Source organism: Mesoplodon mirus, assembly GCF_964341445.2.
Source record: "Mesoplodon mirus genome assembly, chromosome: 2".
NCBI classification, from domain to species: domain Eukaryota; kingdom Metazoa; phylum Chordata; class Mammalia; order Artiodactyla; family Ziphiidae; genus Mesoplodon; species Mesoplodon mirus.
In genome coordinates this window covers 7,725,805-7,869,983 of record NC_138977.1, presented here as the reverse complement: position 1 = coordinate 7,869,983, position 144,179 = coordinate 7,725,805, and the positions used below count along the sequence as shown (strand labels likewise).

The 144,179-nt window shown below is 39.3% G+C and overlaps 1 protein-coding gene across 1 annotated transcript; it reads left to right on the top strand.

Moving 5' to 3' along the window:
- The first annotated feature begins 75,245 nt into the window (after positions 1-75,245).
- On the top strand, positions 75,246-137,332 carry EDNRA (endothelin receptor type A). The gene is made up of 8 exons (XM_082638225.1): positions 75,246-75,615; positions 79,834-80,320; positions 110,330-110,457; positions 123,933-124,131; positions 128,569-128,721; positions 133,373-133,506; positions 134,152-134,260; positions 136,769-137,332. Exons 2-8 carry the CDS (start codon positions 79,901-79,903, stop codon positions 136,907-136,909), a joined length of 1,284 nt encoding a protein of 427 aa, XP_082494351.1. The 5' UTR covers positions 75,246-75,615; positions 79,834-79,900; the 3' UTR covers positions 136,910-137,332.
- Positions 137,333-144,179: the final 6,847 nt, after the last annotated feature.

The following is a 144,179-nucleotide window of genomic DNA, read 5'->3' as shown; positions in this document are numbered from 1 at the left end:
TTAAATCATGTTTAATAAATTTTCAATTTGAGAATAAATTCTCCACTGGCACTGATATTGACAGAGTTAAATGTAAACTGAAAGCCAGGTAAGTATTTGGAGCTGTGTGCAGTAAATTAATGCTGCATGATGATGTCCCATCAATATGTTTTTGTTAGCATGTTCGTCAGTAAATTTCAGTTGTATATTTTTATGTACTTGTACTAATTCATTTCTACAGATTTCAAAGTGTATATGTCATCTAGAACAGAGGTCAGCTAACAGTGGCTCCAGGGCCAAATCTGACCCACCATCTGTTTTTGTACAGCCCCAAAGAACGGCTTTTGCATTTTTAAATGACTGGAAAAAATGTTAATAGTATCACATCATACCTGAAAATTTTATGAAATTAAAATGTCAGCATCCACCAATAAAATTTTATTGGAACACAGTCCTGCTCATTTGCTTACGTATTGTCTATGGCAACTTTTACTCTACAGCATCAGAGTTGAGTAATTGAACAGAGACCAAAAGGCCCACAATGCCTAAAATATTTACTGTCTAACCCTTCTGCAAACCCCTGATCTGAAACTAGAAGATGGCTGAGATAGTCTTTTGATACTGAAAACTTTTTAAAATGAGACGTATATGTCATTATTATGTATCACTAGTAATGGTTATATTATGACATCATTATTACAAATTATTATTGTGTATTATTACGATCTAGATTTACTGTGTTCATATTGCATGTTATTCTTTATTGATCATACTATTAGTATATCTATGTATTTATGTATCTTTAATTACATCATCAGCAATTTCTAAAAGTGCACAACACACTGCCTGTAATTTAGTTTTTAGTGACATAATGCTATCAGTTTTCTTCCCCATCACATATTTGACAAAGGCTTTTAAGTTTTTTAATCTTTAGTAAATGTGTTTAAATAAAATTCAATGTTTGTTTGAAGTCAGAAAGTAGTCAGTTAGTTCTCGAAAGATAGAAAATTTAACGGTGTCAAAAAATGTTTTGCAACTGCATTGTTAACTATCAAGTATAAAGAATGTACAAATCAAGAAACAAAGGCACTTTTGTGCAATCTGTTATGTTTTCTATATACATGTACATCCCTGGACCCTCAAACTGTTTTTACCTTTATTATTGTTTTTTCAAGTGGTTTAGTCCACAAGAAATGTACATAATTCTTCTTTAGTTATTTAATTTACATGGGAAATTCCAATCCAAGAGTTCACATATGGAAATATATGCATTTCTATAATCCACACACCTAACAATAACTTCTCTTTACTCTACTTGGCTTACATTAGGGATTTTATCTATAATAATTATATTATGTTTTACATTTCTTTTTTTTTTCTTTTTATCCAAGCTATTGTCATAATTTTACAATTTTGTTTTTTTCATTCCATCCCCTAAGAAGTATGTTATGTTGCCAAAGTTTGTATTCTGTGCAAATGTCTTCCATAATATAAAACTCTGCTATAGTTTCTGCAAAATTCAGCAAATTACCATTATCTCACTCACAAAGTTTCTTGAATAATCTTCTTAATGCTAAAGCATAGCTTTGCCAAAAACTGAATCATGTATATTAAGAGGCCTTCATAGTATGCCAATATTTTTCTCTTTTGCAAATCATCTCTGGTAGCATTGATAGTTATAAAATTTTTCTATATAAGATTTCAATTTTGAATACTTACATTACTATTGATGTGCATTTCATTTATTTTCATGCTTAGTAAAAATATGTAATAAAAGCTGTCAGTCACTGAATACTTTCTCATTCATTAGTGGCTTTTTTTCTATCCCCAAGTACGTATAATATAGACAAAAAATAGAATCTTTTGAGATAAAATAACCATAATCTAATCAGTTTAAACATTTGGGAGAATTTGTAAATAATTATATTTGAAATATTCTTGCCTAGCAGTTTCTATTGGAATGTTATACTTTCTTACAAAAATTAGGTAATTTTCTACAAGATGGCATGTCCTTTTGTTGCATATTCAAATTAGATGGCCATGAACCTGGATGGCATATAGAATGTTCAGTTTAAAGGATTCTTTAGTGTTTTTCCCCATTCAAGTTGTTCTTAAAATTCTTCATTTAGAGTTGACATTGAGGTGGAAGGTAAATTTACATACTGCTCCATTAATGACATATCTATGCTGCATTCTGCTGAATATTCTAGTTCTGAAACTCTTTTCTTTTTTGTTCTGTCATTCCACCTATTTCTCCAAAAAATTTATTTAACCAGCCAAAGTTTCTCTTTACTTTTTTTTCTAACAACTTTCCAAATATATCTTTTCTGATACCAATAATTTATTTAAAAATTTTTTTCAATATCTGAAGGAAAATAGCACCTTTTTCAAAATTTTGTAACATTTAAAAATAATATGTCTCCAAATCTGAAGTAGTTAATTTTTGTAACAACAGTTCACTAGTAACAACAACAACAAAAAAAAAGCCAATAATATAACATAATTAGCAAATTGTTACATGGTAAACTCTAACTTGTATCTATTTTTGTCTTTGTAAAACAACTTTGTAGATTATTAATGGAAATTGAATCATTATTTTAAAATTTGTGTCATAACATAAGAGTTTGTAGATTAATTGGCAATTTGGAAGTACAATTCTGGTCCGGGAAACAAATAGCAGATAGTATAAATTGTAGCATATGATACCCAATTAAGCCAGTGTACTAAAACCAATAGGGGACTTTTTTAAAGATATTCACCAAGATATTTAACAAGAAGGTTCTTGTTTATAGGCCCAGGTTACTGGATCAAAGAGGTTTTTTATTATTAAACTCATTCGTCTTTTGTAAGGAAAAGCAGAATGATACATATTTTCTCTGTTGTATATAGTAAGCCACTATACCTCCATTAGGTGGAAATTTGTCATACTATGCTGGTTTTGATAGGGAAAAACTCCTATCAAAGCCAGGAATTTGTCATAATTAATATGCAGGCCATTCCTCTTTAGAGTCAACAATTAGGATAAAACCATTTTATATTTTCAATATAATAAGGATGCCTATATGTGTATACAATCCCATTTGCTATGGCACCCTTGTATTCATTGAATGAATGGCACCTGGTGCCTAATCTATGTCTACTTTTTATTTTTTCTCTTTCCCATCCCCACTATCTTTCTCATTTTTTTCCCCATTGTGAAAGTCCCTTTTAAATGTTATGACATAGAACTTGGATCCCCAAACCTTCTTCATTTAACTTAAATCATTATTGAAAGGTGAGATTGTTCTGAGCAATGTCAAGCATTTTGTGCCTCTCAACGAGATGGTCATCCAAGCCCAAAGAAAGAGTAACTTTTTAAAATATGGAAGGGTTAGAAATGTAGTAATTCTGTATTTGGATGGGCTGTCCACATAAATAGCTAGAATGCGACTACTTGGTGTTTAAGAAATGACTAATTTTGAATGTGAAACAATAGTTGTTCAGCAAGAGAAAGAAAAACGCTAATGCAATGTCTTTAAAAGCATAAATATAATTCATTTTTTAAAAAGTATTAAAACTTATGGTTACCAGGGAAAAGGAGAGAGGGATAAATTGGGAGATTGGGATTGACACATACACAGTACTATATGTAAAATAGATAACTAATAAGGGCCTACTGTATAGCACAGGGAACTCTACTCAGTACTCTGTAATGGCTATATGGGAAAAGAATCTAAAAAAGAGTAGATATATGTATATGTATAACTGATTCATTTTACTGTACACCTGAAACTAACACAACATTGTAAATCAACTAGACTCCAATAAAAATTTTTAAAAATAAAATAAAAAGCATCACCAAGGTAAGGTGAATTGTTTCTGTATGGGCAAATGACACCTATCAGGATTTTTTTTTTTTTTTTTTTTTTTTTTGCGGTACACAGGCCTCTCACTGTTGTGGCCTCTCCCGTTGTGGAGCACAGGCTCCAGACGCACAGGCTCAGCCGCCATGGCTCACGGGCCTAGCCACTCCGCAGCATGTGAGATCATCCGGACCGCGGCACGAACCCGCGTCCCCTGCATCAGCAGGTGGACTCTCAACCACGGCGCCTCCAGGGAAGCCCCAGGATTCTCTTAGAGAGAAATTATGGTTCCTGGTGAATATGTCACTAGTGGCCTTTCAAGAGGACTGTGAAAAAGTTTTACATTTGCATTATTGTTTTGCTTTCAATAAATTGGGGGGGGAAAATGTATTAAGCACATGCAGAATTCAGCATTGGATACCCATCCTGGTGGGAGAGACAAGCAGCACACAGATTAATTCTATACTGCTAGGATATGACATATACTATGAAATGGGTACAGAGAAAGTGCTTTGAGGAAATAAAAGAAGAAGAATGGTGAAATTTTCAGTAATTGATATTGACTGAACATGGATTGAGGATCTGATGGGCAAGAACTATTTTTAGTACTAGAGCAAACAAAACAGCAAAAATGGTCACCTTCACAGAGCTTCTCTCTACAGAGAGAAGCAGAACATAGACAGCTAAAAATTAAAACATCTCTCACACAATGCAAAGTGCTCTGGAGAACAGTAATGGCAGAGAACTGGAGTTGTATTGGAGAAGTACAATTTTAGATCAGGTAGTTGGGAAGGCCTCCATAGGAAGGCCACATTTCAGGGAAGCCTTGAAGGAGGCCAGGAGGTAAATAAAGATTCATGTGACTCTTGTGAATCTCATGCAGGTTGAGCCAACTGCCTGTGTGAGAGTATGAATGGTAGAATGGAGGAATTACACATTCAGAGAACAGCCACTCCAGTGGCTGGAGTGAAGAGGAAGCCGAGTTGTAGGAGACATGGAGAGAGAGAGAAACTGAGCGGCCAGATCACGTAGGACCTGTAGACTATTGTGAGGGTGCTATCTCCCAGGGAAAAGGAAAACAATTAGAGGCAACTATCTCCAAACTCTGGATGACGATGATAGTGGCTCAGACCAGAGTAGCAGTGGTGGAGATGGTCTGCAGTGCCCATTCATGAATACATAAAGCTCTTAACAAACATTTCCCAAGTGCCTGCCAGATGCCAAGTACTGTACTCTTGAGCCAGGCCTGAATCCCTTGCATGGATACTCTGGACTTCCTTGACCAATGACTCAAACTCTATTGAAACTGAGAGCGGCCCCTTCCAAAGTATCCCTCATTGATGCTCTCAGGTCAAACTGACCTCCAGGATCCCGATTCTGGCCCAGCCCAGACTACCCCTTGCTGTAACCCTTGGATGTGGTGACTTGAACTCTCTCATCCCTACCAGTAGCAACCTGCTTCATAGTCAGGGTTACTGTCCATAAAACGCACAGGTGGAAACTTTCATAGCACATTTGGAGGATAGCACCCAACTGGCCTAGACACCCAAGATCACAGTGTATATGAAGAGCAGCACTGGGAGATGAGACTGGAAAGGTAGACTTGGTCCCAGAGTGCCACCATATGACATCTGGACTTCATCCTCTAGGGCAAAGCCAATGGACACACACAAAGTCTTTTACTGCATGCTTTTTATAAGTGCAGTAAATTGGATTATTGTTCAGCAAATGTTTACTCTCTCCTCTCCTTCCAGGGGAGAATATATGATCCTGCCCTCCCTGACATGGGGCTTAGGCATGTACCTTGCTTTGATCAATAGACTGTGGGCTGAAGAAACAGAGTGTTAGTCCTGGTTGAGGATTGAGAAGGCAGGGCGAGATTCTGCCAGGCTTTTTGCAATCATGTACTTTGCCACAAGAAGAGTTTCCCTGAGTAGCTGATAGTCCTAGAATAAGAGAGACATCAAGCAGCCCTAAATCCAACGCAGAAATCCAAACCAGAGCCTCAGATAACTCACAACCAACCAGAGGGGCCCCACAGCTAATCCCAGCCAACCTAGTAAGAAGTACAGTAAGTCCCCTACATACAAACGAATACCATTCTGAGAGCGCATTCATAAGTCCAATGTGTACATAAGTCCAACAAAGTTAGCCTAGGTACCCAACTAACACAATTGGCTATATAGTACTGTACTGTAATAGGTTTATAATACTTTTCACACAAATAATACATGGAAACAAACAAAAACTAAACATTTTTAGTCTTACAGTGCAGTACCCTGAAAAGTACATTACAGTACCAGACACATCACCACTGTTTTTACACTTGCTTCCGGACATCCTGGGCTTGAAATAAAGATACTGTACTACTGTACTCTACACAGTACTGTACAGTAAAGTACACAAAAGCACAACCATTTGTAGAGAATTGAATTCAGGTTCACATCTTTGAAAGTTCGCAGCTTGAAGGTTCGTATGTAGGGGACTTACTGTAAATGTTTATTATTGGAAGCCACGGAGATTGTGGGATTATTTGTGTCACAGCCTTATCGCAGCAAAAAACAATTCAATATAATCAGAAAAACTTTTGAGCATACATTCCCAACACATGTATACTTATTTATTTGGATGTATATACATGTACAACTACAAAATACACACAAAACATAAATTAAAATTTTGAAAGGTATGATCTGAAAATTAGGAATAAAGTCCTAATAGTTTCTTTCCATTTCCCAGTGTATGGTCTTAAGCATTTCCTGGGATGATGAGTCCAAATTTGGAGACTACTGTGCTCTAGGCCACAAGATTTTGTTGTTTAAACAAACTAAAACTTTATTTAACACTTACTGTACTCCAGGAACTAGGGATGGATGCAGAAAAAAAAAAAAAGGATAAGACAAGGTCAGGTCACTAATCTTGAAGAAAGTTTAAAAGCAGGAAAGAACATAAAAGGTTTAAGAGAGATTACTTTGAGCACTGACATATATACACTACCAAATGTAAAATGGATGGCTAGTGGGAAGCAGCCGCATAGCACAGGGAGATCAGCTCAGTGCTTTGTGACCACCTGGGGGGGGGGATAGGGAGGGTGAGAGGGAGGGAGATGCAAGAGGGAGGGGATATGGGGGTATGTGTATACATAGAGCTGATTCACTTTGTTGTACAGCAGAAACTAACACAACATTGTAAAGCAATTATACTCCAAAAAAGATATTTTTTAAAAAAGAGAGAGAGAGATTACTTTGGAAATAAAAAGTAGAATAGATCAGAGAGAAAAGGAGAGAGATTTTAGTGGGTAGAGTTATAAAGTTAGGGAAATTGGCCAAGAAGGAGGCATTGGGTGATGACAAGAATGGAGAGAAGAAAGAGAGAATAGAAAAAAGTTTGGAAATAGTCTGAAATGATCCTCAACTTTATAATGATTTACCTAACAAACAAACTTTAGCTAATTTCTGTACATACCCCTGAAATAATAATTTATAGTTATAAACTATGATTTGTAAAGTAATCTCACACATTTTAGTCATATTCATTTTAATCCTCACAATAACCCTATGAGATGGCTATTAATATCCTCATTTGGTAACTGGAGACCACTAAGGCTCAAATACTTCTTCCCTCACACCTAAAAGGATGCAAAAGAATCTGGAAAAAATTTTCTCTTTGGGCCTGGTGTTAATTTTTGCAGTAAACTGTGGGAAATCTTCCTTCACTTTGAAAGATGACAGCAGTTATATACGTTAAACTTGTCTGATGAGCTGAAACTGTGGTCTTAGGGAAAACGAGTTAGGAGGTCATGTGGTCTGGTGAGTTATACAGACAACACTGTAGATGTTCTTTCATGTGTGTTGTGAAACTTTCATCAGTGTAAGGAAACACTCTGGTGAGTGTATCCGATGGGAACAGACTCTTAATAAGAATGAATGATGTATACCTACAACTGCTTTATGAGATGTGGAATGCTTATCTACATTTTACAGTGTGTAACAAAAAGACTTGTACTTAGATAATAGTAAAATATCAGAATGAATTGAAAATCAGGAAAACAGAATTTGATGCCTTTGATGGGAACAAGGTAATAAATAAGAAATGGGTTTAAAGAAGTATTGTGTTCAAGGTCAAGTACCACGTAATTATGAGAAGTGCAAACTTGAGTTGTTCACTTATACCTTAATCTCAAGGGGTGGCTGGGAGGCTCAAATAAGATAACAAATGGGAAAATGCTTAGAAAACTTACTTATTCATCCAAGAAACAGTTATTGCATTGGATAAACACATGTGAACAATATGAGCATCACCTCTGCCATCATGGAGCTTATAGTCTTAAAACAAGTATTTATTGAGTGACTTTTATGTGCCCAGCACTGAGATGGGCACTGGGGATAAATGGTGAGCAAATTCTTGTTGTCTAGGTTCTTAGAGTGTACAGGAGAAGTTAACAAATACAAAATACACAAGCCACACAAGTAAGTGTAAAGCTGAAATGGGAAAAAGTGCCAGGAAGGAGGCAGGTGCCCTCTGCTATTACAGGAATTTCACCTCAACAGAGAGATCACTTGAACTTAATTCTGAATGATGATTAGAAGAAAAGGAAATTAAGGGCAAAGATCAGACAGGCACTTTCCAGAGGGAACTGCACAGGAAAAGAGAGGGAGCTGGGTCTATTTTATGAATGTGAAGAAAGCCACTGTGAGTGGATTGAAAAATGAGAGGGCTTGCTGAGCAAGATGAAACTGGGAAGGCTCTGTAGTCCATGGCTGTATAGGCTATTTTAAAGAGTTTCTCACTTTATCCCAGAAGCCTAGGAGCTCAATCACAGTGTTTTAAGTGGTCGTAATAGGGTGTTGAATAATATGCTCATATTTGCCTTTTGTAAAATCACAGGGCTACAATGTGGATATCCAACTGGAATATTCTGAATCAAGAGTGACAGAAAAGATAGAAAAGTACAGAGGCTAATGAGGAGTTTGAACAAGATACAATGGAGTATCACTCAGCCATAAGAAGAGGATGAAATAATGCCATTTGCAGCAAATGGATGGACCTAGAAATTATCATATTAAGTGGAGTAAGTCAGACAAAGATAAACATCATATGATATCACTTATATGTGGAGTCTTAAAAAAATGATACAAATGAACTTATTTACAAAACAGAAATAGACTCACAGACATAGAAAACAATTTTATGTTACCAAAGAGGATAGCCAGGGTGGGGGAGGGGGAGGGGGATAAATTAGGAGTTTGGGATTAACATATACACACTGCTATACATAAAACAGGTAAACAACAAGGACCTACTGTACAGCACAGGGAACTATACTCAATATCTTGTAATAGCCTAGAATGGAAAAGAATCTACAAATATACATATAACTGAATCTCCTTGCTGTACACTTGAACCTAACACAACATTGTAAATTAACTATATTTCAATTTTTTAAAAAAGAGGTAATGGTACTCTGGACTAGTGGTAGTGGTGGAGAAGAGAAAAGATATACAGGCATTAAAATGACAGGATTTTCAGAAACTCCCTGGAAGTCCAGTGGTTAGGACTCTGAGCTTCCAGTGCCAAGGGCCTGGGCTCATTCCCTGGTTTCGGGAACTAAAATCCTGCAAGCTGTGGGGTGTGGCCAAAAAAAAAAAAAAAAGACAGGATTTTCATGATACTGTGGATATGAAAGCTGTGAGAGATGGAAGTAAGAATGATAGGATTTTGGGCTTATGAGGCTGGATGCATGATGGTGCTATTTAATGAAATAGGATTCTTCACTATTATTCCTACATACAAGTCCTTTTGTTATCCACTGTAAAATTTAGATAAGGATCCCACAGCTCATAAAACAATTAGGTACACATCATTATCTTAGTCCATTAAAGTTGCTATGACAAAAATACCATAGACTGGGTAGCTTAAACAACAAATATTTATTTCTCACAGTTCTGAAAGCTGGAAGTCCAAGATCAAGGCATTGACAGATTCAATATCTAGGGAGGGCCTGCTTCTTGGTCATAGACAGTTGTCTTCTTCCTGTGTTGTCACAAAGCAGAAGGGGTATAAGAGCTCTCTGGGGTCTCCTTTATAAGGGCACTAATCTCACTCACAAGGGCTCCACCCTCACAACCTAATTATCTCCCAAATGCCCCCGCCTCCTAATAGCATCACATTAGGAGTTAGGATCACAATGTAGGAATTTTGGGGGCATACAAACATTCAGTTCATAACAATTATTTATCCTTACTAGATGAAAATGTGTCTGTCCCCCCTCTCCAGACACACTCATCAGTGTTCTTTGCACAAGTGAAGACTTTGTGAGACAGATGGCAAAATATCTACGATATTGTCTGTATAAGTCACCAGACCACACGGCCCCTCTCACTTCAACTCTTTCTTCCTAGGGTCACAGATTTAGCTAGTTGCTTATCAGACAAGGTTAACATACAAACCTGCTAGAATCTTTCAAAAAAAAAAAAGGAAGATCTTCACACATCTCACTGTGAAATTTACCCCCAAGCACAGAAAGAAAAATGTTTCCAGATCCTCCACCTCACTTCTACCTGTGAGACAGTATATTTTTAAATAAATCGTTTACATGAGAGACTTCCCTGGTGGTCCAGTGGTTAAGACTCCATGCTTCTACTGCAGGGGGCACAGGTTCAATCCCTGGTTGGGAAACTAAGATCCCACATGCCTCACGGTGCAGCCAAAAACAACAACAAAAAAGAATTTATGTGATTCTTCTGAAAACTGTGTGTAATTATTATTTCTACCTTTAAGATAGCGAATTTAGAAGCAATAAATTTGATAACTAGTCAATTACATGATCAATTTTTAAGAAACATCTTGACTGATTTGTACTAGATTGAAAAATCCACTCTAGTGAGAAGTTACATATGCCTGAGACTTGTCATTTAAATGTGAAATTATTTTTTAAAGAAGGCAGAAGCAGAGAAATGTTACCTTACAAACAGAAAAAGAGATCAGAGTGAGAGAAGCTATCTTTCCCCACCAAAGACCTCAAGATTTTGGTCACTAATACTGGCAATCAAGTTTACCCAGAATAAAATAACAGCTGTCTTTTTTCTAATGGTTTCTATTTACCAGGCACTATACGCACATAACCTGGTTTAAACTCACAAAACCCCTCAGATTGGTATTATTGCCATTTACTAATGTCAAAGCAGGTGTAAGGAGCTCAGCAAGTGTAAGGAGCTGTCTGAGAACTAGCCCTGTGTAGTTTCCACCACCTCACACTGACTTTCTGTATGGAATCCACCAAAACGTCTCACACCGAACACAACCATCAAACAGTGTGCTGTGTTGGACTGTAATTCGGAGAGCCCTTTGCCCCACATGTTATAAAGCAATGCTTCACGAAGGAAGTGATCTTGGAAGTGGATTTTGCCATGGAGCTGGTCACTAAAAATAAATATTTGTTGATCAAGCTATTGGAATATTAAATGGAACAAGTCTTAGGGAAAGACTCCTTTCGACTGTTTCAAAGTTGAAAGTATATCCTTTTACTAAACCCCACAGACTTCCTATATTTTTCATGCATAGTCAACAAAAAAGAAAAGAGATGAGTGTAGAGCCACTCAGAGGAAAACGAAGGTCAAACTTCACATCACACTTAAACAAGTCATGGGTTCCTCTCCAAGCTCTGAGGTCAAAAAGATTCTATATAAAAAGGAGGTACTTTCACTATCCCCAGAAGGTGACCCCTGAGCAGCCCAGGGCTTATGCTGTTAACTGAACACCTGGCGGAGGGGTGGACCTCAGCTGCTCCTCTGAACTTCTCTCCCTACGTGACAGGCGAAAACCTGTGTGGGACATGCCCACACTTGAACTTCCTTGGGCTTTTGTCCATGTTTCACGAGCCTCAAAATTTAATGGCAATTCCATCATGAGAACATGAATGACACATGATGAAGTTATACATTCTCCAACATTCCTGAGCAAGACGTGCTAAGCCTTATGTTACAGTTGGCCCACGTGGACTTGACCAAAGGCACACCTCAAGTTCAGGGGAGCTAAAGAAGAACCGCCTTGTAGCCTCCTAGTTTCCTCGTGTGATGCATGAAGTTTTAAAATACTTGTACTCTTTACTTTTTTTTTTAGGTTCTTCAGGCTTTGTCCACCTGAAGCATAAATAATTGGGTATTTTTTTTAATCAATGAGAGAAAAATAACCTGATTATTTTTCCTTGAATGAAAGAAACCATGAAGGGAGCAGATTTTTCACTCTACAAGTGTGTATGCTGATGCTATATTGGAAAAATACAAAGGATACAGTCTGTGTCTTAAATCAAATAAAGCACAGCCTGCAGATACCATGTGATAAGGCCAAGCCTCCTTTGGACTTCCCTCCTAACACTCCTTTACATGAGGGCTCTTCTCCACCCACACCAACCTTCTTTCTGTTCCTCAGATAAACCAAGCTTGTTCCTGTTGGGGTCACTGTACTTTGCTGCTCCCTCTGCCCAGAACACCCTGCTCCCAGGTTAGATGCACAGTTTGCTTTGACTTGTCATTCATGACTCAGCTGAAAAGTCACCTCCTCAGAGATGCTTTCCTAGGTCACTCTCCTAAATGGCACTTTCCCTCCACAACTATCAATCCCTCTCTCCTGAAGCTGTGTTTTCTTCATGGCACTTTTCCCTCTCTGAAATATCTTGCTCATTTGTTTGTTTAGTTGTTTTCTGTCTGTGTTCTCTGTCTAATATAAGCACCCCAAGAGCAGGGACCTCGTCTGTCTTGTTCAGTAACATATCTCCAGAGAACTGAACATTTGCCTAATGCAAAGTTCTCAATAAATACTTGCTGTTTGAATGAGTTAATAAATAAATAACTATAAGAATGAATGAATGAATGAGTGAATGAATGCTTTCTAGGAAAGTTAGAGCAAAGCCCCGCCTTCTAAACCTATCCAGGAGTTATGGTAAATCAGCAGTCTTCTACAGCACAGATGAATGACACTGGGAACAAGGTTCTAGCCTTGATGTTCAACCTTATGTTTAGCCAAACTCCAGCTAATGAAAAAGTGAGAAAATTCTTTATATTAACACTTCTAGGTTTCCCTCTTTGTACCAAGAGATGATATTCCTGAATAGAAGCCAACAAATAGAAATCCATAATATAGTAACAACATACTTTCTCCCTTCATAATTAAAGGGATTTCTACATAAGAAAGCACTTCTTAGTTTTCTCAATTTAATGTATTCCAAAGACTATTTTTGCAGTTCACCAGGTATAAAAATTGAATGTATACAGTTTACATTCTTTGGTTCTACTTAATCTTGATTAATTTCTGAAAATTTCTATTGCGTGTTCGCATGTTCTTTCTCTCTGTCATCTCTCTCTCTCCCTCTCTTTCTCCTTTGCCTCTCTCCCTCTCTCTTTCTCTCTCTCTCTCTCTGGAAATATATGCCTAACATAAAAATACAGATAAGGATTTGTAGGCTGCAGAATGGGCATATCTTGAGTCATGGCCCCAGCCAGAAGGACAAAGAAAACAAGCATGTTATATAACAAAGTGTTTGAACTAGAAAGATGTCTCTTTCTTTAAAGAAAAGCCACTCACAATGGCTACCTGACTTTTTATTTTATGGAGGCAAAAATATTTTTATTTTATTGAATACCACATATAGAAATTCAATAATCCAAAACATATGCCATCCAATTTAAAGCTAAATGCCATTTTTGTTGAAACTCAGTACCATTCAAATCATTGTATTCATATATATAATACATTTTGCTACTTTATGAAGAGGAAAATTTAAATATTTATGATTTATCTGAAATGCCTATTCACATACACTAAAAATAATCATCTAAAAATCGAAATTCCCCTTTATTTAGAATTTAAAACATTCAGGAATTAATGACCAGCATTTAACAAACAGTAATAATGGTGATAAAATAAATAAAAGAGAAATAGTTTCTACTGACGTAAATGTTCACATTTAGGGAAATTTGACAAATTGCCTCATGGAAAAAAGTTTAGCCAGTAAATGGATTAAAAAAATTATATTATGGGCAAGGAAGTCAACATTTTCATTAACTAGCATTTTCCTCTACCAAATGGATTTCTCCAGCTTCAACATGCCTTATGCCCCCATTTACAGGCTAAATCCTTAACCTGACTCTAAGCTAATATTCAGATAAATGTGGTAATTTGGTGACTCTGATTGATCTTCCAATACCCTTAATCTTTGGCAGGCAAACTGACCCTCTCAACCTCATCTCAAATGTACACGGCTAGTTTCTGTTGCTTTAAAAATTGTACTGCATGGGCAGAAGACCTAAATAGACATTTCTCCAAAGAAGACATACAGATGGCCAAAGGCCTGTGAAAAGATGCTCTACATCGCTAATGATTAGAGAAATGCAAATCAAAACTGTAATGAGGTATCACCTCACACCTGTCAGAATAGCCATCATCAAAAAGTCTACAAAAAGTAAATGCTGGAGAGGGTGTGGAGAAAAGGGAACCCTCCTACACTGTTGATGGGAATGTAAATAAGTGCAGCCACTATGGAAAACAGTATGGAGATTCCTTCAAAAAGTATAAATAGAGTTACCATACGATCCAGCAACCCCATTCCTGGGCATATACCCAGAAAAGATGAAAACTTTAATCATGTGAAAAGATACGTGCACCCCAATATTCACAGCAACACTATTTACAGTAGCCAAGATATGGAAGCAACTTAAAAGTCCATCAACAGATGAACAGATAAAGAAGATGTGGAGATATATATATACACACACACAATGAACTATTACTCAGTCATAAAAAAGAATGAAATAATGCCATGTGCAGCAACAGGGATGGACCTAGAGATTACTGTATTATACTAAGTGAAGTATGTCAGAGAAAGACAAATAGTATATATCACTTATATGTGGAATCTAAAAAACAATCATACAAATCAACTTATTTACAAAACTGAAACAGACTCACAGACATAGAAAACAAACTTACGGTTATCAAAGGAGAAAGTGGGGGAGGGATAAATTAGGAGTATGGGATTAACAGATACACACCACTATATATAAAATAGATCAACAAAGACTTACTGTATAGCACAGGGGACTATATTCAGTAACTTGTAATAACCTATAATGGAAAAGAATCTGAAAAAGAATATATATGTGTACATATATATGGATATATGTGTGTGTGTGTATATATATATATACACACATATGCCGAAACACTTTGCTGTACACCTGAAACTAACACAATATTGTAAATCAACTATACTTTGATCTTTAAAAATTGTATTGCAAAAATGACATGATGACCCTTACCCTCACCAGTGAGACCCTACGTGCCTATTTTTCCTCAAAGGTGCAACCAACACATACACATTTAAGACTGAGTTGATTATTGTCATATTAGTCTAACAACACAGAAAATGGAGCCAACTTTGGCAATAATGAGATTTTCACCCCCATGTAAGTCCATAATGTCTTTTCTTTCACATAGAACAGAAGAGGATTCATTTGATAAGTGCTTGTCTGGGATATTACATAGAGTAAGACACTAAAAAGGAAAACCAGAGAGTCAAAAATCTTGGAACTGTTTTTGGCTCTAGTCTAGGGAGACTTTCTAAGATAGTAACTTCTACGGTTGCCTAGCCTCTAAACAGAGCAAACAAAATATTTCTCTGAAAATAGAATCAACTTTCTTGGGTAATTTCAATTTCATTGAGGTTAATATTAATCTAGACATTCGTGGCTATCACTTTAACAGAAATACATTAACATATTTCAAGTGACTGATTTTTTTTTGCCAATAAAACTCTGTTAGCTCTTTGTTAGTGTCATGACTCAGCGTTTACTACAGGTTTACCTTTCTGAAGAAGGACAGGACATGTGGTAAAAAGAGCTGTAGAACTAAACTGCCATAAATAAATGTCCGAGTAAAAAGTTTTTACATTATTATATATGTCTAAAATTATTTTTAAAGGGAGAGCTCAGGCTCTAAAGTTAAAACATAGATAGCTCACAGGGCTGATATCCAAAATCTTTTCAATACTTTATGAAAGTGTGTTCTTTGGCATTTAGTTGAAGTTCACTTAATTTAGTGTTAAGAAATGAAAAGACTAACTGACAGCTGTTTTTCCTCACTAACAGGTCAGCTTTATTAGCAGTCAGCACAGCAATGCCCATTATTTAGATCACCACTCGTGTTATGGTTTTACATGGCGCACTGACTTGGAAGGGGTGGATATGAATGTGTGTGTGTGTGCATGTGCGTGTGTGTGTGTGTGTGTGTGTTGTTGGGCATTTGCTCTGTCTTGAGTTGAGTTAACTGAGCAACAGGACAGGAGCCTCTGTATCCCTGGCTGAATATTCCTGTGGGGAAGATTTCCACTAGACATAGAGGAATGAGTTTGGCTTCTTGCCACATTTTTACCTGTATGTGCATCTGTGTTTAAATACAAAGTCTACCCTGCCTTTCAGGTAAGCACTCTGCTAAGTTTTATCAATTTTACTAAAATATTAGGACAGTTAGGAGGGTGGGAAGGCACACATAAATGTGACAGTCTATATTTTTACTGAATTCAAGAATTTGGTCACTCATTTCCAATGAGTATTTGATATTCTGAGTTGCTCACACAATGATGAACATGCTATGCAGGGTCCTCCTGCTCACAAGATTTATGAAAAAATGATGCTAAAAGAGAACATGCCTTTTCCCAAATATATTTTCATAGTAAAGGTGCTCCTTCCGCATACCTTCAAAACCTCTTTTGGTTGGAAATCCAGGGATAGAATGCAGCTATATGCCAAAAAGAACATGAAAATATCTAAAGCTGTCCAAAGAAGGCGCGGACCGCCTCAAAGGCAGTGCTCATAAGGTTCACAGCCATCAGATTTGTGCTGTGTGTCAGTAATTGGTTGGACTGGATGACTTTAAGATCCCATTCAACCCTTTCTAAAAATTTTTAACTACCTTCTAAACACAGAGTAGGCAACATTGAAGTAGACAGCACAGAATTTCAATTATCCCAATCGAAAGAAACAAAGCATTAGTGACTCATCACATATTCTACTCTCTACTTTCTCTTCATTCTATATTCTTACATTGGTCACTTTCCCATTCATTAATTCATTTACTCAGCAAAATTTTTAGCGCTGTGCTAAGCCCTAAAGAAATCTTCAAATGAGCATGATGTCTGAGAAAAGGCCCATTTCCTAGGTTTCAAAATATATCTCTTTAAGAGAAACTAGGAAGAAATCTATACTTATATTTACTAGTTAATAAGTTTATGAAGTAAGGGTGTTTACTCAATAGAAGCGGGAAAGTTTCAGTCCTCTTTCAGAGAACAGTCTAACCAAGTTTGCTTTTTACTTTATTATTGTAAAATATAATACAAATAAAGAAAAGTGCATAAAACAAAAATTTGCAGCTTAAAAAGTTATTATACAGAAAATACCTATGTATCTACCATACAGGTCAAAAAATAGTATTCCCAATCAATTCCATCACTCACCTAAATAAAACATTTTCCTGATTTTTATGGTAACCGTAAAGAAAGAAATTTTAACAATAATTTTTTAAATAGTGTGAACCAGACTATTGTTTCCTACAATCCGAAAGAGCTTATCTCATTTTTTTGAGGTGAAATTCATATAACATAAAATTAATCATTTTAAAGTGGCATTTAGTAAATTCACAATGTTGTGCAACCACCAACTCCATCTAATTCTAAAAAATTATTATCACCCCAAAATAAAACCCAGTACCCATTAAGCAGATGCTCCCCAATCCTTCTTCTCCCATTCCTTGGCATCCACCAATCTGCTTTCTGTCTCTATGGATTTACCTATTCTAGATATTTCATATATCAATAAATGGAGTTATACAATATGTGACCTTTTGCATCTGGCTTCTTTCACTTAACATAATGTCTTCAAAGTTCATCTGTATTGTAGCACACATCGGGACTTAATTCCTTTTGATGGCTGAATACTATTCCATTGTGTGTATATATCATAATTCGTCCACCTATTCACCCATTGATGAATATTAGGAGAGTTTTCATCTTTTGGCTATTGTGAATAGCGCTTCTGTGAACATTCACATATAAACATTTGTTTGAGTAACTGTTTTTACTTCTTTTGGATATACAGCTAGGAGTGGAATTGTTGGGTCATAGCGTTATTCTACGATGAAATTTTTTAGAAACTGCCAGACTATTTCCCACAGCAGTTGAAGCATTTTACATTCTCACCATCAATGTTAAGAGGGTTTCAACTTCTCCACATCCTTGCCAACACTTGTTATTTCTCATTTTGCTTTTGGTTTTTGTTTTTAATTATAGCTATCCAAGTGGATGTGAGGTGATATCTCATTGTGGACTTTCCATTGTTTTTACATAAAGCTTGAACACAGAGAAATCCATCAACTAATTTCCTTAACAATTATTGCTGTTGTCTTGCAGGGAGTCTCCCCACCTCCAAGCATAGGCCATTTTGTACCATAACAACAACAATAATAAAAATGAGACTGGCTGACATTTACATAGTTCTGGTTGCTTTCCATGTTTTATTTTATTAAGACTCAACCTTCACAACAACTCCATGAGGTAGGTATTATTGTTTGCTCCAGTTTACAGATGAGGAAACTGGGGCACTAAGATTGCAAGTGACTTGTCCAAGCTCTACAACCAGTAAATCCTGAAGCTGTGATTCAAACCCAGCTGGTCTGACACTGGAGTTCATTTTATTCTTTCGTTGCCAGCTGTACCCCAAAGTAGTTGAAGCCCAGAGGCCTTCTAGATAGATATAAACCTGGTTAATGTAACTTAATGACAATAAAGAGTTCAAACTCAGGCACCCATGCTGTATTTAAAATATAAATGTGTGATCAGGCTTTTAGTGCTTTGTTTTTTAAAAAACTGCTGTTATATGTGCCCCTGAATGCACTTCCACTCTCAGTAAGGGTCCAGCACCCTTCATCCCTGTTGGGTGGGTAATGGGAGGGTCCAATGGTCAGGCCCTAGGAAGCCAAGGTGGCTTCCTGCTACCTGTAATACTGCTCCCTCCAAGACCCGTAGGAGGCGCCATTCCATGCCCACCATCCAGCAAGGATTCAGCTCTGACACTCTGAATGTCTCCACCACCCTCCCCCATGAACAGAGGCAAAATCTGAGCAGGGTTGAAAGAAACCATAACCTTCAGCTTTCCTCTTTGGACCCTCTCCATTTTCCCTCAGGCCTCTGAACACTGAAAGCAGCAGTAAAATTTCGTGTCTCTGTGTAAAGAGAAAAAGGGCCGTTTCTCCTCTACCTCTGGACCTTGAAACTCAGTTCCTGATTCAGCTCCAAACTGATAGGAAAAAATTCCTCTCCTTGGCCTCACAGCATATGTTGGAATTTTAGATAAAAAGAACATTCCTTTCAAACACCTCCTCAGTCTCCTCAAACCACAGCAATCAGTCTTCAACTGGTAAAGAAAAACTAGTTGTTGTTGCTGTTTTTTAATTTTAAGAGATTTTTTTTTTTTTTTTTTTTGCGGTACGCGGGCCTCTCACTGTTGTGGCCTCTCCCCCTGCGGAGCACAGGCTCCGGACGCGCAGGCTCAGCGGCCATGGCTCACGGGCCCAGCCGCTCCGTGGCATGTGGGATCCTCCCGGACCGGAGCACGAACCCGTGTCCCCTGCATCAGCAGGCAGACTCTCAAACACTGCACCACCAGGGAAGCCCAGAGATACTTAATAACAAATGTCATGAACCACTGCTAAGGATGTGATCAAGAAATACCACAATATGACAAAGAGTGACTCAGAAGGTTATATAATGTTCTCGAATCCCCTAGGGGGTCCAGAGAGTCCTGCAACTTTTTCCCTCCTCATGTTTGTCATTCCGGCCTGAATGACCAGTGTCTGGGCCGTGTTCGTGGTGTGTCACCATCCGCCTGGCAAAAGAGAGTAGGCCTTCCCTTCCAGCCCACTACCACCCAGAAAAGAAGGAAAGGACCATCCAGTGAACACCTACTAAGTGCCAGGCACTGTGCCGGGCACTTTACAGACATAGAAGTAGCAATGGATGCAAGGAGGGCCGAGGAGTCAGGGAGAGCAAGGTGTGACATGCAACTTCACCCCTCATCACCTGAGCAACTCTAGGCACGGTACTTAACCACTCTGTACCTCACTTAGCTCATCTGTAAAATCGAATGGCTCATATCTCATAAAGACCAAGGTGAGGACTGCATTACATAACACTGTCAAGGGCTTTGCACGTAGACTGGAACAGAGGCGTGGCTCAGTGAATATTTGCTATTAATAGCAGTACTGCCATTATCATTGCTGCATTATTTCACATTCTCTTCCTAAGCAAAGTCAGAGAAAGCTCAGAATGGGAAGAACTCTAAGGTCTAAGTCAGCTCTTCCAAGTTAGTCCCAAGAGACACTTCAGAGTGTAAGGTGTTCCTTCCACCTGGATGTCCTTGCCACCAGGAAGCATCAAAGCGGGCACCAGGATTTGGTGCATTGCTCCTAACCTTAGTACCGCCTGCTCCATCGCTGCAAAAGCACAAGTCCTCATAGTTCTTTCTAAACGGGCTTGTGAAGAAAGCATTCAACCCCAAATGCAAATTTGTGCCACTCACAGCCACAAAAAATGCCATTTCAATTGTTGTCACAGGTCAGGGGTGGTACTAAAATGAAAGACCACAAACTCACTGCTGGAATAACCAACTCCCTCCTGTCAAGGGTTTACATTGCTACTGAATGGACGAAAAGTCTTCTTTAAAATGTCTCATGCCAGATGGGTCCATTGAAAACTTTTGCCCATTTTTAGAACAAAATTGGAATTGGCCTTTTATGGCAATTCAAAAGCAGGCAGATAGTATCTGCAATTACTTGCTTCTTTGCATTTATGGAATTGCTGCTCCCCAAAGCAGGTGGCCTGAAGCAAATCATGCCAGCTGCTTCCAGAATAATCCATGTTTGTACAATCACTCCCCACACACACACTCCCAAAAGTCCAACAGGAACTAAACAGAAACAGGCCCATGTGAAAAACAGGTCACTGATGCGTGCACCTCGGCCTACGGTTGGCCAGATGTCTGTCCTCCCTTTGCACCCTTGGACACTTTTTTAGCTCTTGTCTTACTTGACTTTTTGAATACTTTCTGAAGCACTTACACTGCTGTGTAATGGAAACTTTACAGCTTTCTGGGAACTGCCTCATCCCAGTCCTAGTGACATCCTTCTCCCCAGGTTCTCTTGTCCCCTTTCTGCTTCTCTGTCTCTGTCTCCTTCCTGGGTGCATCTTCCCTGTCACCCCCCGCACCCCGACTGATACTATGGTGTGTTTCCTGGGATGCCCATCTCAGTGGCCCTGTCTTCTCACTATATGGTACATATAACTGCATGGACATATAGCCTACTACTGGGAGGAATGGAATCTGAATAACGCATTTCAGAGAGAGAGCACTCCAAAAACTTAAATCTTCCTTTTTTTTTTCAAATAAAGTACAAGCACATATATGTTTGAAGGCACTTATATATTCCTCAAATAAAGCAGCTTAAGGTAAAACCTCTAGATCATGTCCTGCCTTCTTGTTTCAGCTCTTAGACTGTGAACAAGTGTCCTTTCCATGATCTATTTAAGGCCACATTTTTCACATTTTCATGCTCTTTGTTGTTAAGTGATTTCACTGTTTAAAATGGCCACCTAGAATGTAAATTGGTGCAGCCACTATGGAAAACAGTAGGGAGGTTCCTTCAAGAACTAAAAATAGGATCCAGCAATCCCACTCCTAGGCATACATCCCAAAAAGATGAAAACACTAATTCAAAAATACACATGCACCCCAATGTTCATAGCAACACTATTCACAATAGCCAAGAATAGTGGAAGCAACCTAAGTGTCCATCAGTAGATGAATGGATAAAGAAGATGTGATATATGTATACACACACACACACACACACACACACACACACAATGGAGTATTACTCAGCCATAAAGAAAACAAAATATTGCCATCTGCAGCAACATGGCAGGCCCTAGAGATTATCATACTAAGTGAAGCAAGTCAGACAGAGAAAGACAAATATCATATGATATCACTTACCTGTGGAATCTACAAAAATAATACAAATCAACTTATTTACAAAACAGAAACAGATTCACAGACTTAGAAAACGATCTTATGGTTACAAAAGGGGAAAAGAGGGAGGGATAAGTTAGGAGTATGAGATTTACAGATACACACCACTATATATAAAATAGATAGGCAACAAGGACCTACTGTGTAACACAGGGAACTATATTCAGTATCTTGTAATAACCTGGAAAAGAATCTGAAGCAGTGCACCTGAAATTAACACAATATTGTAAATCAACTGTAGTGAAATTAAAATAATAAATTAGTTAATTTAATTTAATTAAATGGCCACCTAGTGTAGTGCTGAATTGTCATCTAGTGTTCTTAAGTGCAAGAAGGCTGTGATGTGTCTTAAGGGAAAAATACATGTGTTAGATATGTTTCATCAAGGCATGAGTTACAGTGCGGTTGGCTGTGAGTTCAATGGTAATGAATCAATGATATACATTAAATAAGGTGTTTTTAAACAGAAGCACATATAAAACAAGATTACATGTTGATCAATTGACAAAAATGCTGCCACCAGAGGCTCAGAGGAAGCTAACCTTGTATTTCCCGTAGGAGTGATGCTGTGGTATTTGCTAATTTACTGTTTGCAACAACATTACAGACCATAACCACCATGAATAATGAGAACTGACTGAATATACAATTCACTCATGCTTTCCACACATATTACATTAAATGCATCATGAGCTAGTGTAACACAGTGTCTAGGATGAAGAAAAATGGGTAATAAATATCTGTTGAATAAACTTAATGCTGCCTTAAATAGAAATAACAGATGTCATAATACACCTGTTTTTAATCCAACATTTAGGTACATTTTCTGAAAAACCTCAAGCGTGATGGCTTTATCAACTTCCTTTGCCTGGGTTACATTTGCTTGCAATAGCAATTAACCTCCGTTTCTCACAGGCCAACCCACGCTTTGATACCAGAGATTCTTACAAAGGAGAACATCCAAAACAACTTCACAATTATGTCTTGGCCTAAAGGTAATTGCTGATTCTCCTTTAGGAGAGCTTTCCATTCATTTAAAAAAAAATTTAAGACCATTAAGCTTTTTTCCAACCCAATCCATTCTCCTCCTTCAAGGGGATACAATTACAACATACCTTTTATTCACTGATAGAGATATACTGATTCTACAACATTCCACATCAGTATTTCTGAAAGAGTAGCCAGGAAAGAAGTTGTTTAAAGAGAGAAGGAAATATCCATAAACTCAATCTAACCATGAAGAAACATGAGAAAAATTCAAACGGAGGCACATCCTACAAAATACCAGTACTCTTGAAAAGTTTCAAGGTCACAAAAGACAAAAGACACAGGAACTGCCACAGATTTGAGGACACTAAGGCGGAATGACAACTAAATGTAGTGTATGATCCTGGGTTGGGTCCTAAAACAGAAAAGGACGTTGATGGAAAACTGAAGAAATTTGAATAAAGTCTTTAGATTAGTTAAGAATATTGTATCAATGTCATGTCTTAGTTTTGCCAATTATATCTCAGTTATGGTTGGTTTTAACATTACGGGAAGCTGGGTGAAAACTATGGGAATTCTCAGTAATCACTCTGCAATTCTTCCCTAGGTCTAAAATTAAATTTGAAAAAAACGTTTTGAAGAGAGGGAGAGAGGAAGAGAGGAAGGAGATGGCTCATCCTATATTCCAAGTATAAATGTTGAATTGAAGCCAGGATGGGGCGGAGGGGAAGGCAGACAAATAGCTACTTTGGGTAACGGGGCGAATTCCTTGCAGCCCACAGGGGCCCATCATTTTCTGAAAGAACTGACCAGAAGTAGTTCCTTACTAGTACTACATGGGAAGCAACTTTCCCCAGAGCCCTTAATTTCCTGTCTTCTAGAAGATTTCTCCAGGCACCCTGAGTACTGAGACACCTTCCAGCTGGAATGGTCTAGACAGAAGAGGGACCTGAAGCTCTGCAAACACAAAGCACATTTGGGAAACTGTATTTCACCTGAAAATTTAGCAGACGGGGCTCTTCATGGCCTGGCAGTGTTTCCTCTGGGCATGAACTCTATGTAGAAGGGACAAGTGTCTTCAAATGTCCTTCTGGAAAAACAAAGGCCCTAAAGACCCAGTATCGTGCCATTACATGACCTTGACAATTCTAGTTCATAATCATTACAAGCTATAATTTCCCCCACGTTCTTTTGAAAGTCTGTTGCTGTTTAAACTCTTGTCTTGGTGTAAGTACTAGAAATCACAATGGGCATGATTCAAACAGAGGGCAGGGAGCCACATACTCCCTCCCTGAAAATACATCAAAGCTAGGATATGTTAATCTGAAATACTGGGAAATTTATTTTAATTTTCGTGAGCTCCATGAGCCAGTCCTTCCTGACAGCCACCTGGTGAGTGGGAGGCATTGAGCCGTGACTCTTAATGATCTGAACGCCCACTGGGCATCCTTACAACTTTGGAACAGTCTTCATGATCATAACCTCCATCTAGCCAGGAAATATGAGAGCTCAGAGCTATACACCAAGGTCAGTGTATCAGATGCAAGAAATTCAAACTACTGGACTCAGAGGGTCACACTTCCTAATCTCAGAAAAATTCAAAGGCCCTAAATCTTCAGTCCGCTTGGAAGAAATGCTTAAATTCTGGACTGAGGAGCTTCAAGATGGCGGAAGAGTAAGACGTGGAGATCACCTTCCTCCCCACAGATACATCAAAAACACATCTACCTGTGGAACAACTCCTACAGATCACCTGCTGAACGCCGGCAGAAGACCTCAGACCTCCCAAAAGGCAAGAAACTCCCCACGTACCTGGGTAGGGCAAAAGAAAAAGAATAAACAGAGACAAAAGAATAGGGACAGTACCTGCACCGGTGGGAGGGAGCCATGAAGGAGGAAAGGTTTCCACACACTAGGAGCCCCTTCCCGCGCGGAGACTGCGGGTGGCAGAGGCGGGAAGCTTCGGAGCCGCGGAGGAGAGCGCAGCCACAGGGGTGCGGAGGGCAAAGCAGAGAGATTCCCGCCCAGAGGGTCGGTGCCGACCAGCACTCACCAGCCCGAGAGGCTTGTCTGCTCGGCCGCCGAGGTGGGCGGGGCTGGGAGCTGAGGCTCGGGCTTCGGTCGGAGCGGAGCGCAGGGAGAGGACTGGGGCTGGCTGCGTGAACACAGCCTGAAGGGGTTAGTGCGCCGCGGCTGGCCGGGAGGGAGTCCGGGGGAAAGTCTGGAGCTGCCGAAGAGGCAAGAGGGTTTTTCTTCCCTCTTTGTTTCCTGGTGCGCGAGGAGAGGGGATTAAGAGCGCTGCTTTAAAGGAGTTCCAGAGACGCGCGTGAACCGCGGCTAACAGCGCGGACCCCAGAGACGGGCGTGGGACGCTAAGGCTGCTGCTGCCGCCACCAAGAAGCCTGTGTGCGAGCACAGGTCACTCTCCACACCTCCCCTCCCGGGAGCCTGTGCAGCCCGCCCCTGCCAGGGTCTCGGGATCCAGGGACAACTTCCCCGAGAGAACGCACGGCGCACCTCAGCCTCTTTCAAGATCCCGCCGGCTTCTGCCACCGCAGAAACGCCCCGCATGCGTATCCCTCCCTCCCCCCGGCCTGACTGAGCCGGAGCTCCCGAATCAGCGGCTCCTTTAACCCTGTCCTGTCTGAGCAAAGAACAGACACCCTCAGCCGACCTACACGCAGAGGCGGAGCCAAATCCAAAGCTGAGCCCCGGGAGCTGTGCGAACAAAGAAGAGAAAGTGAAATCTCTCTCAGCAGCCTCAGGAGCAGCGGATTAAATCCCCACAATCAACTTGATGTACCTGCATCTGTGGAATACTTGAATAGACAACGAATCATCACAAACTGAGGAGGTGGACTTTGGGAGCAACGATATATATTTTTTTTCCCTTTTTCTCTTTTTGTGAGGGTGTATGTGTATGCTTCTGTGTGTGATTTTCTCTGTATAGCTTTGCTTTTACCATTTGTGCTAGAGTTCTGTCTGTCCGTTTTTGGGTTTGGGGGGTTTTTTTTTTAGTATAGTTTTTAGCACTTGTTATCATTGCTGGATTTGTTTTTTGGTTTGGTTGCCCTCTTCTTTCTTTCCTTTTTTTATTACATTAAAAATTATTTTTAATCATTATTTTTTATTTTAATAAATTTATTTAACTTTATTTTATTTTATCATCTTTCTTTCTCTCTTTCTTTTTTTTCTCCCTTTTATTCTAAGCCTTGTGGATGACAGTCTCTTGGTGTTCCAGCCAGGCATCAGGGCTGTGCCTCTGAATTGGGAGAGCCAAGTTGAGGACACTGGTCCACAAGAGACCTCCCAGCTCCATGTAGTATCAAACAGCGAAAATCTCCCAGAGATCTCCATCTCAACACCAACACCCAGCTTCACTCAATGACCAGCAAGCTAATGCTGGACACCCTATGCCAAACAACTAGCAAGACGGGAACACAACACCATCCACTAGCAGAGAGGCTGCATAAGATCATAATAAAGCTACAGACACCCCAAAACACATGACCAGACGTGGACCTGCCCACCAGAAAGACAAGATCCAGCTTCATCAAGCACAACACAGGCACTAGTCCCTGCCACCAGGAAGCCTACACAATCCACTGAACCAACATTGGCCACTGGGTACAGACACCAAAAACAATGGGCACTACTATCCTGCAGCCTGCAAATAGGAGACCCCAAACACAGTAAGATAAGCAAAATGAGAAGACAGAGAAACACACAGCAGATGAAGGAGCAAGGCAAAAACCCACCAGACCTAACAACTGAAGAGGAAATAGACAGTGTACCTGAAAAAGAATACAAACTAATGATAGTAAAGATGATCCAGAATCTTGGAAATAGAATGGAGAAAATACAAGAAACGTTTAACAAGGATGTAGAAGAACTAAAGAGCAAAGAAACATGATGAACAGCCCAATAAATGAAATTAGAAATTCTCTAGAAGGAATCAATAGCAGAATAACTGAAGCAGAACAACGGATAACTAACGTGGAAGATAAAATAGTGGAAATAACTACTGCAGAGCAGAATAAAGAAAAAAGAATGAAAAGAACTGACAACAGTCTCAGAGACCTCTGGGACAATATTAAAAGCACCAACATTCGAATGATAGGGGTCCAGGAAGAAGAAGAGAAAAAGAAAGGGACTGAGAAAATATTTGAAGAGATTATAGTTGAAAACTTCCCTAATATGGGAAAGGAAATAGTTAATCAAGTCCACGAAGCACAGAGAGTCCCATACAGGATAAATCCAAGGAGAAACATGACAATACACATATTAATCAAGCTATCAAAAATTAAATACAAAAAATATATATTAAAATCAGCAAGGAAAAAAAACAAATAACATACAAGGGAATCCCCATAAGGTTAACAGCTGATCTTTCAGCAGAAACTCTGCAAGCCAGAAGGGAGTGGCAGAACATGTTTAAAGTGATGAAACGGAAAAACCTACAACCAAGATTACACTACCCAGCAAGGATCTCATTCAGATTCAACAGAGAAATTAAAACCTTTTCAGATAAGCAAAAGCTGAGAGAGTTCAGCACCACCAAAGCAGCTTTACAACAAATGCTAAAGGAACTTCACTAGGCAGGAAACACTAGAGAAGGAAAAGACCGACAATAACAAACCCAAAACAATTAAGAAAATGGTAAAAGGAACATACATATTGATAATTACCTTAAATGTAAATGGATTAAATGCTCCAACCTAAAGACACAGACTGGCTGAATGGATACAAAAGCAAGACCCATATATATGCTGTCTACATGAGACCCACTTCAGACCTCAGGACACATACCTACTGAAAGTGAGGGGGTGGAAAAAGATATTTTATGCAAATGGAAATCAAAAGAAAGCTGAAGTAGCAATTCTCATATCAGACAAAATAGACTTTAAAATAAAGACTATTACAAGAGACAAAGAAGGACACTACATAATGATCAAGGGACCAATCAAAGAAGGAGATATAACAGTTACAAATATTTATGCACCCAACATAAGAGTACCTCAATACATAAGGCAAATACTAACAGCTATAAAAGGGAAAATCGACAGTAACACAATCATAGTAGGGGACTTTAACACCCCATTTTCACTATTGGACAGATCATCCCAAATGAAAATAAATAAGGACACACAAGCTTTAAATGATACATTAAACAAGATGGACTTAATTAATATTTATAGCACATTCCATCCAAAAACAACAGAATACACTTTCTTCTCAAGTGCTCATGGAACATTGTCCAGGATAGATCATATCTTGAGTCACAAATCAAGCCTTGGTAAATTTAAGAAAATTGAAATCATATCAAGTATCCTTTCCAACCATGCTATGAGACTCGATATCAATTGCAGTAAAATCTGTAAAAAATACAAATACATGGAGGCCAAATAATATACTACTTAATAACCAAGAGATCACTGAGGAAATCAAAAAATACTTAGAAACAAATGACAATGAAAGCACGATGACCAAAAACCTATGGAATGCAGCAAAAGCAGTTCTAACAGGGAAATTTATAGCAATACAATCCTACCTTAAGAAACAAGAAAGATCTCAAAGAAACAACCTAACCTTACACCTAAAGCAATTAGAGAAAGAAGAACAAAAAAACCCCAAAGTTAGCAGAAGGAAAGAAATCATAAAGATCAGATCAGAAATAAATGAAAAAGAAATGAAGGAAACAATAGCAAAGATTAATAAAACTAAAAGCTGGTTCTTTGAGAAGATGAAAAAAATTGATAAATCATTAGCCAGACTCATCAGAAAAAAAGAGAAAAGACTCAACTCAATGGAATTAGAAATGAAAAAGGAGAGGTAACAAAGGATACAGCAGAAATACAAAGGGTCATGAGAGATTGCTACAAGCAACTATATGCCTATTAAATGAACAACCTGGAAGAAATGAACAAATTCTCAGAAAAGCACAACATTCCGAGACTGAACCCTGAAGAAATAGAAAATATAAACAGACCAATCACAAGCACTGACATTAAAACTGATTAAAAATCTTCCAACAGGGCTTCCCTGGTTGTGCAGTGGTTGAGAGTCCGCCTGTTGATGCAAGGGACACGGGTACATGCCCCGGTCTGGGAAGATACCACGTGCCGTGGAGCGGCTGGGCCCATGAGCCATGGCCACTGAGCCTGCGCGTCCAGAGCCTGTGCTCTGCATCGGGAGAGGCCACAACAGTGAGAGGCCCGCGTACTGCAAAAAAAAAAAAAAAAAAAAACAACTTCCAACAAACAAAACCCCAGGACCAGATGGCTTCACAGGCAAATTCTATCAAACATTTAGAGAAGAGCTAACACCTATCCTTAAACTCTTCCAAAATATAGCAGAGGGAGAAACACTCCCAAACTCATTCTACGAGGCCACCATCACACCAATACCAAAACCAGACAAAGATGTCACAAAGAAAGAAAACTACAGGCCAATATCACTGATGAACATAGATGCAAAAATCCTCAACAAAATACTAGCAAACAGAATCCAACAGCATATTAAAAGGATCACAAACCATGATCAAGTGGGGTTCATCCCAGGAATACAAGAATTCTTCAGTATACACAAATCAATCAATGTGATACACCAGATTAACAAACTGAAGAACAAAAACCATATGATCATTTCAATAGATGCAGAAAAAGCTTTCTACAAATTTCAACACTGAGTTATGATAAAAACCCTCCAGAAAGTAGGCATAGAGGGAACTTACCTCAACATATTAAAGGCCATATATGACAAACCCACAGCCAACATCGTCTGCAATGGTAAAACACTGAAACCATTTCCAGTAAGATCAGGAACAAGACAAGGTTGCCTACTCTCACCACTATTATTCAACATTGTTTTGGAAGTTTTAGCCACAGCAATCAGAGAAGAAAAAGAAATAAAAGGAATTCTAATTGGAAAAGAAGAAGTAAAGCTGTCACTGTTTGCAGATGACATGATACTATACATAGAGAATCCTAAAGATGCTACCAGAAAACTACTAATCAATAAATTTGGTAAAGTAGCAGGATACAAAATTAATGCACAGAAATCTCTTGCATTCCTATACACTAATGATGAAATAGCTGAAAGAGAAATTAAGGAAACACTCCCATTTACTATTTCAACAAAAAGAATAAAATACCTAGGAATAAACCTACCTAAGGAGACAAAAGACCTGTATGCAGAAAACAATAAGACACTGATGAAAGAAAGTAAAGATGATACAAACAGATGGAGAGATATACCCTGTTCTTGGATTGGAAGAATCAACATTGTGAAAATGACTATACTACCCAAAGCAATCTACAGATTCAATACAATCCCTATCAAACTACCAAGGGTATTTTTCACAGAACTAGAAAAAAAATTTTCACAATTTGTATGGAAACACAAAAGACCCCAAATAGCCAAAGCAAGCTTGAGAAAGAAAAATGGAGCTGGAGGAACCAGGCTCCCTGACTTCAGATTATACTACAAAGCTACAGTAATCAAGAGAGTATGGTACTGGCACAAAAACAGAAATATAGATCAATGGAACAGATAAACCCATGCACATATGGTCACCTTATCTTTGATAAAGGAGGCAAGAATATACAATGGAGAAAAGACAGCCTCTTCAATAAGTGGTTCTGGGAAAACTGGACAGGTACATGTAAAAGAATGAAATTAGAACACTCCCTAACACCATACACAAAAATAAACTCAAAATGGATTAAAGACCTAAATATAAGGCCAGACACTATCAAACTCTTAGAGGAAAACATAGACAGAACACTCTATGACATAAATCACAGCAAGATCCTTTTTGACCCACCTCCTAGAGAAATGGAAATAAAAACAAAAATAAACAAATGGGACTTTATGAAACTTAAAAGCTTTTGCACAGCAAAGGAAACCATAAACAAGACCAAAAGACAACACTCAGAATGGGAGAAAATATTTGCAAATGAAGCAACTGACAAAGGATTAATTTCCAAAATTTACAAGCAGCTCATGCAGCTCAATATCAAAAAAAGAAACAACCCAATCCAAAAATGGGCAGAAGACCTAAATAGACGTTTCTCCAAAGAAGATATACAGATTGCCAACAAACACATGAAAGGATGCTCAACATCATTAATCATTAGAGAAATGCAAATCAAAACTACAATGAGATATCATCTCACACCAGCCAAATGGCCATCATCAAAAATTTAGAAATAAATGCTGGAGAGGGTGTGGAGAAAAGGGGACCCTCGTGCACTGTTGGTGGGAATGTAAATTGATACAGCCATTATGGAGAACAGTATGGAGGTTCCTTAAAAAACTAAAAATAGAACTACCAAATGACCCAGCAATCCCACTACTGGGCATATACCCTGAGAAAACCATAATTCGAAAAGAGTCACGTACCACAATGTTCATTGCAGCTCTATTTACAATAGCCAGTACATGGAAGCAACCTAACTGTCCATCGACAGATGAATGGATAAAGAAGATGTGGCACATGTATACAATGGAATATTACTCAGCCATAAAAAGAAATGAAATTGAGTTATTTGTAGTGAGGTGGATGGACCTAGAATCTGTCATACAGAGTAAAGTAAGCCAGAAAGAGAAAAACAAATACTGTATGCTAACACACACATATATATATATGGAATATAAAAAAAAATGGTCACGAAGAACCTAGGGGCAAGACGGGAATAAAGACACAGACCTACTAGAGAATGGACTTGAGGACAAGGGGAGGGGGAAGCGTAAGCTGGGACAAAGTGAGAGAGTGGCATGGACATATTTACACTACCAAATGTAAAATAGATAGCTAGTGGGAAGCAGCCGCATAGCACAGGGATATCAGCTCGGTGATTTGTGACCACCTAGAGGGGTGGGTTAGGGAGAGTGGGAGGGAGGGAGACATAAGAGGGAAGAGATATGGGGATATATGTATATGTATAGCTGATTCACTTTGTTATAGAGCAGAAACTGACACACCATTGTAAAGCAATTATACTCCAATAAAGATGTTTAAAAAATAATAATAATTAAATTAAAATAAAAAAATAAAGTTTGAAGACTTCCAAAAAAAAGAAAAAAGAAGAAAGAAATGCTTATATTCTGGGCTAGAACGAGGCCTAGGTGACTCAAGTGTGGTGGCAATGATGATTATATAGAGCAGTAACATAGTTGCAGTCATAAGAATAATGATAACAAGAAATGCCAACTTTTATTGAGTATTTACTATTGTTCCAGTGTATTACACACTTGGTGCGTGTTATCTCTTATAATACTCTCCACAACCTTCTGAGGTCAATTTGCTTATTTTCTGCCATTTGAATGACAAAGGAACTAAGGCTTTATGAGGTTAAGTAATTTGACAATGATCTAAGGGCTAGGAAATGGAGGAAATGGACAAAACTGCCCTGACCCAGAGACTACCAGCTTAACCACTACATTGCACTGAACAGTGTGTAATTTGATAAATTTCAGGGTATGCTGTCACCGTAATTTCTGTACCAATATGATCTCTATGAGATGTTTTTGGGCAGAGTGAAGTGCTCAGAAACCAGCTCTAGTCCCTTCCCACTCCCTCCTGCCTCCCTACATAAACAGCTTGCTTAGGTACAGAGTCATCATTCCTGAATCAGTCCTGACAGTCCCAGAGGCTTTGACTCACCAAGAAGTTTCATATCCAATGTTCAAATGTGACTGCCCGCTCCCTGCTCCTCAGGGTAAGCTCTCCTCTAGCTTTTAGATGAAAGAGCCAGGAATAAGTCCTCTTTTCTTGTCCTACCTCTGCTACTAACTACCTCCTTGGTCTTCATTAAGTCTCTGTTTCTGTGGTTTTACGTGTGTGTGTGTGCGTGTGTGTGTGTGTGTGTGTGTGTTCATTTTCACGTGGAGATATTTCAAGACAAAAAAAATTTTATCCAGGCATGAAAATATTTCAGTATTACTAAACCAAATCGATGGAATAATGAAAAATCCTGGGAGTTTAGAGTCACTCCGGGGATCTAAAAGTCATCTCACTGCTGAACTTCACCATCTATATTACAAATACTACACAGCCCCTTCTCTGGTGGAATCACTTTCAGAGCTGCGGGCAGGCTAGCAGTACAGCATGGTTTCCTTTTGGTAAGTGTCTCCTGGATCTCCATGTGATTCTGTTGAATCCATCCATCAAAAAGCTCTATATCCCCTGCCATAGATGTTGGACATGTCACTCAGGCTGACCAATCTGAAAATTTTATCTTCCTTACATGGCAGCCCAACAAGCATTCATCTAAGTCCTTTCTGAGGGATTAACACGAATGGCTCTTCTGCACTTTGATCCCAAGCTGTAAGAATACTTGTGGCCACCAGGGATATGTTGCCATAGAGTCTAGGGATAAAACAGAGTAGTGATAAGCAATACTGAGAAACAAGAAGAGACAGACAACAGAGACAGTGACAGAAACAGTAACAGACAGACAGAGAGCTGATGACATGGTTTGAACTTCTGGATCCCACTGTGTCTGAAACCAGACCTACCATTTGAAGTTCCCACTTAAGTAAACCAAAATATCACCTTGTATATTTGGTTTGTATGGGATTTTCTGTCACTTGCAATGTATAGCCCTAACCAATGCAGTGGACATTAAGATGTCATTGACACCAAAGTCTCCTTCTTAGTTCTTTACATCTGTTTTTAACTGTTGAGAAAAAGGAAAAGTATGATACAGTATCCTTTCTCTTAAAAAAAATAGATACAATCATTATTTTTCAAGGACTAGCAGTGCTAAATGAAATTGGAGATACAGAAAAATTATAATAGTATGTTATATAAGTTAAAATAAAAAGCTACTTATCTTTGATAAAGGAGGCAAGAATATACAGTGGAGAAAAGACAGCCTCTTCAATAAGTGGTGCTGGGAAAACTGGACAGCTACATGTAAAAGAATGAAATTAGAACACTCCCTAACACCATACACAAACTCAAAATGGATTAAAGACCTAAATGTAAGGCCAGACACTATCAAACTCTTAGAGGAAAACATAGGCAGAACGCTCTATGACATAAATCACAGCAAGATCCTTTTTGATCCACCTCCTAGAGAAATGGAAATAAAAACAAAAATAAACAAATGGGACTTTATGAAACTTAAAAGCTTTTGCACAGCAAAGGAAACCATAAATAAGACCAAAAGACAACCCTCAGAATGGGAGAAAATATTTGCCAGTGAAGCAACTGACAAAGGATTAATTTCCAAAATTTACAAGCAGCTCATGCAGCTCAATATCAAAAAAACAAACAACCCAATCCAAAAATGGGCAGAAGACCTAAATAGACATTTCTCCAAAGAAGATATACAGATTGCCAACAAACACATGAAAGAATGCTCAACATCATTAATCATTAGAGAAGTGCAAATCAAAACTACAATGAGATATCATCTCACACCAGTCAGAATGGCCATCATCAAAAAATCTAGAAACAATAAATGCTGGAGAGGGTGCGGAGAAAAGGGAATCCTCTTGCACTGCTGGTGGGAATGTGAATTGGTACAGCCACTATGGAGAACAGTATGGAGGTTCCTTAAAAAACTACAAATAGAACTACCATACGACCCAGCAATCCCACTACTGGGCATATACCCTGAGAAAACCATAATTCAAAAAGAGTCGTGTACCAAAATGTTCATTGCAGCTCTATTTACAATAGCCAAGACATGGAAGCAACCTAAGTGTCCATCAACAGATGAATGGATAAGGAAGATGTGGTACATATACACAATGGAATATTACTCAGCCATCAAAAGAAACGACATTGAGTTATTTGTAGTGAGGTGGATGGACCTAGAGTCTGTCATACAGAGTGAAGTACTAAGTCATGGTGACAGCATGTGCCCCCTGATAGGATGCGATGGGAAAGGCATTGGCCTCTGTGGTATTCTTCCCAAATACCCATCATCACAGTTGAATCATGAGAAAACATCAGACAAACCCAAAGTGAAAGATATTCCACAAAATATTTGACCAGTGCTCTCAAAACTGTCAAGGTCATGAAAAATCAAGACTGAAAAACTGCGACATATCAGAGGCAACAAAAGAAACACAAAGATTAAATATAACATGATACCCTAGACTGGATCCTAGAACAGAAAAAGGACATTCATGGAAAAACTAGTGAAATCTAAATAAAGTCTTCAGTTTAGTTGACAGTAATGTACTAATGTTGGTTTCTTGGCTGTGACACATGGACCAAGGTGAGGCAAAATGTTACATGGGATATGCAGGAACTTTCTGTACTATCTTTGCAACTTTTCTGTAAATCTAAAATTGTTCCAAAATAAACACTATTTTCCTTTAAATGGACAAGGAAAATGAATAGGCAAATCACTAAAAAAATGCATATGGTCAAAAATATATGGAAATTATGAATTAAAAAAATACAAATAATCAAAGAAGTGTAAATGACAACAATGAGTTTTCAACCATCAGAGTGACAATGATTTTCAAAAGTGATAACACCCAAAGTTCCTTAAAAGTGAGTGGATTATGAGTGACTTTTATTTTCCTCTATATAGTTTTCTGCATTTTCTGATTTTTTGCAATGAAAATTTATAATTCTGATTATAGGAAACATATGACTCTTTTTAAACAAAAACTTCAACACTGAAAATATATAATTTGCCAATAGAATATAATGTTTTTATCAAATACATACTTCAATTCATTTCCTAAGGAAACAAGCAAATACTCAATATAATAACTAATATTTATTGAACGCTTATAATGTTCCAGACACTGAAAACTAGTACATATGCATTGGATCATTTGAGGATAATTCTATGAGGTAGATACTATTATGATCATCTACATTTTAAGGATGAGAAACCTAATTTGTAATCCTTGTAACAACCAAACTGAAGTATTAATTACAGCAATGGCCTGCTCCAAGAGCCATGTCTCCCTGTGTCCATTCCCTGGCATCGTCCCTCCCACAGTGACTCTGGGTTTTGCCATGTCACTTCTTTTGGAGAATGAGATATAAAGCACACATCACAAATAGAGGATTTCCCTCTCTCTGCTTTTGAAATCTTGCCACAGTGTTAAGAAATCCTCACCCGCTGAAGATTTCAAGGTCAGCCAACAGCCAGTACCAACCACCAGACATGGTGGGGAGGGGAGGCCAGTTGAGACCATCCAGCTACTGCTGAGCTCTCACATGATTTTAGCCACATGAGTGACCCCGGGTGAGAGAAGCAGAAGACCCACCAAGCTGAGTCCAGCCCCAGTGCTGACCCACAGACTCATGAGCAAATGAAATGGTTGTTTCAAAGCACCAAGTTTGGGGCTAGTTTGTTCTGCAAAAATAGATAATAACCTTATGAGAGTTTTGTTACATCTAATTTATACATGAGGATTCTTAGGCTTAGTTAAGTGGTTTGTCTAGTAAGTGGCAGAGCCAGGATTCACAGGGATATAGCAATTTTAAGAGCCAGCATTCTTCCACTCTGTGCTGTTCCACTCACCATTCATCATTGTAAAGTTTAAAAATGAGAAATTACAAACAACCGAAAAGTACTTTAAAAAATCCAGGGGATTGTTTCGGTAAATTATCATACAGATACAAAAGATGATACAATCAAATACCACCAATGATAGAATAGAATGCAATTGTCCTCCTAGCCATCATCTATTGTTGAGATGAGAAGTTAATAAAAGTTCATTTGGGTGTTACTAGGTGTCAGGCATTGTTCTGGGTGTTTTTTACTTGCTCTATTTCATTTGCTGTTGATGACAACTCTGTGAATAGACTGTAAATTATTTTCATTAATTATTATTCTCAGTTACTCCCAGTCCCCATTTCCTTACAAATAAGGAAATGAATGCAGAGTAATTAAACAACTTGTTCAAGGTCACGTAGCTTATAAGTGGCAAAACTGAGATGCTAACCCAGGGAGTTGAACTTCCAAGGCCAGGTTCCTAATCACACCATGCTGTCGGTTTTTCCCACAATATATTTTTCTGTGAGAAAGATCAGATTACACAAACGGTACCTGCTTCCATTTTGGTGACAGAAAAGAAAGTGGGGATGGCTGCGGCATGGGTTTATGTTGGCGCAGAAAAGAATATGAAGGGGCTTCTAGGCATCAGTGTCAATTGCAGTTACTCCTGAGTGAGTGAATTATAAGTGACTTATTTTCTTCCATATTGTTTTCTGCATTTTCTGATTTTCTGCAGTAAACAATTGTAACTCTGATTATGGGAAATAGACAACTCTATTTAAACAAAACCTTCAACACTGCAATATTTAAAAATAAATTCCCACGTGACCATGTAAAGAAGTACAAATTGTTTTGTAACTATGTCTGGTGACAGATGTTAACCAGACTTATTTTGGTGAACACTTTGCAATAAATACAGATATTGAATCATTGTGCTCTATACCTGAAACTAATATAAAGTTATATACCAATTATACTCCAGTTAAGAAAAAAGAAAAAAGTACAACTAAAACAATCAGCTAAAATAATTCATCAGTTAAAACAATTCATCTTTTTCACCAAATGGGCATCTTTTAAATGTTAATTCTCAGTGCTTGCTAGGGTCCTGGGATGCTATTTTCAGCTACTGCCACTGGGAACATTATTGACACAGCCTTCCAGGAATTAAATTTAGCAATATGTATCAAGAAAGAATTCATATCATGTGAAACAGTAGCAATGAAGTGCTATTTAATGCAACAAATTGAAAAACACCAAGTCCAACAATAAGAAGATGGTTCAAAAGGTAGTGCAACATCCATCTAATAGGAAAGAATACAGCCATTAAAAATCCTGTTTTTCGGGCTTCCCTAGTGGCGCAGTGGTTGAGAGTCCGCCTGCCGATGCAGGGGACACGGGTTCGTGCCCCGGTCCGAGAAGATCCCACATGCCGCGGAGTGGCTGGGCCCGTGAGCCATGGCCGCTGAGCCTGTGCGTCCGGAGCCTGTCCTCCGCAACGGGAGAGGCCACAACAGTGAGAGGCCCTTGTACCAAAAAAAAAAAAAAAATCCTGTTTTCAGAAAATATTTAATAACATTCATTATCCCATATTACTTTATTTCTCATATTAAAGAGTAGAATATTTGTAGATACCAATACAATTCATTGGTGAATATGTGTGTGTATATGTTTAAACGCCCCCCCACAAAGACCTTTGAAATTAAATACACAAAATTTAAACCATTATCTCTGAGTAGTGGCATTTTAGATAACTTCAATTTTCTGCTGCATAGTTGTCGAGTGCCTAGGATAAGTATGTTGAAATCAATTGATACTAAGAGGCATAGAGGTTACTCACATTCAAGGTCAGGCTCTCTGGGCCAGTTCTTGGTCTGGGCAGCCATTGCACATTTGGATCATCGCACATTGAAGGTCACCACAGGTGCAAGTGCTGGGAGAAGTTTTGTGGGTATGAGTAGAACCACACTACAGTTAAAGAACCTATATCACTGAAATTCTCAAGGAAAGGAACTCACAAGGAAATCTACAGGTACTTCAGGGGAGTCAGATATATACTGGCCCCCAGTCAGAGCACAGGAGAGTCTTTTTAAGCTCCTTCCGTGTGTTAAGTCGTTTTGGAATTGGACCTATTAATATCATCCACAGCACCTGCCACCAATACATGTTTATATGAAACATCTGAAAGCAGAAACGAGCACACCATTGTAAAGCAATTATACTCCAATAAAGATGTTAAAAAAACCACAAAAACATCTGGGGCCAGATCACCCCAAATCATAACATTTCACCTTGAATGTGGCTACAATAATCAGAATCTTACATTGTGGATGCTTCTAACCTGCCAAGCCACCTCCTAGGAGGAGAATAGGAGACCTCATCCTTTCTGAGAGACAGCTACCTCTGAGTCAATGCTGTTATCTCGTTTGTAAGAATACATGAACAACCCAGGATTCAAAATGTCAGACTGCAAACCTCAGGCTAAATTTTAACCTAGGCTTTCAGTTTTCTCCCCATCTGCTCCCTATTAAGATTATGGAAGGAAAGCATTGTACTAATTTTTTTTTTTTTTTTTTTTTTGCGATACGCAGGCCTCTCACTGTTGTGGCCTCTCCCATTGTGGAGCACAGGCTCCGGACGCGCAGGCTCAGCGGCCATGGCTCACGGGCCCAGCTGCTCCACGGCATGTGGGATCTTCCCGGACCGGGGAACGAACCCGTGTCCCCTGCATCGGCAGGCGGACTCTCAACCGCTGTGCCATCAGGGAAGCCCTGTACTAATATTTGCATACAGAGTGTGCTTAACCTAATGGAGTCGATGAAGCCATGGGCCTGATGGCAATTCCTAATTTTGATCCAAATTAACTAAATCTTGACTTGTAATCCAAACTATCATTTGTTAACTTTTAGCCCCACTTTGTTACCAATAAATACCTTACAAAGATGCATAAAGTGTAGCAAAATAATATGAATTAGAGGTAGGTGAGAAAGAAAAGTGAACACAGGTAGGGACACAAAAAGGTACCAAGATTGAGGCCAAGACAAAATTACAGCACAACATCCTTCCTTGCACTTGGGCGTTCATTCTTTTATAAACTTACAGTGGCGTTTTAGAGTTGTGCCAGTAAAACTCAAAGTCAGCATGATGGACTATCTAGAATCTCATTATGTCCTAAAAGGACAGGACAGCTTTGGTATAAGTTGATTTACATGACACCCATCATAGGTCAGAAAAGTTTAGTAGTTCAGAATATTTTTTAGAACCTAACTAATACATTAACATGGCTTGTGGACCAAAAGGCCTTGTGGGACTCATAACAGCAGTTATCTGACTTTTCTATCACACTGGTTGTGGTTACCAGTGCCTACAGGGGATAAAGATTTAATTTAAAATCAAGTAAATGTTAAATTCACCACCAGCCTCGATTATGCTACAATGTTCACTGCCCAAAATAATGATAGAACAGTACAAACATAGAGCATTCAACATATATTGTATGTAATGCTATTAATAAGATATAATTGATTTGATAGATAGTAAACAGAAAACCAATGCAGAGGTTGATTTGTACTTTGGAGAGTTCTTTTATCAATGAACTATTGATACATTGCATAAGATATCACATAGCACAAGTAGGTACTGATTCAGAAGCAATGATTTTTCACTTTAGGAAAGTCCTAAGATTCAAACATGCTACCCACCCCCTACTCCAAGACAGCAAGAAAAAAAGACGTTTGTGAGCAGGTGTAGCATCTTGAAAAATCAAAAACATGTGTAGAGAGATTCTAATACTTCCCCTTAAAAGGTCATGCCAGAACCAGGGTTGGAGGTGCCTGAACTCCAAAATCGAGTTTGGGAGGCATGTAGAGAGGGTCCTCAGAAGTCACACAAATGATTTGGGTAAAATCTTCACCACTTTCCCCCCACCTCCATCTGTGAACTAAGACTATATGGTTGGTTTAAATCAGTAATTCTCAAACTTTAATGAGCTCATAAACTGAGGGTCTTGTTAAATCAGATTCCGATTCAGAAGGCCTAGGGTGGGGCTTAAGATTCTACACTTAACAGAAACTGATAGATGGTGCTGACACTGCTGGTCCGAGGACCTCAATTACAGGAGTAAGGCTATTTATTATATTTTTGTCAATAATTTGATATTTAGAAGGAGACTTGATTTTAGTTGGTATGATGGTTAATTTTATGTGTCAACTTGACTGGACAAAGGGATGTCCAGAAAGCTAGAAAGACATTACTATGGGGTGTGTCTGTGGGAATTTTTCCAGAAGTGATTATCATTTGAAGCAATAAGACCGAGTGAAGATCACCCCTCACCCCTGGCAGGTGGGCATCATCCAATCCGTTGAGGGCTTGGATAGAACAAAAAGGTGGAGGAAGGACAAATTCGCTCTCTCTGCTTATGCTGGGACATCCATATTCTCCTGCCCTTGGACATCAGCCTCTCAATTCCCAGGTCTTTGGACTCAGACTGGATTACAGCACTGGCTTTCCTGGTTCGCCAGCTTGCAGACAGCAGATTATGAGACTTCTCAGCCTCCATAACCACATGAGCCAATTCCTATAATAATCTCCTCTTACCTGTATCTATCTCTATCTCTATCTCTCCTATTGGTTCTGTTTCTCTGGAGAACCCTAACTAATACACTTGAGTAAAAACAAACTGAGTCTTGTATGTATAATTGACTCACCTTGCTGTACAGCAGAAACTAACACAACATTGTAAATCAACTATACTCCACTTTTTAAAAATTAATTTAAAAAAAAAACTGGATCTCACAACTTTCCAAGATACTCTTCCCCTGTTATAATCCTCAAATTTGGCTCAAATAAAATTTTCCAATTCTTTCTTTAAAAAAAATACTGGAAATTGATGTAAGAAGACTCCATTGGATTTGTGCTGTGCAATATGGTAACTTCTAGCCTTGTGTGGCTATTTCATTTTAAATTTAAATGACTTTAAATGAAATAAAATTTAAATTTTATTTCCTCAGCCACATTTTAAGTACTCAACAGCCACATATGGCTAGTGGCTACCATATCAGAGAGCATGGAAGTATATTTCCATTACCATAGAAAGTTCTATCGAACAGTGAGATGGTTCAGTTACCAAGCAAAAATTTAAAGAATAAACTATAAAGTTTACTCCACTTTAAAACAAATCAAAAAGTGAAATCTTGAACTATCTGTAAAACTCCAGCCACCTTTGCTCAGAAAAAAAAAAAAAAAAGGAAGGATAGGTCAGGACAACATGATACCCATTAATAAAAGCAGCTTACATTCTTTCTTCCCAGCAAAGAGCAGTACAGCTCAACCTCAAATGGAACGTGACATTCATGGGCTAAAAGGGAAAGATGGGTAACAGAGAGCAGCTGAAGCTTAACAGAATAGGCCCCATACTCTGCATGCTTCATTCCAAAGCCGTTCTCATTACCCTTAACTTTTATCAGTCTATCTCATGACCTGATGAGGAAACTAATACCAGTGAGAAAAAAAGTCTAGGTATGTGGAGCACCACATTATGTTCAGGTCTCTCTGAAATACTCAACTCTTGACTATTTAATACAAGTAACAACCACAAAAAAAAAAAAAGACTGTATTAGTCAGGGTTCTCCAGAGAAACAGAACAAATAGGAGATAGATAGATATATAGGGAGCTAGAATTATATATATGAAATTTAAATTTTATATTCTAATATGTATTAATTAATAATTGATTTATTATTAGAGAGAGGGGATTTCTTTTGAGGAGTTGGTGCATGTGATGGTGTGGACTAGCATGTCTGAATCCACAAGGTAGGCCAGCAGGCTAGAACCCCAGGGAGAGTTGACATTGTAGTTTTGAGTCTGCAGGCAGTCTGAAGGCAAAATTCCTTCCTCTGTGGCAAGCCTCAGGCTCTACTCTTAAGACCTTCAACTGATTTGATGAGGCCCACACACATTATGGAGAAATCTACTTGACTCAAAGGCTATTTATTTAAATGTGCTATGTAAAAAATACCTTCACAGAAATATCTAGACTCATGTTTGACCAAACAACTGGGCACCATAGCCTAGCCAAGTTGACACAGAAAATTAACAGGTACAGGGGCACAGAGGTTATATAAAATCTTTAGCTCTGGGTGCCTAGCATTTGAGGCTTCCCTACCAGCTCCATTTCTTGCTTCATTTTTCCAACTCAACAGCAACACCAGTGGAAACTGTAATGATAGTGATGCTGTAATCAAGGCATACTCAGCTCTGGGGGCCACCTGTCACCTGTCCAGTTCAGTTTGTGGACAATCGCAAAGTCGCCATGAGCTTTCAGGTGGGGACACCTGATGTCAGCACTGAGACTGCTCTAGGACAAGGGGAGAATGGAAAGTGTTGGCCTTTCTCTTTTCCCCAAACTCTCCCTTGCCAAAGCCCACCCAAGACACTGAAAATTGAAATTACATTTGGCTGATTATATGATCACTTGGGAAATCTGGAAAATAAATGTTTGTCAACTACTCTGAGCATCTCAAAAAACAAGCACTGATGAAAGGAAAAAAGGGTTTTCATTAAAAGAGCCTTTCCAGCCTGCTAAACTTGAATTTGCCCCTGGCTTTGGTATATGGAAGAGAAGGGAATTTGCTCATCTTCTAGAAAAAAAAAATAATTCTTTCAGACCATGGAATTCATGGTCTATGAAAGATATAAGTTTATCCTCCCACTACAAAGTCGCTTCTGCCTTTATTCCTAATTTTTGATTCAGAACTGATGAATACATAGACTGCAGTGGTATTATCTGAGAAGAGGAAATTAAGTTATAAATCTATAGAAATCCTTCCTCCTCACAATGATATTAAATATTGAAGGAGCAGGTTTCTGGACTGATTTCCTTTACCACTTATTTCAAAGTCTAACCATAAACTTTGTGAATCACAGGTTCTAATATCCAACTTGCAATCCAAGTGCAGTCTTTTTGCCATGCCTTGGCATAATCCTTGGGGCGTTTTTTTTCTAAGCATTTTGGTCAGAGACAGGCCACACTTGGAATATTACAAGCCACATTCCTTGTATCTGCTTATTCCACAAGACACCACTAAAATCCATGATTACCAGTTACCCTCAGTTGCTAATGAGAAAAGATTAGCAAAAGCACATTTATTTTAAATCATAAAAGCATCGGTTTGTTTCCACTCCATGCAGACTTTGAAAGATTCCATGGACCAAATGCCACCATAATTGAGATTCATAGGAAGTATAAGAATTGCGTATGATTAAAGGGACTTAGTTTCCAATGGTCAATGTAAATTAACTGAAATGAAACTAGTAGTAAATTCATTCATATGGGGTAAAAAAAAATAGAACATGCCCATGCTACAACTTGGCCCTCTATCCACCTTTCTATATTCTAGACTTATCTCCTGCTACCTTCACCTACCCTCTCAAATTCATCCTTCCCTTTGAATTAATCCAATCCATTCCCATTTTTAGACCCATCAAAAGTCCTGTCTGCTATGTACTTACCACTCAATTCCCATATCTTCCATAAGCCTTCTAGATCATTTCCCTATCATGTCTCTAATCACTGAGAATTTAATCTCTCCTCCTCTGTACTCTCAGAATGCACTGTCTTTACACAAATTAGAGCCTTTATCACATTTCAGATTGGGGTTCCTTGTATCTTTCTCATTATTTGTGAGCTCTGACTCAAAAAATTTACTGTGTCATTTTTTTTCAACACCTAACGCCCCACGCCCAAATAAATGTCTAAGATGTCATGGGATGGAAAAGTCAATAGCTCCAAAGAAGGACAGTTTCACAAGCCCAGGTTAAGCTGCTAAAACAACTTTTCTGAAGGCTCAGGGATTCTGTAGCATAACACAATGTCATTAGCCCATGGGACCCTAAAGACCAGGGAGAAAATGTCCTTAGAAAAACGACATAGAGAAGTAGAAAAGGACAGGGGGTCCAGTGAAGGGGAGAATTTAGCAAGAACCAAGGTGTACTCACTCTCCTGGAATTGCCTCAACTTCCTCATTCTTGCAAGAAGAATCTCCTAACTCTGCCACTGAATCTTCCCCAGCCAAGTGCAGTGGTCAACTATGACTCCCCACCTCCCCCATCACAGACTATAATAAAAGAATAAATTGAGTTTAAAGCTCTTCTGCACACACTTCCACATTCCATTCTTATGTACCTTGTGAGGGTAGTTTTTACTCATTTTATAGATGAAGAAAGAGAATCTCAGAGATTCAGTAATTTTCCTGAGGTTCCATAAGTAGTTTATGGCAGAGCAGGGACTGTAAGTCAGGTCTCCTTTATCTCTGTTTTAGAATTGGAGGTGCTGTCTACACTCCCACTTTTGTAGAAGTAAGATTTCCAAGCCTTGACTACCACTGAACGTTTGGGGGTTGCAGAGAGGAGAGGAGCAAGCAGCTCCAGCTGTGGAAGCAGGAAAGGCTCAGGCAAGGCAAGAAGCGGGGAGGAGGGAAGAGAGTGAGCCCCGAGATTTGGGTTTATTCTATCAGGGAAGTTCAGATAGTCTGTTGGATCTTTTCCTCTAGAAGCAGAAACTTTGTTCTTTTAAGTTAAGATAAACCCTTTAAAGAGAATCAGTCATCAAAATTATCCAAGTCAAGTTAAAGTAAGGGACTCTATTCCAGCTGGTGGGCTGGAATGAGAGAGCTCCTGAGTCATTGCTCCAGAGAGGGAGGGAAAGGGACTGTCCACTTCTCAAGAAGAAAGAAAAGGTCAGGGTCCCTTGATCTCTCAAAATATGCAATCTTGAGACATTCGATCTTGAGAGAGAGTGCAAGTGTCTCCTTGACTAAAGTCCACGACAGTCAGCCACAGGCAGCAGACACTTCTCGTGGACAAGAGCTGCTGACAAGGATGTCAAATTCAATGTTGTGTCATTTGATGGGAATTAGCCCAATACCATGGTTATCTGCTAGTGATAGGCTGGATAGGAAAGGTGTTCCACAATGCAAGGCAAGGTTATTTATGAAAACTTTTTGACTTTGGCATTTGGTATGAAACCAACATTAATATATACATTAAGCCAACATGGAACAAATGTAAATGATACAGCTGATAACAAGAGAGAAAAAAGCTAGCCAAGATGATGGAAAGAAGTGAAAATTGAGACAGAAAAAAGGCAAAGCTCTATAAATATGAACATCTGCTCATCAAAAAAAGATTTTACTCTTTAACATAGATTGTAAGAGTACTATTTCATAAATTTATTTAAATACAATTCCATTTTGCTTCAGTAGGTTTACAGTATGTAAAAAGTTTGGCTTTTTAAATAGAAATATTGAAATATAGTATAATCTACTGAGATGGTAGACTGGGAACACTTTTTAAGTTTAGATAATTCTAATATTGTTTGGAATATGTATTGTGAATATGTATAAGTGTGTGTGTAATATATATAATTACACCTATATTATATACATTTTGTATATTATGTGTAATAAAATATAAAAGTATATATATATATATATATATATATATATATATATATATATATATATATATATATATACTTTTCTTTAAGAATACTGACAAAGACTCAGAGATTGGAAGCCGGTTGTGAACTTTGGGTTCACTAGGCTAAACAGAATAATAATTTAGCTAAAGAAACAAATTTTGGGAAGATTAAATGACTAAGCTGATAGGGGAATTTTTCCTGGCTGGTCCAAAAAGATAGCTAAAGGGAAAGACTGAAAGAGGGGACTTGCCCTCACCCATTCGCATACCCACCACCCCCAGATGTCAGCCACTCGGAAGTGAAGCAGAAAAGAGCATCACCCTTCAACTCAGAAGAGGGGTCTTTGAAAAGCTGGAGGCCATGGCTAATTCTAAGAGCTAAACAGAAAAACCTCTTCCTCCTTTCCTGATCAAGAAGAAGAAACTTAAGACTTGGTTACAGGGTGGCTGTATCATGTGTGCACATGTGTGTTATACTGCAAAGTTAAATCAAGTTCTAAATGACTGTCAGACAAGTAGAACCTAGAAGCACAGTTTTGACTCTGAAAGAAAAATCCAAATGGACTGTATTTTATCTGAAGAAGCAAATCCATTATTATTTATGTATTATTACTTCTTGCTTAGTCAAAAGAGGGTGTGGGGATTTGATATAGCTTTTTGTGAAAGTCGGGCATAAACACTGATGGAATAGAAATTAAAACCAGAAAAGGAGAAAGAAACAAATATCCTAACCACAAAGGATAATACAGTTACTGTGATTGAACTCCACGCCTGGCCCCAAGCTTCTTGGCAGTCAAGACCAAAAGGAAAACACAGTGATTTATACAATGCCAATGAAAGAAAGCATACAAATGCTTCAAGGGAGAAAACCTTTGTTTCTGGTAATAAATTTTCCAAAAGGCATTCATCATTAGATTAAACAATAATTGATAACAGTTGAGGTCTCATGGAAGGAGCCTGCATTTGTATTTCTGAAAGAGTGCTATTTTTTTTTCTTGGCATAAATGTATAATTCATCTCTTACTTATGAGAGGTTAATATGTCTGTGACTGATGCTACAATTGTATTATTGTAGAAAAATGTATAAGAATGTGGACAATATGTTAAAGTCTTTCCTTCTCTTAGTTTTTTATAAGCAAACTTTACCATTTTAATCAAAGCCAGATGCCAGTCCATGGTGACACCTGGTAGAACTGGTTTTCATCTTCAAATCTACTAAGGGATACAAGGATACAAGGAGCCATCTCTAGCTTCATAAATAAGTGAGCATTCTCCAGAGAATAATAGTTCCAATGGAACTTTAAAATAGCTTAGATATTTTACTATAGTCCAAAGCTTTTTGGAGTACAGTGGGTGTGTTTCCATTTTAATGTCAGAAGTAGAGGAATGGTTTTATCCTTCTTCCTTGGAATGATGGAGAAAAGTGTCTCCATCAAAGTCTAACTCTGGAACATGGAAAAACATTATAGAAAAGATTAAGAAGTGAAAAATAAAGGCTGATAGCAAGAGACAAAACAAGGGAGTGCAGATATCAAGGGAAAGGATGCCAGCTATGAGGGACACAAGAAACATATGCAGGTAGATTTTCAAGGAAAAGGTAAATTTTGGAAATGAAAGTTGCTGAAAATCCTGCTTTAAAAGCAGAACTCAAGAACCAATAGGAAGAAAAACTTAACAAAGACTACAGATATTCTGGAGATCCAAGGGGTTACTTAGAGTTTAGGGGCATAATTCTAGAATATATAATAGATCAAGTGTATGTTGTGTAAGAACAGGAATAATTACATCCACATGAGGATCTAAAGCCTGTGACTATTGCTAACACAGTTAAAGTGGAAACAAAAGGGATAGACAGGTTAGGTGATTCAGTACAGAAATAAGGAAAGAAGAGAGAAGGACAACGTGCAGAGAGCAGCAGCATAGAAAAGCAGATAGAAAGAGCCTAGATTTGGAGTTGGACGCACTTGGATGTGAATCCCCTTTTACCACTCACTGTTCTGTGATATGGGACAAGTTACAAAACTTCTCCAAGCTTCACGTTCCTCATTCATAAAATAAGGATAACAACAGAGTTATGAGGAGAGGTAAGTGGCATAATACGAAAAAATACCTAGTACAGTGCCTTCCACAAAGACTACTGAGGCAGGGACTTCACTGGTGGTCCAGTGGTTAAGACTCCACGCTCCCGGGCTTCCCTGGTGGCGCAGTGGTTGAGAGTCCGCCTGCCTATGCAGGGGACACGGGTTTGTGCCCCGGTCCGGGAAGGTCCCACATGCCGCGGAGTGGCTGGGTGAGTGAGCCATGGCCGCTGAGCATGCGCGTCCGGAGCCTGTGCTCCGCAATGGGAGAGGCCACAACAGTGAGAGGCCCATGTACCGCAAAAAAAGAAAAAAAGAAAAAAGACTCCGTGCTCCCAATGCAGGGGACCTGGGTTCGATCCCTGGTCAGGCAACTAGATCCCGCATGCCGCTACTAAGACCTGGTGCAGCCAAATAAGTAAATTTTTTTTTTTAAAAAAGGACTACTGAGGCATTTACAGGGACTGGGGGTCAGAGAGGACAGAGAAAGAGTTAGAGAAGAAAAAAAGGAAGGAAGGGCGGGGGGGAGAGGAGGGATGGAGAAGAAAGAGAGGGAGGAAGGAAGAAAAAGGGAAAGGAAGGAAGAGAGGAAGGAAAGGAGTGAGGGAAGGAAAGGAAAAGAAAGAAACAAAGAGAGAGAAAGAAACAAAGAAAGACAAAGGGACAGGAGGAAGGAAGCAAAGAAAGAAAGGAATCTCTACTTAGGGAGCACAAAAAGAAATATAGATAGCCAAATAAAATAGCAAAGAAAGCCCCTGCTGTTATACACTATTGGACATAGTATAATGGACTAGCCACACCCCTCAGAAATTATTGAATTCAACTCCAATTTTATAGATAGTTAAACTGAAGCCCAAAGTGGTTCTAACTCAAGATCACACTGTGTGTTTGCAATAGACCTCTTCTCTAGAAAAAAAAAATCTATTATAGTCATTTTAGAAAAGAAAATTCATGTCAGGCAAGGCTGGGTGATTACTTATAACCATAAACAGGGGATAAGCACAGCCCTGGCTGACCTAAATTTCCAAAATGTATTACCCGAATTTTTTACTTGCTTTTGGCCTAGTCACTTGAAGACTTTCTCCTAAATTTAATGAATAGTGTTTCAGATTCTATTTAAATATAAACTTAAAGAATCTCTTGAACATTTTATTCATTATAAGACTGCCAAGACTGAGCATGTTACTCTTTGGAGTAAATACGTATTACCTCTTTGTTACTGTAACCACTGCCTCTGAAGACAATGTAGCCCAGACATGACAATTAATACCAGAATCATTAGTTCCTGGCAACCAGTGCTTCTTGATACATTTTCCCTTATTCTAGCCAAATCCTAGCAGCTATAATAACATAGATCCTTTTCAATGCCTTATACCCTTGGCTGTTATTTTTAAATTGCAGCCAGAAAGAGTATTTCTCAAATAATAAAAAAAAAACAAACTTTTTTTGTGAAAAAAAATTATATGTTCCAGCCAATGAGGCCTATTGTTGAATACTTGCAGGGAATATAAGAATATGTTTCAGTTCTTTCTTTCATTGTTTCAAAGTTCAAACTAAAAAGTCACTAAAAGTCACTAAAAAATACCTGGAACAGGATTTTGGTTTATGTTTATTTTTGACATCAGCATATGCCCCAAGATCAACTTAGGAAAATGGCAGAGGTACTTGGTTCTACTTTTTAACCAGATTTCTTGACTTTTCACTTGGTGACCACTATCAATTTCCTTTCAGTCCTCAAACACTAGCTATAAGATGTTTTTAGACCCTTTTAAATCTTTACAGAGTAGTGTCAGGAAGATTCTCCCATTTTCTTGAAGGAGTTTAGCATCTAAAAGGGGAGATAATACTTAAACAGTTTAAAAGATAATTACCAACACAAGAAAAGACATCATTCTGCCAATTACTAAATGAGTAATTTAGTCAATAAATGCTGAGTTAAGAGGGGTGACGTAAGATGCTCAAAGAAGACTTGTTTGTCATCGTGTCACCATCATCATCATCAAACTCGCCATCACCACCATATATATATCTAACATGTGAAAAGTGTTTATCATGTACACTGGCTAGTTTAAGTACTTTATATGTATTAACTCATATAATATTTACAACAACTTGTGAGACAGGTGATATTATCCTCATTTACAGCTGAGGAAATTGAAGCTCAGAAAAGTTAAGTGACTTGTCCAAGATCACACAATTAGTAAGTACTATACCAAAGCTGAGATTTGAATCCACACATTCTGGCTTCAAAGTACAAACCCAAAGAAAGTTAGGTTTCATCTGGGTCTTGAAGGACTGATAAGATTTCACTAAATGAAGAGGAGATTGGTGGGGAAAGGGATGAGCAAAAGCAAAAAGGTGAGAAAAGTCACAGTTTGCCAGAAGTGGAGAAATATAAGAATGGAAAGATTAGCTATTGGTAACAACAACAAAACCTCTGAGACTTTTAAGCAAGAAACAGAAAAATCAAAATGATATTTTAGAAAGATGACTGACAATTATGTGCAAGATGTATTCAAACAGCTAAAGGACTAGTTAGCAGACCTTCATTATAAGTCAGGTTTGCAGGTATAAAGACTTGGACAAGCAGTAATGAGAAGGAAGAAATGAATGAGAAACATTACAAAAAGAAGTGTCATATCTCACTGAATGAACCTGAGTGGTCAGAAAAAAAATGAAGAACAAAAGATGACTCTGAACTCAACCTGGACAAATAGGAATATGGTATCATATTGGAGAGTTGATTTTACAAAGACAATGATGAATTAAACTGACTATTTCCCTGAAGTCACTGGTTCTCCTACACAAATGGTTTCTTCGTTGTATTACTTCTGTCTCCGACACTCCATGTTTCTATTTCCCAAGGCTTAGCCTTTGACCCTCTTTTCTTCTTTCCCATCCTTTACCCTACAGACAGCTCATCCATTCTCATAGATTCAATGTTAATTTGAATGTTCATAATTCCTTAATTCCACATCTATATCCAGCCTCAGTCTGTCTCCTGACTTCAACATCTCTTCTAATGGGCTAAGGCTTCCACTTGGAGACACTTGAGACATCACATATTAATATGTTCTCCGATAAGTAAAGTAATGGCACAGCAGGCAACGAAGCCAAAAATGCAAGCCTTTACTGCCAAACCATATGGTCAGTGAATCTTGATCCTTGCTACACATTAGAATGAACTATGAAGCATTTAATATTCACACATGTCCAGTCCATACCCCAGAATCTCTAGGAGAGAATCTGAACATATATCTTTGGAAAGGTCTTTCTATTGTGAAATGAGGGTTGGAAATTACTAACCCATGATGAGATTGATCAGCAGAGCTACAGCTCAAGGTCTGGAAAAAGGGAAAGGAACAATCAGAAGTTGGAGTCAGGTTGTTAAACGGAGCTCAGTTTCTTGGGTGAAACAGTCCCAGCAAACATGTGGAGTCATTAGCATAGCAAAGATCAAAAATGAGTTGTCAGCTGAACATCAGGGGTAGTGAACAACAAAGTAATGAGAAATAGAGGAGGCATTATGGTCTGTACCAACAGTTCTGTGAGTGTGGTCCCAAGACCAGCAGCTTCAGCCTCACCTGGAAACTTAAAAATGCAAAGTTCTCAACCACACATGACCTACTGAACCCAAAACTCTGCATTGGGGCCCAGCAATATGTGTTTTAACAAGGCATCCAAGTGGTGCAGATGTACACTAAAGTTTGAGAACCACTGGTCAAGAATCTCATAGAATAGACAGAAAGAAAGGACCTAAGTAGAGAAGATGTCTGGAGGCCTTAAATGTTTCCAGGATCTCATGGAAATCTTAATTAACCATGCCCTATACTACAAAGGAAGTTTCATCTAGTACAAAAGAATTGATATTACAGAGATAGTATTCTTTGACAGGAATGCAACAAAGTTAAAAGTTAATAACAAAAAGCCTGTAAAAAATACAATGAGAAACTAAAAACCATACTTCTAAATAATTAATTGAGAAATACAAAGTATACTGGAATTACAGAATACTTAAAACTGAATGCTGACAAAAATACTACATATAAAACTTGCACAATGTCAATAAAGTAATACTTAAAGTGGCAATTATAATCTTAAATACGTATGTTAGAAAAGATTGTCTTCCACGAAGAGGACAGTCTTGGACTTTCCATAAGGCATCTGTTATTCAGTTCCATTTCTGTGGCATGCCATTCCCCTTCAACCACCACAAACAAACTTTCAACAGTATTTGTTCTTTGGAGCATTTTGTTTCCATAACTTCAGGTCACAGGAAGGTTGGGTAGGAGAGAGGGACTTTTTGTTAAAGAACCCCTCTCTTTTTCCAAAGGCTTGATCCTGATCCATTAGAATGTTTAATTTTCTTCCACAATAAATATACCCCAAGGTTATTTTCCCTGGTGAATTAGCTGGGTACAAATGAATCCTGAGTTTTCATGGCCTGACTTCAATTTTTTTTTTCTTTAATAATTCTCTGCCTGGCAGAATTTTCAAACTGAAGACTGACTCACACGGGCTGCCAGACTGGGCATTCTGATTAAAAGAATGAGTCTCTTCAGGTGACACTAGTTATTGGGAGAAACTAACCAAGGAAAGGTGAGTCCTAAATATCTATTCTAGAGAAAAGGCTTAGCCAGCCAAAATAAATTAAGTACACTTAGACAAGGCACATTCTAAACATTTCTAACCCACTATCCAGATGTTTCTATGAAAACATCTCCAAATTGGTTCCTTTTGGGAAACATAATTTTGAAACACTGATGAAAGCTCTATTAGAAATGAAACCTCTATTTTTCATCAGATCTAATGAATTGTTCTACTTTATTAAACAAAGAACTTATTATTCTGCGTTTGTCGTTTTCCCAGACATAAGGTCTCATTTTCATAATAAAAAATAATAAATGTTTGAATTCAAGTTGTCCCCACCTCGAAAGAAGTCAAGAATTCTATTGATTTTAAAAACATCTTTGAAGATAGTCATTGGTAAGGTATAAGAACACTTAATAACTGACTCACATTTACTTAACTTTGGTTTCTTAAAGGAGATTCACCTTCATTTTCTCAAAACTTTCAAGATAAGGATGAACAGATACAATCGTTACCATTTTGCAGATGGGGAAACTGAGGTTCAGAAATTTAAGGGACTTGCTCGGGGTCCCAAAATTCAGAATGCTAGAGGCAAAACCCAATTATATGACTTCAAACACCAACTCCACAGCCTTTCATGACATCACTTATGTCCCCTTTGTGTATCTGAGCAAAAGACATTGAATCCACCTCTACAGTCCCTGTTTCCAATGGGTTATATATCAATCCTTTCTCAGCTGATTTAGTAATTGAATTCCATACTGGCCTTACTGAACGGACTACTGCAAAGACCATAGAATTTATAATTTTTTTAAAAAATGTTTAAACCACAAAACTTGTAATGCTCAAATAAGTTCATGGTTCAAACATAATAAGGAGTCTAAAAATTTAGAAGTGATTAAAAGAAATATTTCTAGTCAATACTTCATTCATACCATAATGTTAAACCATAAAAAAACCTCTATCTAATATTAACTTCCCAACTGTTAGAGAAAAAAAGTGTATGTTTGTTAGAAAGGAGACTGAATAAGAGTCTAATAAAGTAATAAGCAATTATACAGAGCTCACAAAGCTTTCAGTTCAAGGTGACAGAAGAAACACAAATGTTTACTTTTCATTCCTTCCCAAAACCCATTTGAAAATATAAAAAGTTTTTTTTAAAGAATAAACCCCTAACAGCACTGGAAACAAGAAAAACTATAATCAGTAGACCAGAAACTTTGAGGAAATAAAAAGCAGATGAGATCAGACTGATGGAAATCCAAACCAGAGAAAACTGAAACACAAAATAGGTGTGGGAAAGACAACCATGAAAGAGACATTCATCTCTAAGGCCTCGTCACAGAGAAATTGTAAGTTCTGAATCCACAAATGTGAGGGCCAGAGTGGATGATGAGGAGATTATCAAGGTAAGCAGTTAAAGAAATACCTATAGAATACCTGAGCCAGCTCTGTCCCTGAATCTCCCTGTCTATGGAAATCTTCTGGCTGGATATTTGCTTCCAGAAGGTCTAACTGAGCAGGGCTATTAGCATAGGGCAAGAAACAGAAGCACAGCCAAGACTGAGGTAACTCCAGACACCCACAATCAACACACGCACACACACACACACACACACACACACACACACACACCCAGGAAAGGGGGCAACTTCCGCACCCAAACAGTTCTTGCACTGGCAAGCCTGGGGTCTCAGCTTGCACAGCTGCTCCCAGCTAACTCAGTCTAAAAGAATGCATGTCTGTTTACACAAAAATTTAAAAATTCTATATGAAACACTATGTTCCTAGAAAACATAAATATACAGAGTTCCAGAAGAAGTTGTAAACCCAAATTAGATAATAACTTTAGGACAAATTAAATAAATATGTTTGCCCCCGAAAGGGTGGTCCTGGGTCCAGACCATTTTATGGGTGAATTTGTCTCAATAAAACCAATAAACTCTATTTAATTTAAATTGTTTCTATACATTTTTTAAAAAGCCTCCTAACTCATTCTGTAAGGCTAGCACAAACACATACACAAATAGTAAATGCTACAAGCTGAGTTCTATGGGTCATACCTGTCTTGCCAATGATTATGTTTAGATAGCATTTTTTAATGCTGAATACACGTTATGAGACCCAACATCCATTCTCCTATTACCGCAGTCTCCACTTCTCTTTGTGAGCCTCATCTACTCAATTTTTTTAGACAAATTTGGCTCCTCTAGGCATCTGAGATTACAGCTCTTACCATAAACCATAAACCAATTTCACTTGTGAATGTAAATTTTTAAATTCTCACTAAAATATTAGTGAATCAAATCTAGCATAGAGTAAAAGAACAAAGCATCATAATTAAATATGGCTTATACAAGGACTGGTTTATTTTAGAAAATTAATTCACAGAATTCAGTATGTTAACATATTAAAGAACCATTTGATAGATGGACACACCCACACACATACTTTATATCCATTCCTGATTCTTTTGTAACTCTTAGTAAGCTAAGAATAGAAGGAAACTATTTGGAAACTATTAATTCGATAAAGAGAATGTATCTGAAACATAAAGCAAATGATGTTCTTAAGGGTAAAAGATAAGAATTAAGAAAAAGAAAAATCTTCACTATTATTCAAACTTATTTTGAAGTTCCTAGATAATGCAATAAGACAAGAAAGGAAATGAAGCAGAAATATTAGAAAGAAAATAGACAATGCTTTGAATAGTTATAGTTCAAGATAATCAATTAAACATTATTGGAACTAATGAGAGAGTTTCCTGAAGGATCAAAATATATGATAGATATACCAAAATAATTACATCACCATAAATCAATAATACCATTAAATGAAATAAAAAATCATATTCTTACATTTATTCTTATTTTTAAGAATAACCAAACAAAAAGGTGTAAGAAAATTATTAAATATTTCTGAAAAACTTTTTGAAAAATCTGAAGCAATATCAAAATACATTATTCTTTTACACATAGGAATATTCTATTGGTAAATGTATCCATTTTGGCCAAATCGATAGCTACAAATTCAGTATGATTCTGACAAAAATCCAAACTATTTTCAATGACACTTGAAAAATCGATTTTAAAGTTTATTTGTAAAGTAAATGTGACCAGAAAAAGAGCTTAACATTGAAAAAGAATAATTATGAGAGACTTTTCCCTAGCAACTATTAAAACAAACTATAAAACCGTATTAATTAAAACAGAGAATTCTTAACCACTAGACCGCCAGGGAAGTCCTCAAGACACTATCTTATTCCAGTGGTAGTACTGCTCTATTTTTTATTTCTGATCTTATAGCCTGGTAACAGTATTTACAGGTATCAATAAAGTGTGAGGAGTCTCGATATCTGATAGCCGTCAATGAAGTGTTAGGAGGTCCAGTGTCTCTCAAGGATGGATGCCTCCACCATCTGGTATCAAGCAACCACACTTATAACTCTGAATAAATTGAGGATGTTGAAGAGAGTAAAGGTGAAAGTCACTGGGTGTTATTTTTAAGAACAATTGAGTGAGAAAAAAATATGAAAGCATTTTGTCAGGTTTTTTATTGAGAACCTACTATACTGTTTTTAGAATAGCTCTAAGATATGTGGGAGTCTTTAGTAAGGTAAGCAATCTCAAAAGTTAACATTTTCTTTTGGGGGGAAATAGGATGTCCTTACAATGATTCATCTTATGATGCAGTTTCCAGATAAACTCTGATAAGAAAATAAGATTTGCCTATACCTGCCCTACTTTTCTTATAGGAATACTATGAGGCTTTAAAAATGTCGGCTATAAATGCAATTTGAAAAAGTTAACTGAATTCAATGCAAACTATTACCCCCCTCAAAAAAAAAATCTCCAATCCCTACCCTGGAAATATTCCATCCTAAGGTAGGCAGCATGATTGCTACGCATGGTCATACTTTTAGCTTTTAAAATGTGTGTGGGGGAGGACCTTCAAGATGGCGGAGGAGTAAGATGTGGAGATCACCTTCTCCACAAATATATCAAAAATACATCTACATGTGGAACAACTCCTACAAAACACCTACAGAACGCTGGCAGAAGACCTCAGACTTCCCAAAAGGCAAGAAACTCCCCACGTACCTGGGTAGGGTAAAAGAAAAAAGAAAAAAACAGAAACAAAAGAATAGGGATGGGACCTGCACCTCTGGGAGGGAGCTGTGAAGGAGGAAATGTTTCCACACACTAGGAAGCCCCTTCACTGGTGGAGATGGGGGCATGGGATGGGGGGAAGCTTCGGAGCCACAGAGGAGAGTGCAGCAACAGGGGTGCAGACGGCAAAGCGGAGAGATTCCCGCACAGAGGATCAGTGCCGACCAGCACTCACCAGCCTGAGACGCTTGTCTGCTCACCCGCCGGGGCGGGCGGGGCTGGGAGTTGAGGCTCGGACTTCGGAGGTCAGATCTCAGGGAGAGGACTGGGGTTGGCGGCGTGAACACAGCCTGAAGGGGGCTAGTGAGCCACAGCTAGATGGAAGGGAATCTGGGAAAAAGTCTGGAACTGCCTAAGAGTCGAGACCATTGTTTTGGGGTGAGCGAGGAGAGGGGATTCAGAGCACCGCCTGAATGAGCTCCAGAGATGGACACGAGCCGTGGCTATCAATGCGGACATCAGAGACGGGCATGAGATGCTAAGGCTGCTGTTGAAGCCACCAAGAATCCTGTGTGCAAGCACAGGTCACTATCCACACCTCCCCTCCCGGTAGCCTGTGCAGACCTCCATTGCCAGGGTCCCGTGATCCAGCGACACCTTCCACATGAGAACACACAGCACACCTCAGGCTGTTGCAACATCACGCTGGCCTCTGCCACCGCAGGCTTACCCTACAATCTGTACCCCTCCCTCCCCCCAGCCTGAGTAAGCCACAGCCCCCTAATCAGCTGCTACTTTAACCCCCTCCTGTCAGGGCAAAGAAGAGATGCCAGAGGGCAACCTACATGCAGAGGCGGGGCCAAATCGAAAGCTGAACCCCAGGAGCTATGCGAACAAAGAAGAGAAAGGGAAATTTCTCCCAGCAGCCTCAGGAGCAGTGGATTAAATCTCCACAATCAACTTGATGTACCCTGCATGTGTGGAATACCTAAAAAGACAACGTATCATCCCAAAATTGAGGCTGTGGACTTTGGGAGCAACTGTAGACTTAGGGTTTGCTGTATGCAACTGACTGCTTTCTGATTTATATGTTTATCTTAGTTTAGTTTTTAGCGCTTGTTATCATGGTGGATTTATTTATTGCTTTCGTTGCTCTCTTTTTTTTAATTACTTTTTTATTTTAATAATATATTTTTTAATTTTTTATTTTAATAAATTTACTTATTTTATTTTTCTTTCTTTCTTTCTTTCTTTTTCTCCTTTTCTTCTGAGCTGTGTGGCTGACAGGGTCTTGGTGCTCTGACCAGGTGTCAGGCCTGAGCCTCTGAGGTGGGAGAGCTGAGTTCAGGACGTTGGACAGCCAGAGAGCTCCCAGCTCCATGTAATATCAATTGGCGAGAGCTCTCCCAGAGACCTCCATCTCAAAGCTAAGACCCAGCTCCAAACAACAACCAGCAATTTCCAGTGCTAGACACCACATGCCAAAAAATAAGCAAGACAGGAACACAGGGCTTCCCTGGTGACGCAGTGGTTAAGAATCCACCTGCCAATGCAGGGGACACGGGTTTGAGCCATGGTCTGGGAAGATCCCAAATGCCGCGGAGCAGCTAAGCCCGTGTGCCACAACTACTGACCTGCACTCTAGAGCCCACGAGCCACAACTACTGAGCCCATGTACCACAACTACTGAAGCCTATGCCTAGAGCCCGTGCTCCACAACAAGAGAAGCCACTGCAGTGAGAAGCCGGCGCTCCACAATGAAGAGTATCCCTCGCTGGCTGCAACTAGACAAAGCCCATGTGCAGCAACAAAGACCCAATGCAGCCAAAACTTAATTAATTAATTATATTTTTAAAAAGAAGAGAAACACGACCCCACCCATTAGCAGAGAGGCTGCTTAAAATCATAATAAGTTCACAGACACCCCAAAACACACCACTGGACGCAGTCCTCCCCACCAGAAAGACAAGATGCAGCCTCATCCATACTGGAGAACAGTATGGAGGTTCCTTAAAAAGCTACAAATAGAACTACCATATGACCCAGCAATCCCACTACTGGGCATATACCCTGAGAAAACCATAATTCAAAAAGTGTCATGTACCACAATGTTCATTGCAGCCCTATTTACAATAGCCAGGACATGGAAGCAAACTAAGTGCCCATCAACAGATGAATGGATAAAGAAGATGTGGCGGGCTTCCCTGGTGGCACAGTTGTTGAGGGTCCGCCTGCCGATGCAGGGGACACGGGTTCGTGCCCCAGTCTGGGAGGATCCCACATGCCGCGGAGCAGCTGGGCCCATGAGCCATGGCCGCTGAGCCTGTGCATCCAGAGCCTGTGCTCCACAACGGGGGAGGCCACAACAGTGAGAGGCCCGCATACCACACACACAAAAAAAGAAGATGTGGCACATATATACAATTGAATATTACTCAGCCATAAAAAGAAATGAAATTGAGTTATCTGTAGTGAGGTGGATGGACCTAGAATCTGTCATATAGAGTGAAGTAAGTCAGAAAGAGAAAAACAAATACCCTATGCTAACACATATATATGGAATCTTAAAAAAAAAAAAGGTTCTGAAGAACCTAGGGGCAGGACAGGAATAAAGATGGAGATGTAGAGAATGCACTTGAGGACACGTGGAGGGGGAAGGGTAAGCTGGGACAAAGTGAGAGTGGCATTGACATATATACACTACCAAATGTAAAATAGAAAGCTAGTGGGAAGCAGCTGCATAGCACAGGGAGATTAGCTTGGTGCTTTGTGACCACCTAGAGAGGTGGGATAGGGAGGGTGGGAGGGAGATGCAAGAGGCAGGGGATATGGAGATATATGTATACGTATAGCTGATTCACTTTGTTATACAGCAGTAAGTAACACAACAATGTAAAGCAGTTATACTCCAATAAAGATGTTAAAATAAATAAATAAATAAAATAAAATGAAATGAAATAAAATAAAATTTGTGGGACCAGGGACTCTATCTGTTATAATCCTTTCCATTATAAAGCCTAAATAAGAAAAACCAAAAAAGGGGGGGGCAATAAATAAGCATTTAAGCAATGTAGAAGACAGGGAAAATGGATACATTCTAACCCCTGCGGTAGTAAGTATAAGTGGACTCAGCTGGCCACATGTGGAAAGAGCTCACAGGTGAGGTAAGTCAGAGGTTGCAATGGAAGAATGAGTGTGTTTCTGAAACGAACCTGGGAGGGCACTCTGGTCGGAGTGGGTGGTAAGTGCCAAGGCTAGACGGCAGGAGAGGGCGGAAATGGAGAGCCTTGCTTGAGAGTTGTCAAATATATTTGTCTGATGAAATTCAGAGAACACGTAGGCTCAAAAGTAGGGCCCAGGGTTTATCATATTAAGTGAAGTAAGTCAGACAGAGAAAGACAAATATCATATTATATCACTTATATGTGGGATATTAAAAAATGAACTTATTTACAAAACAGACTCACAGACATAGAAAACAAACTTATGGTGACCAAAGGGGAAAGAGGAAGTAAGGGAGGGAAGAGATACATTAGGAGTTTGGGATTAACATATACACACGACAATATGTAAAACAGATAACCAACAAGGACCTACTGCATAGCACAAGGAACTCTACTCAATGTTCTGTAATAACCTTAAGGGGAAAGAATCTGAAAAAGAATATAGATATAGATATAGATATATAACGTATAACTGAATCAATTTGCTGTACACCTGAAAATAACACAACATTGTAAATCAACTATACTTCAATTTTTAAGAAATGGTTTAAAATAAATAATAAATGTTAAAAGAAGAAAAAAGAAAAAAATTAGGGTTTGACCTGTAACAGATGATAAATACAGACTAGTAGGATTTCAATTTGCAATGCTATGGAGAGATAAGACAAGAGATAAGGTGTTTTAGTTTCGCGTAGTTCAAGGTAGAAGACAGTGAAAATACTCACAGGGTCCTGGGATAGGAGTGTAGATGGAAGTTAACTATATGTGGGTCTAAGGATATACAGCTGGCTCTGAATAAAGACAGGAAGAGTGGATGGGGTGGAGTTGTTTATATGACTCTTCAGTTAGTTCCTACCATGTATCACAAAAAATTTCTTTAATGTTCTGGGGAAATATTACCACAGCCCAGAAATGAAAAACAAAAGAGTATCTCCAAGGAATAAAGTAGGCAAGGGCTCAATATAAAAAAGCTTAAAATGCTGTTTAAAAAAGCAATGTCTAAAATGCAATATCCTCAAGGCATAATTTTTTTTAAATCTCACACAGACAGAAATCACAAAACTATAGCATGAATAAACTTTCCCTGTAGTGACTACTAGCAACATAGTATGACTAAAATGGTGACCAATGACATCATCACATCCTTGAGACTCACCTAACACCAGCATTTCCGAATGCTACTTAACCACAGAACACTTTGCCAGGATAAAATGTTGATGAAACACCAACCTAGAATGTACTCTGCACACTTGACTAAAAGGGGACAGCAAAAAATAAGTGCATCAGGAAGATATCAAAACTGAATTCATATGTTTGAGAAGAAATAAACATTTAATAAAATTGCAAATAAATTCTTCCAATAGGAAAAGTTTCTTATAGTTGAGATAATCAAATATTTAAAAGTGAAGGTTATGATGTATATAATTTACTTTAAAATGCTTCCACAGAAATATATACATTTGTGAAGCACATAAAGCAAACTGTGAATATTTTTCTTTAAATCACTCAAACCCAAAGGGCAGTACATGAAGCAGCAAGTGGGAGCAAGGCCTGGAATGCAGGGGTTCCATGGCTGCAAAATCATGCTGCCATTCCAAGACACAGAGTGCAAGCATTAGATGTATTTATGGGCTGAATTTTGTCCCCTCTAAAATTCATATGTTGAACTCCTAACCCTCAACAACTCTATTTGGAGATAGGACCTTTAAAGTGGTAATTAAAGCAAAATGAGATCATATGGTGGGCCCTAATCCAATAGAACCAGTGTCCTTGTAGGAAGATAAGACTAAGACATACACATACTCACAGAATGAAAGACCATGTGAAGACACAGCAAGAAGACTGCCATCTGCAAGCCAAAGAGAGAGGCCTCAGAGGAAACCAAACCTACCAAGACCTTGATCTCAGACTTGCAGCTTCCTGAACTGTGAGAAATAAATTTCTGTTGCTGAAGTCACCCAGTCTGCGGTATTTTGTTATTGCAGCCCTAGCAAACAAATACAGATGCCCGCCCAAAAATATTCAAATCAGAAAGCTGTCGACAAATGTCCTTGAGATGCTGTCTAATCCATCCACCCTCCTTTAGGCAAAGCCACCTCTAAATCTTCCAGTTGAGGGATAACAAGAGTGCCTGAGAAGGAGACCTCATCCATGAGAGATGACTGAGCTGTTGGTAATGGCACATTGAGAGAATTCTGAAATCTGAATTCTAAATTCTTTACAGCACAAAACCCATCACCCAGTTTTGGACATCTAAGTAGTAGTCCTAAAGCCTTGATTGACAAATTAAGATGAAAAAAATTGGAAAGCTTTGTGACAGAATACACTCTGCATTAAAGATTACTTAAATGTCATCAATAAATATACATGAAAAGCCAGAAGTCTCCATTATTGGTTTTTTTCTTGTAGTATGTTTTATGGTTTCATTCTTTACATTTAAACTATTGATTCATCCAGTATATATTTAACAAATGAAATAGATGTAAAGCCTGTCCCCAGTGTTTAGTCATTCCTCAGATAATCTTTTTCCCACTGACCAATGATTTGTAACAGATAATTTATTGATACCACTGAGACTTCTGGAGTCAGACTGCCTGGCTTCAACACTTACCGATAATGGCTCTGGGTAATGCTGTAAAATCAAGAGAGTCATTGTGCCTAACTTACAGTGACTTAAATAAGATAACCTGAGAAATGGCTCCAGTAGCTGACACATAAGCACTCAGCAAATGTGGGCTACTATGATTATATTAAACACTTACACGTACACAGCAATTTCTGGATTCTATATTCTGTTCACTGGTAAATCTCCCACATCTATTTGATCCAGCCATTAACACTCCATAACCCAACACACTGTCCCATCTAATGGCTCCTTTTTCCTCATTTTGAAACCAAGCAGGACCCCGTGGGGCTCCTGGGCACAAAAGTCTTTCTGTGTCCCCCATTTCTTTCTTTCTTTCTTTTTTTTCCCTACTCTGTGCAGCTTGCGGGATCTTAGTTCCCTGACCAGGGATTGAACCCAGGCCCCCCAGTGAAAGCACTGAGTCCTAATCACTGGACCACCAGGGAATCCCACCCCCCCATTTCTTGATTACAGGAAATAGGCTTCATTCAGCCTCCATGACCTTCCCTGCATTCCAATGTGCAGGTTCAAACAGTTGCTAATCAGGGAAGGGAGGAGTTGTGGAGTCAAGGGAGGAACAGTTAAAAGAAACAATACAAATAAATAAATAAATAAATAAATAAAAATAAAAGTAAATAAAAGAAACAATAGTGCAGCCTTGGGGCAGGGTCCTGGTTCCCCTCAAGAGATACACATAATATCTTTGAGCTGTTTTGCAGATACTGAAACCCCTACCAGGTAAGAGAAGTAACAGGTATGCTGCCCACAGGCACGTAGCCCCCAGACCAGTTGGAACCAGAAGGTTGATGATGCCGACTCCCACTTACTTCCCCACCAACCAATCAGAAGAATGTCCATGAGCTGATTATACCTTCCTTTTTGAACCATTACTATAAAACTCCTCACTACCCCCTCCAGGTAGGGACACACAGTTTTGAGGGCACTAGCCTGGTGTGGCCCCCTTTGCCTGGCAAAGCAATAAAGCTATCTTTTTCTACTTCACCCAAACCTCTGTCTCAGAGATTTATTTCCATGTCAGGGTATAGAGGCCAGATTCAGCATCAATTTCAACAAAAAAGGTCCTATCTCAGGTGCCTTTCTAATCGTAACTAGAGACTGAAACTGTTAACCTTGGTGGGGCGTGGTGGCTGGGAACAAGCCCCAGCTGCAGGTTACACTGAGAATCAAAATCCAACCAAGGCACCAAACACACGTCAGGGAAGGCAAGGTGTCCAGTTCTCCCATCTCCTTTTCTGAGGGTTGAAACCTTCTTTCAGCCCTTGGCATATAAGTGAGGTTCTCAAAGACTAGGACCTGTCTTACAGCTCTGGTTTACAGCCTACAGACAGATGGTTCACCCTGTTACCCACCCGGGCCCTGAACTTGAGGTCACACTTTGGAGATTTGGAGCGGGCAGCACGGGGAAGGATTCACGCCTGAGCTCAGGTCCTGACCTGGCGTGTTCCTCTGGGCTGACGGTGGGTGGCAGACTTGAGAAACCATGAAATCTGCAGTCTGGCACGAGGGCAGGCAGGGGTGGTGGCAGAACCTCCACTGGAGCCCTCACAGAAGAAGGCGGGAGGAGCCGGCAATGGGAAGGAGATGCGAGAAATGGAGGGAAACCCGAGGAGACGGTGCATGGGGAGAGGGCGAGGGAGTGCCGCTTCCCTGCTCAACCGCGCAAGCGCATTCCTCTGGCTCCCTGAAGCCCATGCAGGTCCGGACCTTGCGTCCTCTTTCGATCAGGGCATCCCTGTGGCTCTCCCAGGGCCCTTTCTCATCACCGCTGGGGCCCCAGCCTTCCCACCTTCGTTGGCTGCTTCTCCCGCCTCTGCCTCCTGGCCTTCTCCCTCTCTCAGTTATTGTTTCTTTCTTTTTTATTTATTTTTAATTTTATATTGGAGTATAATTGATTTACCATGTTGTGTTAGTGTCAGGTGTATAGCAAAGTGATTCAGTTGTACATATACATATATCTCTTCTTTTTCAAATTCTTTTCCCATTTAGGTTGTCACAGGATATTGAGTAGAGTTCCCTGTGCTATTCAGGAGGTCCTTGTTGATTATCTATTTCATATATAGTAGTGTGTACATGTTCAGCCCAAACTCCTAATTTATGCTTCCCCCCACCTTTCCCTTTTGGTAACCATAAATTTGTTTTCTTAGTCCATGGCTCTGTTTCTGTTTTGTAAATAAGCTCATTTGTATCATTTTTTTTAGATTCCACATCTAAGTGATATCATATGATATGTCTTTGTCTGATTTACTTCACTGAGTATGATAATCTCTAGGTTCATCCATGTTACTGCAAATGGCATTATTTCATTCTTTTTTTATGGCTGATTAATATTCCATTGTATATATGTACCACATCTTCTTTATCCATTCTTTTGATGGACGTGTAGGTTGTTTTAACTTAGCATTCAGATAAAACCATGGAAAACATATTCACCTTTTAAAAATGTAAATTAGAAATTAGCATCAATAAAAGGCTTTACCTGACATGCAAGCTTCCTTGTCATTGTTCACCTCCATATAAAAATAGAAATAGAATTATTTCCCAAGAAAATAATTTTCCTTTTCCAAAAGTTACCAAGAAGTCTTGAAAAAAAGGCTAATGTAGCACATGCTAATTATAGATGGTGTTGATTTTTCTTCCACCTATTATGAAAGTAAACCTAGCGAAAAGATTTATACTCACTACTTAGCAATGTTTCTGCATGTCTTTTTGCACTGTTTCTAATTACTAAGGTATTTTGTATGTGTGTAAAGCAGAAAAGTTTGCCTAAAGGCTCAGCTTGACAGCCTTAGAACAATATCCCCCTTATTGCCGGTCTCCGTGATCCATTCCCACTCTTCATTCCCTTTGACCTCTCTTGACCATTCATTCATTCCTGAAACTCTCCTCTTTCTTTGTGTCACAGACTCTGCCCTTCTTCTCTGGTTCTTTCTCGGGTGATTCTCTCTGTTTGACAAGCTTCTAACTGAATGCTTTGTACAAAGCTCATCCTCGTTTCTTTGCCCTTTTCTTTTTCACATTCTGTCTCCAAATGAAATGCATCCAACTCTTGGCTTCAGTTACTGATCTCTACATGCTTTAATTTCAAGCCTGAAGCCCTCATATGCCCTTAGACTCAAGCTATTTAAAAACTGAATTCTTCTTCTTCCCACATAAACCCCTCTTACCCCCCAAACCTGGCTTCCCTTTCTAGACACCCTAATGGATTCACTGTCCATCTTTCTCACCTGGTCACTTTGCTTACATATTGTCGAGGGCTCCTTTTGTGTGATCACAGCAGAGTTCACTGGTTGTGATAGAGGCTGTAGGGTCCACAGAACCAAAAATACTTACTAGATATCCTTTTACAGAAAATGTTTCCCAGCCCCTTATCTAGCAAATAGGTCTATCCTAACACTTACTGTGTTGTTTTTAAGCTGTTGATTATCTTTTTCCCATTAGACCCGAGGCTTCTTTAGGATAGGGTCATGCCTTATTTGTTGTTGCTTTTTCAAATCTCTATTCCTAGCACAGAACCTGATACACGGTTTTTACTAAATAAATATTGATGAACGGTTCTGAGCTCACTCCAGGAAATTTTAGAGTCATTTTTTAGTCTCTTCTAACTTCATCCCATAGATCCAATCTGTTCCTCACACCACCCCCAGCCCCCTCAAGAAAAAAAAACTCTGGGTTGCATTAGATTGTTTGCACAAATGATTGCGATAATTGTCTCTCTCTCTTTTCATGCCCTTGGCCAGTCTCCACCAATACTGACTCTGGGCTTGACCATGTTACTTGCTTTGGCCAACAGGATAATAGCAAACATGATGCCAGTGCTTGAAAAGTACACGAGCATTGGGGCTTGCCCTTTCTTGCTGCACTTGAAACACTGATACCTCCAGGCGAATGAGCCAGGATAACATGCTGGATGATGAAAGACACATGACACTGATAACTAACCCCTTACTCCAGCCAAGAGCCAAATATGTTAGCAAGGCCATAGAATCTGGGTGACTGCAGATATGTGAGGGCACTCTACTGCATTAATGAGCCTGGCTAAGACCAGCAAAAAACCCACCCAGATGAGCCTAGCCCAAATTGCTGACCTACAAAATCATGAGCTAGTAAAAAATTGTTGTTTTAAGCCAACGTGTTGTTTTGGGGTGATTTGTTATACAGCATAAGCTAGCTGCTACATCAGTCTTCTTCATTTTAAATGTCTTTAGGATTTGTGCCTTAAACATTATCCCCAAACCACCAAAGCAGTGTTCATCACCACTTTATTCTCTACCACATGCTTCATACTAAAATAATACACCAACCTAACCTGTCTTCTTGCCACTAGTTACTATTCAGATATGTGAAACACTTCTGCCAAATTCATCTTCCAAAAGCTTTTCTTTCACATAACCTGATCAATGATAAATAAAGACATCTTATTTCCTAAATATAAAGTCCATTTTATATCCTAAATATCCATTTTGATCCTAAAATCATTGTAAGATAATCATAGAATCATAAAGCATTAAAAAAGCCTATAGTTAATATGATCTTACAACTTCCCCTTACATATGAGTAAACTGTCTATCTTATGCCTATCTCCCCATTGTATTTTGGAAATACATAACTTGTCTGGTTTCGCACATTCACAGCAGGAGAGAAATTTTGTCTCAGGGCAAATCATACCTTAAGTCTCACCCATATCTGATTTAGATAACGTTTAAGTGAAACTTTGGACCTTAGACTTTAGAATTGATGCTGGAATGAGTTAAGACTTTGGGGGCTGTTGGAATGGAAGGAATGTATTTTGCATGTGAGAAGAACATGAATTTTGGGGTGGGATGATATGGGCTGAATGTCTGTGTCCCCCCCCCATATTCATATGTTATAGCCTTAACCTCCTATGTAATGGTATTTGCAGATGGCGCTTTGGGAGGTAATTCAGATTAGATGAGGTCATGAGGGTGGGGCCCTGAGGATGGAATTAGTGCCCTCATAAAAGAGACACCAGGGCTTCCCTGGTGGTGCAGTGGTAGGGAATCCACCTGCCAAAGCAGAGGACACGGGTTCAAGCCCTGGTCCAGGAAGATCCCACATGGTGCGGAGCGGTTGAGCCCACGAACCACAACTGCTGAGCCCGTGTGCCACAACTACTGAAACCCACGTGCCTAAAGCCCATGCTCTGCAACAAGAGAAGCTACTGCAATGAGACGCCCGTGCATCGCAACAAAGAGTAGCCCTCACTCTCTGCAACTAGAGAAAGCTCTCACACAGCAACAAAGACCCAACACTGCCAAAAATAAATAAATTTATTTATTTTAAAAAAATTAAAAAGAAGAGATACCAGAGTACTCTATCTACCTATCTCACTTTTCTTCCCTCTGTCATGTGAGGACACAGCAAGAAGGCAGAAATCTGTAAGCCAGGAAGAGGGCTCTCACCACATCTTGAGCATAATGGTCCCCTGATTTCAGACTTCCAGGTCTCCAGAACTGTGACAAAATAAATTTCTGTTGTTTTAGCCACCCATTTTGTGGGTATTTTATGGTGGCAGCCTAGCTGACAACATCAACATCCACAAGACAAGAAACACTTACATCTCTACCAGTCAAAATTAATTTTCATTTCTACGGACAAGAATCACTTGCATTTCTGTCAGTTTTCTACAATTAACAGAGTTATAAAATAGCTCAAAGATGAGGAAAGGCATAGATAACACAGAAGAGTGCACTAGACAGGACACCTACCAATCTTTTCTGCTATTGTCAAGGTCTATCATGTTTCCCTGACATATCTAAACAAAAATTATAAGCTAATGGCCTTTCCCTCTCCTGATCTGAAGTTACTACACATGAGACCTGCTGTCACCTTGTATGGCCAGGCCATTCAAGATGGCTGTTCTCTTGCTCTCTGTACAGCCCCTGCTCGACCCATCCCTGTTTTATTTACACTCTACTCACATAACTGAACTTCCCTCTTAATCATAGAGACTAATCAGTAAATACCTACATACTTGCCCCCAGCCTGAGCTAGTGACTGTTCTAGTCTTTAGATCAGAATGGCTCCCCTACAATAGTTTACCAAGGTACTTCCCTAGTGGTCCAGTGGTTAAGACTCTGCCTTCCAATGCAGGAGACGCAGGTTCAATCCCTAGTTGGGGAACTAAGATCCCACATGCCGCAGGGCAACTAAGCCTGTGTGCCACAACTATTGAGCCTGAATTCTAGATCCCTCACCACAACTAGAGAGCAGCCCTTGCCATGCAATAAGGAGCTCTCGCGCTGCAAGGAAGGATCCCCAGTCCTGCAATGAAGATTCCATGTGCCTCAACTAAGACCTGACACAGCCAAATAAATAAATAAATAAATATTTTAAAAATGTTAACAAGTTTATCGAAAGGAAGACCTCTGACCATGAAGGTACTTAGCCTGAGGGTCTAAGAGGGCCATGCCCCTCTGCTGATTTACCTGGTAACCGATGAGTCAGTTCCCCCTATAAGGAGTAGTCTCCCTATTCCTCCCAGGAGTGAAGATTGCTGCCGTGTCCTGCCTGCTGTCTGCTGTCCACGGTGGGGTATCACTCCAGGACCCTTTTGCTCAGACATTTAAGATTCCCATCTATTAAACTATTGATGTCTCTGTCACTGACTCCAGGCTCTGTCTTCGGTCTCAAGGCTGGGCAAGTACAGGGTTTGCAGGCCTGGGGGGAGCAGCCCAATGCACCTCTTTTCACTGTCTCCTTCACTCAAGATCAGGCTTTCTGTTTGTTTGTCTTCTTTGATTGCAAATGCAATCCACAGTTCCCAAGCCCACATCAGCCTAAGGAACATTCAAGAGTCAGAGTCATAATGACCTCATGATAGTACCCATTTTGGCCTGTCCTCACTAACAAACACTGGAACTCTCAGGCACCTTCTTTTTTTTTTTTTTTTTTGGCCTCACCGCACAGTGTGCAGGATCTCAGTTCCCCAGCCAGGGATCGAACCCACACCCCCTACAGTGGCAGCACAGAGTCTTAACCACTGGACCGCCAGGGAAGTCCCAGGCTCCTTCTATCTTGTTAAGGATCCCTGCTGCAACATCGACATTAAACTCTGCTGTGGATGGTTGGTCTCCTCTGGGCCAATGCAAGGCATCAGATCCCTTTACAGCTTTTACCTTGTAGCTCTTTGGATGCCACTGGTCTCCTTGGCCTTAGCCCTACTGCTATGACATCTTCCTGAAGTCAGCCAGATTCTCACGTGATGCTGCTTATTCTGCTCTACCAGTCACCTCACAGACAAACAAGGAAGGAAGAAATGAAAGTGAAAAGATCTATCATTTACTGAGCTCCTGTTATGTGCCAAGACTTCAGGTACTTTTTTACACTTCTTCTTTTTTTTTTTTAACTCCTGTTATTTTTGTTTCTGCTATGGTAGTTAAAAGTAAATTATATCTCCCATTGAGGAGCACAGGCTCTGGATGCGCAGGCTCAGCGGCCATGGCTCACGGGCCCAGCCGCTCCATGGCATGTGGGATCTTCCCGGACCGGGGCATGAACCCGCCTCCCCTGCATCGGCAGGCAGTCTCTCAACCACTGCGCCACCAGGGAAGCCCAGTAATTTCTTAATAACATCTAATACCTAGTCCAAATCTAAATTTTCCCAGTTCTCAAAAAAATGTCCTTTATAATTGGTTTCTCAAAGCCAGGATCCAATCCAGGATGGTGTAACTGGTTGTTGTGCTCCTTTAAGTCTCTTATAATCTAGAAAAAATCCCTTTTTTATTGATTAATTCACTGAAGAGTAAAATGTCATACTTTCTGGATTTATCTATTTGCTTCTTCATGGTATTTGTTTAACTTGTGTGTTTATCTCCTATCTTTCCTGGAAACAAGAATAGCTAAAGTCTTGATTCAGGTTAAACATTTTGGGCCAGATGGACTATGTCATCAGAGGACACCTAATATCTGCTCATCCAGTCATTAGTGATGCTAAGATTGACTGATTTTTCAGCCCTCCTATGAGGCTGCCAGCAGTTTACAAAACACTGGGCTACATAATTAGGCCTTTGGTATATTTTGATGAGATACCCTGCAGTCTGGACCACCAGGTACAACATTGTTGCAGTGAGAAAACTTCTAGAATCTTCAGCAACCCCTCTACAACCTAGCATTTTGGAATACTTCCTTTTGGAAACAAACTGCCTTTGGTGAATTTTAATTAAAAATGGACTTTCAAGGGCCTCCCTGGTGGCGCAGTGGTTGAGAGTCCGCCTGCCGATGCAGGGGATGCGGGTTCGTGCCCCGGTCTGGGAGGGTCCCGTGTGCCGCGGAGCGGCTGGGCCCGTGGGCCATGGCCGCTGGGCCTGCGCGTCCGGAGCCTGTGCTCCGCAACGGGAGAGGCCGCAGCAGTGAGAGGCCCGCATACCGCAAAAAGAAAAAAAAAAAAAAAAAAATGGACCTTCAAATCACAAGGCTTGCTTTTTCTCCTCCAGGTCAGTGATGTTCTCTGCCAATAGTGAGTCTCAGCCATGATACTGCCCAGTGCTGCAGTGACAGGTTCAGGATTTGGTGTACACTTCCCCAGTCTCTCCATCCTTCTTCTCATAACCGGCTGTCCAGTCTTTCTTTATTTCCGTGGTTCTTCCCTGAACCCATTGTGTTTTATTGTCCCCAGGGAGCCTTAAAGTGAACACAACATTCCTAGCAAATACTGTGCGATTCAGATCCTTTATTGCAGTTCAGATATGAGGAGCTAAGGAATTAGCAATTGTGAAATGGATCTGCACATTTGAATCAAGAAACTTAAATTCATAAGAACATTTACCCCCAAGGACACATGAAAAGTTGCCTTTTAAGTGATATCTTGAGTACTTCTTAATCTTCTGCAATTATTGTTCAGGAAATCAATAATGATAATGTGATGCTGAGAAAAACCATTGTAAATACCATTACAGTAATGCTCCACTTAATGAGCTGCACGAACTAGAAGTCAAGTGTGATTGAGAAAGTCTCCCTGAAACCCAGAAGACCTGCAGATTGCTTCCAACCCACCTTTCAGGGAAAAGAAATAACCTTTGGAAGTTGAGTTGAGAAACTTAGCCAAATATGTGAATTATATGTTCATTAAAAGTACAAAGCAGGGAATACAATAGTGAGGCAAGTATTTAAACTCTTGGCTATAGGGAGAGGGGTTACTGGAGGTAGTTAATTTGAATGACCACTGTTTTAAATCCACTGGAGTCATTTTCCCGAAAGTAAAGCGGAGAAGATGAGAAAATAAATCTTCCACAACTAAAGTTCATGTTGTTCTCATCCAGAATGAGGCAACCCCAATGTCTTACAAAGGCAGATCTGTGCTGGTGATGCACATAAACCTATTTGTTTATATCTGAAGATCTTTCTCAGAAGAGAGAGAAAACTGTTTTTATGAACTTATAGGGCCGATCAAAAGGTAATATTATGGGGAGACAGATTTCAGCTTAATGTCAGGAAGAATATCTTTTATTGTGGTAAAATATACTTAAAATAAACTTATCATTTTAACCATTTGTCAGTGTATGGCTGTGACAGTAAGTGCATTCACATTGCTGTGCAGCCATCCTTACCATCTACCTCCAGAACTTTTTCATCACCCCCAACTGAAATTCTGAAACCCGTTAAACAATAAACACTCATTCCTCCCTCTCTCAAGTCCCTGGTAACCAGCATTCTAGTTTCTGTCTCTAAGATATTGACTATTATTCTATCTACCTCATATAAGTGGACTCATACAATAGCTCTCCTTTTGGATCTGGCTTACTTTCCTTAGCATAATGTCTTCAAGTTTCATCTATGTTGTAGCATGTATCAGAATTTTTTTCCTTTATAAGGCTGAATAATATTTCAGGTTACATATATATACCACATTTTATTTGTCCATTCATCCATAGATGGACATTTGGGTTGTTTCCATCTTTTGGCTATTGTAAATAACGCTGCTATGAATATAAGTATATGAATATCTGTTCAAGTCCCTGCATTCAGTTATTTTGGGTATATACTCAAAAAATGGAATTGCTGGATCACACAGTAATTTTCTGTTTAATTTTTTGAGGAACTGCCAAATGGTTTTCCACAGCTGCCGCACTATTTTACATCCCCACCGGCGACACACATGGGTTCCAATTTCTCCACATCCTTACCAACACTTGTTTTCTGCTTTTGGATAATAGCCATCCTAATGAGTATGAGGAAAAGACTTTGAACAATTAGACCTGCACCACAGTGGGACGAGCTGTCCCAGGAGGTAGAGGCTGGTAGATGTGCTCCACCGAAGACCGAATAGACTGCCATGTTCAGTTGTGCAAGTTGTAATGTCCAAGTGTGTCTGGTCATAGGGTGAATGGGGGTTAAAAACCAGCACATGTTTCACATCCCAAGGTTTGAACTCTGGTGTAGGACTTTTTCTTCCCTGAAAATATTGTCAGCTTGCCAAGCCTTGTGCCTAAAGGGGCACCTTTTTAAAATGCAAACAAAGGCACATATAAAAGCTATTAATTATTCTGGCTGACTCTTCAACGTGAGGAAGCTGTAGATAGAACAGATTAATGCACAGGGTAATACCCAGCCCATTGGACTAGGTGACTATTAAGCTCCCTTTCAACAGTGGTATTCTGTGGATCTCTGTGATAGTATTACAAAATGCCCCTCACATCCTCTGACACGCCTTGCATTGACAGGTGAAGTCTGTATCCCCTCACCTTGAATCTAGGATCTGTGACTGCTTCACTAATAGAATTCGCAGAAGTGACACTATATCAGTTTCTAGGCCCAGACTTTAAGAAACTGGCAGCTACCATTTCCTGTCTCTTGGGACACTCCTTCTTGGAACCCAGCCACCATGCTGTGAGGAAACATAAACCACTTTGTAGGGAGACACACATAGAGAAAACCCAACACTCATTACCAAGAAAGCAAACTATCTTGGAAGTGGAGCCTCCAGGCCCAGCAAAGATGACGAGCTGTTCCAGCCAAGTCCCGCCCAAATTGCAGATTGATGACTAAGGTATGTTGTTTTAAACCACTACCATTTTAGGGTGATTTTCTTTAGCTGCAGCTGATAATCAGAACAGTCTGTAATATAATGTGACTCCAAACTCACATTTCCACAATATGCCTCATACCAACAATGCATTGAAGGACTCCCGGGGTGCAAGGCCTTCTCTAAGGAGCCCTTGATTATATTTTTCCATAGAATGTTTTATTTTTATTCTTTTCTTGATATTGAACATTTACTCAGGTTATTAAATATTGTCTCATATTGTGATTTTATCAAGGTGTAGTTAATTTACAATATTATATAAGTTAGAGGTGTACAACATAGTGATTCACAATTTTTAAAGGTTATACTCCATTTAAAGTTATTATAAAATACTGGCTATATTCCCTGCTATGTAATATATAAATACTGCTATATAATATATCCTTGTAGCTTATTTATTTTATACATAGTAGTTTATACTTAATCCCCTACCTCTATCTTGTCCCTCCCCCCTTCCCTCTCCCCACTGGTAAGCACTAGTTTGTTCCCTATTTCTGTGTGTTTCCTTTTTGTTATATTCAGTAGTTTTTTTTATTTTTTAGATTCTACATATAAGTGATTACCTACAGTATTTGTCTTTCTCTGTCTGACTTATTTCATTAAGCATAATACCCTCCAAGTCCATCCATGTTGCAAATGGCAAATTTTTGTTCTTTTTTATGGCTGAGTAGTATTCCATTATATATATATATATATATATATATATATATATATATATATACACCACATCTTCTTTATCCATTCATCTACTGATGGACACTTGGGTTGCTTCCATATATTGGTGACTGTAAGTAACACTGCTATGAACACTGGGGTGCATGTATCTTTTCGAATTAGCGTTTTCAGTTTTCTTCAGATATATACGCAGGAGTGCAATTGCTGGATCATATGGTAGTTCTATTTTTTCGTTTTCTGAGGAACCTCCATACTGTTTTCCACAGTGGCTGAACCAATTTACATTCCCACCGACAAGGTACAAGGGTTTCCTTTTCAAGGGGCCTTGATTTTTTCTCACCTGTCACAGGCAATGGCCTTTGTCCCTCATCTCCTCTCCCACGACCCCATTTAGGATAAACTCTCTATGGTATAGACATGTTGAAACCCACCTTCTGCAGCATCTGCATCCTCCCTGTTTGGATTTCTTGAGGAATCATAGGTTTCTCGGAGCCACAGACTGGACCCTTCCACAATCTCTCCAGGGGCTCCTGCTTTGCCCTGGGCCAGTACTAGGTAGCCCTGGGATGCTGGCTTCAAGGGACAAGATAGAAACAAAACGTCCTTGATCCAGTAAACTGCTGTCCACGTTGGCTCTTTTACTTGCTATAAGCTTAAGAGGGAACGTACAAGACGAGCAAAGGGGCAGGGAACGCAGAGCAGAAACCACGCTCTCGGATCCTTACTCTGCAGTCTCTCTCTCCAGATCAAGTCTGCCTGCACTTACTGGGAAAGGAACGTTTTCTCTGCAAGGCCTTCCTCAGTTCTGAGTCTTGTCTGTTAAGCTACCCTCCTCCTCGATCCCCGTCCCCTCACCACCACTTTCATTTCAGGAAGGAAATAGTTAAAACGACTCCTAGCCTTCAGGGCCTGGGAGGGGGCGGCAGCCTAGTGCTTTATAGTGGCTGCATCCCTGGAGGGCTGGAAGGTTTGGACATTCTTGCCGCCCTAGAGTGGAGTAGAAGGTCTGGGAGCTTTGGGAGAAGGGGAGGACAGACGGGAGGCGTGTTCCTCCGAGTTTTCCTTTTCTTGCGAGCCCTCGTGCGCGCGCACAGTCATCCCTTTGGTCTGGCGATTGCGGACGGGAGGTGGAGACGCTCCATCCCACCGGGTGGCCGGAGGCGGGCGGCTCGGGGAGGACCTCCCCAGAGAAGCCGTGCCCAGCAAGTTTTGCGAAGCGGAGGCAGCGGTGCAGCCGGGGCCCCTGCCGCGCCGGAGCCCGGGACACTCGCCACCCACCCTCGCCGTCTCGGCTTCCTCTCGCCCAGGCACCGCGCGCGGACCAGGCAGCCGTCCGCGCCCGCCGAGCTCCACGGTCGGTGCAACTCTTTTCCTTTAGGGGTCCCGAGCTGGGTAAGGGAGACGCCGGCGGGCCCTTCGGTCGGGAGGAGAGGCGAGCCGGGAGCGTTGTAGCCCGGCGCCTGCACCTCCTGCACCAGGGCTGGCATCACCTGCCAGAGGGCGCGAGGCGGCGCGGGCGCTTTTCCTGGGCGGGGTGCGCTCCGGGCACGTTGGGGGTTTGGGAAACTGATCCAAAGCGCCTCAGCCTCCCCAGGCGGGCGTCGGATTTTTAGTCAAAAGAAAACCAGCAGTTCTCCCCGGGTCTCCCTTTCCCCGAGGCTTGAGAGAACTTTGTGGAACCTCACTCCCTTGTTGTTGGCTCAAGAGCCTACTTGTGAAGTTGCCCCGCAGCCTGCTTCTCGCCCCGCACGCCCGGGGCATGCCAAGGGTAGCCAAGGGCACTGGGTGTGAGGAACAGATGCGTCTGGAAAAACCCCAGGGCAACTAGTTTGGAAACCTGCCCGCGGAGGTCTGGGCGTTTTGTTCTGTGCCCTCCTTTCATGGACACTTGTTGCCCTTCACGTGCCGAGAACAAGGGCTGTTTCCCCATAATCAGCCTCCGTTTACACCATCCTAATGGCGTTCCGGGGTAGACCTGACGGCGGAGGGGGGTGGGCTGGGCGGCAAATAAAGTCAGGCGTTGGCCGTCAGGAGAGTTACTGATTTCTTACCCACCGAGCAAGACCCACCAAAAAAACTTATTTTGAAGTTCCTAGTTTATTTGGTTTCTTTCTCCTCTTGTAGATATTTATGACTCCTCCCATTCCCTCTGTTTTGTGTTAAGTAATTGAGAAACACCTTGGCAGTCATTTCATGTAAATTACCTGCTCTAACCTATTGCCTTGTGGGTAAGGTCGGAATTTCCAAATTGCTAATTACGAGGGAACTTTGATCCTGGGAGTCTGAGATGTTAAACTGTTAAAGCACAAAGGATTCAGTCCTCTTGCTTAATAATAGCTTTTTTTAAATACATTTATTTGTTTTATTTATTTATTTTTGGCTGTATTGGGTCTTTGTTGCTGTGCACAAGTGGGTGGGGGGCTACTTTCACTGTGGTGCAGGCTTCTCATTGCGGTGGCTTCTCTGGTTGCAGAGCACGGGCTCTAGGCACGCAGGCTTCAGTAGTTGCAGCACGCAGGCTCAATAGTTGTGGCTCGTGGGCTCTAGAGCACAGGCTCAGTAGTTGCAGTGCACGGGCTTAGTTGCTCTGCAGCATGTGGGATCCCGGACCAGGGCTCGAACGGGTGTCCCCAGCATTGGCAGGCGGATTCTCAACCACTGCGCCACCAGGGAAGCCCTTAACGGTAGCTTTTGAACTCCAGCAAATCCTTAGACCCCAAATATGAAGAACGCTGAATCTATAAACCATGTCCTTCAGGTCTGAACCTGAGGTGCTTCACTAGAGCTATGACTGATTATGACTGATGATCTGAAGCACAGCGTGACTTAGAGAAATAAGCTACAGACTCATCCTTGGAGGAACATGCATTTGAAAGGGTTTTTTCCTTTGGTTTTGTATTTTTCACCCAATGATGACATGGCAGCCACGTGCCTTTGCCAGGTATCCCTTAGTTCTGCAGCTTCATATGTGAAAGAGATGTCTTCAGAAATGATTTCTGTGGTGACGTCACTGTTGGAGGAGAAAGAAAGTGGTTTTCATGGTAGCTGGCACACACTTTGATAAGAACCCACAGATTTGATAAGACTTCTCAGCTCCTGCGGTAATCAGCTCACCAAGCAAACCAATGTGCTGACATTCAAACACGAGTGGTACTTTTGTGAGTTGTGTCAACCCACCATAGATAGCCAGGTCAGTTCACGACATAGCCTCCTAGCAGACTCTGATGGGCAAAGAGCCATTCCATTTCTGGAAAAGGCCTTCTCTCTTTTACTGTTAAGAAAACTCTTTCTGAAGGTTCATTCCTATTGGGCAACTGGGAGGCTTTAGTCATTAAGGATTTAGTGAAATCCTTCACAAAATACTGAAGGATTTCTTTTTTCCCATCTCTGATCTGAAGGGGAGGATGACGATATGCTTTGTTCTTAGACTTCTGGTCTCCACGGCGGAATGGAAATAGCAGCGTTTCGTAGGTCTATCAACATTTGGTCAAATACCCCAAACTGTAAGCAGCAGGAAAAAAAAAAACCCTGCAAACTACTTATAATTAAGTCTAGGCAGAACTGTATGCCCAGTATGCCCCTAGCTTAGAAAAATTGATATTTTAAGACTTGACTGAGTCAAGTCTTATGAGCAAAGTAGAGTGAGGTGTTTTACCTGTCCTGCCACTTCTTGGCCACAAAAATGTGACAACTTCTTCAAGGCTCAGTTTCCTCATGATATTGTCCCTGCCTACCTAGAGTTGTAAAGCTCAAGTCAGACAACAAATACTGTATATAATAGATTACTACTCTACGTAAAATGTTATTATTAATTCAGGTTCCTGGGGGGAAATCTCTGGGGAAGGCAGAAGTATGCAGTATTTGCACCTTATGTTTATTTTAGACCTTCTGTACAACTTGAATAAATCTCATTTCATCCATATATCGACTAAGCCCTAAACTTTGTTGATAACCAAGATAACTGTCAAAATTCCTAAAAGTTCATATCAAAATTCATATCAACCATGAATAGACTCAAAAGGACACAATTCTTAAAACTTAAATTGTGACCTGGGTGTATTCATCATACACACACACTACATCATAAATGAGCTTATGGCCTTCATTTAAAGATTCACAAAAATTCACAGAAAATATACAAAATATTAAAATGGGAAGAGCCATTTTTATTTACCTTTAATTGTTGTGTTACCACCAACCTCCCTCATTTTCCCAGCATCTTTTCTTCAAGTAGAAACCTAGACTTCCTGAACAAGAAGGACCACTTGCTCTCTGCAAGTGACTAAAACAAAACAAAACAAAACAAAACAATGAAACGGTCTTTTGAAAATATCTAACCAACCTCCAAAGTCTATTGCTTCTTCAAAACGCTGGAAACATTGTTAAAACACTTTAGATGCTAAGAAGTCATGAGAATGAGAGACGGTTCAGTCTAGTGGTTAAGAGCTCAGGCTCAAAGTCAGACTAACCTGCCTTTGAATCACAGCGGCACCATACCAGCTATGGCCTTGACAAGGTACTTGACCTTGTGTTTCCCTGTGTTTATAATGGAACCATGTATCTGCTTCAGAGGGTCATTGTATGGATTACAGGTCATCACGCATGTGAAGTGCTCAGCACAGTGACTGGTCATAATCAATGTAGCTATAAAGGATGTTTAAAGGATGTATAAAGGATGTTTGGAAAACCAAATAGTATGCCTGGCCTGAGAAAGTCTATTACTCCTAGTTTCATTCATTGGCAAATATCCTGATAATAATTTCTGACAAATGGAAAAGCAGAAAAACTCTTGTCAGAAGATGTTGATTGTACACAGTAATCATCCAAGTTTTCAATAAAATAAATATTTTGTCTTTATCAACTATCTCAATTTTAAATGACTAAGATTGTTAAATGTATTGATGGTGTTAATCAGAGTTCTGTTTTTAAATGAACATTTCATAACACTTCAAATGGCTACCTGAGCTGCATGTTATTCTCATGTTCATTATTTGCCATTGGCAAAACAACACACATGTTGGAATACTGAATTGTTAATTATAGAATTTGGTGATTTTATACCTTAATACTACATAACTTTCACTCAGCATATAATGTCTTTTCTCTTCCATTAATAACTAAAATATTGTTATCTCAACTCGTGAAGATTTTTTGTAATTCAGGCTATCAGCCTAGGTGTAATGGAGAAAAAAAATAACTAAAATATTGTTATCTCAACTTGTGAAGATTTTTTGTAATTCAGGCTATCAGCCTAGGTGTAATGTAACTTCTTCTCTACTACTTGAAGGAAAAACTGCCATGTCCTCATATTATAATCTAGATGTAATTATAGCTATGGACAAAAGCGAGAGAGACAGAGACAGAGGCAGGATACAGAGATGAAACTTGCCCTAGTAGAGCTTTGATCTTTTCTTCTTTTGTTCTTCCATGGGGTAACCTGACACAGATATATCTTATCTAATTACCAGATACATCCTGCTTTTTTAATTGAAGCAGTAATTGTCATTGACTACAGTCTTATTGGCAGCTAGATTTTGTAACCAAAATTATTTTTTCTCTTTTCTCTTTTCAGGTAGAAAAAAAAATAAAAGGGTGTCAAAGCAAAAGACTAAGAGACCTTACCTCAAATTTGCATCAAGATGGAAACCTTTTGCCTCAGGGTGTTGTTTGGGTTGGCGCTGGTTGGATGTGTCATCAGTGATAATCCTGAGAGCTACAGCACAAATCTAAGCACCCATGTGGACGATTTCACCACTTTTCGTGGGACAGAACTCAGCTTCATGGTTACCACACATAGACCCACGAATTTGGCCCTCCCCAACAATGGCTCAATGCACAACTATTGCCCACAGCAGACTAAGATTACTTCAGCTTTCAAATATATTAACACTGTGATATCGTGTACTATTTTCATCGTGGGAATGGTGGGGAATGCAACCCTGCTCAGGATCATTTACCAGAACAAGTGCATGAGGAATGGCCCCAACGCACTGATAGCCAGCCTTGCCCTCGGAGACCTTATCTATGTGGTCATTGATCTCCCTATCAATGTATTTAAGGTAGGAAGTAACCACAAATGCATTTGCAGGTTGGAACATATGCTCTGATTCCACAGTTGAGAGAGGTGCTGAAGACTTTTCTGTCCTTTGGAATTTCAGTCTGTGTTTTTACTGAGAGCCGTTTCTGCTCTCTTAAAACTGGGTGACATTTGAAATTTTTATTGTTTGTTAAATGTGACACTGATTTTCTAACTTAATTGTTAACAAAATAGTATTTCAGGGATGACTCTTCAAAGTCATGGTCTTGCATGAATAGGATTCTCATGCCAGCCATGAGCTTGCTGGGTAGATGGGCAATCTGGGGAAGATCACTGGATTTTTGTGACATTCCATTTCCAGGGTAGGACCTGCTGAGCCCAAAAAGTACTTAAAATAAATTTATCTTCACTTTCGGTTACCTTTTCAATGTGATGCTATTTGGAAGCCCGATATCCATAGTATAGCTTGAAATGAGAAGGGCTTATTTTATTTTGACTGTCTGGATGATTGAAGACAAAGGTCATGCTGGCTTCCGCAGTTAGGGCAACTTAGGGATAACGGGTGCACGAGATGGCAGGCCAGTGGTGACGTCACTGAGCAGCATTACTAAAAGCATCAGTTTACTGTTGCCCCCCGCATTGCTTCACTTACATTCATGGAGCACCTACTGTGTGCCTGCTGCAGAGCTAGGCAACAAGGGTCCAAGGACAATCAAAGTTAGAGCCTGAGTGGGAGAGGAAGAGAACTCACCCACTGTTGGTGTGATCACCTTGCTCTAGGGACTAGTTAGTACCAAAACAACTAAAGCCAAAAGGAATTAGTTATTCCATATTTGGTCTAGTGGTTGTGTGGGGGAAATTGCTGCAAGAATTCAAGTGAGCTAAAATTCAAATGAAATTTCATCATCTGTGTCAGATGTTTTAGAATGTCTTTATTCCTAGCACAGGGAAAGCACTTTCCTCAGCCTTTAGTTTTTTGTCTTCTATGTATTATCTGTAGAAACAAAACTATTCTGAGCAAGAATATTCTGAAATATGACTTGAAATGGAAAGTTTGTCAGTTGAAAACATGATTAGTTTTAAGTGAAATAGTAGCATCTTGGTTTCAAATAGATACACTCCAACTGTGGTGAAATGATACTAGCCTACCAGAAAAAGCAGTGGTCTAACCATAAAGATGAAAACAATGATGAAAAATTTGAATATTACAAGGAAAAATCATCTCAAAATTACTCCAATACACTGTTTGCAAAATTGGGGAAATTAGACAACAAATAAAAATTTAAGGGACTTCCCTGGCAGTCCAGTGGTTAAGATTCCACCTTCCAATGCAGGCTAGTGGTGACCTCGGGGGGGCATGATTTTAATCCCTGGTCGGTGAACTAAGATCCCACATGCCACGCAGTATGGCCAAATATTTTCAAAAAAGAAAAAAATTTTAAATCACATACCATCTCTTTCCACAGAAGAGCATGAATACATGTGTTTTCTATTTGAACTCAAAGCAGGATTTCAGAAACAAATTAGGAGGCAAAATTGAAAATATGTAAATAATTTTAAATATTTAGCATATGCTACAGAACTTTTTTTCTTTTCAAAAGTTTTTGATTTTCTCTTAGTGAAATATTACACATACTCAACATGACTTCCTGGGGACATCTCTCTTTAATAAGAGATTTGAAAATGTTGACATGACTCATTCACAATCATGGTGTGGAGTATTAAACATTGATTGTTCACACTTACACAACTAGTTAACCAACCCATTATGGCTCAGGAAAATAACATAACCATCTCTGATTAATAATTCCCATTTGACCATGTGCAAAAGCAGCTTTTGACATAACCATATCTGCTGAGAAGGTGACTTGCTTATCTCTTTGAGGTGCTACCTGCTATTCATGAGACTAAACTTCATTTCTATTCTGTAGCAATGTTTTAAGTCAGATCATCTGAAATATCTCCAAATTCGGTGAAAATTCCAAAAAAACTTTGTTTTACATTCATACAGCAATGGACAAAAACTGACACTTCCTTATTTGACCTTATGATTCTTCCATCTTGGGAATCCAATACTTTATATACCTTATTGTAGTTCTCAACAATGTGGACAGTTTGATGTGTTTTTTCATAGCAGGAGTACATTTGTATAATTCCTGTTTTTCTAAAACTCATGTAATGAGTCCTTTAACCAACATTAATTTTAGAAAGTAAACCTTTGGGGTTAAAGAAAGAAATACTCTTTAGTCATTTCAATCTTCTTCCAGAGGAAAAGAGAAAAGCATTGGAGCGAACAGAAAAGCCTCACAATATTTGAGCGTTATTTCTACTTCCTCCTGGCAGTCCATTCCTCTAGGTTAGGAAACCATAAGATGTTACTGTTTCTCTGACTTCTGCCCGGGAGAGTCAAGAGAAATCCTTCTAAGCAATGTGTGCTCTAGGTCCTCATGCCTTTTCTCCACAGCTGCCTCCTGCTCTAAGAGTCTGATGCTTTGGAGTCTCATATATCAGACCTGTGGATTCCTCTGACCATGTCAAGCTACCTCTGCATTGCAGGGCAAAGTAGTAGCCATCCAGTCTCAGTTTACCATTATGTTTAGGTACTGATGAAAAATGCATAGACTTGAAGAACATTCTATTAAAGGGATGCATGAAGCTTCTTTATCTCCCCTATTACTAGAATTAAGTTGAAAGAAGAATGGTTTAAAGGATCTGCTATGTTCGTCAAAGAAAGATAAGTTTTCAAATCACACAGGTCGTTGTGTTTAACAATTCTATCAATTGCCTTTAGACTCAGTTTTAAGGTGTCCCCAGAGGGAGAACGTTGCACTGAGCTAGGTTAGAGTCAGAGTGAGTGAAAGTAGTATGAAGATTGAATCTTGGGGCAAGTGAGACTTGCTGATTAGACTGTAGTTATATTACAAGAAAAAGGAGAGCACATGATAAAGTGTTCTTTCTACTCACATTTTATTATCTTTCTCTCACTTTGAAAGAGTTGTACTGAAACTGTTTCATATATTGATATGCTGTAAAACACAACTGAAAATCAATGCAGCAAGTATATCAGACGGCTAGGCTGTTTCTGTTCTGTCATTATCCCATGCAGCTAGTGCTGGGTAGCTTTGGATCGTCTGTGGGCATGGAAGAGGGGTTCACTACACATCTGAATTTCCAAGTTTCCTAGTTGATCTCTAGAGCTTCAGGATTTCTTCTGCCAGGCTGTACTGGACTTTGCTTGTACTTATCGAGTGCTGCTCTGCTCAGAAACCCCCAAGAGCTCCTGCTTCTTACTGGTTCCTAACACGCATGTGCAGCTCTTGTCCAAATGTCATCACTACCCCTAAGTAACATTCTCTGCACTAAATGTCACTCTCAGAGAGGCTGGATATAGTTGCCGAATTGCTGCTGCTGAAGCATGTACAGATCCTAAATTAAAAAATGAATTAGGTCTGGAGTTATATACATTTCATAGAGAAGAAATAACCCAGAAAGTGGGGAGAAATTCCTCTAGCCCTTGCTTACACTCGTGCACATGCACACACACACACATACATACATACACTACCTGGTGATAAAAATCGGACAGTCTGAGACAATAAAATGTAAAACAGAAGGAACCAAAAGATGCAAATAAATGCCAGCTACCTTCTTGGTTTTCAAATGGCAATGTTAAAGAAATGGTATTATTTATCAAAGGCTTACTCTAATTTGGAATTGTGCAAAAAACATATCATTAATTCCATGAGCAGACTGACAAAACCAGGAGAGAGGAAAGAAAAGGAGTTAGTAGACCCTTTCAAATGTTCACACTTGTAACCTAAACTGATGATGGATTCAATTTGTCAAGAAATTACACTATCTGATATCCTGAATTTTCAAGGAATGCAAAAAGTTACACCTGTATATAAAATATTTACTTTCATTACAATGGCAAAATAATTAAAGCATTGTATCTGTGTTTAGAATCTGAAAATGCCCCCCAGTGACTAAATGCCAATATAGATTAGAAGTATAGAATTTAACAATCATATTCTTTAATGATTTATTTATGCCCTAGAGTGTCATCTATAGGGAGATGGGTTTTAATTTTGAATAGAGTGGAAACCCTAAAAGTGATGTTTGTGAATGGGTGGGCCAAAGCTTGGTGTCATGTGCTTTCAAGATAACCGTCACCCAGATGTGCACATGGATATGCCCATAAACCACTGCACCTTAGCCTCTTAAGTAGAAACAGAAGTGTGGAGAAATATATGTAGGAGAGAAGTAGAATGGAGAGGATGAGAATGATGGCCATGGGAAGAGAGAGGCAGTTGAGTCCAATGACTTGACATAGAAATGTCAGCACAGCAGGGAGTTGGAACCAGTGACATCATAGATAATACTGTAGATGAATAATGTCTCCACTTAGTGTGTGGGGTAAAGCAGATCTCTGAGAACAAACGAAGAAGCCAGTGATACATCCAGTAATCAGCTGTTGACTACTTTAGTCCACTCTAAGCAACCACCTCTTCCTGAGGACAATGATGAAAAATAAACAAAATTTCTGTATGAAATTATCAGGAATATTTTGCAATGAAAAGCCAAGATTCCCAATATGTTGCTCTGGCAGAGGATCTGAGCAATGTGGAAACCAGAGACATTCACACAAAGCCAGTTTATCTCCATATTCACACAGCCTTTGACATCTTGTGCAACTGGGATCCATCCTGTTGGGGCAGCCATACAAAAGTTGCTTCTTGACACATCAAGAAACACATATATAGGTTGTGATAAACACATATCACAACATATAAGTTGTATGCCTCAAATATAGTAGCTGTTCAATTAATGTTTTTTGATATGATTAAAATTAACTTCTTTTTTTTAATTGAAGTAGAGTTGATGTACAATGTTGTGTTAGTTTCTGGTGTACAGCAAAGTGATTCATTTATATATATATATTCTTTTTCATATTCTTTTCCATTATAGGTTATTACAGGATATTGAATATAGTTCCCTGTGCTATACAGTAGAACCTTGTTTATCTCATTCTATATATAATAGTTTGCATCTGCTAACCCCAAACTCCCGTTGCATCCCTCCGCCACTCACCCTCCCCATTGGCAACCACAAGTCTGTTCTCTATGTCTGTGAGTCTGTTTCTGTTTCATAGATAAGTAAAAAATATGGGAACACTTCACAAATTTGCATGTCATCCTTGCCCAGGAGCCATGCTAATCTTCTCTGTATCATTCCAATTTTAGTATATGTGCTCCTGAAGGGAGCACTAAAATATACTTGTAATCAAATTTTTCTGAGACCTTCAAATTAAAATATTGATGATGATGATGATGTTGATTTGTCAGAGGGATTCTTCATTTACAGACAAGGCACAGGGTATTATCTGTGGTCTGCACATACTACTCCCCCCAGCTGATCCAATTACACACTGTTGCATATGTGATAGATGTTTGCCTTTTACTCACCATCAAGCAAATAAAAACAGGCCTTTCTCAGGTATTCCAGTAATAGCGCTATAATCGTAAAATTAGGTATAGAAACTGTATTCCCTGAATTTTAAGAGAGAAAATGTGTCCCTTCACCAAGCTCTCTGTCCCTTGAAGGTACATTGCACTCCAGCTCACCGTGTCTTGTTAGATAGCTCTGACCCTACCTCATCTCCAGGCACCTCTCTCTTCATGTTTTTCATCTACCCCTCTTCACTCCAGCTAACCAAGAGTACCAAGATGATCTTTCCACCTTGAATATTTTCCCTCATGCTTTCTCTGGCTTATTCCACTTTATTCTCCAGATCTCAGCTGAAGCATCTCTTTGTCTGGCAAGTATCCCTAATATAGACTAGGTCAGTGCCTTTCTCATGTGCTCCCATGATACCCTCTAGTAACCCCCTAAGAGCATCTAACACACGCTCTGTTGTCCCTGCCAATTCGCTTGCCTGTCTGCCCCACTAGACTGCAAGTCCCCTGAGGCACACTGCCATGATTCTCATTTATCATTGTATCTCCACATCCAGCACTGTGCCCAGCTTTCAAAATATTTGATGCATGAGCAAAATACTCATTTTGCTCAAATACTCTATTTGCCTCTGTAAGAATGTTTTTCTCCCATGCAATTCCAGATCTAAAGGCAGACTTGCTTTTTGAATTCACTGAACTCTACTTTTTTCCTGCAAACCAGGGATGTCTCAGGGTCCATAAATCTGTGAAAAATCTGTCAACCTAGAGTGACACATAACAGGATTGTTTTCCCCTTGTCCCTTTGTCTTTAGAAGTCAAGAGTTCTTGTTCTATGGTTCCGGAATTATATTGTTTAATTTCCTCTCTCTCCAGTACATATAACCAATTGAAGAGTCACTTTTCATGATTTCTGTGCAATATGCATTCTTTGAGCATAGTTGTAATTGTGGTTTTGATTGAAATATTAAACCTACAAGTGATTTGGAATATCAAAATGAACATTCAGGGCTTCCCTGGTGGCGCAGTGGTTGAGAGTCCGCCTGCCGATGCAGGGGACACGGGTTCGTGCCCCGGTCTGGGAAGATCCCACATGCCGCGGAGCGGCTGGGCCCCTGAGCCATGGCCGCTGAGCCTGCGCATCTGGAGCCTGTGCTCCGCAACGGGAGAGGCCACAACAGTGAGAGGCCCGCGTACTGCAAAAAAAAAAAAAAAAAAAAAAGAAATGAACATTCATATCACAAAAGATTTTAGTTACTAATTTAGAGAACAGGAAATATGTTGATTTTCTAGCATGGCTAAAACACAAGCACATTGCAAAAGTTCATTATGCTAACCAGCTGACTTACGGATATATGTACATATAAAATAACAGAGTGATACATTTATTACCCAACTTGCTGTTTGTTATAAGGAAGTTGCTGTCTGGAAAGGCTTCAGAACCCTCTCCAACTCTACCTCCCCTTCTGACTTTTCGTTTCCTGTGTCTGGGAACCTCATTGCTTTCTCTCATGGTCCTGTTAAGTAATTATTCTCATGTGAGGTTACTGGGCTAACCCTCAGCATTTGGTTCACAGCACAGTTATTCCCGTTTCAGTGATGGGGGATGGAAACCATCCGTAAGTGCAAGATCGTTCCCATGGCTGAGGAGGGAGAGATGGATTCAGTCCCCTTCTCATTAGGAAGGTGTTGGGCTGTATAAAGCATCGTGGCTGAAGATATTCCTCCACCAGACACTTCAGATCACAGAAGAGGTTGCTGTATTCTAAACTTCACTTAAATAGTGATGCATAAATGTTTTACTTTTGAGAAAAGAATTTTCACATATACACTGTGTGTGTGTGTGTGTGTGTGTGTAACGTTGCAGTAATTCCAGCGCTCTGTGCAGTAAAAGCAGATGTCCTGGCTATTTTATTCTGAAATATTTCTATAGTGTCTTTATCTTTTGAGTTGCTAGCACGTGAGTGTTATTTTTTTATTATCATACAAAGTTTATACAGTTCGTGTAAAGCGTGTGTGAACTGAAATGAAAGAGGTATGAAGTTTACTGTCTCTGAAGTTGATTTGAAGACTAGAGTGGTTAGATAAGGAATATTCTAAGAAATTCTGTCAAAATAAATTTGATATACAGCCAGAAATTCTACAACTGCTTTCTGGAGCTACCGTATTCTCTTGAGAGCTAGAGTAACTGCTTTCTATAGCTACAGTTTTATTTTTAACTAGGTCTAGTTTTTCTTGGAAAAACTTTCCTTCATTATAAAGTTAATAGTTGAAATTAAACTCAATAATAGAACTGAACTATCATTCAATGTTAATATTTGATAGCCTTATTTTTAAATTTGAACATCAAAGATTTTACAAAACCACATGCTCTAAAATATTTATTTAAATTTGGAAGGTTTGAAATCCCCAGTGTTCCTGAACTCAAGAAGAAAAATCAAGTGTGCCCTCAGATTTAATACCATTTTTGTGGATGTGCAAATTTAGAGGTTGCTTTGTATAATTTAAACTTCTCTAAAAGTTTCATCCACGTTTTTTGCCATCATGACTTACTTGGAGACTAGGATAGATAACAGAATTTACTCAAATCACGCTTCTCATAACACTTATCTTAAACACAGGAGTCCTATTATTGGGTTGGCCAAAAAGTTCATTTTGGTTTTTCATAACATCTCACGGAAAAACCCAACTGAACTTTTTCGCCAACCCAATATTTTTTAGATCAAATTTTATACTAGAAAATAATGTGGATGGGCAACTGATTGGCCATTTGGTTACTCAGTTACATCAGGTCTCTCTTCTCTGAATGTTCTTCATTTATTCATTCATAAATATTTATTGAGCTCCTACTATATACCAGTTACTGGGGAAATAGCAGTGAAGAAAAGCAATCATCCTTGTCTTCGTGGAGTTTGCATTCTAGTAGAAGAACAAGACAACAGGCAAGTTAATAAGTAAATATATAGTATGTGAGATAACTGCTAAGGAGAAAAGTAAAATAGGGAAGAGAAATAAAAGAAGAGGAAGAGGGTATTCATCTTAGTGTGAGTGGCTGAAGAAGAACTCAATACAAGGTGACCTTGAATAAAAACTAGAACTTAAAAGGAGCAAACCATGCCACTATCCAAAGTGAGAGCATCCAGCCAGAGGAAATGGCAAGTGCAAAGGCCCAGAGGCAGGAATGTGCCTGGAGGGTTAAAGGAGCAGCAAGGAAACCATGGTGGTTGAGTGGGAGGAAGAGAATAGTAACAGATGAGATCACAGGGATACTGGGGTAGGGCAGGTGATAGGGAGAAACAGATAATGTGGGGCCTAACAATAGGCGACCATATAATTTATTGTCCAAACCAAGATGCTTTGAGAGTGAAAGTAGACACTATCAATAATTGCATCCGGACAATAGGCATAAACCAATATTCCTGGAATAAATAGGAAGCATGGTCACCCTATGTATACACCTTTATAAAGCCTTTAGCCTTTTTCTCTGAGTGAGATAGGAAGCTTTAGAAGGTTATGAGCAGGACTTCCCTGGTGGTGCAGTGGTTAAGAATCCACCTGCCAATGCAGGGGACACAGGTTTGAGCCCTGGTCTGGGAAGATCCCACATGCTGCAGAGCAGCTAAGCCTGTGTGCCACAACTACTGAGCCTGCGCTCTAGAGCCCGCGAGCCACAACTACTGAGCGCGCGTGCCACAACTACTGAGCCCACGTGCCTAGAGCCCGTGCTCTGCAACAAGAAGCCACCACAATGAGAAGCCCATGCACTGCAATGAAGAGTGGCACCCACTCGCCACAACTAGAGAAAGCCCGTGTGCAGCAATGAAGACCCAAAGCAGCCAAAAATAAATAAATAAATTTTTTAAAAAAAGGAGGGTTATGGGGAGATGAGTGACATGATCTGGTTTACATTTTAACAAAACATTCTGGCTACTGTGCTGAGAAGCATTTCCTGAATCGATGAAGGAAAAATATGCAGTCTTAAAGTATGTTATGTATACCAATTTATAACATGACCTAAAGCCTAATTATTGTTTACTCTGTACCAAGCTAACTCATTTGATACTCACAGTAAACTTATCCTATATGACTGTTGCCTGAAAATGAATAAACTGAGGCATGGTGTTTAAGGAATGTCCTCAAGGCTACACAGTTAGTGACTTGCAGAGCCAGGATTTGGATCCAGTCTGATCCCAGAGGCCATGCTGTTAGCTAAGCTGCCACACTGCTTCTCTTCCATATGCCTCATAAGGCAAACTTGATAGTCATCCAGATGTGCTCCTTAGTACAGAAATATATTTTCAAAGACTCTGTTCAAAAATAGTCATCCCCTTTTCTCTCCTGCATTAAACCCAATACTTCTTTAGTTGCTTATTTAAGACAGAAGTGACACACTATAAAGGAAGATGTGTATGAAACAGAGGTTGCTCTCCAGAATAGCATTCATGTTGTAAGTCTTTCAGATTGCATGGGAACATCTGTCAAACAGATTTTTGTATTCCATACTCATTGTCATGTTGGTGAGATCAACTGAAGGAAGGGAGCCAGAAAATAAAATTTTTTAAAAATGAAAAGAAATGTTAAGTTCTTTGATGGACTGATTGCCTAGACATATACATCTGCTTATCTGCTCAGAGGAACACTTTATGCCAAACTGGTGTCTCATCCAGTTATCATTGGAAAGGCTAGGCAATTTGTGGCATGAGATAGAAAAGTGAGTGTCTATGGCTATCCCAAGGTTTTGGTTGGGGTACAAACATCTGGTTTTATTGATAAAACTAAATGTTGCATTTCTAGATCTTCCTCCTTAGGAGTTGACCAGATGCATAGGAATTAAAAGGGTAATGTGAAAGCATAATGGATGACATTTGGGAATATGTCTCAAATGATATTTAAAAAGAAGCAAGAAATAAAATACCTGGGAATAAACTTAACCAAGGAGGTGAAAGACCTATACTCTGAAAACTATAAAACACTGATGAAGGAAGCTTAAGATGATACAAAGAAAGGGAAAGATACCCCATGCTCTTGGATTGGAAGAATTAATATTGTTAAAATGGCCATACTACCCAAAGCGATCTACAGATTTAATGTAATCCCTATCTAAATACTCATGAAATTTCTCACAGAAGTAGGACAAATAATTCTAAAATTTATATGGAACCACAAAAGACCCTGAATTGCCAAAAAAATCTTGAGAAAAAAGAGCAAAGCTGGAGGTATCACCCTCCCTGACTGCAGACTATACTACTGTACAAAGCTACAGTAATCAAAACAGTATGGTACTGGCACAAAAACAGACATACAGATCAATGGAACAGGATAGAGCGCCCAGAAATAAAAACACACACATATTCAGTCAATTAATCTTTGACAAAGGAGGAGGCAAGGGTATAAAGTGGGAAAAAGACAGTCTCTTCAATAAGTGGTGCTGAGAAAACTGGGCAGTTATTAATATATGTAAAACAATGAGATTAGGACATTTCCTCACACCATATACAAAAATAAACTCAAAATGGATTAAAGACCTAAATGTAAGACCTGAAACCATAAAACTCCTAGAAGAGAACATAGAATATGCTTTGACATAAATCATGGCAATCTGTTTTTGGATTTATCTCCTAAGGCAAAAGAAATAAAAGCAAAAATGAATAAATGAGATCAATTAAACTTAAAAGCTTTTGTGCAACAAGGGAAAATATCAGCAAAATGAAAAGACAACCTATGAAGTGGGACAAAATAGTTGCAAATGATATGACTAACAAGGGGTTAATATTCAAAATATACAGTTTGTACAACTCAATATCAAAAAAATAAACAACCCAGTCAAAAAATGGGCCAAAGACCTGAATAGACACTTTTCCGAAGACAACATACATAAGTTAACAGGCACATAAAAAGATATTCAGCTTTGCTAATTATTAGAGAAATGCAAATCAAAACAACAATGAGATCACCTCACACCTGTCAGAATGGCCATCATCAAAAAGTCTACACATAACAAATACTGGCAAGGATGTGGAGGAAAGGGATCACTTGTGCACTCTTGGTGGGAATGTAAATTGGTGCAGCCACTATGGAAAACAGTATAGAGGTTCCTCAAAAAACTAAAAATAGAACTACCATATGATCCATCCCTGGGTTTATATCTGGAAAAAGTGAAAATACTAATTTGAAAAGATACATGCAACCCCAATGTTCATAGCAGCACTATTTACAATAGCCAAGGTATGGAAGCAGATAAATGGATAAAAAAGATGTTGTAGGGCTTCCCTGGTGAGGCAGTGGTTGGGTATCTGCCTGCCAATGCAGGGGCCACGGGTTCGGGCCCTGGTCCAGGAGGATCCCACATGCTGCAGAGCAGCTGGGCCCGTGTGCCACAGCTGCTGAGCCTGTGCTCTAGAGCCCACAAGCCTGGAGCCTGTGCTCCACAACGAGAGAGGCTACTGCAGTGGGGGGCCCACGCACCACAACCAAGGGTGGCCTTCGCCGTGGCTGGGGAGGGCCCGTGTATGGCAGCAGAGACCCAATGCAGCCAAAAATAAATAAATAAATAAATAAATAAATATAAATTTAAAAAAATAAATAAAAGATGTTGTATATATATACAATGGATTATTACTCAGCAATAAACAAAGAATGAGATTCTGCCATTTGCGGCAACATGGATGGACCTAGAGAATATTATGCTTTGTGAAGTAAGTCAGACAGAAAAAGGCAAATACTGTATGATATCACTTATTTGTGGAATCTAAAATATAAAACAAATGAATGTATATAGCAAAACAGAAACAGGCTCACAGATATAGAAAACAAACTAGTGGTCACCAGTGGTTTGGGGGGAGATAGGGGCATTGCATTAAGAGATACAAACTACTATGTATAAAATAGATAAGCAACAAGGATATATTGTATAGCACAGGGAATTATAGCCATTATTTTTAATAACTTTTAATGGAGTATAATCTATAAAAATTCTGAATCACTATGCTGTACACCTTAAACCAATGTAATATTGTAAATTAACTATACTTCAAAAAAATAAAATAAGCTAGAAATCCTCAATTTAAAAAAAAATTTACAATGAAATTTAATGAAATGGTTTCATTAAATCTGAATCTATTTGAATAAGGAACTTTACTAACATCCCTAATTTTTTTTTTTTTTTGGCTATGCCACACGGCATGTGGGATCTTAGTCCCCCAACCAGGGGTCGAACCCGTGCCCCCTGCATTGGAAGCATGGAGTCTTAACCACTGGACCACCAGGAAGTCCCTAATATCCCTAATTTTAAAAGCAAACTATATTGAGCATGTTCAAAATATCCAAAATCATTCCTTTCAAAATATAAAAGGTAATGGGCACACATCTCTTTGCCAAATATTGAATAGCATACTATGCCCCATCCCACATGAGTTTTATGTCAGATGAAGCAATTCTGTAGAATGTCTGTGTATTTTTAAAAATCTGGCCACTGTGAACTTTTAGCTTAGTTTCACAAAACAAAACTGTTTAGAATACTCCAGCGTTTCTCTTTCAAAATGATGTCATGTATGTCACAAATGCTGTGTTTCTCTGCCTATTTCCTTTGTTTCCACAAATTTGATGTTCTTATAGAAGGTAATTCTATGAAAATTTAGAGTAGTGTTACATCATTTAAGAGCCATAATACTTTGTAAACATTTTCAACATTTTATTGAGGTGTAATATACATGCAAAAAAAATGTACGTTTAGTGTCAGCTCTATGAATTTTCACCAGATGAACACATCTGTGTAACCAGATCAAGAATCAGAACATTACCTGCACCCAGATGTCCCTCGGTCACTAATTACCCAAACTCCTAAGGCAACCACTTTCCTGACTTCTAACAGCATGAATTTGTTTGCCTACTTTTGTGTTTATGTAAATGGAACCATATGACATATAATCTTTTCTGTCTGGCTTCCTTTGATCAGCACTATGTTTGTGAGAGTAACCCATGTTGTTGAGTTTAGTTGTAGCTTATTCATTCTCATTATTGTATAGCACTTCACTGTCTGAATATGCCACAATGTGTTTATTCATTCTACTTAGGTAGGCATTTAAATAGTTTCCAATTTTGAGCTCATATGAATAGTGCATCTATGGACATTCTCACATGCATCTTTTTGTGTGCATATATATTCCTGAAAAAAATAAATATATACAGATATATAAAACTTAACATGTATATATAAATATATATAACACTTAAATATCAACATATATACCTATATACTAAATAAATGCTTTTAATATAAATCTTGATCATGAATACTTAAATATCAACATATATATTTATATACTAAATATATGCTTTTAACATAAATCTGTATCATAATCCTTTTATATTTTGATCAGTAATTTTGGAGAACCACCAGGGCATGGTACAGTACTGGGAACTAGGCAGAATTTCCTAGACGGAATTATTTTCTAAAAGCTCTAAAGGCTTGTGTGGCATATGTCTGAACTTTGTTCATTATAATTCTTCTTGGCCTTTCAAACAAATCTGTTATCTGCCTTCATATTGGATAATCCCCAAATCAACTCACACATTTACTAAGTGTCTATAGAAAACACAAAGAAATCTAGGACAGCTGTGCCTCTGACTGGCTTGCATTCTGTGTGAGGATACATATATTCCATCAAGTTAGCCTGAATGCCAGGTGAATTTTATAGTCCAGTGTTCTGTTGAAATTTTTGAGACCACTGAACACAATTTTACTGAAAAAAATAACATTCTGAATGTAAAACACCTATTAACATTTTCTTTGAAAACAGAAAAACTGTCATCTCTCCTCCTAAAGTAATATATACAGCTAAACCAAAACCAATCAAATTAATCTCAAGAGACACAGAAATAAAATTAGGTTTCAGCATTTTCCATTACTGCTGCAGTAAATGGCCATTTATTTTAAAGCTTTAAAGCACCCCATGAAACACAGATTAAAAAGCACTGATTTCAGACAGTAAATGTTCTGAGAGTTTAAGTTGGATTGATGAAATTTTCCAGACAATCTCTATGAGGTTATTTTGGTTAAATGACATATTTTGGGATGCCAGTTGCTAGGTAAAACTTGGGAGATTTAGTTGTAGTCTGGTTACTATGTTATTCTAAGACAAAATGGTAAGGGAGGGTTGTTATAGAAATTTACCAAATTGTAGCATATGAAGACAGATCTAAAAGAAAATCCTTCCTAACATCAACACCAAAATTTGCATTGCAACATCACTAAAAAGAAATTTTACGTATCAAAACCACTGAGTAGATTTTAAATGGAATTCAATGGCGGTCTTACAAGGCCCTGAATACATACTGCCAAGAAGGTATTCAGAACTTTGTGAAATGTGTGAACACTGGGATTTGCAGTCTTATGATTGTGCCTTTAAACTTAGAGGATTTGTTGAAATTTTTCCTGCTTTTTGTTCTGAGGAAATAGTTACCTTCACAGTAATATTTTTATTGGTTTCATGGAGTGACCTTAAAATGCTTCCAGCTCCTGGGTTACCGTAAAGTAGGGGAAGTAAATCCAGGGGGAAGTTGTGCACATTAAGGTAATATTCCAGGGCCTAATTTGCAAGCACTGAGTACTCACCACTTCGGCTTGATCCTGTCTGATTCTCTGACCCAGGGGTGGGCAAACTACAGCCATGAGCCAAATCTGGCCCAAAGCCTATTTTTATAAATGAAGTTCTATTGGAGCACAGCCATAACCATTGCTTACATAAATGGTTTTGACAGATACCAGATGGTCTGCAAAGCCCAAAATATTTACTATCTGGCCATTTACAGAAAAAGTTTATCCACTCCTGCGGCATCTCACCCACTGCCCTGGCCCTGCTTTACTTTTTTTTTTTTTTTTAAAGTTTATTATTTATTTATTTTTGGCTGCCTTGGGTCTTCATTGCTGTGCTCGGGCTTTCTCTAGTTGCGGCGAGCGGGGGCTACTCTTCGTTGCGGTGCACGGGCTTCTCATTACAGTGGCTTCTCTTGCTGGGGAGCACAGGCTCTAGGCGTGTGGGCTCAGTAGTTGTGGCTCACAGGCTCTAGAGCGCAGGCTCAGTAGTTGTGGCACACGGGCGTAGTTGTTCCGCGGCATGTGGGATCTTCCCGGACCACGGCTCAAACCCGTGTCCTCTGCATTGGCAAGCGGATTCTTAACCACTGTGCCACCAGGGAAGTCCCCTGGCCCTGCTTTTCATCCTCGCCTCTCATTCTCCTATATTTTGTCCTATAGGAGGTCAGAGCTCAAGATCTGAGCTTCAAAAATATGAATAAGGCCTCATAACCTTTATTGTTCTTAAGTGGCTTATACCCACAATACCCAAAATAGTAAATGGGCATAATCCCAAGAAATCAAAGTATGTTTCTTTCTTAAAATGGTTTGTGACTGATCTTGAATAAATCACTTGATCTTTCAAGTCATTATCTTTGTATGAAAAAATAAAGACGGGCCATCTCATGGAATCCCATTAGGCACAGTGACACATAGTAAGCCTGTTACTGAGGTGACTGCTGACTTAAATGAGATGAACAGCCCAGGGCTACTATCCTCCCTCTGTCTTCTGCATTTATGTTAGCAAACATCTGAACTTGGCCTCCTTGAAGGTCATAGCAACTGGGTATCCTTGAAACCTGTTGGAAAAAGTCATGCATTTTCTGATCAAAATTGAAGAAGTTTTAAATTCTTTGTCATGTGCTTAGAGACATCCATTACATTGTCTTTCAAGCAATTAATAGCAGCACTGAACCAGGAGGCTAGATCTTTGAGCAGCCATTCATGTTGCAGTTAAACAAGAAAAAGAACAAGGTAAAGATGACATTTCCATTTATTTTAGGGAAATCCCAAACAAAAGGAAAAAAAAAAAAAAACAGAGGTACTCCCCGGAGATCTTAAAGATAAAAGATTTACATACTTGAAATTATTTGATCAGAAAATCACTATATTTTATATTTCTTTGACAGAACAATTAAATTATACAGTCATAACTAAAGATAGATGAATTTTTATCTCTGGGCTATAAAATTCAAGGAATATATATTTGGTAATGGACAGAAAGGCCATGTCATAGACAAAGGGGGAGGTGGGGAAAAATATGAAATAGTCCATGTTCCTTCTTTTTTAACACTATGTGTATGTGTGTATGTGATTTTGTGACACAGGTATTACTTGTATACATCAGACCTTTTAAAATCGTTGGTGAAGGAAGGGGGAGCTACAGGGATGGGAGAAAGAAGACAAAGATGGGTGATGGAGATCCATCCTTGGGACTCTACTTTTAGCCACTCTGTAATTCAGCAGGCACACCCAAGACAGTTCATATATATTTAAGAAAGGGCGGGGGGAAGGGAAGGAAGGAGGAAGGGGGAGAGGGAGGGAACCTAGACTCTCAGAATGTGAGGAGTCAACATTTGTAGTTCCAGTTATGTGAACCAGAACTTGGAGCTATTTATAATTTTACAGAGACACCAATTCAAATTGGCCCTGCTTGCAGGCTGATATAGTAAAGGCAGTCTCTCAGCTGATAGACCCGATTCTACCTCTACTGTGGTTTGGAAATTTTTGCTTGTTTGCCATAACTCTGATTAATTCTCATGAAGTGATAAATATTTAGTTTGTGGAAATGGCCCAGAAGAAAAAGTTGGCACTAGAATTGAACATGCCTAATAAAGTATTATTTCTTAGCCAGAAACTTTGGATAATTGAACAACTGGAGAGAAGCAACTGCCTTAGGGCTTAATATCTGTTATTTGATCACTTTTTAGGTTCTGTGACCCTCAGTGGATCTCCACATTCTGTTTAGACTACCTCTTCTTTGCTAAAGACATACATGGTCCATGACTAATGGGTAAGGTGGTAAATTTTATGTTATGTATACTTTACCACCATTGAAATTTTTTTAAATCTTAAACTTTGCACTTAAATGAAAATGTAGAAGTATAAAAATTTAGGGACAAAAAGGGAGAAAATCTTTGAGATCTAGGACTAAGTAAAGAGTTCTTACACTTGACACCAAAAGCGCAATCTATAGAAAGCTGATAAATAGGACCTCATCAAAATTTAAAACTTTTACTCTGCAAAGGACCCTCTTAAGAAGATGAAAAAACATGCTACAGACTGTGAGAAAGTAATCACAATCAACAGGATGAAAAAACAAGCTACAGATTGGGAGAAAATATTTGCAATCAACATGTCTAACCAAAGGAGTAGTTTCTAGAACATATTAAAAACTCTCAAAATTCAACAGCAAAAAAACAAACAATCCAGGCAGAAAATGGGCAAAAAAACATGAACAGAAATTTTGCTGAAGAGGATATAAAGCTGGTCGATAAACACATGAAAAGATGTTCATCATTATTAGCCACTAGGGAAATGCAGAACTGAAACCTCGGTGAGATATCACTACACACATATCAGGATGGATAAATTTTAAAAATAGTGACAACACTTAATACTGGCAAGGATGAGAAGAAACTGGATCATTCATACATCACTGGTGAGACTGAGAAATTGTAGAAGCACTCTAGAAAAGACTTTGGAAGTTTATTATAAAACTAGACATGCAATTACCATAAGACCCAGCAATTGCAATCTTGGGCATTTATGCCAAAGAAATGAAAATTATGTTCATGCAAAAACCTGTTCAGGCATGTTCATAGTAGCTTTATTTGTAATAGTCTGAACCTGGAAGCAACCCAGATGTTCTTCAGTGGGTGAGTGGTTAAATAAACTATGGTACATCCATTCCATAGAGTACTACTCAGTGATAAAAAGGAACAAGCTATTGATACACACAACAACTTGGATGAATCTCAAGGGAATCATGGTGAGTGGGGAAAAAAAAAAGAGCCTATCTCAAGAGATTACATACCAGAATTCCATTTATATAACATCCTTGAACTGACAGAGTTATTGAGATGGAGGACAGATTAATGGTCGCCAGGGGCTAGGGAGTTCAAGGGAGAGGGGAAGGGAGTGTGGTTATAAGAGGTCATTATAAGGGGTCCTTGTGGTGATGGACCTATTCCATGTCTTGCCTGGAGGTCGATACGCAAACCTACACATGTGATAAAATTGCATAAATACAAACAAATCAATGAGTAACACAGGAGAAATCTGAATAATATCACTGGATCATATCAGTGTCAAAAAAATGGTTGTACCAGTTTACATTCCCACCAGCACTATATGAGGGTTCCAATTTCTCCACATCATCACCAACTTATTATTGTCAGTCGTTTTTATTATAGCTATTCTAATGACGTGTAGCAGTAGCTCATTGTGGCTTTAATATACTTTTCCCTTAATGATGAATGATACTGAGCATTTTTCATTTTCACGTACTTAGCTATTTGTATTTCTACTTTGGTGAAATGTCTATTTAAATCTTTTACTCTTTTTAATTATGTTATTTCTCTTATATTTTTTAATTGTAGGAGTTCTTTACATATTCTGGACGGAAATCCTTCATCAGATATATGATTTGCAAATATTTTTTCCCACTCCATAGCTTTTCTTTTCATTTTCTAAATGGTATCTTCTGAAGAGCAAAATTTTAAAATTTTGATGAAATCCAATTTATCAATTTTTTTTCTTTTATGGACCTGTTTCTGTGTCATATCTATGAAATCTTTGCCTAAGCCAAAATCACAAAAAAATTCTCTTATGTTTTTTTAACAGTTTTATAATTTTAGCCGTTACATTTAGATCTATGATCACAATTAATTTTTGTGTAGTATATGAGGTAAGCATCTAAGTTCACTTTTTTTGCATACACATATCCAATTGTCCCAACACCATTTATTGAAAAGACTATCGTCTCCTCAAAGAACTGCCTTGGCACCTTTGTTAAAACTTAATTGATGATAAATGTAAGGGTTTATTTCTGTCTTTTCTTTTCTAGTCCAATGACTTATGTGTCTATTGTTATGCCAATACCATCCTGCGTTGATTACTATAGTTTATAGTAACTTTTTAAACAGGTACTATAAGTCCTACTTTGTTGGATTTTTTTTTTTCAAAAAATTTTTGGCTATTCTGGGTCCTTTACATTTCTATATAAATTTTAAGATCAACTTGCTAATTTCCTTGAATCTACATAGGAATTGTATTGACTCTTTGGATGAATTTAGAGAAAATTGCCATCTTAACAATACTCATCCTTCCAATGCAAAAACATTTATTTAGGTCTTTGATTTCTCCAGTATTTGGTAGCTTTCAGCAAACATGTCTTATACTTTAGTTAAATTTCTTCCTAAATATTTTATTCTCTTTTGATGATATGTTGAATGGAATTGTCTCAGTTTCATTTTTGTATTTTTCATTTCTAGTATAGACAAATGCAACCAATGTTTGCATATTGCTTTTGTAGCCTATGATCTTTCCGAAGTCCTCACCATTACACTTGCAGCATCAACTTTTTTCCACAGCTAGTGTGTGATGGCAAAGAATGCAATGACCCTTGGAAGAGTTTTGTGCCACTGCTTGATGCATGCTAAGGCACTGGTAGTTTTAACCACTGTTGCTTTCGCACCAATACTGCAAATGTCAACCAGTAGAAAAGGCAGTCATCTCAGCGTTATCTTGATCTTGCAGGTCCTATGAAAGGTTTTCCTGAACCGTGAAAAGGGATCTCCAGGGGTCCTCAGGCAACACTTAGAGAACCACTGATCTAGATGGGCTCTAAGCACCTGTCCAAAGTCTAAAATGCTGTAATTTTTCAGATCTAAGATAAATGTCGTTTACCAAACTTGTCTTAATAACATTTGCTTAAGTCGCTGATTTCATGGCAGTCAATATTCCTTAGACAATTGCTGCATGTAAAGCAAGGTACCAAGTGTTCTGAGAGAGATGAAAAGGAAATAGAACATTGGCCCTAATCTCAAGGAAATAGTACAAGTCCCTCTCAGTACTCAAGCGTCTAGGAAAGGAAGCCCAGCTAATTAGTAGGCTAATTACATTAGACCCCAAATTTGTATGTTTTCTGTTCTAGGTAGCACTAAAAATAAACAAAATACTTATAATGGAGATACAGTATGTGTCGAATATCAAGATTGAGAAGTAAAACTAGGTTAAAATCTATTATTCTTGACTTATACAATTTAATGTTATCTCATTTCCAAATGACTGGAAATAGGACAAAGTAGGATCAAACTCATTTTCAAAATTTTTAATTTTTAATTTTACACTATGATTTATAACAGACCCTTGACTGGAAGCTTAAAATAGCCACTTACCTACTGTTTTTTGCTGCATTTTACTTATAGTCAGGATTTACAGTATGGTGCTTATAGCTCACTGGGCAAATTTTCTGTATATTTTAGCTTCTCCCTGGAGAGGAATAAAATACTGTTCATACATTTGAGGTAAATAAATAGTCTCAAGACTTCACCTATGGGATTCCACAGGTACTGACATCCTTCATCCTATTGGGTAGAAGAAAGAAAGGCAAAAAGGACTAGAATACTCATAGCTGGGAAGAATAAAAGAGAGCTTGGGAAGACAAAATTATTCATATAAAATGAAAGGAGGGATTGAGGCTAAGCGAGTTTAGGGATAAATGGAGTTGATAATAGTTTCAGAGAAACCAGCTGCAGACTGGAGTTCTGATATGAAAAAAAAAATCATGCAATTTAAGAGCTGGCAGAGAATTTAGAGATAAGAAATGTTGGGCCAGAACGAGATTATATGGCAGAGGAGGAAGGCAAAGCCCAAAGATTTCTGACAGGGCTAGAGCTGGAAGCCAGAATTTCTAACTTCCCTGCAGTATATTACATCCTTCCCTCTTCTAAAACTTTAGTGGGTGAATTGTTTACATGCATGTCATTCTTATGTGAAGCATCATTACATAACTGGTAACTCAGCCATCTTGAGCATGTCTTCTTAATTCACTTTGTACCTCAGCTATTGCAAATTGTCTTATTTTTTAATGAATTTGTTATTAAATATTCAAAATCACCTCAACCTTATTTACTGTAACACATCAGCTTCAGCATCAATAGTGTTCTTTTTTCCCCAAAAGACACATATGGTATCATTTTCTTCATGCCGCATACCGTATCTTAGTTGGCTCATCGTTTCCATCAACACAGGATAATTGTGACCACATGACATACTTTACAATGAAGAACTAACCTCAGTTCTTAAGATTTCACACATTACATCATTAACTAGGCAGCATGCTTTCAAATATGCCATTGGCTTTTGCTTTTTTCTACTTATTACCACCTTCCTGATAAGTTCTTTGGGGCTACTACCTAAATCTACATGTGGAAATCATTACCAGTTTATTTTTTGTTTTGTTTTGTTCTGCTTTGTTTTCGCCTGAATGTTTCTTTTAAATAAGCACTAGCATGTACTACCATAGAGAGTGCTGATTAAAATAAACAGTAACATTTTTTCAATAGGTTTTGGGTCTTATTGTGTGTCCAGGTCAGAGCACTTATTTTCTATAATTAACTATCTTTTCTCCATCCAGGAAAAGCCAGGTTCATTCTTTCCAGCGTAAATCTTCTCTCCATTATGAATTAAATCCTAAAATACTGACACATACATTTGGCACTAACTTATACAATTTTGATACTGAGTGCTTCTAATTTTTCTTTTTTAAAAACATTTAATTCTTATCCATCCAATGATCCTTTGGTTTTAGGCATACCAAAAAAGTAGAAGTCATAAATCCCTTGATTCTAGATTGGCATCCTTACAGCAGCTTTATTGGAGACATTTCTTTTCATTCCCAGCCTTCAGGTGACTGAGGTTCTTAGGGATAATAAGCCCATATCTTGGGTGAACCATCTTTCCTCTAATGAAATAACCTTCTTGGGTTTGGAACTTGGTTTTAGAAAGTATTTTTTCAGGACTTCCCTGGTGGTGCAGAGGTTAAGAATCTGCCTGCCAATGCAGGGGACATGGGTTCGAGCCCTGGTCTGGGATGCTGTGGAGCAACTAAGCCCGTGCGCCACAACTACTGAGCCTGTGCTCTAGAGCCGGCGAGCCACAGCTACTGAGCCCGCTCGCCTAGAGCCTGTGCTCCACAACAAGAGAAGCCACTGCAATGAGAAGTTTGCACACCACAACAAAGAGTAGCCCCCACTCACCACAACAAAGAGTAGCCCCCACTCGCCACAACTAAAGAAAGCCCATGCGCAGCAACAAAGACCCAACGCAGCCAAAAATAAATAATAAATAAATAAATAAATTTTTAAAAAATTAAAAGTATTTTTTCCTCTTTTTTTTTTCTCTCCTTCACCTGGTTGTTATTAACATCTATGTATTTCAGATTCTAAAAAGTTAAGACCTCAGCCAACACCGAAACACTGAATATTCAATGGTGAAATAGATGGATAGTGGGTAGTAGCAACAACCTCAAGTTTTCTAATCTAAGTGCAGAGTAGCTGGAGCAGTTCCTCAAAACCCATCTCATACAGGAACTAACATTTACAGCCTGCGATGGGTCAGGCCCTGTTCTAAGGGCTTTGCCTGGATTAATTCATTTCACACTCCCGTCAATCATATGGCATAGTTTTCATCTCCAGTTTTCATTGAGGCACAGTTCACTTGCATAAGTCATGTAGGGTACAAGGCAGCCAGGTTCCAGAGCCTTCTTTGGCTGAGTTCCCACAGAATGTTGCTTGCAGCTTTAGGGACCGTCACATCTGTTCATCTTCTGGGTAGCCATTTCCTTGTGAATGGGGCCCTTTGTACCTGTGGGGTCTGCCACCCCCCTGTACCTGGTAACCTGGATGACCGTCCTTCACGATCTCACTGGAAAAAACAGACAGAAAGTAGAGACTGATAACGACAGGCCGTGCAAATAGCTCACACTTCCAGATACTTACTTCTGTTAACCACTTTCTATGGATTGTCTCTTCTGTCACACACAGTAACCCTGTGAGGTAGCTGCCATCACCATTTCCATTTTCTAGAGGAGGAAACTGAGAAGCAGTGAGGTTAGCCAACATGCCAAGGTCACATGGAGTGAAACATAGCAGAACTGGGATTCAGTCCAACCCAGGAAGTCGAGCTTCAGGGCCCACGCTCTTTACTACACCAAGCCACTTGCTTTCATTAGAAGGAGTGCTTCTCCATCCCACCAGGTCACGGAGGGCACCGAGTCGAGAACATCTGTGGAGGGTCTGCTCTGCTCTGAGGATGCCATGCTTTCCAAATTCTTGGGCTGGTCGGGAGGCAGGAGGAACCTGTCAAAGGAAAAAGTGTATGGCTAGGGTGGAAGCCATGGGTTTTGTTTTATTTATTTGATTTGATTTCTGCGAAAACTCTGCCTCAATCCGGAAGCAATTAAAGCATAAGGGAAAGGCAAAATTCATTCTCAGTCACGCAAAGTGATTTAGTTTTTTGTAACCAATGTGAGATTTGCAACAGCCAGAAAATATGTTCTCATGGAAGGCCTGTCCTGGGCATCACAGGCTTTATTACCATCCCAGTCTGTACTGTCGGGAGATGTAGAACATCTTTACTGCTGATTGGACTATGTACCAACTTCTACATCCCAGCCCCTGCCCCAGAAAGAAAGAAAACCTCAGAACCCCACTTTCTGAAGACTGGTACCTGGTCCGTCATGTCCAGCTTCAAGTGACCCAACAATAATCCATGTTGAGGGGAAGAGAACATTTTATGTACTTTGAGGTTTCCAGCTATTACAGACTATATTCATAAATCCCTCATTCCTTCCTGAGATGGGTGGGGTGGGATGAAGGGAAGGAAGAGAAGCCCTCATCCTCACCGGATGGGCTGGAATGAAAATTAGCACAAAGAAAAACGCACCGCTGGTTTTACTTATCGCATTATTAAGATGCCATGACAATAACAAAGATAATATCCAGGTAATGGCATTAGCATCTGGAATGGATAAAAAGAGGGGGTAAACTCATTTATATTATCCTTTTCTTCATGGTCATGAATAATTGGTACATTTCAGTTTATAATTGTAAACTATAGCAGTTCAAAATAACTAATGTCTGTGCGGTGTACATTCAGTTTGTGGATTCTCTCATAAGCATTGTCCCATTTGAGCCTCCCAGATGGTCATCATACCACTGTGGCAGGTATGAGAGCCACCCCATTTAACAAATACAGGAATGAGACATAACAATGGGTAAGTGGCTTACCCAAGGTCACTGTTGCTAAGAGATAAACCTTGTATTTGAACCTAAGTCTTATGAATTGACAATCTAAGTTGATTTTAAGGAAAGAACAGCCTTATTTCATAATGCCAAGCTGGTGAGGCCTGGGACATTAGGCCTGGGACATGAGAGTCATGCATACCAGTTAGGTCACCTGCTATTGAGCTGTACCTTTCTATACTGATGGCTTTAGGCACTGTCGGCATGAGAGGGATGCAAGCTACATGGCCCCAAGCCATTATGATTTTTTATTTATGTCTATATTTTATTCTATTTTCTGCTCATCCTGCACTATCTGGCTGTCAACTATCATTTTTTTACTGATCATGGCATCTCTAGAGCAGAGGTTCTCAAAGCAGAGGTTGGTGGACTAGCAGCATCAGCATCACCTGGGAACTCATTAGAAGTGCAAAGTCACGGACTTCCCTGGGGGCACAGTGGTTAAGACTCTGCCTGCCAATGCAGGGGACATGGGTTCAATCCCTGGTCCGGGAAAATCCCACATGCCACGGAGCCACTAAGCCCATGCGCCACAACTACTGAGCCTGCGCTCTAGAGCCCACAAGCCACAACTACTGAAGCCCGCACACCTAGAGCCAGTGCTCCGCAACAAGAGAAGCCACCGCGATGAGAAGCCTGCGCACTGCAACGAAGAGTAGCCGCCACGCGTAGCAGTGAAGACCCAACGCAGCCAAAGAAAAAAAAAAAACAAGTGCAAGGTCTCAGGCCCCACCTCAGACTTACTGAATCAGGAACTTGGGGCGGGGGGCACACAGCAGTGTGGTTTAATAGGCCCTCCAGATGATTCTGAACCTGCTGAAGCTTGAAAACAAGTGTGATAAAGCAGTGATTCTCAACCTTGGCTGTACATTGGAATCACCTGGAAACTTTAAAAACTTCCGGGCTTGTGTTCCAACTCCAGAGATCCTGATTTAATTGGCCTAGGACAGGGTTTTTAACCTCAGCGCTACTGACACTTTAGGCTAGATAACTTTTCATTAGAGGGCCTGGCCTGTGCATTGCAAGATATTTAACAGCATCCCTGGCCTCTACCTACCAGATGTTAGTAGCCTCCCAACAATTTGTAATAACGAAAAATGTCTCCAGACGTTGCCAAATGTTCCCTGGGAGATAAAGCACCCCACAATGAACAGCAGTCATCTAGGGGCATGGCCTGGGCATGCGTATTTTTAAAAGCTCCCTCAGTCATTCTAATGTACAGCCAAGGCTGAGAACCATTACTCAGGAGGGCTCGTATTAATGAGTAGCTTTGGATGTGCAATGCACAAATAACAGAACCATTTAAAAAGAACAATAAAAATGGGTGTAAAGTAAAAACAAATCAACCTGCGGGGAAGACTCAGACTGTTCGCCCATAAGTCAAGGACGTGAACTTCAGGGCATAAATTTCACAGCAACCATTTGGCGCCTTACATTTTTGCTTACTTTCTGGTTGTCAGGTATATTCCAGAAAGCTGACATAAGCAGGTACGTTGTACATACTATCAATTAAAGATCACAACTAAGTAGAAATTGCTTTGTACCAAATACAGTTGTGGCCAGACATCCTGCTTTTGGATCTAGTCATTCTAAAAACAGGGTGCTTATCAGTGGATCATGTGGTACAAGTCCTGAGGTAAATCTGTTTCGACAGGTTAAAAAATGCAGCCTATCAATTTTATGTTGATTTTTCCACAATCCGAATCAGCCACACAAATACAGAATTTCTACATTTATTTGTGCCATTTAGTAGTGCTTTAGTTTTCAGGTGGAGATCAGGACTTTAATTACATTTCAGCTGAAGAAAAGTCCCCTCAGAAAAGTCCTAAAGCAAAATCCATGCTCAGCAGATGACCCTCTGCTGCCTAGGTTGCCCTGGGCTGTTCCTCTGTGGTCCAGTTGAGAACCCGATTGGACCATAGGACGGGCGTCATCTTCAGGTGCCTGCTCTGTGGCTCTTATCAAGCTGGACAGTCTCAGCACAAAGGGAGGGCTCTCCAAGCAAAGTGTTTGGCAGCCCCTCTTTACCGTGGACTTTTCAACAGAACTGTATTCTCCCACCTCCTCCAACAACTAGTTGAACGGTGCACTGTTTGTTTCAACATAAAGAGTGGAAATACTACTTTCAGATACTGTTAAATGACTTTTAAATAGAAAGTAAATTATAAGATGAATGTGTTTTCTGTGGAAAATTGCTGCTATCAAATTTCAAAATGTGAAAATATTTCCCTGAATTCGTGAGTTGAAATCATTAATTTGTTCAACACCTACTACATACGAGGTACTCTGTGATGCCATTGGAAGTTATAAATATGAGGGTTACATAAAAGCACAGACCCTCTTATGGCAAAAATAAGCTATGACTGCTCCAAGGTGCCAGATTTACCCTTGAACCAATCCGACTTGTTAGTTTGTCAGACTGGTTTGGTTTTTCTTTCATTGAATTGATATTAGCTTGTTAACAATAATGAAATCAACTAGTTCTTTTACCATGGTCTGTTTATGCTAAGCAGTTCTTTATCTTTTCCTATCCTAGTCTAAGTGGTTTTCCTCAACGTGCTTTTAAAATATCAAAACATTTTAATTAGGCAATAGAACTGCTTCCCAGAAGTCTGCTCTAGGAAACAAAATCATAAAAGACTGCTGAAAGGTATTATTTCCATAATGTTCTGACTTAAAAAAAAAAAAAAAACAGGATTTATGTACATAGGGAGTTTTCCGGAAGAAAACACAATTTATAATTAACAGTGCTTGCCTTTGGGCAGGGAATTAAGGGGTCTTGAATAGAAGGGAGACTTAACTTTTCATTATACAAGTTTTTATACGCTTAACTTTTACCATTTTAAATATTGTATTTTCCATTTTAAACGCTAGTGAATAACAGAAGGGATACATTTCCTGTAGTCTTTCATAAGCTCCAAAATGCCTCTTCTAAATAAGAGAAAAATAGGTGAGCTATACTCTATGTCTCTTTGATGTCTTCCTTTTGTATATGTTTTCTTGCTAAGACAGAGTGGGCTGAAAGGAGTCTTTGAATCTAAGATTACTCCAATATTGGTTCCATGAAAGAGGTTAACAAGCAGGTCCTACTTGAGATTGGGTAGTTAAGCAGGGCCTCTTTGAGGAAGCCAGGTTTAACCAGAAAGGGAAGTTGCCTGCAGGTAGGACCCTAATTTCCTGCTGGCAGCATGAGAACAGTTACTATCCATACATCCCTTGAGAATGAAGTGGATATACGTCAGGGATGTCTACACCGTGATTGTATCTAAAATCTTTTTCCAATGATTTCTTTCATTCTCCTTTGTCAGTAATTCCCAAGAAGAATCAATGCTGGCAAAGAAAAAAAAAAAAAAAAAAGAACAACAAAAATAACCAAACACCTATTTGTGTCAAAGAAAGACAATTCTGTGATCTATTTGGTGCTTACCAATTCCATGATATCTTTCTCTTGAGTGCTTCCTTTACACCTAATTAAAAGTTTAAGCAAGCATGAAACAAAATATTTCAATTGAGATTGGAAGGGCCTGAAACAATACATGCTCTGTTGTGTGTTCTCCCAGATCATTTTTCTTAGCACTTGTTACTTAGACCTGCACAGGATTTCAGAGTCTCCCTTGTTAAGCCAAAAACATCCTTTTCTTTTCTCTCATTGTTGGATGTGTGAATTGGGAAATCCATCCACATAGATTTCAGGATCCTCTGTCTCCGGGAATGAACCAACCATAACAATTCAACTGTTCCAAAACTTATCCTATAACAATCCTTACACATTTTAATTACATCTCTCTAGTCTTTAGTGGAGAATTACAGTTCTGGGACAAAATACTAAACCCTCACTGTGTAAAAAGTAATTTTCAGGTTTTCTTTTTAGGTGGTGATTCATCTCAGAAATAATGTTTTATGTGTTTACTTGCATCAGGCATTCATAACTAGCAATGAGCAATGGTATAATTATTTTTTAGCTTCGTGAGAACTGTCAGAGTTTAGGGCAGTATTTCTGTGAAGAGCCTACTGGTTGTCCTTGGACAAAGGTATTTATGGAAATTCTGAGAAAACACCAACCAAGACCAGTTAGAGTGAGAGGAAGAACAGACAAGCAGTAGGGCTGGATTGAAGGAAAAGGTCTTTTAGAAAACTACTCAGAAGAAGGGAAATATGTTTGAAAACCAAAAAGAGAGAACATCAGAAATTAAGTCAAACAGGATCTTAGCCATAAAAAATAGAATTATAGATAGCCTTATGTTAATAAACTCTCAAAATGCATAAGCTCTGATTTTGTATTTCACGGGTAATAGTTTCCTATCCTCTTTCCATGGACTCATATTAATGACCACGCCAACCATGAAATTAAACCTTACTCTTTTAGAAATGGTAGAACGAAATTGGAAGGTCAACTTAGAGTTACTATGGCAATAAGTACTCTGCAAAAAAAGAAGTTTGTCAAGTTAGTACAATATTATTTCCTATTGAGTGGAGTAAGTTTAAATTCTGAGTCACTAAGCAAACATAAGAAAGGACATCAATACCATTTTTACTCTTGAAAAGGCATCATAGATATTCAGCAGAGACTGCCTCCTTTTAGGTAGTTGAGCTATTATTTAAGGCCATGCTTCTAGTACGATACTTAATTAGATATCTCTAATTAGATATCAGCAATTCACAGAGGATTTATGTTCTTGCTACTCACCACAGCCACTAGAGGGTCATCACCCTCTCCCTGGAGCAAAAATTTCAAATTGTCAACATGGAAGAATAGATGTCCCTGCAAATACTACAAGGTGGTCACAGTAACCACATTTTCTTGTATGATAAAGGAAAATCTGAGCCTAAATAAACATAGGCCACTGGTGTCACACCTGCTGAAGCAGGTCGGCAAGTTAAGCATGGAGGAAAAGGTGAGTTTCAAGTGGCTTTAGCTGTTAACCAGCTGGCAAAGCCAGTACATTCTAAACCACTTCATTTTCCCAGTATTCTCCAGAACATCTTATTCAGAGCTTTGGCTGCTTGTCAGGAGATAATATAATCTCCCAATGCCACTAGCTGAAAATGATTCATTTCACTCATGATTTAGTAAGACTTGATCAGAGATGACTGTCTGCTTCTCAGTTAAGCTGTCATCCAAACCCCCAAATTTTGCTCCTCTCTGAAAATTAGGCGGCATGACTACTTCCTATAAGATCAAAGTTTTATCTCTTGTTATTAAATTTATCACTCCCCACATTGTTCAGGATTAAAAAATTGCTGAGGCTTTAAAATATGAAAAAAATGATGATAATACTCTATTGCTACCACACTAACTGAAAAGCAAAGTGAACGATAAAATTTAGAAGTTTGGAAGCCTAATTAGAAATATAAGTGTCTGTGTATCCTATGCTGGCTCTGCCATTTCTTACCATGCTCTTTCCTTTTTTCAGCTGCTGGCTGGGCGCTGGCCTTTTGATCACAATGACTTTGGCGTATTTCTCTGCAAGTTGTTCCCCTTTTTGCAGAAGTCCTCAGTGGGGATCACCGTCCTCAATCTCTGCGCTCTCAGCGTTGACAGGTAACGTGGTTCTTTCCCTTTACTCTGTTGTTGGGTTTAGAAAAGCAGTTTTGTCAGAAAGAAGAGAACTCGAGGAGCCTTGAGAATTGGTGTTCAAGACAGTTGTTCATTAGTTCCCAGGAATGAAAATACTAGCAATCTTGCTCTACTGTTTAGAATTCCTTTCCACAGTTGCTGATTACCAGCCATCTTTGGTTCAGGCAACTTGTACTGAGAGCATTTCACCAACTATATCCATTTGACATCCTTATGGCAACAAAGGAAAAAGGAACATGTTAGGTGGAATGAATGTTGGAAAAGGAAATTCTAGGACATCCAAATTCTGTATTTTCAATGGTAGATTTCTCATTAGAAAAAAGAAGATACTGTTCAATTGTGTTTCTAATGCTTGATTAGTTGAACTGAGTGGTGAGTACTCAGAATTATGTTCTAATCTATGCTTTTCTGAATACCTGAAATGCTTCCTAATTTTTAAAAAGAGGACAACAGAAGCACCCCTTGATCCAACTCTGAAAAAAACCATCAAGTATCTCAGAGTCTTTCCAGAATTCTTCTCAAACATGGATGTCAAGGCGTCAAGAAAGAAGTCCTTCTGAATTCCATGAACTTCTAGAAGGTATTTTCTATACCTTCTAATTTTCATAGCAGGAGTTATAAAAAATGAAGTTAGGAACTCTATAACACGTTCTGTGGTGCTTTTTTGTATTGAAAATAATCCTTTGCAAATGCTGTTTAATGTCTTATTTAGGTGGTTTACCTACAATTTAGAAGAGGTTTTCATTTTTCCTTTCACACTCTGACAATCACTTTATCAGAGCACCTAAGTCCCATCATAATAGAAATAAAAGTCCCACTTTCATAAAGAACATTTTAGTGTTTACAGATATTCATTATTTATCATTAACAATTAATTTTCAGGACCAAAGGTGTTACTGTTAAAACATAAAAATACTCATTCCATTGGTAGTAGAAAATTATAATGGTATCCTTGTTATAAATTTATGGTTATAATAATTGTGAAACACTAAACAAAATGTTTAGTAGTGTTATTAAAAATAAATTTATTGCTGAAATTAAAACAAAAAATTCCATTAGTAGTTTAAATTGCAGTAATGCTATTGACAAAAATGCTACCACTGCAGTGGTACACACAAAGATCAGAAATAATTTCATCACCTATTAGTAGGATTCCCAGTGATTCCCAGGAAAACCTGAGGTCTACATAGGTTTCTTCTGCATCATATCAGATGTTAAGTGCTGCTGCATAAAAATATTTACATACAATAGATGGCCACTGTATCACTTTCCCTTGACAAATAATAGATTATGCTACTGTGACCATGTCCTAAAAAACTGAGCAAGCATTTATAATCTGGACTTTATTCACTAATGAATTCTCATTCTGCTGTTCCCACTCCTAGCACGCCAATAATATCATTTCCTCTTGTAACTAAAGTATTGTATTATCTAAAGATTAAAGTATATTAAATTATATCTATTACATTACTAATACATGAAAAATTTTTCCTACCTGTATTTATTAAGTTGTATATTTAGAGATGTAGCTAGGTATTTTCATTATAATATCTAATTAAAATTTTAAATTATAATATAACTCTAAAACCCATATGGGGAAAAGAAATAAGAAAATAATCATGATAATTTAAAAAAGAATTATGTTTCCTATACACATATTCTTCCTATATGATATTCTTAAATGTTATAAAGCTACAGTTTTAAAACAATGTGGTACACACACATAAACACATTGACAAATCAATGGGAAAAACAGAAACTGGTGTCAGAGTGTACAAGAACATATTATAGGCTGAAATCACTTTAATGGGGAAAGGAAAGATTCATCAATAAACAGTAATATGTACCATCTGGGGAAAAAAACATGCTAAAGTCTTATTTTGTACTATATATCAGTAATAACATTTATAATTATTACCATTTATTGAGTATCAGTATGTACCAGGCCCTGTTAAAAATACTTTCCAGAAATTATTTTATTTAATCCTTATAACAACACCTGTGATGGTGCTATAATTATCCCCATTTTACAGATGAGGAAGCTGAGGTCAAAAGGGCTTAATCAAGGCCAATTGGCTACTAAGTTTTGGAGCCATATCAAATAAAAGTAGTGTGCGTTCTTAACCACTATGCACAAGCATGCAAAAACTCAAACCATAGAGCAATAAAAGAAAATAAACCAATATCTATTTGATCTCTAGAAAAGGAAGACTTTTCGAACCTAAAGTGGATGGTAGAAAATCTAAATAACACTATAAATGCATTTCAGGACATACAATTTTAAAACGTGAATATCAAACATTCATAAAATTAAAAAACAAATAAATAAAGCAATAATCCAGGGAAAATATTTCCAGCAAAACTATAACATGTTAATATTCTTGGTATTTAAAGAAGCCATACAAATAGTAATTAAAATCCTACTACTTCCATATAAAAAGGGCATGAGTGTAAACATCACCAAAGAAGAAATTAAAATGACTAACATATGAATCATATTCATATTATCAAAGAAATTCTCATTAAAAAGCATGTTTCTCAAAATCTGGTGGTAGTAGGGAATTGAATAGCCCTTCCAGAAACTAAAGTCCTACAAATGTTTTTGCCTTCTGACCCCGTAATTACAATTTTTATGATCAATTCTATGGAAATGATCCAAAATTTGAACAAAGAAGTCAGGTACAAAGATGTTCCTTACAACAGCAGTCCCCAACCTTTTTGGCACCAGGGACAGGTTTCATGGAAGACAATTTTTCCATGGACTTGGGGGTTGGCACGGGATGGTTTCGGGATGATTCAAGCGCATTACATTTATTGTGCATTTTATTTCTATTATTATTACATTGTAATATATAATGAACTAATTATACAACTCACCATAATGCAGAATCAGTGGGATCCCTGAGCTTGTTTTCACTTGCCACTCACTGATAGGGTTTTGATATGAGTCTACAAGCAATTGATTTATTATGGTCTCTGTGCAGTCAGACCTCTCTGCTGATGATCATCTGTATTTGCAGCCGCTCCCCAGCACTAACATCACCCCCTCAGCTCCACCTCAGATCATCAGGCATTAGATTCTCATAAGGAGCACGCAACCTAGATCTCTCACATGCACAGTTCACAGTAGGGTTTGCGCTCCTATGAGAATCTAATGCCGCCGCTGATCTGACAGGAGGCGGAGCTCAGGCAGTAATACGAGCGGCTGTAAATACAGACAAAGCTTTTCTCACTCACCTGCCACTCACCTCCTGCTGTGCAGCCCTCTTCCTAACTGGCCATGGGCTGGTACCCGTCCGTGGCCCAGGGGTTGTGAACCCCTGCTTTACAAGATCATTTAAAGAAAGAGTTGAAAGCAGCCTTGTATTAGGGAAATGGATAGGGATGTTAAATGAAATTTATATGTATAAGTATATGAATATAAAATTCCTTGAAAGGAATATGATAAATATTAGTAGTAGTTATGTCAAGGGATAGAGTAACAGGTGTAACATTCTTCTGCAAGCAGAAAAAAACTTATGAAAGTTTATTTTATTTTCTGTGACCCATTTTCCTTATTTACTTCATGCTATTCCCTACATTTTATTTTTCTCATATGCCCAGCTCATTCTTATGACCTTTATTTTAAATTAACACTAATTTCCTATGACTGGGTAGCTCTAAAACGCAAGCATATGTAGGCCTGTGTGTGCGTGGAGAAATACAGGTACATGCCCAGCTCAGAATTACTTCCATGCCTACTCTTGCTTTTACAAAAACACCATCAAATTTGGGAAAACAGCATTTTACTTAAAAAATTAAACTTTGTCCCAAAGTTTAGGTAAAAATAGGATGATAACAAGTTTTAGGAAAGGGCCACTCAGTGTTCTAAGAAAACTGCACCTCCGAGGAAACATCTAAACAAACCCAGACAAGAACAGCCCATGACAAACAAGAATGAAAAACAGGAGAAGCAAGACAAGGAAGATGCTTGGCTCCTATAAATAGTAAAACCTTTTTTAAGGCAGCTGGGCATACTCCTCTGAGAAGAGAGGCATTGATGAAAAGAGAGACCAAGGAGAGGAAAGAATTTGCTTGGCTTGATAAGAAATATAGGCAACTTTTCATCCCTGCAATATATTTTCTTGTTACAAAAATTAGAGTATATGCTCTGAAGAGTGTTATGGGCCATGGTATAGTGGTCCCTTTTGTAGTTCGTACGAATCTATTTAATAAATTTTTTTTCTTGATTGAAAAATACTTTAGGGCACTTATTCCTCAGTGAGATACTGTATCATGAATTATCCCTAGATTGAGAAGCATAATTCATAATTTAGTTCAACAGAGAGACTTGGCAAGAAGAGTATGAGGTACAGACATGAAGAATCAGGCCTGGCTGCTGTTCTTTAGGAGTTTCCATGGTTGAAGACAATGAGCTGGCAACCATGGAGAAAGAAGTGCACAAGGGAAGTGTTCAGGCGGTTGGATCCCCAACCAGCTAAATCATCAAAACCCTCCATTCCTTCTCCAGCTCACCTTGTTCTGCTGCCTCTTTCTTCCTTGGGGGAGCCTCAGAGGATGATCTTGCTGAGCTTCAATCTCCCCAGTATAAACCCTACCTGTATGCAGGGAGAAGGGGGTGGTGGGAGATGATGGGATGGGGAAATGGAGGGATTAGGTCATAGATTCCTGTTTCTGGTGTAGGAATACCTCACCCACACCATGTCCTCCCCTACCTCACGCATGGAGAAAAATTAACTCAGTGTTCAATCACAAGCTATCAGCTATGTAGCACATGAAATGTTCTTGGTTTGAAAAAAGAAAGAGAGAAGAATGAATGTCAAGCATTTATTTCATTAAGACTTAACCTCAGTTTTACATCAACGAGAAGAACAGTTTTAAAATTCCACTTTTGCAAAAATCTGCCTGAATCCAGGAGGTTTTTTCTGGGTAATCAACTCACCGTCCTATGTTCCCTGGGTCCTTTCTTTATTATTTTTACATTTCATTTGGTACTGACTCTCAACTTTGGGACCGGTATGTAGGGAATCTCTTTTGACATTTCTATTTCAAAAGCTTTCACACTAGAGAATGAATCATTCACACTTGATTTCTGAAGATAAGATACAATTTGCTTTGAATCTTGATTCGGTTGCATTATATTCTTCTAAAAATAAGAAAATGCCTTTATTTTAAAAAAAACAAAAAACAAAGCAAGGAGTAAAAAGAGGGAAATTGGAACCTGTTATGAAACAATTTGCAACTTGGGAATCCCTGCTTTCATTCTATGAGCTGAATCAAATTACGGCCCAGGAAGAGTTCCCGTGATTTTTTTGGTTTTGTTTTTTAAATATGATGATTATCTCTCATTTCAGAGTTGTTGTTTTTGAGGGAAAATAATGAATGTAAATATTCATCCAAGTTTTATACAATTTCTCCATTACTTCATTGATTGATCAGTGAATACTAATACTTTAGGATCAAAGAAAAAGTCTAGCTTCCTCACTCCAGGCTTTTAATCTGAATAAAGTAAACAAGACAGAGAAAGCACATCTTTTGTACCAGAATGGATGACTTCCCATTGTTCATTTCAACTATGGACTTGACTTATTAAAGTTTTTCACTAATTCTTCCTCAAATCTATTATTTATTTTTATTTCACATCATTAGTTACTTAAGAATAAGATAAAACAGGAATTTCAGAAAAAGACTGGGGAAATTTAGAAACATATTTTGACCTCTATCCAAGCTTTATCAGTGAAATAGTTTTGTCTAATGCTAAAGCAGTATACTTCTAAAATGAATGAATTTTTCCCAACAAAACATGAATAACCAGCCATTACCAATAGTGCAAATAGGTGTTCTTACCTGCCATAAGTGACAAGCTTTACAAGTTACTCTTGAGTTTGCTTCAGAGGGAAAAAAAAGAAGAGGCAGGGATTGGGAAGAGGAATTCAATGCTATTCCTTGTAAGGTTAACAGTCATGTTTACAGTAGAAAATGATGGGGGTCAGACCAGTAAAAAAGGTCTGGGTACAGCTCCAGACTGTACTTAAAAGTTGCCTAGGGAAAGAGGCTGTAAAAAGATATAACTCTTTTAACAACTACTCCAGATGATGTGTAATTAGATACCTGGGAAAGTTGTAAGGATCCATTACTAAGGCACTTTGATTTGCCTCAAACTCAAAGCCAGTTCTTCATCCCTCATTTCAAGTAATTGCTTAGTGGTCTCTATGATATTCTCAAAGGTTTATCCTAACTCAAGAAGGCATGGAAGTGATTTTCTAAAAAACTTCATTTTTACTTAGACTAGGGCTTGGTTTCTCCTTATTCTCCTAGTGCTATGATTTTCCTTTCACGCTGGGTGTAGGGCAACTTGGGATCTCATTTGGGGGTCTGATCCCTGTCGCACATAGTTATTCATTCTTTTATCTTATTTGTATTGTCAAGATCAGGTGACTGGTTAAATCTTGCTACCTCATTTTTCTTTGATAACAAACTACCCCCAAACTTAGGGGTTTAGAACAACCACCATTTTCTTATTATCTGACCATGCTGTGGATCAGGGATTTGGGCGGTTCTTCGGCTCCTTGTTACTTCGACTGCGGTCTCACGGTGGATTTCAGCTGGCCACTGAGCTTGCTTCATGGGTCCTAGACTGACATGACTGGCCCCTGGGCAAGAACAGCTGGACATCTGAGCTCAGCGGAGCCCATCTCCCTCTCCATGGAGTCCAGGGCTATTCAACACCCCTCCAGCGGGCTCAGGGCTCCAGGGTGGAACCTGCTGCTCCATTCAGAGGTCAGGCATGAAACTGACAAAGCATCATTCCAGCTGTGCTCAGCTGGTCAAAGGAGCCACAGGCCAGCCCACATGAAGGACCCAACTGAAGAAATGTCCAAATATTTGCAGCTTTCTTTTTTATTATTATTAATTTTTCTTTTTTTGTTGTTGAAGTATAGTTGATTTATAATGCTGTGTTAGTTTCTGGTGTAGAGCAAGGTGATTCAGTTATACATATATAAATATATATTCTTTTTCAGATTCTTTTGCATTATAGGTTATTACAAGATATTGAATATAGTTCCCTGTGCTATACAGTAGGACCTTGTTGTTTATATACTTTATATATAGTAGTTTGTATCTGCTAATCCCAAGCTCCTAAATTATCCCTTCCCCCCCCTTTCCCCTTTGGTAACCATAAATATGTTTTCTATGTCTGTGAGTCTGTCTCTGTTTTGTAAATAAATTCATTTGTATCATTTTTTTTAGATTCCACATATAAGTGATATCATACGATATTTGTCTTTCTCTGACTTACTTCACTTAGTAATCTCTAGGTCCATCCATGTTGCTGCAAATGGCATTATTTCATTCTCTGCAGCTATCTTTTATTTTTTTAAACATCTTTATTGAAGTATAATTGCTTTACAATGTTTTATTAGTTGCTGCTGCATAACAAATTGAATCAGCTATACATATACATATATCCCCATATCTCCTCCCTCTAGCATCTCTCTCCTACCCTCCCTAACCCACCCCTCTAGGTGGACACAAAGCACCGAGCTGATCTCTCTGTGCTATGCGGCTGCTTCCCACTAGATATCTATTTTACATTTGGTAGCATGTATATGTCCATGCCACTCTCTCACTTCGTCCCAGCTTACCCTTCCCCCTCCCCGTATCCCCAAGTCCATTCTCTACATCTGCGTCTTTATTCCTGTCCTGCCCCTAGGTTCTTCAGAACCTTTTTTTTTTTTAGATTCCATATATATGTGCTAGCATACATTATTTATTTTGCTCTTTCTGACTTACTTCACTCTGTATGACAGTCTCTAGGTCCATCCACCTCAATACAAATAACTCAATTTCATTTCTTTTTATGGCTGAGTAATATTCCATTGTATATATGTGCCGCATCTTCTCTATCCATTCATCTGTCAATGGACACTTAGGTTGCTTCCATGTCCTGGCTATTGTAAATAGAGTTGCAATGAATACTGTGGTACATGACTCTTTTTGAATTATGGTTTTCTCAGGGTATATGCCCAGTAGTGGGATTGCTGGGTCATATGGTAGTTCTATTTTTACTTTTTTAAGGAACCTCCATACTGTTCTCCATAGTGGCTGTATCAATTTACATTCCTACCAACAGTGCAAGAGGGTTCCCTTTTCTCCACACCCTCTCCAGCGTTTATTGTTTGTAGATTTTTTGATGATGGCCATTCTGACCGGTGTGAGGTGACACCTCACTGTAGTTTTGATTTGCACTTCTCTAATGATTAGTGATGTTGAACATCCTTTCATGTGTTTGTTGGCAATCTGTATATTTTCTTTGGAGAAATGTCTATTTAGGTCTTCTGCCCACTTTTGTATTGGGTTGTTTGTTTTTTTGACATTGAGCTTCATGAGCTATTTGTATATTTGGGAGATTAATCCTTTGTCAGTTGCTTCGTCTGCAGATATTTTCTCCCATTCTGAGGGTAGTCTTTTCATCTTGTTTATGGTTTTCTTCCTGCAGCTATCTTTTAATCCACTTCACCTGGCTTCTCTTTAAAGTTCTTCCTGCTGGCATTTTGCTCCCAAACCTCTGTATGGCAACTGGTTTGCCTAACACATAGGAGACACAAGTCATAAACAAACGTTACAAAGGGTCACATTTGCTCAGTTAAAGATGTGCAGGGCTTCCCTGGTGGCGTAGTTGTTGAGAGTCCGCCTACCGATGCAGGGGACACGGGTTCGTGCCCTGGTCCGGGAAGATCCCACATGCCGTGGAGCGGCTGGGCCCATGAACCATGGCTGCTGAGCCTGCGTGTCCAGAGCCTGTGCTCCGCAATGGGAGAGGCCACAACAGTGAGAGGTCCGTGTACTGCAAAAAAAAAAAAATGTGCAGACATAAAGATATAAGTGCCACTTTACCTTATGGAAGTGGTAAAACTGAAGAAAAATAAATTTTAATGAAAGCAAGCATTGACAGGCACTTAAGAGAAACATTTTTAAAGGTACTTAAGCTACTCTTTCATTCCCTTGATTTAGTAATCTCACTCAAGATAATTAACCCAGGAAAATCATTCAAAAAGAAAAAAATCTGTATGCGCAAACATATTTATAGGCAGGTTATTCACAACCTTGAAACACTAGAAATGATGTGACCATAGGAGGAAGATTTAGGTAAATTGTATCAATATCTTGTCATACTGGGTAGCCTTGAAAGTAATAAATGCCATGCCTATGTAGAAACATGAAAAGCAAATAAAGCCCAAAACAAAATTGTAACTGACAAGATTATAATATAATTATATTCAAACTATACTTATGAGAATAGAAATGGGCAAAGAATAAGAAGAAATGAAAATAGATTTTGCTGAAGTGATCTTTTGAATTGAAGTTTTCTTTTACACTGTTTTAAAGTACATTCAATAATATTTATTTTTAGTTTAATGAGTTTCCCAGATCATACCTTAAAGATTCAAAGACATGCATTAAATGCCTCTAGCCTTGAAAACATGTAAAAATCTATTTATAGACATATACAGTAACAAACATCTTTACATAAACAAAACATGTAATTTATTCTTGTATTTTGGCATGTCACATGACAGAGTTCACAGTGGTGTCATGGGAAAAGACTCCCCTGGGACTTAGCAGACCAGAGCCCTGGCCCAGGCGCCCCACATTCACTGGAGACCAGGCAGAGGACTCGGTGACACACCCCTCCTCAGGTTCCCAAAGAGAACACAAAGGGAGAAAGATCAGCCCAGAGGTCCTGCTTGGTTTTAAATTATTGTGTTCTAGGATTCTGAAAGTATTAGCTCTTTATCTGTTGCCTAATTCAGGGCTGGCTTGAAAAATAAGAAACTCTTTGGAATGTATATTGGCTTTGGCCAATAAAGACAAATGCATGGTAAGGAAACGAACAAAGAAAGATTCTAATTCAACAGATATTTATTCAGCACCTATTGTTGTAGGTCTTGTGACCAACATGCAAGATGTCTACCCTATGGAGCTTATATTCAAAAGGGAGAGGTGGACATAGACCATAAACAAAATAAATAAGTAAAATATTTGACTGGTCCCATAGTAGTAAGTGCTATGGAGAAAAATAATCAGGCTGAGTGGGACAGGGTACATCTGGAGGGGAATCTGGCAGTTTTAAATAGGGTATTCAGGGAAGGCCTCTGTGAAAAGACACCATTGAGTAAAGATCTGAAGGAAGTGAGGAGGCAGCTCTGAGGACACCTGTAGGCATTCCCACTGGGGTGGGAACCCACTGGGGGATCTGAGCAGAGAGGTGACATGATTGGCTTACATTTTAACAGGCTCACCCTGGTTGCTATGTTCAGGGCAAACTGCAGGAGGGTGAAGTGGACACAGGGAGACCAGTTGGGAAGCTATTACAATAATCCAGGCAGGTGGTAACTGGCGAGATGGTGAGAAGTGGTTGCATCTGGATACATTTTGAAGGAAGAGGTTGCAAGGTTTGCTAAAGAATTGGATGTGTGGTGGAAGAGAAAAAGAGGAGGGAAGGCTAACTTCAAAGTTCTGGGCCTGAGATGGTAAAGACTAGAGAGAAGGCAAAGAAGGGGTCAAGGAAGAAGACCAGGAGTCTGGTTTGGGTGAGGTTCAGTGCCTATTAGATATCCGAGTGGAAACCTCAAGTAGGCAGGTGGATATACAAGTCTAGAGTTAGATGTGAGGCTCTAGGCTAGAGTTATAAATTTGAGAATTAATTATCAGCATATAGAGAGTTTAAATGATACTAAAGCCATGAGACTAGATGAGATCACAAAGAGAGAGGGTGTAGATAGAAAAGAAAAGAGGTGTGAGGACTAAGGAGAAATCCAACACTAAGAATTTGAGGCATGGGCATGATCCAGCCAAGGAGATGAGATGGAGTGGCCAATCCCATCAGCAGGAGGAAAACTAGCAGAATGTGGTCAAAGCCAAGTGAAGAAAGCATTTCAAAGAGGAGGGATTATTTCCGGAACAGTTTTTGGTGGCAGGCTGTTCATAACCACACCTAGTAAGGCAAACATATTGTATATTATCTGTTGTGTCATTATCACCCAAATAGAAATCATTTTGGGAACATCCAGTATTTCTTATTTTCCACACCTTTCTGCACCTCCATCATCACAAGTGAGTGTTTCTAATCGCTCTTATGGTTGTTTTCTCATCTCCTGGAGATGTTATCAAGATCAGTGTGATTACAAATGGGAAATATTCTAATTCTCAGTCATGTGGGTTAATGAAGGAGCAGACTGATTATGAATCATTTGCTCAACTAGTCACTAAAAATTACTTCTATTTATTTTTAAATGTTGAATTCACATTGGATTATAGATATGTCATATTCTGGGAACTCATGGGCACATTATAAAATGAAGCTGGTCTGTGAATATATTCATCATTAGAACATGTAGATCACACTTTCTTACTAAACCACCTTCTATCTCCAATCCTGCCTAAGAAATCTGGCTTTCTCTCTTAAGAGAGAAAGTGTTTTATTTACATCACCTTTCCTGATAAGAGGAGGGGAGAAGAAACAGATATAACTCATTGACAGCCTTGGGATATAGACATTCTGTCTCCGTTCCTTTTAGCTTTTACTGGACATCAGGCTGCCAGTCTAATAAGGCAGCAAAGAAAAGTAAACAGAAATAGAAAGCAGAATATATAGCAGTCTTCATCCCACTGGTAATAACCATAAATTTTAAAATGCAATGTTGGCTACATCGTGAAAGGATTTTCTTGGTCTGTTTGTATAGCTGTATTTTATTCCATTCTGAACTAATCTGGACTTTTTCAGAGATTCCTATTGTACACCAATCTTATTCATCCTAAAAATGTTTCACAAACCATTTCTCCAGCAAAATGTGCTGTATATATGCCACGTGGTATCATCGTGCATACCAAAACTATAGGTTCTAATCTACAGTGAAGAACAAGGTGGCATAATTCCTAGGAGTTGTGTTTTCACAGGTGTAACTTTTAGTTGTACTGAGACAGAACACTAACTATAAATGATAGGGGCTCATTTTGGTGGCTATGGGTAGCTTGTATCTTGTCTTGGCGTTGCTGACTAATCTTTCCCATTAAGCTGCCTGGCCTGCAAACCCATGTGCACCTGTCTCAATGCCTTGGTCTGTTTTACAGCCTTCTTCTGGCAGTATCTAATGAAAGCTATTAAAAGAAAATGTTTCCTTTCCATTACAACAACAACAAAAATTTCAAGAATGAAGTCACAAAAATACTGTACCACAGGTCCCTTCTTAATAGTAAGTCTGAAAGCAGTTAGCACCAGACCATCATCTCAGGTCAAAGAGCATAGTTTCTGAAACCAAACTTTCTTTAGACTTAACATTTAAATGTGATTATTATCATAAAATAGTAAGGTAAAATATAAGGCAAACACAATTTCTTAATGCCAGTTAATGCTTTTTTTTTAACGTATTTTTTTATTTTTGGCTGCGTAGGGTCTTCGTTGCTACATGCGGGCTTTCTCTAGTTGGGGTGAGCGGGGGCTACTGTTCTTTGTGGTGCGCGGGCTTCTCATTGCGGTGGCTTCTCCTGTCGCAGAGCATGGGCTCTAGGTGCATGGGCTTCAGTAGTTGTGGCACATGGGCTCAGTCATTCTGTGGCATGTGGGATCCTCCCGGACCAGGGCTCGAACCCATGTCCCCTGGATTGGCAGGCATATTCTTAACCACTGCACCACCAGGGAAGTCCCCCAGTTAGTGCTTTGATTGGCATGATTGTTCAGTTATATTTATATCCTATGCTTCTGTATGAACCATTCTTTCCTATTAAACTGTAAACCCTAAAGTTTAGGAACCAAGCTATCTTTAGCTCCGTTTTATATAGTCTAGCACAGGGCCATATGGGAGAGATATAGTTATTCTTTGAGACTTTCAAATATAATTATTAGAAATATTTATTTACTAAAAAACAGCCACCTGGTACAAGCCCACTGTGATCATATTTTGAGGGTAGAGGAAGGGAGAAAACAATGGAATATCTATGGTCACTATTCACTTAAGGATATCTAGATCCACTTCATAGATAATATTTCAAGTTTTTTTAATATAGAAACAGAAATAAGACATTACCATAACAAGTACCAGCAGCTTTCACTACCCCTTCCATCATCCAATTTTCCCCCCAGCTTAATAAACATAGCACACCCACCTCTGCTGCCACATCCTAAATTCTCATGAGATTTCGATAGGCCCCAAGTGAAGATCTCAGACTCAGGCCTGCCAGCCAGTTGAACTCCAAATGAGTAGAACTTTTAATAGCCCCACTTGTTTTTCACACCAGGACTCACAGAAAATTCCTAAAAAGCTAATGGTTGATCACTGGCCAAAGGAAGGATCTTTCCAGCATTTATAATTTTCATTTAATTGAAATAAACTTAAAATTTCCTAACCACTTGGTGCCATCACCCCCTTTTTTTTTAGGTACAGAGCAGTTGCCTCCTGGAGTCGTGTTCAGGGAATTGGGATTCCCTTGGTCACAGCCATTGAGATTGTCTCCATCTGGATCCTTTCTTTTATCCTGGCCATCCCCGAAGCCATCGGCTTTGTCATGGTGCCCTTTGAATACAAGGGTGAACAGCACAAAACCTGTATGCTCAATGCCACGTCAAAATTCATGGAGGTATGAAAAGTTTAAAGGAAATTAATTGGGGAGGGGAGGAGGTCTTCATTTACCATCACCAAGATTTACTGATATCTCTACACTGCCGAGTGTGGTTTACTCTGTTAGTTCAGTCAAATATTCTTTAATTGCATGAGAAGCAGATGTAAACCAGGGCTTAGCTTCTTGAATAAAACAACTATTGTGTTTTCACTCTTGTATTATAGCACAACTGTAGACAAAACTACTGCTCTGCAGCAAACAACTCAGAATTCTGAAACAGGTTTACTAAGAGAGATTGATGTGTATGCGTGTAGTGCTCTTTGGTTTGATAATAAGGAGCACAGCGCAACACCCATCTGACAGACACACTGATGCTTATTTGATGTTACTTGGGGAAATGCACATTGCTCACACAGTTTTTAAAGACAGATTTACTAATTCAAGGTAGGAAGTCATTCTCCTGTGTGCTTATGTTAGTACAGGTTCTGTCTCATATATAAATACTATAATTGTTTAAATTTAAATTTTATTTTATTTGGATTCTTTTCTCTTTTTAAAAAATATTTATTTAGTTATTTATTTATGGCTGCATTGGGTCTTCATTGCTGCACACGGGCTTTGTCTAGGTGCGGAGAGCAGGGGCTACTCTTCGTTGTGGTGCGCGGGCTTCTCATTGCAGTGGCTTCTCTTGCTGCGGAGCATGGGCTCTAGGTGTGGGGGCTTCAGTAGTTGTGGCACGCGGGCTCGGTGGTTGTGGCTCACAGGCTTAGTTGCTCCGCGGCATGTGGGATCTTCCTGCACCAGGGCTCGAACCCGTGTCCCCTGCACTGGCAGGAGGATTCTTAACCACTGTGCCACCAGGGAAGCCCCAAATAATGTAAATTTGCAGAACTTTTTTTTTTTTCCCGTTACGCGGGCCTCTCACTGTTGTGGCCTCGCCCGTTGTGGAGCACAGGCTCCGGACGCGCAGGCTCAGCGGCCGTGGCTCACGGGCCCAGCCGCTCCGCGGCACGTGGGATCTTCCCGGACCGGGGCACAAACCTGCGTCCCCTGCATCGGCAGGCGGACTCTCAACCACTGCGCCACCAGGGAAGCCCCAGAACTTTTTTAAAAAGCATTTTAGTGTAACAAATTCAATTGTTGCTTAATACACCTGACCACATTAATGTTTCTGAAAAGCTTAATTACATAACTGAGAGTATTAGGAAACACATTTAAAATGCATTAAAATGCATATTTCCTCTGCAAAACTAGTCACATGTAGAACGAGGAGGAAAACCAAGAATAACTATTTCTCTTAAATCAGCATAATTTAGTACTTTGATGTAAGTTTCATGCAGTTCAGATTCCACATTTAATCATTTACAGACATCTTAAGGTATGTTTTCTTTCCATGGAAAATTCACAGAATTAGTGGTTTTACAGTTGGAAATTCTTGTTTCAAAATTAAAAGTGCTCATGAACACAGCCAAACTAGCAGCCTTAAAATTAAAGTCTTCTGCTGATCTACTGACTTTTTTATGAAGTCAACCTCCACAGTGAAAAGCAAAGTAGTAGGAGGCTATCAGAATTTGGGCAGTGTGAATGAGCAATCTAGAAAACCCCTGACTAAAACATTAGAGAGAAGAGGCTCAACATAAGAAGGAACTCACTGGGAATTTCCTGGTGGTCCAGTGATTAGGACTCATGGAAGTCATGGGTTCAATCCCCGGTCAAGGAACTAAGATCCCGCAAGCCGCGCAGTGTGGCCAAAACAAAAAAAAAAAAAGAGGAACTTAGTGACCATTCCAGCTGGACAAAATGAAATGGGTTTCTTCACAAGGACGCATATCCTTTCTAGAGATGAAGCTAAGAGTAGTTGCCCTTCAGGCTGGCGGGGGCGTTGTGGCTGGCGGGCGCCCGGAGGGTTGCAGTATAGGGTATGAGTTTGAACTGATGATTTTGAAGATTTCAGTCCAAGTCTACAGTTTTAGGACTCTCTTTCCCCTCCTGTTCTCTTTTTCTAATGTGATTCCCCCTCTTTTTCCACTCTTTCCTCCTCAACTTTGCTCTAACCTAGACTGGAGGGAGGTCCCTCCATACCCTTGCTGGTGACATCATTTCAAAAGAAATGTGTGACCCCATTCTCTACAGGCCTCTACCACGGAAGGGGCAGGGAACTCCGTCCAGTCCCCTCCAGGTAGGGTCAGCTTCCAGGCCCTCTGCAGCTGCTTCTAGGCAGTCACACCCAGCCAGCCATGCACCCAGAAGAAGTGGGTACAAAGGAAGGGGGTCCTCCAAGGAGTGTTTGTTTGTGTTGCACTTAAATGAAGAGAGAGTCCTTCTGATTTTGTGTTTGTTTTTTTAAGTTCAGGACTAAAATCTTTCTACAGTGTGATGTGAATAGGAAAATATTTGTATAAACAGATTTGAATAAACCAACTCCTTTGGGAGTCTGCACTTAACCTGAGGCTAGAATTCAGAGGTTTGTAAACTTGAATGGAAAGGAAATTACATGTTTATTTTCACTAACTTCTAACTGAAATTTATCATTTCCTTCTAATATGAAAGTAGGCAACAAACCACAGTAGTATTTAGCAGTACCACGATTTTTTCACTAATAGAAATAACAGGCATTTCATACCACATAACAGTTGTATAATCTCGAAATATCATTTACATTCATCATTGCTTCTACATTCTGATAGAACCACCATTAGATCTGTGATTTAATTTGTTAATAAACACATATATTACTACATCAGAACTTTCTTTTTCATATTTTGATATCTGTGTTTTGATGTAATTGGTTTCCATTGTAATCTTACATATTTTATTTCATGCACATAAAAGTATTATTCTCAGAAAGAATTATAGTCTACACCAGAAGGCGATCTATGGCATAAAAATATTTAAGAGCCCCTGCCCAGAACTTTTTTTCCTCAGGAACCATTTAAAGAACATTTTAATAGACATGTTATAAGTGCAGCCCACTGGGCCTCTTTCTATATTCAGAAGCTCTCCACTTTTTCACAGAGCAGTGTGATTATTTTTTACTGTGGGAACTGAGATATTACAGGAGGCTGCATTATCCTTAGTAAATAAACAATCTGGAGAAACAGCGTAAGAAAAGGAACAGCATTTCTTCCCAAGCTGGTGATTAATTTAATGGGATGAAGAATTTAGATGTAATTTTCTAATTTCCATTTTTTTGGGGTATTATATTTTCTCTTTCAAGAACACATAAAACTGAGTAATCCTGGTATTTACAAATCCTGTCCTCAGGGAGATAATGCTCAGTATGCCTTCAGATAAGCTACACTGCCTCAATAGTTTCCAGGTGGTAAGTATTAAAAGAGAGGGAGAAAGGGCACAGTTATTGATGGCTCAAACTGGCTGGCTGCGAGGTCACATAGCAGACATACCAGACAAAGGGTTAATTCCCAGTAACCGAAACTCCACAGATAAGCCATTCATAACCCTCACTGTTTCCAAACTAGACAGACACATTAAGTACACTCTAACCACAATAGTCAGAAGTAAACCAGGCACTAGCAAAATGTTGAGAATCACCAACAAAGATAAGAGTCTGTATGTCTCAAAATCATGTTTTATGAGCTTTGGAAGGGAACTCTTTTTATTGATTAGGGCTCTTGCCCTGTGTAATTAAAACCAACTTCAGTTTATTCAAAATATCTTTGTTGGGATAATTTTTTACATTTATTTTATTGAAGTATAGTCGGTTTACAATGTGTTAATTTCTGCTGTACAGCAAAGTGATTCAGTTATCCATATATATACATTCTTTTTCATATTCTTTTCCATTATGTTTGATCACAGGATATTGAATATTGTTCCCTGGGCTATACAGTAGGACCTTATTGCTTATCCATTCTATATATAATAGTTTGCATCTGCTAATCCCAAACTCCTAATCCATCCCTCCCTCCCCCTCCTTGATAACCACAAGTCTGTTCTCTATGTCTGTGAATCTGTTTCTGTTTCATAGATAAGTTCATTTGTATCATATTTTAGATTCCACATATAAGTGATATCATATGATATTTGTCTTTCTCCTTCTGACTTACTTTACTTAGTATGATAATCTCTAGGTCCATCCTTGTTGCTGCAAATAGCATTATTTCATTCTTTTTATTGCTGAGCAATATTCCATTGTATATTCATCTGTCAATGGACATTTAGGTTGCTTCTGTGTCTTGGCTATGGTGAATAGCGCTGTTTGTCAGGATAATTTTTAATGCAATTTCTCTGTGTGCTATTATAAAGCCAAGATAATGTCTGGAGTTTCCAATTTAGTTGTTTTGACTACCACCTCCAAGCCCATTACCACAGCCAGAGAGCATGAATAGACAAACATATCTGCAAGCACGCAAACGTTGAAGCCACCAGAGGCGCTGTACAGCTAATTTTCATTATAATGCTCCTTGTCCTCTCTCCCTTCTCTTCTCGGTCCAGTTCTACCAAGATGTTAAGGACTGGTGGCTGTTTGGGTTCTACTTCTGCATGCCCCTGGTGTGCACCGCGATCTTTTACACCCTGATGACTTGTGAGATGTTAAACAGAAGGAACGGCAGCCTGAGAATTGCCCTCAGTGAACACCTGAAACAGGTAAATCTAATACGATCAGGAAGATGTGGCCAAGACCGTTTTGTCCTCGACAACAGAAGGCCTATGAATACGGTATTTTGCAGATTTAGCCTGGTTTCCTAAAAATAAAAAGACTGTCTTGTTTGTCTGTATGTCTTGTTTTCTTTAGAGTATTCGGCATTTCTTCTGTGAAGTAGGGATCCGACCTGTGAAACAGGTGGCCCTGCGGGCAGGGCCCAAACAGAGAGAAGCTATTCATTTCTTTTGCCTAGAGTGTAACAAACATGCGTGTTTGTGATTAGCAGTACGTTGAACTGGGGTTGGAACTGTGCCAGGACAAAAAAAAAGAAGTATATGACTTTCTCCATAGGCAGGCTTTGCAGTCTTGTTGTGGAAATAAAACACAAACATGAAATAATTGGAAAATAGAATCACAAGTTGTGGTAACAAGTAGCCTTTGCTATAGAAAGCCAAGGAGGATATGAGATAAAGTCATGGAGAAATTGTATGAGGGAGATTGAACGGTTCATGGAGGATAAGTGGGTTCCATGGGGAAGAAGAAGAGGACAGGGGGCATTTCAGGTGGGTGGACAGGGGTCTAGTAGAACACAGCATGGGCACCATGCATTTGGGGAACTGGAAAAAAAGATGGACCTCATTAGAGCAACATCTAAGGTAAGACTCATGATAGGAAATGGGATTGGGTACATAAGAAGCCACGTTTTGGAGGGCCCAAAGTTCTAGAAGAAATCTGAACGTGTCATTAGGATGCTATTGGTCCTTCCCAGGCAAGAAACGGAACAGATAACACTGTGACGCTTATATTTGCTGGCTCTGTGACATTGGGCAAATTGCTTAATCTCTCTGAACTTCTAGTTCTTCAGAAAATGTATATAATAATACCACACTTTTCTGTACAAATACCAACTTAATTTTGAGTCTTAAAAATTTTTAATGAAATGTATATAATAATACATCAAAGGGATGACCTAATGCATGTGTGGCGTCTAATAGAACCCAACTCATAGTTTAGTCAGAAAATGTTGATATATATTAATTCAAAGAGTAAAACTAGGACTGTGGGTAAGTTTTCAGTTTCAAGAGACAAGTGTATAAGGATGACGAACCACACCAAAAGTTAACGTGAGTTGTTGATGGAGCCTGGAAATCTGCCCTGTATGATGACCATACAACAAGCATCATTCTTCATCGGCAACACTTTTCAGCTAGAGGGCTGATTATTTTTGAGCGTCAGCTCCCTATCTGTAAATTGGACATAATAATATATGAACCAGTGTTATTATGAGAATCTAAGGAATTAATGTGCATACACATACTTTATAAAATCTAACATGTTATACAAATGGTAGCTATTATCTCTTATTATAATTTAACAGGAAGATTATCTTGAGACACTTTAGTATGACATCATCCAGGCATGAATGTTTCAAGTACTCCAGATGTGAAACATATTAAGCAATTATTATGGCTCATTCCTGCAATGAAGATAACTGATTAGAACAGATTTGTGAAAACCTGTTTTACAATGTTGATTTTGCACTAGCACCATGATTGAGCCTACTTAAGCGATGAGTGGTGACTGCTCTGAAAATAATCGAATAGGGATTGGGAGCGGTAATAAGATGCTGCTGTTTCACAGTTTCATAGCATTTTTTAAAGTTTTTAAAGAGCATTTCCATGTCCTTTTCGTATTTGATTCCTCCAAACACCCTGTGAGATAAGCTGGACAGGCATTACCCTTATTATACAGGTGTTTAAGAGATTGACTCAACCAAATGGAGATTAGAACCCAAGACTTGGCCCCCATGCAGTAGACATTCCCTCATGTCTTACTCAAAGCTAGAGCAGGTTCTAACAGCAGGAGAGCAAGCCTGGCTGGAAGGCCTTCAAGTGGGATGGCAGGAGAGCTAGCTCAGAGTGAAAGACCCTGCCACCCTGTCCAATATCCAATATGGCTTTTGGTCTTGCTTCTTGTGTGTTTTTCTCAAAGTTCTCTTCATTATACCAACAATACCTTTTTTTTTTTTTTTTTTTTTTTTTTTGTGGTACGCGGGCCTCTCACTGTTGTGGCCTCTCCCGTTGTGGAGCACAGGCTCCGTATGCGCAGGCTCAGTGGCCATGGCTCACGGGCCCAGCCGCTCCGCGGCATGTGGGATCTTCCCAGACCGGGGCACGAACCCATGTCCCCTGCATCAGCAGGTGGACTCTCAACCACTGCGCCACCAGGGAAGCCCCCAACAATACCTTTATCAGTTAGGGATTGTGTTTGGATGCTGGTAGCAGAAAACCCAAAATAACAGGGAGTAGACCAAGTAGGGGGTTATTTTTCTCCCATGGCAAGAAGTTCAGATGTCATTGGCTCAGTGGTCAAGGGACTCAGAAGCCAGGGTTCTGCTGGTGTACTGACCTTTCCATTTTTATTGGAAGACAGCCGCTATAGCTCTACCATTATGTCTTCTATCCAGGCAGCAAGAAAGGGAAGAACACAGATCACATTAATGTGTGTGCACCAAAGGAGTATACCCCACGTTTTTTTTTGGCCACACCCCACAGCATGTGGGATCTTAGCTCCCTGACCAGGGATTGAACCCGTGCCCCATGCACTGGAAGAGCAGAATCTTAACCACTGGACCACCAGGGAAGTCCTATCCCCCACTTTTAAGTAGCTTTTCCAGAAACTCCACACAACGATTTCTACTTAATGTAATTGGTAAGAACTATGCAGATGAGGAGGCCAGGCTCCCGTGCTGCCATGACAAAATCAAGGATCTGACTGATAGTAAGGAAAACAGAAGAATGGATATTGATTAACCAAATATCAGACTATCATGGCAACATACTAATATTACCTTTTAAAAAGTTATCCTCTTGGGCTTCCCTGGTGGCGCAGTGGTTGAGAGTCCGCCTGCCGATGCAGGGGACACGGGTTCGTGCCCCGGTCCGGGAGAATCCCATGTGCCGCGGAGCGGCTGGGCCCGTGAGCCATGGCCGCTGAGCCTGTGCATCCGGAACCTGTGCTCCGCAACGGGAGAGGCCACAACAGTGAAAGGCCCGCATACCACCAAAAAAAAAAAAAAAAAAATTATCCTCTTTGAGGATGTGCACAGGGGATGTAACCTCTCCCCAATACCCTCCTTTTCTATTTTTCTGGGCACACTGTCTTTCTGTGTATACAAAATTGGCCCTTTAAAATGATCCCCCATTCCTGTAGATTAATAAATAAAGGAATCCTTTATTTCTCTCAATCATCGTTCAGTTTATACATTCTCTGAAGTCATAGCCCAGCTAACTAGCCAGCTAACTCTGCAAGATTAAAGAACTCCCAGTTCTTGGGACTAGAGCCACAATTTGTGACAACTGCCCTGAAATCTTTTTAAATGGCTCTATTAATCATGTGGGTTTATTGTAGGCTTCCCATACTTAACACTATATGCTTCAGGTTGAACCAGCATTACCCTTCCAAACCCTGTTTTCAATCAGTTTTATTTTGACATTAAGTGATTCCAGTTACAGACAAGTTGCATTTTACATTCCCAGTTGGGCTTCCAAACGCATGCCCTGTAATACTCAAGTACAATGCACACAAATGACTGGTTGCAGATAATTCTTAACCTATGGTTTTGCTGATCCTATGCAGACTCCAAAGCATGTAAACCTGCCATTGGAGTCAAGCCAGGGTCAACATGTCCCAGTTTTTCTAATCGTCATTGCTGATAATCCTTTACCCTCATCCCTCTATTTGTAAACAATATATCCTTGGAAACTACATGTCCATGTCATTAATGAAAGAATTTTAAAAGCAAAAAAATCCCAATGCCAGGTTTCTCTAAGATCAAGAAATGGAAAAAACACATTGCTCTTCCTTTTTCTTTTCTGTTTCCTACTCCTGTTTTGTTTTCCAAATATCTTTTTAGACTTGTCCTTTTTTTCCCCCCCATGATGCACGGCTTGCGGGATCTTAGTTCCCCAACCAGGGATTGAACCCAGCCTTTGGCAGTGAAAGCACACAATCCTAACCACTGAACCACCGGGGAATTCCCTAGATTTGTCCATTTTTTATCATGCTAGGGTCAGTCACCTTGACTGCCATGCTGTCATTAATGCTGGTGAATTAACTGCTATTGAGACTTTTAACTAACCCTCACCCCACATATTCAACATACACACACACACAGACCCAGCCACAGTGTTGGCTCAACCCCAGCCAGTCTCCACCTCTGCCCACCATCGAACCTCTGTCTTGGCCCTGATGACCAGCCTGAGACCAACATCCTTCCTGGCAGCTGCCCCAAAAGAATCACTAGCAACTCTTTGCTTGGAAATTGGACTCCAAATGTTTTCTTTTTCTTTTCTTTCTTTTTTTTTTTTTTTTTTCTGGCCACACTGTGCTGCGTGAAGGATCTTAGTTCCCCGGCCAGGGATAGAACCTGTGTCCCCTGCAGTGGAAGCACAGAGTCCTAAACACTGGATCTCCAGGGAATTCCCTGGACTCCAAATCTTGAAGAGCTGGAGGCATGGTGAGGGGCAGGCTGCTCTGACATTTCTTCGAGTTACTCTTCCCCAATTTACTACTTCCTTTTGTGTAGCTCTTTCCTCTAGTAGAAAAACACTAAACTTATTGTCTTTTTTTTTTTTTCTCACTTTCCTTTAGCGTCGAGAAGTGGCAAAAACAGTTTTCTGTTTGGTCGTAATTTTCGCTCTGTGCTGGTTCCCTCTTCATTTAAGCCGTATTTTGAAGAAAACCGTGTATGATGAAATGGACACGAACCGATGTGAATTACTTAGGTATGATCCTCTGTACTTAGGAGGAAATTGGAGTTTCTCTGATTTCATACTTATAAGACTTTTACAAAACCACCTACTCTACATTCTCAATAGCCCTGAAAATTAAAACTGCAAAGTTGATTGTTTTTCTTTAGCTGACATAGCCCATAACTGATCTCAAAAATGTGCACAAGCCATATCAGTAATTTTGCTGCTCCCCTCCTGGGGCTGTGCATAATAGTTTGGGTTAACCAAGTGCTGGGTATATGTGTAAATGTTCTGCAGAACTGAAATTACCATTTAAACAAGGACTTAAGGGCTTCCCTGGTGGCACAGTGGTTGGGGGTCCACCTGACGATGCAGGGGACGCAGGTTCGTGCCCCAGTCCGGGAGGGTCCCATATGCCGCGGAGCAGCTAGGCCCGTGAGCCATGGTCGCTGGGCCTGCCCGTCCGGGGCCTGTGCTCCGCGGCGGGAGAGGTCACAGTGGTGGGAGGCCCGCGTACCGCAAAAAAAAAAAAAAAAAAAGGACTTAAAAAGAAAAATTCTGACTGCACCTATAAGAAATGGCTTCTGGGCAAGAAAAATGCTTATTCTAGAGATAAATGCTAGTTAGCAGATTTGAAAACATGTTCTAATCTATCTCCTCTATTTTCTTTTGCTCTAGTTTCTTGCTGCTCATGGATTACATCGGTATTAACTTGGCAACCATGAATTCATGTATAAACCCAATAGCTCTATATTTTGTGAGCAAGAAATTTAAAAATTGTTTCCAGGTAAGACATTTTGCAAGCATTTTTTAAGAACAACCAAATGAGTATATTAAGTAACCAACAGGCATGGTTCATTCCAGTTGTAAATATCACTTTCATTAGCTGTACTTTTCAGTAGAGAAGTGAAAAATCACATTTTGTTACCCAGAAAGGGGGTCAAATTGTCAGCATAACAGAAAAGCAATATCTATTCAGACAACAACATATTCAGAGGTTAAAGCAAAAAGAGCTAACTTAATAACATGCCAATTTAGTGTCCTGCTTTAAAAAGAAATACTCCAGGGCTTCCCGGTGGCGCAGTGGTCGAGAGTCCGCCTGCCGATGCAGGGGACATGGGTTCATGCCCCGGTCCGGGAAAATCCCACATGCCGCGGAGCGGCTGGGCCCATGAGCCATGGCCGCTGAGCCTGCGTGTCAGGAGCCTGTGCTCTGCAACGGGAGAGGCCACAACAGTGAGAAGCCCGCGTACCGCAAAAAAAAAAAAAAAAAAAAAAAAAAGAAATGCTCCAACTTGAGCTCTAGGCCAACAGAATAGATAAAACTTATTCATGATCTCAACAAAACATAAACTCATTGTTAAGAAATCTCTTGCTAAATGCTATTTAATAGTACACTTAATAATAGCCTTTTCAAGGAAAGTAAATGTTTATGGCTCTGGAAATCTGAACTAATGTAATTTAATTCGAAATCAGTTTCCTTCCGTTCTTCAAAGTTCCCTGTAACTAAGCCAACCCACGTCCTCCCGAAGCTCCAAGCACTTCTTACAGAGGTGTCATTTTTCCAGTTCCTAGAATGATTTTAGCCTAAAGTTAATCCTAACTGGATTCTGTTTTCTTTGGCCAGGATGTTTAACTTCAGTTTATGGTACGTATTAGAAAGGGTAGCATAGAGTTCAAGGGTGCAGGATCTGGAGGCCAACAATCTTGATTTAGATCACAGCTCTGCCCTAGCTAACTGTCTTATCAGTTCCCAGTGGTACCCCTCCTGCTTCCTCAGTTTGCTCATCTGTAAAATCAGATGCTCACTGTATCTATCTCATAAGGTGGAATGCAGTGGGTTAATATATGTTAAGTGCTTGAGAGAACAGAGAGTGCTCAGTGTGAGTTCTTATTATTAGGGGTAGAAGAGAGGAAAAACACAAGCGACTGCCCTTGTGGAACTTATAATCTAGAAGGAAACAGACAAATATTTTTTTAAAAAATCATAGAAATCGATGAAACCTGGTGTGGAAGTTATTGTTGCCACACTTTTGAAGTCTAGTGGGTCATGTTTACAAGTCATGAAATGCCCTAAGAAAGATTGACTAAAATGCAGGTCCTAACAAATACATGATGTCATCTGGAGTTAATATCAGTTTCTAATTCATTTACACATTAACTAGAGGGGAAGGGGAAAAAATGAAGGTGCAAACCCTCAGACATTGAACACAGTTTTGACTGATCTTCATAAAAAGGCAGCATCCCCAGGGGTAAGAGCCCAATAGAGAGAGTCCTGGGTTCTAAGTTCAGTTCTGCCTCTTATTACCCTCTCTAAGCCTCCCTATTCTCATTCATAAAATGAGGAAAATAGCACCTACCCCCAAAAGCTGTTAAGAGCATCAGATGAGGTGGCCAATGCAGAGAGCCAAGTAGGTGGTACACACTGAAGAAATGCCAGGCCTGAGACTTCCCTGGTGGTCCAGTGGCTAAGGCTTCACACTCCCAATGCAGGGGGCCTGGGTTCAACCCTTGTTCAGGGAACTAGATCCCACATGCCGCAACTGAAAGATCCTGTGTGCCGCAACTGAAAGATCCTGTGTGCCGCAACTAAGACACAGCACAACCAAATCAATATTTTTTTAATAATAATAATTTTTAAAAACACTTAAAAAAATGAAATGCCAGGACCCTCCCAGCGCTTTCCACCCATACCCACCCCAAATCATTGAACACTCTCCCTCCACCAACACTGCCTTCCCTTACTCTTTGACTTGGTGAATAAATTCAAACAAGAAACAAGGGATCTGTCGCTTTGCACTAGAATACACTGTTTAACTTCTCCCTAGAGGTTACAAACTCCCTACCCTGCATTACTAGTAAGGCTCACACTCTGTCCTCAAATGTCTACAGACATTCACCCCTTGTTGGTAGGCCTCCAGGTTCTGCAGGGAACAGGTTGGTGGCCTCATCATTTTTTTTTTTTTTTTTTTTTTTTGCTGCGTTGGGTCTTCATTGCTGAGCGTGGGCTTTCTCTAGTTGTGGTGAGCAGGAGCTGCTCTTCGTTGCAGTGCGTGGGCTTCTCGTTGCAGTGACCTCTCTTGTTGTGGAGCACGGGCTCTAGGTGCACGGGTTTCAGTAGCTGTAGGCTTCAGTAGTTGTAGCTCACAGGCTTAGTTGCTCCACGGCATGTGGGACCTTCCCAGGCCAGGGCTCGAACCCATGTGCCCTGCATTGGCAGGCAGATTCTTAACCACTGTGCCACCAGGGAAGCCCTGGTGGCCTCGTCTTAATTCGAGTCTATTCCTTCTCCCAGTCTTGCCTCTGCTGCTGCTGTTACCAGTCCAAGAGTCTGATGACCTCAGTCCCCATGAATGGAACAAGCATCCAATGGAAGAACCATGAACAAAACAACCATAACACAGAGAGGAGCAGCCATAAGGACAGTATAAACTAAATATCTTAAGGAACATTCATCAATATACTTCAAATCCTATTGGAGAAAAAAAAAAATCAACACAACTGCATCTCCAGAAATCTCTTCTTCCATCCTTCTCCCATGACTCAGTACCACCCCCTGGAAAAATGTTTTCCAAAACGTTGAAGGGTCGACTGGTTTATACCCACAAATTCAACGAATCTTACTTTGATTTATCTAATTTACATATTCTGCATGTTATATTCAGCCCTAAAAAATGGTGGCAGTTGGTGGGGGAAAGGAGATTGTTCAGTTAAACCAGAAGGATATATACTATCTTTGCATGAAAATAGAGTTTTCGAGTACGTGGCTAGCTTTCATGGCGGTTCTGTAGAATGTTCCGTAAGAACTGGTCACCATGAAAAGTTTAGAAATTATAACAAGGTTTTCTATTTTTTTAAAGTAATTTTGTTTTTTTGGCCAAACACGGTATGGGTTTAAGTCTCCTTTATTTGAAATGTCATTCAGTGCCAGTATTTTTTAACTGCATAGTTGCCTATACAAATGATGATTTGAGCTTATTTACGCATATTTTGCCCCCCAAAAAGAAGAAGACATAAAATGGACTTCAGGTGAGCAATTAAGTTAATGTTTCTCATGTCACTGGCTTAGTTTTAAAACATAAATTCTCAAGCTGCAAGAGCTTACAAGAACTTAAAGCACAGACCGATATCCACATATGGCAGTTTAATAGCTGCTATTCAAACAATTTTTAAGAATCTATATTTTCTTTTTTTAATGGTGTTTCATTACAGGAGACCTTGTGCATATTTTTATGTTAAATTTAAAAATAATGCTTGAATGAAATAGTTCTATTTTTCATAAACCCAATTTTTTTAATGGAAGCATGTTATGTAAAATCAATACCATATACTAAAATTTAAATGTATGTGTCATTTAACTATGCCCAAGACTTTCGGTGCAATGCACAGAAGTCCAAAGCACGGCCAGGAGAAAAGGACTGAGTATTTTTAGAAGATTTGGAAATTTTCATTGAGGTTTATTATTGGTTTTAGTAACATGTATACGTGTGTATATGTATGCAAATGTACATACATATATACATACATATGTATACAAATCACCTCATAGTCTCTTGATTACTTTTAAAATGTTAACTGGCAGTAAGACTTTTTTGGTCATTCCCTTTTTCATATAGGAATATAGGAAACATAATTTCAAAGAGGCCAGCTGAGTTTATCATGTCTGTGAAATATAATTGCCACCATGAACTTAAGGTTCTCTGGATTTCCAGTATGCACCTAAACACCTCCCTCACCCCAACTCCTCACATAGTCACCATTTCAAGAGGCCCACAGTGATTTCTGCTGGGCGTTTTCCACGATGTTTACAGACTGTGAGTACAGCAGAAAATCTTTTACTGTGTGTATATAAACATATATATATATATATATATAAACAACCATACAGTTCTTTTAGCCAATTTTTCTGTGATTGTCTCTATGGAATGCACTCGTGGGTGTGGTATTTGCACGTGGTGGGACGGTTATATGGACTTCACATAATCTAATACCAATGCCCAGCAGTTGTGCCAAAGCACACACTCTAAGTGGAATCTAGGTAGATGTTCCTCTCGACAACCAGCCTCAGTCAGTTTTAATCTGTCTGTGTTCATAAATCTTGTGACAGTGTTATTATTACAAATGGAATGTGGCAGGCAGCATGAAAAAGGACGAGCCATGGGTAGACAATGGGGTTTGTGTTCGCTGGTTGGTTGGTTAGAAAAAAGCAGTATTTGGGGTTATATTTTTTCCTGTGCTGGAGCAAAAGTCATTAACATTTGAAGTATTATATTGTCCCAATTCCCAACTCAGCGTGGTGATGAGACTGACAAGTGAGCAGATGTTTCTATCAGACTTCGCCAGAAAGATTGCTGATAATAAATTAGCTCAGCTGATTCTTTGGGCTGTATTTTAGCACAGTCATGTATAAAATGATATCAGGTTCCAGCCATCCAACTGCAGGGCTCCTTTACGTGTTAGCAGTCAAGTTCCATTAGCCCACTGGTGTGTCACATGCAGTGATATATCTCTATAATGTAAGCCATACGTTCACACCATTTTGTTTAGACAGTTGTCTTTTTTTAAAGATGCTTTGTCTCTTGCATGTTAAAATGCATTTTACAAGTTCAAAAAGTCATAGATTTCTGAATAACCACACAGGCTTCCATGTGCATTTTGTTTATGGACCAGTAAGTGACCGTGGTTGACTAGTAGGAATATTTCCAATTTCTACCTTTATCACATCTTTTCAAGTAAATCTGTAGAAATGAGCCAGAAGCCAAGGCCCTGCACTGGCAGTGGCCCATAAATATAAAATAAAAGTTTACAGAAGCCTTGCAGGTGTCTCTTCATTTGCATATAGTTCTATGTAGGAAATGTTTGTTACACAATACCTATTGCAAACATCTCCCTAGTAATAGCTAGGTGAGCAGTTTTACTTTCAAACAGTTGCTTCCTAACTGTACTCTACTCTCAACCAACTTTGCTGTATTGAACACTTAACTCTCCCATTCATTCCTTCCTTCATCTTTCCTGTAAATTTTACTGAGCATCTGCTATGCACCAGGAGTTCTAGGTATTGGGTATATAGCAGGGAACAAAACAGGCAAAATGCCTGCTCTCATGGAGCTTGTGTTCTAGAAGAAGGAGTTGGACAATAAACAATTAGGATCAATAAACAATGTGTCAGGTGGATACCTGGAGGAAAGACTCATCTACATACAACTGCTTATTTGACATTTCCAACTGGATGACTAATAGACTTACTATATCTGAAACTAAGGTCCTGATATCCTTCTAACCTGTGCTGCTATAATATTCCTCTGCTCATGTATTAGTCAAGGTTCTCCAGAGAAACAGAACCAATAGGATAGATCGATGAATAGATAGATAGATAGATACATACATATATACATAGAAGATTCTTTGTGAGAATTGGCTCACATGATTATGGAGGCTGAGATATGTATGCCATGATGTGCCATCTATAAGCTAGAGAACCAGGAAAGCCAGGAATATAATTCATTCCAAATCCTAAAGCCTGAAGAACAAGGGAGCTGCTGGTATAACTCCCAGTCTGAGGTCAAAAGCCTGAGAACCGTGAACAGCTCGCTGGTGTTAAGTCCCAGGGTCCAAAGGCCGGAGAACCAGGGGCACCAGTGTCCACAGGCAGGAGAAGATGGATGTCCCAGCCCAAGAAGAGACAGAGGAAATTCATTCTTCCTCCTCCTTTTGTTCTTTTCAGGCCGTCTACTGATGGGTGATGCCTGCCCATGCTGGTGAGAGCAGATCTGCTTTACTCAGCCTCCTGATTCAAATGCTAATCTCTTCCAGAAGCACCCTCACAGACACACCCAGAAAGAATATATTCCTAGCTACAGGGTGTCTGTCCCTTAGCCCAGCCAAGTTACACAGAAAATGAACCATCACAGCCCAACTTTTGAGGTGTCAGGACAAAAGCCTTGAAGTCCTGTCCCACTTCTTTCTCTCACAGCTTATACCCAACTTCTCAATAAATTGTGACAGGCGCATCCTCAGACCATCTCCAGAATCTGACTCTCCCTCTCCCTCCCTCTTTCTCTCTCTCTCTCTCTCTCTCCCCCCGCCACACACACACACCTCCCACCTTCCTTTTCTGAGCCACCAACATCTCTTGCCAGGATAACTGCAATCAGATCCTACATGCCTACTTGTTTCCAGCCTTGGAAACACCATACTCTAACTGGAGCCTCTCTCTCAACCCCCATAAGTGGTCTAAAGGTGTTCACATTTCCAAGCTAGGCTGATCAGCAACCCCTAGGGAGTTTTCTACTAACAACTAAAGTAAGAAAGAGCCCTTTCTCACTGTCGCAAGCCTGGGAGGGTGGGCATTGTGAAGAAAGTCAGTCTAGAGTGTAACAGAGATGAAAAAGCACATTTAAGTCCCTGGGTCTAGTTTGCCCTGATGCTTTTCCGTGGCTTGAGTAAGCCAACGAACACATTTACCTTTGTGCCCATGCTAGTTAAATTTGGTTTTCTGTTGCTTACAATCACATGGTCTAAGAACATCTCATCTAAGTTATTTTTATTTATCTCTTCTTATTGCTGTTGTTTAAATTAATAGACTATGTTTTTTAGAGTAGTTTTAGGTTTACAAAAAAAATTGATTAGAAAGTCCAGAGAGTTCCCATATAGCCTCTTTTCCCTGCTTCCTCATACATAGTCCCCCCTATTCTCTACCCCTTGTATTAGTGTGGTGTATTTGATGAACCGATATTGATACGATATTATTAACTAAAGTCCATAGTTTACATTAGGGTTTGCTCCTTGTGTTGTACATTCAATGGGTTTTGACAAATGGAGAGTGACAGTTAATCTACCATTATAGTAACATTCAGAATAGTTTCACTGCCCTAAAAATCCCCTGTGCTCCACCTTCCCTTCCCTCCTCCCCTCCCTCTTGATTTATCTTTTCACTCAACACAGATGTAGCAACAGCATATTACCTTGTTCTAGTTGCTGAGAATGTAAAACCGGATGTATAAATAAATACATGCACTGAAGTGCTTAGTGGTGAATCTGTAGCCATCAGCATCGGGGACAGTAATAGCACAAAGGCAAAAGCAGTCAAAATTCTTTAAACTTCAGTGAGTGACATCAATGAGCACAGTGTGAGGGCTCTTGCTTCTACAGTTCTTATTTTAGCCAATATAATCATATCACAGCTGAGACAATGGCATTACAATAAGCAATATAGCATTGTCTCTACATTAGGAGCTTTTTAAAAGTCTCTAAATACACGTTATTCACCATCTGAAAATAAACCCACCCAGGAAATTTTAAATTATTACAGTAGTAAAACAAATTGGAGATTAAGTCCAAGAAACAGCCAAGACACATGTGAATCTTTCACTAGTCTACTACCTCTATTGTTATTTTTAGTAGTATTGTTAGTCCATGAGAGAGTATTAAACACTATATATGTGTAGAGTGAAGAAAATGCAGTCAGTCTTCCAAAACCTTTCTAGGCCTGAAATTCTGATTCTTTTGTCTATAACATAACCTAACACAGTACTGTACTTATTGATTTTTCTCCATACTTCAAACAAGCAAAGTTAAATCAAGGTACAAGTCCACCACATGCAGTTGATCTTTTCTGAAATTCCAAGGGAGTCTTCACATTGAAAAATCCCAGTGTTTTTTAATAATCCTACATTAGAGAAGCTTCTGTCACACTCTTCTCTAAGTAGTAACAAAGAAAAACCAGCATCTATATTTGGTCTGCACTGATACTTCCACTTTTTTGTTTCTAAAACTGAAAGGAGACAGGCCACAGCTCTTAGAATCAGGGAATAATCAAGAACTGAAAATAATATTGTAACTGCAAAGCCAGCTTTCCCCATGAAGCATGCTAACAGAGTTCACTTTTGATTTGATGAAGCCAGAAGTTCTAATATCTCATGGTTTCCCAAGCTTTTAGCATCAATAATATTCAGTTGATTCTGTGTTTCTTCCTGGGAGGTAATAAATTAGGAAGAGCAATGCCACCCTAGATAGAATCAGAAGAGTCATGAATCTTCCTAAGGGAATGTAGAGAATTCCACAGATTTTTCCTTTTTGGTCCTAATCCACATAGTCTCCTTACCTAATTTATGTACATGGAACTGATCATTTATTTGAATTTGATTCCATGACAGTGGAGGCAACTGTGTGCTTGGTGTTGTGTGACAGATTTGTCCCAGATGGGAGAGAGTAACGGACACTGCCCAGACTATGTAGTATCACATGATCAGCCAAACCACAGGCCCCAGGCACCTACAAGTCACAGCTTGTCTCCCTCCATTTACACAAGTTTTTACAGAATAAGCCATTTCTCCATGACATATACCTCTCTATTTCTCTCAGAGTATGACAATTGGGATTCACTACAATTAAATTCTTGTCTTTTAAAGGATCCTGAAATGAGAAAATCTACGAAATGCAATCAAGTAAGGGGAACATATGTGCCTTTTTAGGCTTTTCAGGGCAAACATTCGCGCATAATGAAAATTTGATCTCCCAGATCCAGTCTTTTCTCTATTTTAGGCAACCCAGTGGGGTTAGGCCTGGATCACTCACTCTCAATCAAGCCCCTGTTGGGAGGGATGGAATTCTGCTGACCAGCTTAGGCCAAGAAGGGATAACTCCTGGAGCTGAAGTTGGGACAGGGTAGGGAGGAGTAACTTCCCAAAGGAAAACTCATGTGGCCTTAGTAAGGGGAAAGGAGGGGCTTCCCTGGTGGTTCAGTGGTTAAGAATCCACCTGCCAATGCAGGGGACACAGGTTTGAGTCCTGGTCCGGGAAGATCCCACATGCCGCGGGGCAAATAAGCCCGTGTGCCACAACTACTGAGCCTGTGCTCTAGAGCCCGTGAGCCACAACTACTGAAGCCCCTGCGCTTAGAGCCCATACTGCACTACAAGAGGAGCCACCGCAATGAGAAGCCAGCACACCGCAACAAAGAGTAGCCCCCGCTCACCACAACTAGAGAAAGCCCGCGCGCAGCAACAAAGACCCAACACAGCCAAAAATTAATTAATTAATTAATTAATTAATTTTGAAAAAGGGGGAAGGAGAACAGCTGCACCACTTCTTTTCTCCATCTTTAAGGATATTGTTCATATATCCTGCTCCTCCTTGTTTTCTGCTGCTTTTTCACATTTTTAGCTCAGTTAATTCCTTGATTTTTATTCTTTTCTTTAAAAATAATTTTTGCTCTTCAAATTATAAAAAATAATATATAAAATAGATGTAGGATATATCTAAAGTCCTTGCGGTACAAAACAATAATTAATGAATGATCCATGTATACAAGGGGAGAAATCCCTCTACATGGGGCATTTTATATATATATATAATGTCTTACACTTCAATATCTTACTTTTAATTTATCCAGTTCTTTGCTACCACAACCAAGCTACACTGACTGTACATCTTTTTACAAGTCTCCATGGAGACGTGTGTGATTTCTTTAGGAAAATTAAAGAGAAGCAGGATTGCAGCTGAATCATACATCCTGCCAGATTGTCTCCACAATGGCCCCACCAGTCCTGGATTGATCCATTATTAAAGATTTCAGGGCTCTGGGTGCCTTGATATTGCTCCTCTTTACACAGGCGCCATCACACTGGAGGGGGACATACCTCTAGGTCTCTGTAGCAGACACTGTTGGAGACCTGACCAGATTCTCTTGGATCCTTTATACCAGC

Excerpts from the sequence above, each read along its gene's own strand:
- EDNRA (XM_082638225.1), top strand. The coding sequence starts at position 79,901 with ATGGAAACCTTTTGCCTCAGGGTGTTGTTTGGGTTGGCGCTGGTTGGA. Across the intron at positions 124,132-128,568 it reads CCACGTCAAAATTCATGGAG|TTCTACCAAGATGTTAAGGA; the intron begins GTATGAAAAGTT and ends TTCTCGGTCCAG. Across the intron at positions 133,507-134,151 it reads AACCGATGTGAATTACTTAG|TTTCTTGCTGCTCATGGATT; the intron begins GTATGATCCTCT and ends CTTTTGCTCTAG.